Source organism: Leucopleurus acutus (assembly GCF_964270905.1).
Source record: "Leucopleurus acutus genome assembly, chromosome: 6".
Classification (NCBI taxonomy): domain Eukaryota; kingdom Metazoa; phylum Chordata; class Mammalia; order Artiodactyla; family Delphinidae; genus Leucopleurus; species Leucopleurus acutus.
Window position 1 is genome coordinate 75,274,891 of NC_139149.1, and position 144,179 is coordinate 75,419,069.

The 144,179-nt window shown below is 39.6% G+C and overlaps 2 protein-coding genes across 4 annotated transcripts; one reads left to right on the forward strand and one right to left on the reverse strand.

Moving 5' to 3' along the window:
- The first annotated feature begins 1,411 nt into the window (after positions 1 to 1,411).
- NAB1 (NGFI-A binding protein 1) lies at positions 1,412 to 46,118 on the forward strand. 3 transcript variants are annotated; one of them, XR_014326291.1, is made up of 9 exons: positions 1,412 to 1,525; positions 11,322 to 12,159; positions 23,437 to 23,570; positions 25,985 to 26,036; positions 37,410 to 37,499; positions 39,687 to 39,849; positions 41,958 to 42,074; positions 43,636 to 43,957; positions 45,176 to 46,118. XR_014326291.1 is itself a non-coding variant. In XM_082841859.1 (8 exons), the coding sequence occupies exons 2-8, from the start codon at positions 11,341 to 11,343 to the stop codon at positions 43,722 to 43,724; spliced, it is 1,464 nt and encodes a 487-aa protein (XP_082697985.1). In that variant the 5' UTR covers positions 1,412 to 1,525; positions 11,322 to 11,340; the 3' UTR covers positions 43,725 to 46,118. The 3 variants fall into 3 exon arrangements, 2 of the variants coding, with proteins under 2 accessions (XP_082697985.1, XP_082697986.1); XM_082841859.1 differs by having other exon boundaries at positions 43,636 to 46,118; XM_082841860.1 differs by having other exon boundaries at positions 39,690 to 39,849; positions 43,636 to 46,118.
- Positions 46,119 to 106,962: 60,844 nt separating this feature from the next.
- Positions 106,963 to 109,682, reverse strand: LOC309963286 (serine protease 58-like; the record flags this gene model as incomplete). Its single annotated transcript, XM_082841584.1, has 5 exons — positions 106,963 to 107,112; positions 107,451 to 107,524; positions 108,210 to 108,463; positions 108,887 to 109,094; positions 109,649 to 109,682. 5 exons carry the CDS (start codon positions 109,680 to 109,682, stop codon positions 106,963 to 106,965), a joined length of 720 nt encoding a protein of 239 aa, XP_082697710.1.
- Between the last annotated feature and the right edge of the window lie 34,497 nt (positions 109,683 to 144,179).

The following is a 144,179-nucleotide window of genomic DNA, read 5'->3' on the forward strand; positions in this document are numbered from 1 at the left end:
AGTAGTTTTAGATTTACTAGATGCTCTCTACCCTTCAAGAACACACTACTAAAATTCGAGGAATTCTTCCCTTTTCCCGTTTTTGCAAAGAAAGGAAAAATAGACCCTAAAACAAATTTCCAAATTTTTTGGCAATCGTTTAAGTACATTTTTGGAGGTGTTTTAATACTTTCTTTGGTTAGAAAAAGTTCATGCAAACCAAACTCAAAAATTCTACAGCGTGCCTTGGGAACTCTATTCGAACACACGCCAGGACTGTTCTAGCGCTGTCGGATTTTTACACCGTGGAAATAGAAAATATTAGCCAGTAAAATAACAAGCAGGTTTTCCGGAGGGTTGAGAAGGTTGGAATTAAGTTACCCAGCAAACAAGACGGTTGTCAACGCCGCACTTCGGGTTTGTGGGTTCCCACTCCTCCCCTCCTCCCTACGCCAGGACGGTGGTGGGCACGGGGCAAGATGGGCGGGGCTGAGATGCTCTGGAACTGCCAGTTTTCCTCCCAGCGCCGCGCACCTGCCACCCCCACTCCCTGCGGTCGCAAGCCCACTTCCCGCAGGATGCCTGGGCCGGCCGGGAGGGGCGCACCTGGCCCACCAGCCTCGAGCCGGCTCGGGCGGGAGCAGAGGCGAGACGGGCGCCCAGATTAGTGGGCTGAGCGTGCTATTTTTTTTTAAAATCAGCCTCCCGGGGGATGTTGGATTTGGCGGGGCGTGCTCTTTGAAACACTATATTGGGAACCTCACACATTTAAAAAAAAAATTTTTTTTTTAAATTGCAAACCTTCCCAGTTCCCTCGGCAGCTGGAGAGCAGGCCCGAGGCGGCGTCCCCTCCCTCCCTCCCGCCACCCCCGTTTTCCTCCTTCCCGCCCCCTCCCCCCGCCGGGAGCAGGATTCGCGGGAGCCGCCCCCTCCCGGGCGCCCACTTGGTTCCTCCCAGCTGCCGAGTGAATGGGCCGCCCTCCGGATTCCGCGGAGGGGGCGGCGGGAAGAGGCCGAGGCCGAGCCCGGGCCCCGGCGGCCGCCGCCCCCGCCCCCGCCCAGCGGCTGCCCACGCCGGGATCTGCGTCACTCGGCCGCGCGTGGGCGGGAGCCAGAGCGGCGAATGTACCAAGAGCGGAATCTCCCAATGTGACAGCGGGCGGGGTGGGGGTGTAGAGGCGGCGGAGGCGGGCGGGGGAGGGGGAGGGGACGGGCAGCGCGCGCGGGGAGCGAAGGGAGGCGGGGAGCAGGGGGGAGGACGCGGCGGGGGAGGTGCCGCCGCCGCCCGCGCCGGGAGGAGCCGCCGCCACCGCCACTGCGGCCGAGCGAGCGCCGTCGGGGCTGGCGGGCGGGAAGGAGTGGCGGGCCCGAGCTGGGGGTGGGGGGAGCAGGGAGAGAGCGCCCACCACCTTTCCTTCCCCCATCGATGGGAGCGGGGGCGTCCCGGCCGCAGCAGCCGAATGAGAGAGAGCCGGGGGCCGTCACTTCGGAGTTGCTAAGGCGTCCTGGGGGAGAGCGCGCCAAGACCGCTGCAGCCGCTGGCCTAGTACGTACCAACTGGCTGTCCGCCAACTGCGGGATGCGTTCAAGCTCGTGCGACCGCGGGCGAACTTGGAGCGGCGGAGTCTCCGGGCCGCGCCGGCACCTGGGGAGGCGGGCGTCCAGGGCAGCTGGCCCCGCGCGGCCGCCGCCGGAAGGAGAGGGCGGCATCGGGCTCGTGTGGGCGATTCCCGGAGAAATTCGGTGCGCAGGGGCAGCGAGAAGAGGGCGAGCGAGGCAGCGGGGCCGACCTGTGCATTCTCCTCCCAGAAAGCCGGGGGCGCAGCGTCCATTCTCCTGACCTGGCTGGGGCCGTCGCGCGGGACGCGGAGAGCGGAGCGGTGGTGGGTTGCGTGGTCTGTGGTGCGCGGTGGGTGCGCGCGCCGGCCCCAGAGTTTTGCAGCCACCTTCCGCAGGGGCAGAATCTTTTTGTTGGTTTGTTTACTTTGTAAGAGTGTTGCACTTAGAGCCTTAATTTTCGTCCTGGCTATCCTCTCCTTTGGAATGTAGTTTTCTTTTGGAAAGCGGAAGGAGAGTTTTGTTTGGAAGTGGCTTACAGAAACTTGGCACTGAGGTGCGATGGAAGCGAGAGACTCGTGCTCGTTAAGGCCGAGTGTGGGATTTGCAAACACATGTGGGACATACAGGCTTTGGATGCAGTAGTCTGTGACCTTATTCATGGAGAAACGTTGCAAGTGCAATCAAATGCTTATGGGCTGCATTGTCAGGGTTCACAAGGCGCAAGATATGAAACGACACTTCGAGTGAGCCTAATTGTTGTAAGATCTTGGGGGAAAGGATAATTGAATTGGAATATATTTGCATTTATAGGTTCCGCAGACCACGTTTTGCAGCAGGTGATCAGGAGGAATCCTTGACTTGCATATACTTAATTCCTCACTACGTGAGATCCGGGAGGCATGGAAAATTTGGGGGTAGATGTCAATTTAAAATTTCCTTCCGAAAGAGTTGATTTGGAGTAACCTGTCACTACCAATTGGTTTGCCAGTGACGTGTCTGCAAACTTAAGGAGTGCAAAGATCAGAGCTGAGAGGGAGATACTCGGATCTTGTTTAAAAATATTTTGGCAGTTTTAATAGATAATATTAGATTGCATAGGAACTGAATTTTAAAAAGATTAGTCACGTAGGAAATGCTAGGCTGTTTTGTTAGAGAAGTGCGCACGCAATGAAATACCTTCTTAGATTTTCACTTTTTTGAAAAATTTCCCCTCTAAAACATACCAGATTATGACACGTCCTGATTTATGTGTGGGTTTTAAGAAGGAATATTGGGAGAAAGGATGCAGAGGATTTACTTTCTCTATTTCGGGTGGGGACTGATATTTTCCAGAAGACCTAAAAAGCTGCCTCTAGTCTAGTCTAAGTGCCAGTAAAAGTGGCTTAGATTCAGGGGATATCCTTTTTTCCTCCATTTTCCAGCATTTGAAACATTTAATATTTTCGTTAAGTTTTAAAAATTACGTTGTTGTTATAGGTATTACCTTGCATGTAAGTGTTCTCTTGAGAGTTTATAGATGTCTGGCAAGGTCAGCCTTCTTTATTCCTGTTTGACTATTAGTTATTGGAAAATCAAGTCTTGAAAGAAAATGTTAAGGAACCATTGGAAGCTTTCTTGTTTTAATTTTACTATTTTTAACATCTTGCACAAAAGTTAATATGCCATCCTGGTGTTGGAAAAATTTCGTTTTCCTTGGCTCTGGTGATTTCCTATTATATGTGAATAAATCAATAATAATAATAAAAACATGGAGGCAGTGTAGATTTTTATTTCATTCTTCCTGCTAATTGTGGATGTAATGAACATGACAGAAATCCTTAGGAATACTATAGCTGATACAAGGAAATTTAGTGAGCTTATATAGCTAATAAATAATTTGATATATCTGGTGAATACATCTTGTCTTGTTTCAGAATTATTAATAAAATTGAATAATCTCAGCTAAATTAATTAAAAAATTTTCTTTTTTGATGACTAGTAAATATCCATTGCCCTGTAGAAAAGTTAATATATTTTCATTCTCCTTGTTGCTATTTGGAGAATCAGTTAAAGTATTAGATATTTTCTTTTAATCACATATTAAGAGCATATTGATTTCTTATTAAAGATTTTGGGTGTTTGTACCGTGGCTGCTTTGAAAGAAATTATAATGTATGACAAAGTGGGGGAGACCTTTGAAGAATTTATTGCATGAACTTTAAAAATTTAAAGTAAAAGATGGTTGCATGGAAACAGAAGTATGTCAGGTTTTTGTGTCCGTTGATCTAGACTCTGTCCTAAGACTTGGGGTTCATCTATTCCATTATGGTAAGTCAGGTTGTTTTTGTTGGTGCTATTCATGTGCATTATTGGAAATAAAAGCTTTGTACAATTTACCTTTAAGTGTGAAGCTGTATTCTGGATACCACAGAAGCATGGTATATTTTATGTTACTTTCATGGAAATGACCATTTTTTAATATGTTTTGAACAGGTTAAGATCTTGCTTGTATAATCATCTTGTGTATGCATATTTCATGTGGAGTTTATTAAAAATAATAAGGAATAAATAATGCCCACTTAAGCATAATACAACGTTCCTAGCCCCTTTGCTTTGGATTTAGTTTTATTTTAACTCCTTCGTTCATTCTTTTTAGTAGAATGAAAAACAGTACAGTTTTTATATTAAATGCAAATTTCCTTTTTGATCTGACATTTTCAAAAACTAGTGCAGTAGTAGAATATACTCCCTTAAACTTAACAGTGGAACAAGTGGGAAATTAGAGAAGTTGATTTTGGGGGAAAAAGTAGCAATCCTCGTCAGAATTCTCACAGCTAAAACATACCATTAAGCTTTCAAATAGTTTTGTCATTTCTCAATACATTGTATTTAGAGAGTTGCACCTTAACTTGTACAGTATGTTAATTTAATAATTTTTAAAGATAAATTTCTGGGAAAAAATGATAAAATTTATATGTACTGTGTGCATACTACATGCTCAAATGGCACTTAATGTATGTTGAATAATTTGACTGTTAGTTGATTGAAGAATTTCCAGCCATATTATATGAAATACTAGTGTTTACCTGTTGGTATCACAGCTAAGTTATTGTTTAATTGCAAAATAAATCTGATTCTTTTCTAACTTTGATAAATTTAGGGTTATACACTGAAACTAATTAAAATTTTGAGGTTTATAAGAAATTTTTTCCAGCTTCATTCAGAATTCAGAAAAAATCAGTAGGAGAGAACATTTTAAGTTTCCTAAATTACTGTTAATTCATTAGAAGCTATATGTTTAATTCACAGCTATTACAGTAATAAGATCCAAAAATATCTTGACTTAAGATATATCCCTGCATGCTTATTAATAAATATGCCTAGTTAAATTGTTTGGTACTTAAAACACATACACAGGAGTGAGGACCTGGGTCGACCTGCTATCTTAAATAACCCATCATGTAACTAAACTACATTTAAGTATTTTAGGTTGAGTTCTAGGACTGGGACAAAAATGAGAAGAATTCACTTCCTAGGCTTAAGGCTTATCCTTCCCTAAGCCAAATTCTGGCTTGTCATAAACCTTTCCAGTCTCAACCTGTAGTGTACCCTTTCCCCAGGCTCCTATACCTTCAGGCTACATTCTCCCAACCTTGGCAATACTTGCGAGGCTTTAAACGCGGTCACTCGCCTCAGATTTCCTATCTCCTTCCTTGCCATTGCCCATCTCTAGCTTTCATTCCCTTAGCGTGTACTGAATCTCATCTAGGTGTTAGAGGAAAACAGTCTGGTGGAACTAATTCACCTTAATCTGTAAGTGACTCATGAGCTAACGCTTCCCAAGTTTTTTCACATGTTTTTAGAAGTCTGTTAAGAGCTTGCTGTTAACTTAGATAATTTTAAAGTAAAAATTTCAGGCTGTGTTGGGAGGCAGGAATTTACAGTCCTCTGCATAAATAAGTCAGATTTTACTAGGATTTTGCCCTTGGTTTCTCCCCACTCCTGGCAGAGTCTCTCTTCTTTGGAATGCCATGGACTTCATAAAAGTGTGTGTATTCATATATATTTCCTGCATCACGAAGAGGAGGATTCAAGTGTAGTGTTCATGAATGCATTTGAGTCTAATGATCATTTATAGGATTGATGTTTATTAGGGGATAACATTTTAATTCGTCGAAACCAAGAGGAAAGAGACCTGGGATCTCTCGTGCCTGAAATTGACTTAAAAGGCTGCTTTTGGGGCTGGGCTAACATGATGTCTGTTGTCGCTGCAACCACGTGTGTTTCTGTAAAGGGAGAGCATCCGGCCATCTTATGGGAATCCACCACACAGGCTATAAAAAAGGGGAAGTATTGAGGATGAGAGAATGAAAAAGATTGTAGGTAAAGTAGCAGGATGTGCTTTTGTTAGATTGGACCCTAATTTACACAGAGGTTATTCCTTTTGGAATATAAAAGAAGGCTGCTGATCAGATTCTGACTCAAATGTTGGGTTTCATTCAACAGAAGCCTTTATAGAGATGTTGTTCTACCTTGAACGCTTTGCTGGGAGTAGAGGGGGATAAAAGATGAATGAGAACTAGTCCCTACCATCAAGGAGCCTGTAGCCTAAGGTAACCTGTTCTACAGGACCATGGCAGTCTGCTTCTCTGTTCCATGGCTCCTTATGTATTGAAGATAACATTTGGCATAGCATTTATCAGAGTGGTTAAGTGTGTGTTTACTCGTCTGTATCCTGATTCTTAACAGTTTCTTTGTGAAGAACCATTTGAGGAAAGTCCAGTGTTTGGCATGAGCATAGGGGCAGGTTAAGGACCACAGAGGAGGCTGGACAGGTCTGGGATGCCTATATGAGTAGTTTGGATTTTTTTCTCCATGAAGTGGGGAGATTTGCGTAGGTGAGTAAAGAGCCACACCTGTACTTTAGGAAGATAAAGTTGGCATTGCAGTATGGGAAGTATTGAAGGTGAGGTAGCTGTTTTCAAAGTTGGGGCAAGAAGCAAGGGGAAAATTAGAATTAGGTGCTTTTGAGGCAGAGAAAGAAAAAGGGTGGTGATGTGGCCTAAGGACATGTAGATTGGAGGAAGGAAGAGGAAAACAGAAACATGAACGGATAAAGAAAATATGGTATATACATGCAATGGAATATTACTCAGCCATAAAAAAGAATGAAATTCTGCTATTTGCAACAACATGGATGGAATTGGAGGGTATTTTGCTAAGTGAAGTAAGTCAGAGAAAGACAAATACTGTATAATATCACTTATATGTGGAATCTTAAAAATAAAACTAGTGAATATGACAAAAAAGAAACAGACTCACAGATATAGAACAAACAAGTAATTACCAGTGGGGAGGGGGAAGGGGATTAAGAGGTACAAACTACTATGTATAAAATAAATAAGCTACAAGGATATATTGTACAGCACAGGAAATATAGCCAATATTTTATAATGACTGTAAATGGAATATGACCTTTAAAAATTGTGAATCATTATGTTGTACACCTGAAACTTATATAATATTGTACATCAACTATACCTCAATAAAATTAGAAAAAAAAAGGAATCTCTACTTTTATTAATCCAGGAAACTGGAAGAGTAGTGGTGCAACTAAAAGAAATGAGAGTTGGGAAGAGTAGATTTGGGAATCTGGAAGAAGGGAGGAAAATGAGATAACATACTTGCTTTTGGACTTACCAAATTTGAGATGTTTGACAATCTCCACATGGTAGTTGAAATGCTGAATTATCAGAAAAAGTTTGGGTTCTCAAACTTTTCGGGTATGAAGATCACTTTTTAAACTAAAAAAAAAAAAAAGCAAGTACTCATTAATTTTGCTTAGTGTTTGTTGATATAATGGCAACAACTGTGAATTCAGTTACACTTTTAAATGAGTTTGTATTAAATCACAAAGTATTTATTTACTTTTATTTGCAAAGTAGATGCATATGTGTGAGACAGTGCTTGGTGTATGTTTGGATTTGAGAACACTTTGCAGGAACTCCACGAACCACTGGCCCAAGCTACAGATAGCAGTTTGGAGGTCAGTCTGCTATAGGTGATATTGAAGCCTGGGAGTGGACGAGATCATCATGGGAGAATATGGAAAGACAGTAGAAATGGGATCTAATATAAAACGTTGGAAAATTCCTGCACTTACAATAGAGTAAGGGAAGGCAACATAATATAGCAAAAAGTCAGGTGAAGAGTGTTTCAGGGAGTGATGTCAAGCTGCAGAGAGGTTAAAGAGAAAAGCTGGTGATCACTCAGGAGTTCCTCGAGAGTTTTGATCGAGGAGTCAGGACAGAAGGCAGGCTGAAGCTTCTTGGAACAGATTGAGGCAGGTTTGAAGGAATAGTTCTTCTTTTCCCTTGTGACCATTAAAGACTCTGCCTTACTCTAAATCCCCACGTCCCAGCTTGGAGAAAGTCAGAGAAGTTTTGTTTCCCATATTCATATTAAGTGCTGTGTTGTGGTTCGAGGACAAAGCTGGAGTTGACCAGTCAAGTTTTCTGAGCCAAACCAGCTCCTTATTTCACTTAGCATAGTTTAAATCTGGCAGATGACTGATCCTACCCCATAAGGAGCCAAAGTGAGTTTGTTTTTAAAAGGTTCAGGAACAAATCATTACCATTTAAAATAGATCATTGAATAACAAACAACAACAAATGGCCTTAAATGAGTCCATTGTTTAATTCCTCTTCCTCTGGAGCTGACCAAGCTGAGGAACATTTAAGCTGGTGCAAGTGGAGGTTTGCTGTATTTAGGCCCTTGGTTTAGCTTTTGAGTGAAGTTAAAAAATGGGTAACCGGTTTCTCTTAATTGTGGAATTTATAAAAAGGTCACACTCAGCATGATTGTTCCAGCACCTCTTGAACAGGCGAGGTAACTGGAGTTTGCAGCTGAGTAGATTTACTCTACTCGCAGCTTCCTATATTATATAGTATTGTGTTAGGATCCTTTCATGTTTAGATTGGAGAGATGAAGTTTTCTTTTGATTTATTTGACCTGCATGTCGAAACACGAATAGATACAGGGTTTGTAAAAACAGAAAATCTCATAAAAATTTTCTTTTAAATCAAATCAAGTTAATGTATGAAGTGGTGGTTGTTTAAATTATCCCAACAGGCTTTGTAGGAAACTGAAACATTCTCTTAAAGCAAAAAGCTTAGGGAGAAAACTCCTTTCCCAGCAGTAAGTGTGGGCCTTTAGAAAGCCTCCTGGGAGTCTAAATAGTTCACTTATTTATCTTTCATCTGGTGTCTTGACTTTGAAAATGTACACTGGGTCCTATCAGTCCTTATGGGGATATTATAATCATGACTACTTTCTTACCGGAACATAAGGGATTTCTCTTAGGAACTAGTGGGTTTCCTTTCTTTCTGGGTAAAGATGAGAAAGGATAAAAGTTGAAAATCAATATTTTCTAAAATCTTTGGCTTATCTCAGAAGAATAAAACCTAAGTTTGGGTTTTTAGTTCTCCTTTAGTTTCTCTTCTACATTTGTCCATCATACACTCTTTGTTCTCTTATGGCTCATAAAAAGATTCAAGAAATCTGTTCTGGATTTTCTCATGTAATTTTTACTTTATTCCATAATTTGGGGGAGTATATATGGTGAGATAATTGATGACACCATAAATCTTGCAAGGTTACAGTCCTCTGATAAAAATGATTTTGTGTGTGTATGTGCATACATATATATTTATGCGTGTGTATAGATATTTTTTTGTGTGTATCCTCTTGAGTTGAAAGCCCGTGGAGCTATTGCATTAGGTGTATGAAGGGAAAGTAGGTTTCCTTTCCTCTACCTCAGACACTTTCTAGAAACCCTTCCATTTGGTATAATGTTGTTCAATACAGACTTTAACTTGTGTCTGTAACTCCCAAGAGCTTGTTTTTGTGGGTTAGTGTCCAGCTGGATGATAGATTCTCTCCCCAAAAAGTCTCCCCTGGAGTGGGAGGACAAAGCAGATCCTCCTATGGGTGATTCAGAAGATGCAGGAATGTTTTTTCCAGAGAACTGAGGTGGCATGAACATGACGGTGGTCTCAAAACCTGTAGGAGTTCATGGTGCCCAGAGTGCACTAAATAGGGATCCTCTAGTGTAGTTTGCCAAATTTGCCAAATCATGAGAGTCTGCTGAGATGCAACCCAAGGACCTAGGAAATTATATTTTTTCAGAAGCACCCCACATGATTTCTTGGCTGTCAGCAGACGTTTAGTGGGCTCAGATGCAGTCTTTTTTTATGTATCTTGGGAAGTCATCAGGTCACCTGGCAATGCCCTTATAAAATAAAGAACCATAAAATTTGAGGAGGTCAGTAATTGATTAGAGCAGACGGTGGATGACACAGAGGTTCCAGGAGATGGGGGCTTCCCAGGAGTCAGTCCTTAGGTGGTAGGGAAATGCATTCTCCTTGGATGGGATGACTGAAACTGGAATTCTGGGTAGAATTCTGGTTGATGGCATAAAGCAGAAGTCCCAAATGTGGTGATCTGGTGTTCCTAATATTCCTCTGCTTGTCTTATCTCCCAGTTAACAATTGCTCCTTACTTTCTGAGTTGAGAGTGGAGCTTTCACTTTCCTTTGGTGTATGTATTCTTTTAGCCTACTATAATTTTTGCCCTTAGAGGGCTATAGGGTCCTTTTAATCCTAAAGGTGCATTGATTACAAGTTTGTTTCTCTTAAATGGAAGTACTTGGCCAACTCCTCTTTGCCTGTGGAAGGTCTCCAGGCAACTGTGAATAACTTTTAAAGGCTGCTAAGAGGTCAAGCAGTGCTTTGCTGGGTCTCGCTCTGTCTCTTTAAAGGCAGACTTCTCTGCCTTGCTTGAGCTCTAAAAGTATTGGTTCCTTGTCTCTGTCTTAGGCTCCCTGCTGCTTCTTTGGAGGGATCTTCCACCCTCTTTGGCTTCATCCTGTGTCTCTAACCCTGAGACACACTTAGGCTCCAGTCTGTTATTTTGCACACAGGACAGTTCTACTTAAGCATTCTACCTTGTGCCATGTTCAGGTGCCATGTGTTTGAAAGGGAATTCCATCATCCCTGATTTTCTGTATCCCCAATGCCTGTTGCAGTTCTAGACATTTCCTCTCCTTTTCATCACTTACATCTAAGTGATCACCAAGTCTTGTCTGAATTTTTCCTGCCTCTTTTTTTCTCAGTTCCTAAATATACCACCTTCTATCTTATCAACTCCAGTTCATACTGAAATCTCTCATCCTCTGCCTGCCAGACTAATCTTGCTACTTTTTTTTTTATAAAATGGGAATTAACTCTACCTATCTCCCAGGGCTGTTGTGAGGATTAGACATAATATAAAGTGTTTGTCATACAGTGTGACACAAAATAAGTATTCAGTGCATGGTAGCATAGTATACTTCTTACCCCCTTCTGAATTTGATTATCCTTCACTTTGCCTCTGTGTCCACACCATGGAAGCAGCAAAGTGAATAGTCAAAAATATGGGATATAGAGCCCTGTGAGCCTTGGTTTGAGTCCCTAGACTTCTGCTTAGCTATTTGTGAGATCTCAGGCAAATTACTTATCTTCTTTGAGCCTTTATAATTTTTTCTTTAAAATGGAAACTATTACTGAATATTGACCATTAAGGTTGATAGAGTAAAATAAGGTAACTTAGGCATAGAGAGAATGCTTCCTTAACAGTCAGTTGCTATGCAAATGCTGCTTGTTTTTTATTCTTCCCATACTGAACTCTTAAATCCTATAGTGTCTAACAAATAGGCTTAAGAAGTTTGGAGCAAGTGTGATGAGTATTTCCTCTTCTTTTTGCAGGTTAAGCCCATCCACAGTAATGGCCGCGGCCCTACCCAGGACCCTGGGGGAGTTGCAGCTGTACAGAATATTACAAAAAGCCAATCTGCTTTCTTATTTTGATGCCTTTATCCAACAAGGTGGTGATGATGTCCAGCAACTCTGTGAAGCTGGAGAAGAGGAATTCTTGGAAATCATGGCACTCGTGGGCATGGCTAGCAAGCCCCTTCATGTTAGGAGGCTACAGAAGGCTTTGAGAGACTGGGTTACAAACCCTGGCCTTTTCAATCAGCCGCTGACGTCCCTGCCTGTCAGTAGCATACCCATCTATAAATTACCAGAGGGATCACCAACCTGGCTGGGAATATCCTGCAGCAGTTATGAAAGAAACAGCAATGCCCGGGAACCTCATTTAAAAATCCCCAAGTGTGCTGCCACCACCTGTGTGCAGAGCTTGGGACAGGGGAAATCAGACGTGGTGGGGAGCTTAGCGCTGCAGAGTATCAGTGAGTCTCGACTCTGGCAAGGCCACCATGCCACTGAGAGCGAGCACAGCCTCTCCCCAGCTGACCTTGGCTCTCCAGCTTCCCCAAAAGAAAGTAGCGAGGCGCTGGATGCTGCTGCCGCGCTCTCTGTAGCCGAGTGTGTGGAACGAATGGCCCCCACGCTGCCGAAAAGTGAGTTAAACGAAGTGAAAGAGCTGCTAAAAACCAACAAGAAGTTGGCCAAAATGATTGGTCACATCTTTGAGATGAGTGATGATGATCCACACAAAGAGGAGGAAATTCGAAAATATAGTGCAATATATGGCAGATTTGACTCCAAGAGAAAGGACGGGAAACATCTCACGCTTCATGAGGTAAAAAGCCCACATTTTTCTTTGTGCATATGTGGTGTGTTGTGTCTCTTAGAGATTAATTTGGTAATAGTTTGCAGCTAAGGAGACACATTACCTGAAAGCAGTATTAAAGACATTTAGGTTTAGCAAAATGTAACTCTTTAGTGAAAATAGACCATATCTATTGTGTGTGTTAGGGTATTTTTGTGTTGAATTCAAACACGTTGAGCTTTGGAACTACAGTGTAGGGTGACTTTTAGAAAAATATCAGAATTTAAGCAGTGAGAGCATAAAGTCTTTGCATGTACAAGGCAGTTTGTCTTTTAATTAAGAAATAAAATGAGATTTTAAGTAGAACAAAAATCATTTTTGTAGACTTTTTTTAGAAAAAAAATTTGTAAACAATAACCATAACTTAAAGTGATTTTCAGCTAGCATAGAAAACAAAATTATTTTAGATGAATGTTAGAAGAATTATTATAGCTTTGAATATTGTTTTGGTTTGACATTTGGCATTAAAAATTCTCATTTTATTTTTGTAGCACTCTATCCAGAAATACTTTGCTTAAGCAGAAGAATGCATATACGTATGTGTCTTTCTCATTTACTCCCTTTTTCTTGTCTATCTGGCCAACACATCATATTTAAGGCTCAAGCATCTTTAAGACCTTAAGACTCAAGCATAAGCTTAAGTCTTTTTTGATATGTTTTCCCCCAAGTGACCTTTCCTTTCCATTTTTATCCCTGTATAATATACACTTCTGTCACAGTAACTTCAACACTTTATTGTACTTATATATATACTGGTCTATCCCTCACAGTATACTTTGGGATTCTTCAAGGCAGAGATAATGTCTCATTCATTTTTATATCTTCAGAATCTAATGCACCCAATAAATGCTTGAAAAATAAATGCATTTCAAAAGTTAAAAAACGATTTCATAGCTAAAATTTATAGCCATTTATCCATTAGAAGAAAGAGAAACTCTCCTTGAAAAAAATGTTCAGTTGAATGCAGTATTTCATGTTAGAAACATTAGATCTTCCCCCCAGACTTATACTTTAACACAAAAAATATTATATATTTATTGAAAAAGTATTCAATCATTACAAAAGGATGTGAAGTGATTGAATCTGTAAACATTCACATTCTTTTATTTACCTATACAAATGTGGGATCATATTTTGTACACTCTTCCTCCAAATTCTTTTTTATAAACTTAACAAAATACTCAAAGTACAGTGTACTATTAGATATATTTTTTAAGTGATTACATATAGAGCTACCTTATTCATTTATGGGTTATATTATATTTCACAATATGAATGTGCTGTTATTTATCTTAACCATTCACTTTTTGATGTCACTTAAGTTGTTTCCATTTTTAAAATTTTATATATGGTAGGACGTGAACATGACACATATATATCTTTACAGACTTGTGCATGTTTTCCTATAGAATAGAGTCCCAACATGTAAAATTATGGGATCAAAGAATAAGTAGATTTAATATTTTAGTAGATACTGCTAACTTGCCTTCTAAAAAAGCTGCAGCAATTTACATTTTCACAGTCGTTGTACGCAGGTGTCCATTTTTCCACTCTCTTGCATTTATCATTTTTAATCTTTGTCAGTCTAAGAGATGAAAAAATTATCATTGCTCAAATTAACTTTCCTTAGTGAGTATGAGTATCTTTTCTTATGTTTAACAGACATCCAATTTTATATTCATATCCTTTGTTTTAATGTTGGAGTTGTTTGGTTGTTTTGTCTAACCTTTAAAATATTGGTAAGAACTTTTTATATTTTAAGGATATTAACCTTTGTCTTATGTTGTAAACATTTTCCCAGATTATCATTTGTCCTTTGACCTTTCAGACTGGTTGCCATGTGGAAGTTTAATTTTATATAGTAATATTCATTGATCTTGTCCTGTGTGATTTCATTTGTCTAATTCTCTATTCCTTCACCAGTATAGAGTTAGGTTAATTACTGTAGCTAAGTAATGTACTTTAATATATGGAAAGGCAAGTGCCCCTTCTATGGTACTGTTCTGCAGCCTCTGTTTTTTCAGGTAATCTTACACATTTCTCCTTCCAAATGAAATTTTTAATGCATTTGTCAAATTTCCCCAAAATTTCTGTTGGTGTTTTGATTAGAAATGCCTTAAAGGTATAGATTAATTTGGACAAAAATGATATATTTACAATAATGAAAACTCCCGTTCAGTAATATACTATATGTGTTTACTTAGATCTTTTATATTCCTCAGTAATTTCTTAGTTCTTTATTCATAGGTTTTGCACATTTCTTGTTAGGTCAAATACTGTGTATTATGTATGTATATTAAATGTCTGTATCATAAACATACATTTATTTTGCATATATATACAGGTATATAAGATATAAAAGTGTATAATCGTCAATGAAATTTTTTCCTGCTTTTTAAAATTACTATCACTGGCCGATTTTTGTATATTAATCTTGTCTTCAGCAATTTCACCATCTGATATTTTAAAATAAATTATTTTAGGGCTTCCCTGGTGGCGCAGTGGTTGAGAGTCCGCCTGCCGATGCAGGGGACACGGGTTCGTGCCCCGGTCCGGGAAGATCCCACATGCCATGGAGCGGCTGGGCCTGTGAGCCATGGCCGCTGAGCCTGCGCGTCCGGAGCCTGTGCTCCGCAACAGGAGAGGCCACAACAGTGAGAGGCCCGCGTACCGCAAGAAACAAAAACAAAAACAAGAAACAAACAAAAAAAACAAAATAAATTATTTTAGATATGAATGGATACTGGTGCTTAATATCAGAAGTGGTTAGCAAAATTAGTCACAGGGGATTCTGTGATTTGATCTATTTTGGGCATATCCTTTTGTAATTGTTACATATTGTTGCCATACAATAATGGACTCACAAGAACTTGTGCGTAGATCTAGAAAATACAGGTAGCATTATAATTCGGATACACTTTGACAGTTTCATTACCTATGAACCAATAGAGAAATCTACTACAAGGTCGTCAGTAATAGGAAACAAAGGGCAAAATATGTTGGCAGTTTTAGGTTCATGCTATAATCCAGTTTTCATATAATTTTTAAAACAGAGCAGATGAAACACAGTCAAGGGCCTGTCTTTTTATTAAAGCAAAAGTATGTTAAAGAGATGACTTTAATAAAGCCTGTCAACCTCACTTAAAAAAATCCCGACCTACTTCAAAAAAATGCAAAGTGAATTATTTCACACTTTGCTTTTGCTAAGGGGCTCTTTGCTTCTTTGGATAAATAGGCACAGGTGGTATTTACGTAATGAGCCCATTGTGGGTTTCCCAAAATAAGGGAACAGTCAAAATGAATGCCAGCGGCTGAGATGTGGGGTTGGGGGTTTTGGAAAGTGTGGCTTGTGAAGCTTAACTTAGACCACTTATTATTTGTAACTCAAGTATGTGAGTCTGGTCTAATAATATAGTTTAGGATAGAAGTTTATGAATCAGGACACTTGCTTCAAACTAGTAACCATTCAAGAGTTTGGTGGAAATCACAAAATCCTGAGGGAATTAAAAGAAAGAAGGTACTGTCAAGTGTACCTTTTAGGTACACTTGTGATAATTTCACATGTTTTCATTTGACTGTTTACAATGAGAGCAAGATTTTTGAGTTTTTCCAAATTCCTAAGATTAAAGAATGTTACTAATTTATCCTCAGTTTCTAAATAAGGAAATACGTGACTTATTCTTAATTCACTTTTGGTAGTATTTCTGAGAGTTTTCTTCATATAAACACTGAACACTCACTCTCTTTCAAGACATATAAGTAGGTCACGAGCAGATGAAAATCAGGAAGTTACCTATACCTGAAAAAATTTTTTCAACTCACAGGCATATAAAATTCTTATTCTTTTTTTTTTTGCGGTACGCGGGCCTCTCACTGTTGTGGCCTCTCCCGTTGCGGAGCACAGGCTCCGGACGCGCAGGCTCCGCGGCCATGGCTCACAGGCCCAGCCGCTCCACGACATGTGGGATCTTCCCGGACCAGGGCACGAACCCGCGTCCCCTGCATCGGCAGGCGGACTCTCAACCACTGTGCCACCAGGGAAGCCCTCTTATTCTTACATGCATTTTTATACTTGTTTCCAAGTATACATTGTAAATATATAATTCTTTACATTTTACAGTAAAGAATTGTAGAATGAATCATTGTTACACACACTGTTTTTAAGCTAGAGAATCAGTGATGGTCTTAGGACATGGCTAGGTATGGCCTGGGGCCATAGGCGTCAGACCATGAAGATGGTGTGAGGGGCTGAGGCCTAGTTACTGGTGTGGGACAGGTGCTAAGGGACAAACCCAGAAGCAGTACTAGAAGGAAGTCCAGGCAGGCAGAGTTCCATCTGTCCAAAGGTGTGTTGGCAGAGTATTTGGTAAACTAGGTAAGCAGTATGCATCAAATCTTAAAGAAATGAATGGATAAAGAGAGAGAAACAAAGTTGAGAATAGCAAGGCCGTGGAGAATGTAGGGGCTTGTAATATTCAGAAATAAAAGCACATAGACAAGTCGGCATTATATCAATAGAATATTTGTCAGCAGATAGCAACGTCCAGCTGAAGAGCTCTGGAACTCAAAGATAGGAAGGGGAAGAAGAGGAGAATGTGGAGTTAGTGGGTAAGTTGTAGACCTAGTGGAAATGCTACAGGAACTGGAGTGCTAAGCAGGTTACTAACATAAGGACCTAGGCCCACAGAATACATGGCGATGCCAAGTTTAGGTCAGTTACCACTGTAGTGTTGAGAAGGCAAGGCTGAGTGTTTCAGAGAAGCCCAACAGTCTTAGTTCTGAGGGAGGGGGAATGCCAAATCCGGGAACCTCTTAGACCTGAGCATATTACTAGTGAGTTATGATGCTGAATTCCGAACTCTCAGCTTGAGTGGATCAATTTCAACGTCTAATACTTGAAAAGAAATGTTGGACATTCCCTTTTGATCATTTAAAAAAGTGGATTATAGGACTATTAGGGTAGTCTTTCTTCTTGAGTCACTTTTGATAAGTCACATTTTTCTGAGAATTTGTCCATTTCATCTAAGTTTTCAAACATATTGGCATAAAGTCGTTTATCGTTTTTAAGACCTAATATTGTTTGTACATTTGTCTCTTTTTCCCTGATCAGTCTTGCCAGAGGTTTGTCAACTATATTAATCTTTTCAGGGATCTGCAAACTAGAGCCTGTGAGCAAAATGTAGCCCACCTCCTGATTTTGCACATAAACTTTTATTGGAATACAGCCATGCCTATTTGTTTATGTATTATCTATGGCTACTTTTGAGCTATGATGTAGCATTGGGTAGTTGTAACACAGACTGGCCTATGAAGCCTAAAATATTTACTATCTGACCTTTTACAGAAAAGCTTTCCAACTTCTTTTTGAGGAAGCACTTTTGGCTTAATTGATATTTTTAGTTGTGCTGTGTTTGTGTTTACATCTGCTTTCTTACAGTTTATTTTATTGTTCTAACTTATATTTTGTCCTGAGTTCATTAATGTTCAGCTGTTCTTCTTTTCTCATGTAAGGAGTGAAGGCCATAAATTCTCACTATGTATTGAATTAGCATTATTCCCAAAGTTTTGATATGTGGTTATTTTATTATTTTTTAATTCTGATTATTTCTCTTTTTATTTATGACTTCTTTTCTAATCCATGAGTTATTAAGAAGTTTTTTTCATTTCCTAATATGAGGGGGTTTTTCCTTTATTCTTTTTCCCAGTGATTTCTAACTGAATTACATTGTGGTCAGAGAACATGGTTTGTATGATGCCAGCCCTTTAAAATTTGTTGAGATATGAGTTATGGCCCAGTATGTGGTCAGTGTTTTTAAAGTGCTTCTGCAGTTGTTGGTAGAGTGTTCTGTATGTGTCTGTTTTAACAAGCTTATTAACTGTTTCTCAAACCTTCTATAGACTGTTTTTTTTTTTTTTTTTGTCTGCTTGCTCTATCAGTAGCTAAGAGTTGTGTGTGAAAATCACCTACTCTGATTGTGGAGTTGTCTATTTCTCTATGTACTATGCAGCAACCTTATTAATCTTTAATAATGCATTTAGTTTTAAAAAACTTTTTTGTTTGATATTAATATAAGTACATATGCTTTCTTCTTGTTAGTAATTTCTTGTTACTTCTTTTTTCCATCCTTTTACTTTTAGTCTTTCTGAATCCATGTTTTAGATACATCTCTTGTAAATACCAATAATTGGATTTTTAAAAAATTCTCTTACATTCCTTGTCTTTTAACTGCAACATTTGGTCCATTTACATTTATTATAATGACTGATGTTTTGAATTTATTTCCTTTATTTTATTTTGTATTTCTTCCCTTCCTCCTCTTTATATCTCAGATTTACCATCTGGAATTAGTGTCCTTTAGCCTGAAGTGCATTATGTAGAATTTTCTTAATGAAGGCCTACTGATAGCAAACTCTGTCCTTCCTCACCCCATTGGAAAATATCTTTATTTTGCCCTCATTCTTAATTGCTACTTATTCTGGGTATCAAATTCTATATTGTCAGTTATTTTCTGTTAGTAATTGAAGATATCATTTCCTTGGCCTTCGGCTTTCATTGTTGTGTTTAGAAGCCAGTGGTTATCTGACTATTGTCTGCTTTTGAAATCTTCTGTTTTACCGTGCCCCAATTTCTTCTCTCCTTCTGACTTCTCAATTTTTCTTAGTCATTTTTACTATATTACTCTTTAGTCATATTTTCAACTCCTTTTATTTCTTTAAATGAAATCTTTGAGGGTCTGTTTCTGCTGTCTGTTGTTTCTGCTGGTTTTTACTTTTGGTTCCTTGTTTCTTTGGATGTTTTATGATTTCTGTCTATGAACTCATATTTCTTGGAACTGTGGAAATGTTTTGAGGCCTTAGGAAGAAAATGGATTCTCCTAGAGGCTGTTTTTGCTTCTACCAGGCACCTGTACGCTGCACATAACAACTCTGGGACCCTATGAAAATTAATTCTCAGGCTGTTTAGTGTGAATTAGGGCTGAAAATCCATGTGAAGAGCTGATTTGGGGTTATGAAATCTCAGGAGAGTATCTTCTGTTCTCTCCCATTTAGTAACAAGGTTAAAGACAGGTAATTCTCCTTGCATTCTCCTGTGGGGTATGGGTATATTTCTAATTCTGTCTTGCATCAGGCTGTAGTACTTTCGTATTGTTTTTCATAGACTCCTCAGCCTCACCTTTGATGGATACTCGGCTTTTCCTGTTATTCTCTTCCCACAGTCACCAGCCCAGTGAGGGTGTAAAGATTGAAGTTCATCTGGTTTAGCAACTGTCCTCAACTTACTCCTTTGAGATACTGTCTTCATTCATTTTGGCCTGAATCGTTCTTACTGTCTTGCTGGCTTATTGATGCATTTAAGATATTTTTTCCTTCTATTTTAGCCAACATTTTTCCTGTGAGAAATGTGAGAGGGGCCAGTCATGGTACCTAGCCCTCCCTGTGCTAGAAATGAAAGTCTTGATTGCCTTTAGAGCTTCCCTATCACACATCCCTATCACACAGCATTCATGTAGTATTTTTATGCTAACACTTACTTGAAACTTAATTGAAAGTCACAATCATTTGATTGTTAAAGATTATAACTACCAGTAGAGAAAGTTTTAAAATCTAGTTAAAAATAATAGAAAGTTAACTTTAAGAAATCTTTTACATGAAGATATGAATGGAATTTTGGTATTTTTAGCCATGAAAGGAGGAAGTGGAGGAAGTAAGTAAACCAATGAGGGAGAATATCTTATTTTATACTTTTAACAAAATTAGAAACTTAAAACTTCTAAAAAGCTAGCTTGGTGCTGCAGTGAATGACTACTGGTTTTGGAGTATTTGTATCATTTTTCTATTTAAAATATATCATAATAGTTATTGATTTAATTATTAGCAACTGGGAGCATGAAATCGAGAAGATACAGAAAATACATTTTTGAGGGGAAAGCTTGATGAATCAGCTTCATGTTACAGCTTGGGGTGAGCTATAATTATTTCTCCAGCCTCAGTTTTTCTACCAGAAGGCTCTCTGAGGGCCTGGAGAGTTCAGTATAGTTTTTCCGTCTGTTGGAGCCTGAATTCAGTCACAAAGATTGTGTTATGTTTTTTTTCTTGGTTTCTGGTAGGATGATGGAAGGAATCTTAGAATATTGTTTTATTTTCTGCAGTTTTGAATGAGCTGGTACCTCTGAATGTGGTCAATTCAAATATCTTACTGACAATCAGAATTTCTCCATACTAATTTAGATTTATGAGTACAAAAGAGAAACAGCTACATAAAAAGCAACTTGAGAAGGATCTTTCAAGGTTATTGTAGCTACTGCTAAGCTGAAATTGAAGTTAATTTATTTAGGAGATTATTCCTTGAAGTATGTTTTACTTTTAACTCCTGTAACATTGTGCCTGTCAAAAGCACTTAGGGAAGAAATTGATCTACTGAGGATTCTTTAGGAGGAGGGGAGAAAGCTGAAAATAAATTCCTCCTATTATGTTTTTATATTCAGTTATGGGTTTAAAATAAGAAGCCTGGGCTTATTGTAACCTTGTTGCCAGTAGCCGCATTACAAGCATATTGGTGATATTGCAGGTTTGGTTCCAAACCACCACAATAAAGTGAGACACACAAATTTTTTTTGGTTTCCCAGTGCATATAAAAGTTATATTTACACTATACTGTAGTGTATTGTGTGCAGCAGCATTATGTCTAAAAAAAATGTACATACCTTAATTAAAAAATACTTTATTGCTAAAAAATGCTAACCATCATCTGATAACACAGGGTCACCACGGACCTTCAATTTGTAAAAAATTAGTATCTGCAAAGTGCAATAAAGCGAAGCACAATAAAATGAGGTATGCCTGTATTTGAGAATAAGCCAGTGTAACCTACAGTTGGAAATCTGGGGAGGAGGATATTAGATACCTATATCATACCATATACTGCATACCATAACACATTCTAGATGGAGTAAATATGTGGAAAAAAATAAAACCATTAGACTAAATTATAGGAGAACATTTATATGTATTAGGGTAAGAAGGGAGCTTCTGTGCATAGCACTCAAGACAAAACTATAGGGCTAATGACAAACTATGAAAAAATAAAAAAACAAGACCACTACATATGAAGAGTTAATGCTCTTCATACATAACAAATTCCTTAAGTCCCTAAGAAACAAAATAGTGCAATAGAAGAAACAGGCAGCTACCATGAGCAAGCAGATTTTAAAATAAGTCAAAAACATAAAAATTTCAGTGTTATAGCCAAAGAAATGCAAATTATAACCAAAAGTCATTGAAAATACATCAGATTGGTAAAGCTTTTAGATAACAGCCAGTGTTGGTCAAGATTCTGGGAAGTGAACTCTTCATATAATTGTTGGTAGCATTAAGATTTGAAACAATTTTTTTGGAGAGAAATTTGATGAAATATGTAAATCTCTTAAAATTTAGTATATTCTGTGACCAAGAAGTCTCTTTGTACTAATTTATTCCAAGTAAATAACTGAATATGTGTGTAAAGATGCACAAAGAATGCTCTTTGCAGCTTTCTTTGTAGTACATGAAAAATGAGGGTAATGTCCAGAGTGAGGTTGATTTAAATAATATATTGCTATTTTCTACAATGTAATATTACATGTCTAGGTAGTAAAAATTACATTGTACAGGATATTTAAATTCATTCATCAGTCAATCAGTGTTTATTAAGCTTACTAACCATGCCAGATACTGTTGTAAACAAGCCAAGTCTCTGCCTTAATATATGAAAAAGTAAAAAATGCAGCATACGTAAGTGAAGGAAAGGAAGTTACACATCTACATTCACATGTATATATGTACACAGAGAAATGTTGGAATAATATGCATTAAAATATTAATAGTCATTCTGGATGGAAGGACTGCATGCTGCATTCATTTTCTTTTGCTTCTCTGTATTTTCAAAAATTTTAAATAAGAAAAACTGTGAATAAAGTGGGATAACTGGGTAGGGAGAAAGGTAAATGCCTGATTCTTTGTCAAAGGAAAACGAGAACTAATACTAACAACAACTTTGTGCCAGCTGTCTTCTCACTTACTTCTTGTTACAGTCCTTGGAGGTAGTGATATTATCCCATTTTGCCTCTGAGAAAACTGAGGCTCTGAGAAGTTTTTACATGTCCAAAATCACACAGCTGGTAAGTGACGGAGCAAGACTCGTCCTAGGTCTCTCTGCCATCACATCCCATCAGTTTGCCGTCAATCATGCCTGGAATGAGTATGTTTCTTGCTTTTTAAAAAAGCCTGATATACCTCTTGGCAGTTCCTTACTTACATCTATTTAAGTTGACAAAATTATGTGAAAAACATTTTGTAGTCTAGTAAACAAATTATAGATTTTCAGTTTAGGATAACCTTTGATATTTTAAATTTTAGTACAGGTGTTTGGTCAACTAGCAACTCTATATTGGCAATATTTAGCACTTAGATGAAAGAGTTGAATTAGATGAATCTTAGAGATTTAGTGACTCCAAGACCTTGATTTTCCATTATAACCCTCATTTGTGATAATGCTATCTTTTACTGATTTTATAAATACTTAACTAAAATTGTTTTTTATTTCTTCCTAAGAATTTTCATGTCAGTTCACCTTAAAAAAAATATCTGGGGCTTCCCTGGTGGCGCAGTGGTTGAGAGTCTGCCTGCTGATGCAGGGGACACGGGTTCGTGCCCCGGTCCGGGAAGATCCCACATGCCGCGGAGCGGCTGGGCCCATGAGCCATGGCCGCAGAGCCTGTGCGTCCGGAGCCTGTGCTCTGCAACGAGAGAGGCCACAACAGTGAGAGGCCTGTGTACCGCAAAAAAAAAAAAAAAAAAAAAAATATCTGTAAGACCATGTATACTCATTTGTAGTTAAGGAAATATTATCAGCATATCATAAAATCATATCCCTTGGTTTCTCATAAGCAAAATAAGATGCAGAACATTTTTAACTTTTTATTTTGCTTATTTTCTATAAACTCTCCTACTTAAACAAAAATAAAGCATATAAATAAATAAAACCAAGATGACTATTTTGATTAGTTCAAGTTCTGAGAGATGTAGATAACTTGATTTGCTTCTGAAGTTAGGCAGTAGGACTAATTAGGAGTACAGGCTAACCTGATTTTCGTAAATTATGATTTCATTATATAATGATGTGACTTCTTATGTTCTTAAGTGAAACATTTTCTGTATTGATGAAATAAAAATGTTTATAATTTTCAAAACTTTGTTTTGAACATGCAGCTCACTGTTAATGAAGCGGCTGCTCAGCTTTGTGTGAAGGATAACGCTCTACTGACAAGAAGAGATGAACTGTTTGCCCTGGCTAGGCAGATTTCTCGAGAGGTCACCTATAAATATACTTACAGAACCACCAAGTAAGTGTTTAACTAATTGGCAGTATTTTTGCATTGTTTGTTAGAAGTAGAGCTTGAAACACCATCCGTTGATAGAATATAAGCATATCTGAAAAAGTTGAAGTGTGATTATAGTTCTATAAGATTAAACAGTGAAGTGGCTTTTCAAAACATTATTGCTGAAGTGGTTTTCATTGATTTGTTTGATCCTCTTTTATTGTCTTTTGAAAGATAGTTCCCTAGGACTATAGCATTGGTTTGGTGTGGTTCTCGACATTCTTCTCTCACACAGATGCTTTCTTTGGTTTTGAGTGTGATGATGGGATTTAGTTAGTCATCATTTATAGACCTATTTGTATACCCTACCAACTACATGAACTTGTTGAACTCTCTGTGGAAGCAACGTGTTTCCTTTTGCAAGGTGTCTGCGATCTAATGAGATTAGCTGAATAGATAAAAAGACTCCATTGCCCAGTATTTAAAGGAAAATTGGAAAATACTAGGTTACTAGCAAGGGCAATATGGAACATGTGTTTGAAATAAAAAACCCCATGTTGAAAAGCAGTGGTGATTTTAAAATTCAGTGTAAACATACCTTATTATTTTTCATCTTATCCTCACTTGAAGCCTAAGCATTGTCTATAGATAGCAGACCATTTTGATTTTGTTCACTTATTCCACATGGACCCTGATTTCCAGTGCACCATTGGTTGTGCTTACCACTGCTTCTCGGAGGAGATGCATTAGTGTGACTGAGTGTGTGTTTAAAAAAAAACAAAACACATCCTGAGCACCCTTTCCAGCTCTAATAAATCACATTTTCTGGGGATGGAGCCTTAGAGTCCAAACATTCACAAGCATCTCCTATGATTCTTGTGTATATTCAAGTTTGAAAACCACCGATACAGGCACTTGCTGTCATCACCATTATTTTCCCCAGCTCACAGCAGCTTTGTTGTCTGTCCTATCTCAAGAGCCCATATACTTACAAACTGGGAACAAGTAAAATTATGCAAAATAAATGAACAGGATAAGAATACACAGCAATAGTATAGGATTATTTACAAGATTCTTTTTGAGTTGAGTGATCAAGAGCTGATTTTTGTGACTTTGTTTTCTTCACTGTATTATACAGTATTTTCTTTCTGACTGCTTTACTTAAATAATTTTCTTTAATCAAAGTAGTACGTGTACATGATTTATGAAGTCACATAGTACACAAGGCTTATCACGAAACTCAGCAGTTCCCCTGCTCCATCCCCCTTCTTTCTGAATACTACGACCCAGAGGCGACTGCTTTCAACAACTTTTAGTTATTTTTTGTAGTGTTTATTTACATTTATATGTTTTTAAAGTTAAATCATTTTAAAATACACAAGACTTTTACATTATTTATAAGCCAAAACTATGTATAAAGCTAATGCAAAAAAGTTGCACTCTCATTTCTGTCTCTTTTTACTCTGTTCCTCTTCTCATTGTAGGTAGTTTTTATTAATTTCTTTTTCATCCTTCCAGTGTTTGTTTATGCACATGTAAATAAATATAAATATGTTTTCTCACTTATACCTTTTTTTGAAAAAACAATAAGTAGCATGTGTCTATATTATTCTGTATTTTGCTTTTAGTTTAACGTGTCTTGGAGATCTTGCTATATTAGTACATATACATCTTCCTCATTATTTTATACAGCTGCATGATACTGCCTTGTGTGGATATACCATGATTCATTTAACTAGTCCCCTGTTGATGGATACTTGAGTTGTTTCTAGTCTTTTGCCGTTATAAGTAATACCACAGTAAATAACATCATACATATCATATTTTGTTGATTCTGAGGTGTATTTTTCCACATTTTAACATCTTTCAAGTTGAGGTATAACTTAAAATTTATGACTTGCCATCGTTTAATTGACAGTTATATTTCATGTATATGTAGGTGCTTCTGTGGGAGAGATTCCCAGCAGAGGGATCCCTAGGTCCAGGGAAAATGCATTTATAGTTCTGATAGACAAAATGCATTTTAATCTCATGTAGCCTTAAGCATTTGTCTTAAATGGCCATTTTTTTTTTCATTTTATCCTAAATTATACTGATCCATGAAGGGTGTCATGGAATACAGTCCTCCTTGATTTTTTTCCTTTTTCATTATGTGGTACTCATTAATACTTATTGAGTACTTTCTGTGTGAGGCATTCTTAGGTAGTGTGCAATAATTTTAAAATGTGTAATATAACTGTGTCTGCCTATTTTTCCCCAACGTTAATTTAGAAATGATAAAAAGTCTCTTTTTCACTATTTTAATGTTCATTATGAAGTCTTATTTCTGGTGGCAGGGCTCCAGGGTTATATGTTTTGGTGGAAGCTTATAGATTGAGGTGCCTTTAGAAAAAATTTGTTACCTTCTCAAGTTTTTCTCTCTCCCCCATTCCCCTCAGATCAAAATGTGGAGAAAGAGATGAATTATCCCCGAAGAGAATTAAAGTGGAGGTATGATTATGTATTATATTTTCTTATGCTAATAATGTTTGCTTACTAGTTCAAACTAAAAAAAAAGAATGGTCCCATCAACTAATGAGAAAATGTGAATTGTAGAATCTTAAAAATTATATAGAATTTGGTTGCTTTGAAGTATCTATAGTAATTTGAACTAAGATACTCAGAAAGTTCTTAGAAGGAAACAACAATGATAAGCTTCATGTCCAGTCAGTTTATCAAAGGTTGATTTGTAAATAGATGTTTCTTACAGATTTAAAACTCTTTACTGGTTAAACTATTCCTTTTATAATTTTATTTACATCATTAGTCATCTTATCAAATAGACTGAGAGGAGCTAAGGTTTAATTTCTTTATATTAAATATCTGAGAGAAGTGACAATTTAGTAGCTGCAAGTTATGGGGACTTTACTGTAATTAAAAGCCTCTTTTAGGGGATCATGGTTGAGGCAGTCCTGATTTCAGACCTGCGAGTCGTAAGGTGAGTTGAGCAAGAAAAATGTGTTTTTCTTAGGGCTCTCAGAACTGGTTTCAGAATGACTGCTCCTTAATTTGGATTGAATACTTTTTTAAAGGCCAGTCTGCAACAGAGCAGAAATTTGAAGTCAGGAAACTCCTTCCTTTTTTTCTTGGGTGGGGGATAGCGGTCGGTGCTCTTAGCCATTCATTATTTAATTTCAAGTTAAAGAAAACAAGCTATGTTTAACTACCCTAAATTTCCATCATCAAATTATTCTTACTAGTAATTTGTTAGTAGCATCTGTTTGTATGTAATAATCTTTCATTTATACCAAAGCCAGAGTTAATCTTTTAAAAACATAAATCCCTTTTCTTGCTTCAGTCTTTCCAGTGGCTTTCTACTGTGCCTAGAATAAAATCTACGCTTTTTCCTGAGGCATCTAAGACCCTGCATGATCTGACTCTGGCTTGCATCTAACCCCATCTGCTACCACACTTCCCCATTCTTACTGTGTCCCAGCTCCACTGACCGACTTTCTGTTCCTGGAACACGTCAAACTCATTTGTGCCTCAGCCCTCTCTGTTTGTTCCTCCGCTGTAGATCTTTCTGTAGATCTTCACATGGCTTCAGCTCATAGCAGAGTTTTCTCTGACTTCCCTGCTTCCCTTTCTAAAGAGGCACTGTTACCCCAACATCACATTAAGGCTCTTTGTCCTGGCTTGTTTTGTTTTCATAGCACTTACCAGTTTCTGAAACTATTATATATTTATTTTCAATTTATTATTGGTCTGCCCCATTAGATGACAATAGAGCTCTTATCTGTCTATCTACTACTTTTACTTAGTTTATAATAGTGCCTTGCACTTAATAGAACTTAATAAAATCTGTTAGGTGAAATGATGAATGGCCATGGGTAAACATCTTTGACTTCTGAAAGCTTTAGCCCCAAGCAGTGGTTCTCAAAGAAGAGAAAAATGTTGTCCAAAACGAGCACCTTGTTAAAAATTGTGCTTATATTTGTAATCTATCTCACTGTTAACTCTGGAATGATGTTGAAGATGGGTTAGCCTCAGATACCACTCAGAAAATTTATTGAAATGATCTAAGGCCATTGAAAGAGCTAACTAGTGAAATAGTTTTCTCCTGTTGCATCTCAAGATAATAAGTAAGAGAGTATCCCTGTGGATTTAGCTGTTAGTGACTCTACCACTGAAAGGGAAATTGGATAAACAAAGAAACTGCTAAAAGGCATGTGCCATTGGAGGATTTAGAGGAAAGAAGGTACAAAACCTACCCAATGTCCAGTAAAGGCAGGCAGCTACTAGGTTAGAAATTACGTTCGCCTCTCTTTCTCACCATTGGCTCTCCATGTCATCATGACTCAAGCTGTTCTCACATTTAAGCCCTGGTTTGTCTAGCTTCAGAGGTCACTAGTGAACATTGAAGTTTGAAATCATGAATCTCATGGACTCTTGGAGCTATAGTGTTTTCTTGTTAGGCTGTGTTGATAAGTCTTTCTGACCCTCTCAATGGCCCTGATCTGAAATGTAAACAAGTTGTTTCGTGTATCCAGTTACAGTGTTGTGAGTTTCTTTTTAGGAGCTCACAATGTTAGGTTATAGCATTAGATGTGACCCTTCTAGTCCTTTATATTCCACTAGAGATAACTGAATTATAGTTCTATATGATTAGTTTGTTACTTTAATAGACATCACAAAGCCATTTGAACAGCTGCAGATTTAGAATTAAGATAATCAGTGTTTCTTTTTTCTGTGAATAACAATTCTAACCTTTCCTAAATAGACAAGTGACTAATCAACCCCAGGTGTCTGTAAATGTTCTTATACTAAACTCTTGATTTTGTTTCCCAGAAATGAATAGCGACTTTAGCTTTGAATTTAGGACAGTAGTTTACTTTTGTTGGTTTGTTTTAATTTTGTCTTGTTTTTGCTTAGTTTTTTAAAAAGTTTGTGTTTTGCAGAGCATCAATATCTGCAAAATGTGTGTGTTATACATGTGTGTGTACCTACACATGTATATAGTGTATTGTGTAATCCTTTGCAAAATACACAATATTGGCATAAATGCTGTCTAAATTCCCTTGTGGTATACTCTAAGTCAAATTCGAGATACTGGAGCTGTTCATTTGGTTGTGAAAGCTGATACTGAGGTAGTTAGTATGGGTCGTATAGGGTTACTACTCCCCTAAGAAGATTTTTCACCAAGCGTTAGTGCTTTATTTATGTCTACCTTCTGTGTGTGTACTGGGGAGGAGGAGAATTTCTGGCATGAGGAGAGATTAGAGGAGGCTTTATTGAGGAGATACCATCTGAGCTGGGTTTTAAAAGAAGGATAGGATTTCAGAAGGTAGGGATGTGGGGTGGAGGGCGGAGGGGAGTTGCAAAGAAAGACTAGCATGGGCAAAGACACAGAGGTAAGAAAATACTCTGTGTGTTTAGAGAACAATGAGACCAGTTTGTCCAGAATATGTGGCTGACACAAAAGACAGTCATAAGTAAAACTACAAAGATTTTAGAATTCTTTGAACATACTGTTTGTCTTATTTGATTATTTGTTTTGTGATTCTTAGCTTATTAATTCTCTATTAAGAAAAAGTAATATAAAAATAAACTTAACCCATTGTAAAGCAGTATAAGATTCCTAATTACTAGGCTCAAATTAATGAGTCCTTTTTTCTCTTCCTTCTCATCTTTATTTTTCCAAAATCCTTGACAGCAACCAATGAGCATACATGCCAAGTTGCTAAGTTTTTTCAATCTTAAACAGATCATTTTTAAGATCAGAGAACAAAAAGAGATGTCATGTCCAGTAGATGAAATAGAAATAACTCAAAAGAGACGTGTAAAGGAAAGAGAAACGTTTTCTTGTATGCCGTTTTCAGTGCATGAGTATACACTAAAAAAAATTAGTGCTTTGTTCAAGCTCAGTAGTTGTTTACTTATTGCTAAATGATGTATTTTCCTGATGTTTGTGAAGGGTTGGGTGGAATGAAATTTTAAAATCCTTGTCATATTTTTCTCTTCTTATTATATAGTAGGTTGTTCCTGCCCTAAGGATAGTTAACTATTTATTTGATTGTCATTGTTGTTGTCGTTGTTTAATATCAGTATATATGTTGTGAAGTACTCAGGATAATCTCTTGTCCTTGAATAGTGCTCCTTCCTACAGGGCATGTAAGACATTAAAAGACGTAGAGATTTTGAACTTTATAGTTCCTAGAATATATGAGATAGTCACAGAGGAAAAAGCCTGCTAACTTTGGGAGGCCTTATTAGGGTAGCCTGTCATTTGGAATGCAGCCCTAAGGAAAGCCTCTTTAGCCCTATATGTCAGTACGTGAGGTTTGGGGCTACTGAGGCTAGATGAATAGCTTGTCCACCTGGAATACAACCTTCTGTGTGAATCTGCTTTCAGCTAAACTGCAAATGGATTACGCTTATTCTTTTCTTTTTGATCAGAGGCCTCAAATCCAGCTCTGGGTCAGTTGTAGAAATAACTGTTTTCTTTTTTTGAAATAACTGTTTTTATTGAACCTGTTGTATGCCTGTCCATGCTAGGCATTTGAAATTATCACAGACCTTGTCTACTCTATTTGGAGGCTTTATGATTTCCATTTACAGCCAAGGAGAGACTCAGAAAGGGCTTGGTAACCTGCCCAACTTTCTACATTGCAGTGGCAGAGCCAGGGCTTCAAATCTAGGTCTGACTTCTAAACTTCAAAGCAATACCACTCTCCTGGGTGCTCATGAGCATTCACAGAGCATCTTAGGTGTGAAAAACGCTATCCGGATTATACCTTTCCTCCTGCTAGTATGGTAAGAAGGGCAAAGTGTGCACAGGATTGGTAGTCTTTGAAGAAGGGGGAAAGAATCACAGTTATTTTCTAATGCAAGGAAGTTTAACAATTATACTTTTTTTTTTTTTTTTTTTTTTTTTTTTTTGCGGTACGCGGGCCTCTCACTGTTGTGGCCTCTCCCGTTGCGGAGCACAGGCTCCGGACGCGCAGGCTCAGCGGCCATGGCTCACGGGCCCAGCCGCTCCGTGGCATGTGGGATCTTCCCGGACCAGGGCACGAACCCGTGTCCCCTGCATTGGCAGGTGGACTCTCAACCACTGCGCCACCGGGGAAGCCCAACGATTATACATTTTGAGTAGAAAATTTAACAATATAAGTGACAAAATGTATTTAAATATAAGATATCACCATTTGACATACTTATTTTTTACAATGAAGCAAAACAGTTTGTTGGGAAGATAAACAGTAAATCAATAAAAATTAGTTTGACTTATTTATACTCTACCTGTGACAGAACATATTTAAGATGGCTTGACTACTAAAGGAGATGAAAAATCAAGAGCCAAAGTCCTTGGCTCTCTTGTCTTCCTCTCAGTTTTTTTAAAATTAGTTATAAGTGGATTCAGTTGATATTTTTTCTTTTTCATCAAGAACATCTCCTATGAATAAACCCTGTCATTGCCTCCAGTATAATAAGTATTAGAAGAGAGGAAGGGTGTGTAAAACAACCAGTCTCAGCCCTGGCGATGGTAGCTGACTAAATGGACGGTTACTGTTCATTTCTCGTCTGTCAGTTTTCTTCGTTCACTGAAATTGCTGGAGACTAGGTAAAGAGATGAGAGGTGACAGCATCCTTCATCCTGTGTGGGCTGGGAGTGCAAAGCAATCAGAGATAACTGGATGAAAGAAATGAAGTTTGTTAATAGAGACCAGAAAGTCAGAGAATCGGGGCTTGAAAAAGAAAGACTTAGAGGAAACATCTGCTAGCAGTTCCAGTGGGTTGAGGGTGGCAGAGTGAGGAAGGGGGAGGGAAGAGGGTCAGAATACCCACCTACGCTGTTACTAAGCTTGTTGAAAAGAAAGCTGGTCTAATTTGATGTAGACTCTTCCCCTCTGGATCAGAAAAACAGAAGCATTACAATCTGCTATTCATATAGAAAGTGTGAGTAGAGAAAGGGAAAATGCACGTGTGAGGCCGAGAACATCTGTTGGAACAAGTTGTTTTAAAGATAGCTAAGCAGTGGTTTTAAAGCAACTTGATAGTGTTTGGTGGAAAGGATGAGGAGGAATGGGGGTGGAGACCAATGTGATGAGAGTAATTAATTAGGTCATGAACAGCATCCCACCCTCTATCTTTTATTTTCTCAGTGCTTAGACTCAGAGTCTCGTAAGGGAACACTGTGATTAATGGCAGCAGCCAAGAATATGACAAGAAGATAAATTGCTCATAGCATGGTACAGCTGGTTCCTGGGAAAAAAGCTTCAGAGACATATCAAAAGAGTCCTGTAGCAAACATAATGTGAAAGAGACCATTTTCTTGGGAATGTTCTCACTTTTATTTCTAAGTCATATATTTTGGGGTACAAACCTACTTTATATGTCATGAAGTGATAGCTACTTAGTCCAGTAGTCTTCCCATCCACGATGAACTGTCAAAGATTGAGAGAAAATCGGAATAGTAATGTTCCCAGTTGCAGAGAGACCACTGATCTGTGTTATTTGTTGTTATTTATTTCTTATTGCATGCTTGTATTTCTCTTTATTAATGATGGAGCAGTGTCCATTTTCTAAAAACTTTCGCATGTAGAGCTTGACGTTCCCCCTTCCGGCTTTTCAATATTCTCATGGTTAATAATCCTAATAATGGTGCCGCCATATATTTGTATAGCAGTGTATACTTTTTCAAGCTTTATTATTTGCATTACTTTATTTTATCCCCACAAATCTCCGTTGGGCAGTTAAGCTATGTTTTAATCTCCATTTAAAAACTGGGAACACTGGAAATAATGAGGTTAACTTTCTTGCCTGAGATTACACTTCTGGTTCCTAACATGAGAAGATTAGATCACTCCTTTCTCCTTCTGCAAGCTCCATCAAAGATAATATTGAGATATTCGAGCTCCTGGGGGTTCTGGCCTGGGCTCACTCCACTCAGGGCCTGATGGGCTGGAACTCTCCAGCCCTGACCTTACCCCAGGTTCCAGAATCAGTGCATCTGCCTACCAGAGGTCTCACCAGCAGCAGATCAGACTCAATATGTCCCCAACGAAATTCATCAACTTTCTGCTCTCTCCTCAAACCTCCTGGTCTTGAGTTTCTGATTCTAGTGAATGTTATCACCAAACTCCCAGTTGCCTAAGCCATATCTCAGGAATTCATGTGTTTCTCTGTTGCATCTGCCATTGTGTGGGACTAGGCCACTAGTCTCTGTCTTCACTACAGCCCTCTAACCACCATCCTGGACCCCCCTCCCCCAGTACATTATCCCCATCTCATTCTGATTGGGTTTTCTAATGCAGATCTGATTAGTCTTTTCCCTAGACCTTCAAGGGCTTCTGTTTGCATTTAGGATAAAATTTAAAATTCTTAACATGACTTACAAGGCCTCATAGAATTTGGCCCTGGGTTTCCAGCTTCTCAGACCACTCCCTCTTAGTGTATTCCCTGTGTTACCTATATTACCGTATTAAGTATTTTCCAGTTTCTCAAGGGTATCTTGTTCTTTTTGCCTCTAGGCCTTTATATAAAGCTGTTCTCTTTCCCTAGAGATCTCTTTTCTTTCAAGTCTCAGCCAAGACATCATGCCCTCTGGGAAGCCTTCCCTGACACAGTGACTCCCCTGTGCTCTGGATCTCTTTGTCCATTTCCCTTTCTACACTGTATTTGTCAGGAAGGCAGGAGTCATTGTATCCCCATCACTGAGTTCAGAGGATAGAACCTGTTAGGCAAACAAGATTGAGTGAATAAACAAGTGTTTCTAGATTTCCATTGTTTTTTCACTAAAATAGTTCCCCACCAATATAGTCAATATTCTCTTGGTAGTTTTAGTGTTAAATGCCTAGCTCATTCTCTAAGATATCTATACTATGTAAATATTTCTAAAATTTATCTTATTCCCCCTGTATCACAGAGATATAGTAATATCACAGCATGCTATTGTTTTACTCTGATTAAATCTGTTGGCTTTTTGGGTTAACTTAATAAGTATCCGTAACAAACATTTATTGGGTTAATTTCTGCATGCCACGCATTGTGCTGAGTGTTTTTCAAGAATTTTTTGCTTCTTTAAAATTGTTGTGAAGTTAGCTGGGTACTGTGGTTATCTGCATTTTTAAAAATTTTCTTAAAGAATTTTTTTTTATTTATTTAAAAATAATTTTTTATACAGTTTTTAAAGGTTGCTTTCCATTTAGAGTTATTATAAAATATTGGCTATATCCCCGTGTTTTATAATACATCCTTGAGTCTGTCTTATACCTGAGAGTTTGTACCTTTACTCCCCACCCCTATATTATGCCCCCACCAACTGGTAACCACTAATTTGTTCTCTATATCTATGAATCTGCTTCTTTTTTGTTATATTCACTAGTTTGTTATATTTTCTTAGATTCCACATATAAGTGATACACAGTATTTGTCTTTCTCTGTCTGACTTACTTAGCATAATGCTCTCCACATCCATCCATGTTGCTGCAAATGGCAAAATTTCATTCTTTTTTATGGCTGAGTAATATTCCATTGTATATATATACCACATCTTCTTTATCCATTCATCTGTTGGTAGACACTTAGGTTGCTTCTGTATCTTGGCAATTGTAAATAATGCTGCTATGGACATTGGGGTGCATGTATCTTTTAGAATTAGTGTTTTTGTTTCTTTCGAATATATAAGCAGGAGTGGAAGTGCTGGGTCATATGATAGTTCTATACTACAAAGCTGCAGTAATCAAAACAGTATGGTAATGGCACAAAAATAGACACACAGATCAATGGAATAGGATAGAGAGCCCAGAAATAAACCCACACAGTTATGGCCAATTAATTTACAAGAAAGGAGGCAAGACTATACAGTGGAGAAAGACAGTCTCTTCAGTAAGTGGTGCTGGGAAAACTGGACAACTACATGTAAAAGAATGAAATCAGAACATTTTCTAACACCATATACAACAATAAGCTCAAAATGGATTAAAGACCTAAATGTAAGACCGGATACTATAAAATTCCTAGAAGGAAACACAGGCAGAACACTCCTTGACATAAATCACAGCAATATTTTTTTGGATCTGTCTTCTAAAGTAAAGGAAATAAAAGAAATGCCTCTACTTACTGTTGTGAGTCTCATAAAGGTGGCAACTCAGGGATTTTGTGATTTTAGCATAGGTTTTGAAGCTAATCTCTGTAGCTGTAAAATGAGGGAAACCCAGGGTTGTTTGTGTGAGGATTAAATGAGACAATATAAGTAAATTACAGAACATAGTCAGGAACTGGTTCATTGTAGGCACCTGAAAAATGATAGCTCCTCTTACTGATGTTGTTTTCCAAATCTCCTACTAGCTTACCTCACTGAACTTCAGAAATTAAATTAAAGGAGAGGTTGTTAAAGATAAAGCTGGATTTTTAGGCCTAAATAAATTCTTAGGAGAAAAATGGAATGACTAAGAAAAGTGAACTTTTCATTTAGATTTCAAGTATATATACTTGTATAAAATTTATTCTAGCTCAGTTAATGATTATATTCTATACATTCCTCTAAGCCCAGGGTCCTTGGTCTTGTAGGGGCCTAGAAAGGTGGCTATTTTTAATAATTTAAAAAGGCTGATTGTATAACCCACCATGGAGCTACATAAGACTATTTCAAGATGTTAAATTTATTTGTTCTTGATTCTAATTATTTTATTTCATGTCTTTGGATTTTAAAAAATGGGAAATTAATTATTACCTAGGAAATGAACTTTGGTAGATGAAGTATTTGAAAACATGAGATTTGCAGTGGAGAAATAATTTTTTGAAAAGACCCCAATGGGGAATATCTTTGAACCAGTGTTTCATATTTCAAATAAGGTACATATTTTGTTATTATTACAACTTTTTCTGCTCTGTTATTATATAACAACTTCAGTTTTTCATTATTCACCCTTTGCTACAAATATACAGCTTTATCAAACAAGGAGAGAAACGTTTTGGAAGTTAATGACAATGTCTTTGAGGGTTCCTTGAGTAGTTTTCAGTAAAGTTAGTAAAACCATGCTGTCATGATGTTTGTAGTTATAAATTTCATGTGGAGCACTAAACAGGCCAAAAAAAACCTTGATAAAATTAGTAAACGTATTTGCGTGCGTGTGTGTGTGTGTGTGTGTGTGTGTGTGTGTGTGTATGGTATAAAACGGAAATAATTTAAGTTGCAGTGTTGTGCAGGAGTACAGTGCCCCGAGTACACTCTACTTAATATAAGAATATACTTAGGGGCTTTGCTGGTGGCGCAGTGGTTGAGAGTCCGCCTGCTAATGCAGGGGACATGGGTTCGTGCCCCGGTCCGGGAAGATCCCACATGCCGTGGAGCGGCTGTGCCCGTGAGCCATGGCCGCTGAGGCTGCGCATCTGGAGCCTGTGCTCCGCAGCGGGACAGGCCAAGGTAGTGAGAGGCCTGTGTACCGCAAAAAAAAAAAAAAAAAAAAAGAATATACTTATGTTTAATATAAGAATGTACTATTTAATATAAGAATACATATAAATAAGAATATATAAGAATACACACTGATACTCAGCAGTTATTGTATGCTAAAGGCAATATCTCATTTACTTTATCTCACAACAACCCTAATAGATAGGTTCTCTTATCTTATTATTCATATGAAGGAACTGAAGTTCAGAAAGGTTAAGTTACTCATCCAGTGTCATGTAGCTAGTAAGTGGTGGTGGAATCGGAACACAAGTGCAGGTCTTTCTAATTCCAAAGCCCTATCACCTGTCCTTTGAACTGGTAAAGGAGAAATCACAAGTCAGCATGGAAGAATTCTGCAGAAATTCAGGTTGGGAATTTACTTTGGATTTTTACCACATTACATATAACAAAATAAATTCCAGATGGGATAGAGAGTTAAATTTTAAAAACAAAAGAAGCAATAAAATAAAGCTTTAGAAAACTAGAGGGTAGATTTGAGTACTTCTCAAATCTCTAAAGGAGAATGTCTTTTTGAATAGTATAGTAATAGAAGAAGTCACAAAGTAAAATATAAGTAATATACAACTATAGTATACAAAATTAAAACTTTTTTTTTTTGCGGCACGCGGGCCTCACACTGTTGTGGCCTCTCCTGTCGCGGAGCAACAGGCTCCGGACGCACAGGCTCAGCGGCCATGGCTCACGGGCCCAGCCGCTCCGCGGCATGTGGGATCTTCCCGGACAGGGGCACGAACCCGTGTCCCCTGCATCGGCAGGCGGACTCTCAACCACTGCGCCACTAGGGAAGCCCTAAAAAATTTTTTGATTATCAAAACAAAAGTATAAATTGGCTACAATTAAGAAAACAACACCCAGTACTGGCAAGGAAAACTGTCATATATTGCTTATGATACAATAAAGCAATAAAGGCCCTTGAGTAACATATGTAAAGGACATAAAAATATTCATCCCTTTGTACTAATTCTACTTCTGGGAACCTATTGTATTAGATCATCTAAACTATGGAAAATGCTGTCTCCATGAAAATATTTTTGCAGTGTTTTTCATAAAACCAAAAATAAGGCAAATAATCTAAATGTCCAATATGAAGATAGTGATTAAACTGTCAAACCACCAGATGAAATGTTATATAATCATTATTATCAATGATCATAAAATCTATGTTCCAGCGTAAAACACTGTGGATGTATAAACTTTTAATCTTTTTCATTTATGTTTTTATTGAGGTTACAACTGTAGAAATAAGGTAATTGTACCTTGAGAGACTGAAATCAAGTATTGTACATTAAAATCTTAATCATGATTATTCAGGTAATAGGATTAAGGTGGATTTCTTTACTTCATTTTCTGAGTTTTTGATAATATGGTTATTTTAAAGTAAAAAGGACATATTCTTTGACCCACAGGATGGGTTTCCAGATTTCCAGGACTCTGTGCAGACACTCTTCCAGCAGGCTAAAGCTAAGAGTGAGGAACTCGCTGCTCTTAGTTCACAGGTAACGTCAACCACCAGTTACTATTTCATAACAGCATCTGTAGGTTAAAAAATAAATGGCTGCTTCGACTAGCTTCACTTTTAAATTCACTTTCATCCAAAGACTGAATTTATTTCTGGTTGTTTTTACAATGTCACCTGATCCACAGCTGTATCTGTGAGATAGCAGTATCAGCTAGGTTTAGTTTGCTTTGTGAGCAGAACCCGACATCTGCTACTTATTTATTCTTTGAAGTTTTGTAGGAATTAATACAGATTCTCTACTTAAGAAAGAAGCAACTTGATACCAGGAAAACAGCCATGTTGATTATGTGTGTAATACAACTCTGAGATAAAATAGTTCTAGTTCTCAATAATATATTAATAGTCAACATTGTAACTATTGTTGAGTCATTTCAATTCATGTATAATGCAAAATTAATTAATATGTAGCTTCAGGTGCTTTTGCTGCTAAGTTATTTAATCGTGTACACAGAAATTAACATTTTAAAAAGTCATTTTTGCCTTTTAGAAAGTACTGTAAGTTTTATTCCTGTTGATCTTCTCACTAGTGACTGCTTTTGGTCAGATTTAGTAGTGCCAAGTTTTGTGTTTTCATGTTAAGAGGATGAAAAATACATTTCCCCCTCAGAAATCTTATTGAAATTTTATTAATTAATTAGTTACAAATTTAAATGAATTGAAGTTATGGTTCCTTTTGATCTCGTTTATTTATTTATTTTTAACATCTGTATTGGAGTATAATTGCTTTACAATGGTGTGTTAGTTTCTGCTTTATAACAAAGTGAATCAGCTATATGTATACATATATCCCCATATCTCCTCCCTCTTGCGTCTCCCTCCAACCCTCCCTATCCCAACCGTCTAGGTGGTCACAAAGCACCGAGCTGAACTCCCTGTGCTATGCGGCTGCTTCCCACTAGCTATCGGTTTTACATTTGGTAGTGTATATATGTCTGTGCCACTCTCTCACTTTGTCCCAGCTTACCCTTCCCCCTTCCCGTATCCTCAAGTCCATTCTCTACGTCTGCGTCTTTATTCCTGTCCTGCCCCTAGGTTCTTCAAAACCTTTTTTTTTTTTTTTAGATCCCATATATATGTGTTAGCATACGGTATTTGTTTTTCTCTTTCTGACTTCACTCTGTATGACAGACTCTAGGTCCATCCACCTCACTACAAATAACTCAATTTCGTTTCTTTTTATGGCTGAGTAATATTCCATTGTATATATGTGTCACATCTTCTTTATCCATTCGTTTATTTGATTCAGAATAATAGTATAAGCTTTCATCCTATTCTGTGAGTTAATATATTTCACCTATTGATTTTTACTACTGTGAATCAGGATTGTTTGTAACATATATATAACTTTATATAGTAGATGCCTTGTATTGCTCTTCTATATAGCATGGCAGTGATTCCTATCTGTGTATTTTGACTATTACCTCCTTGGCAGAATATCACTGCTTTGACTGTCATAGGTATTATCACACATAGGTAATTTAGAGCAGTGCATAGAGAAGGGACTTAGAGAACACATGCAGAGATAAATTTATATGTCAGCCAACTAATTGTGTACTTTAAAACATGTCTTTTTATGATGGGTTGGAAAATACTGCAGTTTCATTCCATGATGAAGGTGAAGATCCTCGTTGGCACTGATGTTTTTCTGCATAATTTGCATTGCTTAATTTTAGAGGGAGGTGTGTTTGTCTTGTTCTTCTAGACAGCCGTTTTACACCTTTTCTCCCCCAAATATACTGTCATCATATCAGAGTTTGTGTAGTGCCAGATCCTAAAATAAAAATGCCAAGACTTCGCCCTGTGTTTTAGAAGCAGTTTATAACAGATGTTGCTGTTGCTCTGAGGTTCCTTTTTTAAAAAATCTTTAAAAGGACTTGGTATCTTAGAAAACAAAGCTAAGGTTATTTTGCTTTTGAGCTAGAATGGAATTCTCTTTACAGAATTGAGCAGAAAGCTTTTTTCCTTTCGTACAAAATCTAACATTCTGTGTTTTAACATGATGATATAGACATCAGTGCATATTTATGGAACGTGTATACCACATGAAGTATGAACTAATTTTAATGACTACTAAATATATTTGCTGCAGTCTGAAATTGGCATCTTTAAACTATTAAAAAAATCTAGAATGTTTTAGTTACTTTATTTTCACTTTACTTACTAGCAGCCTGAAAAGGTGATGGCAAAGCAGATGGAGTTCCTTTGCACCCAAGCTGGCTATGACAGACTGCAGCATGCTGAAAGAAGACTGTGTGCAGGACTTTACAGGCAAAGCTCAGAAGAGCACAGCCCTAATGGCTTGACTTCTGATAACACTGATGGACAAGGTACATCTTTAGAGTGACCCACACCTTTAGAGCCAGCTACTCTGTGCACTTCAAAGGGAAACAAAAAATTGTTGATTTTTTAAAACTTGATATTTTATGGAGAAGATTATTTTATAGGTTCTCTATCAAAATTAATTTTTAAATTGTCCCTTTTTATAAAAAGGAAAGAATTCTTCCTGCAAATATAACTTGTAGAGTTTTTTTTTAACCTTATTATCCCTAAATAATAGCTGGCACATGTGATTGACATATATTTTGTAGAGGGTGGATGGGAATGGGAGATGTAAACAGTACAGATCATTTTTCCTGAAGAAATGGATTCCATGGGAGATGTTTATCATTTTTTAAAAGATTAAAACTTTGGATTTTTTTAGACTTCATAAACAGATTTGTCTGAAATTTATAACATTTGGTTCCTAAGAGAATGTGGTGACTGCTTCTAAAGTACTATGACAGAGTACAGAGATTTGAAGGACAATATAAGAATGGAGAGACTTGTAGAAATTTTGTCTTCTTTCAGGCTTCACATTGGCCTGTAGTCCCTATGAAAATATTTTGTGTGGTGTATACTTTGGAAATTGTTCTCTTAAACACAGGTGTAGAAAGTTTTGATTCATGAGCATTTTTACCATTTTAAAAATTATTTCATTTTTTTTGTATCCACATGTGAAGAAAATCCCAAGTCATTGTCATTCACTCATTCAACAAATATTTTTTTAGTATCTCCTATGTGCCAGGCACACTTCTAGGCACTGAAAATGCAGCAGTGAATAAGATAAAGCTCCCTGCTCCCTTGGAGCTTGCACTTGAGTGGAGGGAGATGTATAGCATATAGGTATGGAACTAGATCCTCTAGTTTCAAGTAGTGATAGTGTTTGAAGAAAAACAATTTTGTAGGACTTTTTTTTTTATGTATTATTATACTTTTTTCAGAGAGTGGTTACTGTCGTCAAAAAAATAAGTTTTCTTTCTAAGTAAGAATACCATCTTAACCCGCATTCTTTAACTATAGAGTAAAACATTACACATCAGCAGATCAGAGTACTGGCAAAGAACGTTCTTCCTTTTTAAAATATTACAGAAACTTTTTAGTAGAGGTCTTGTTTAACTTCTCCGGTCATCCTTGACAGTTAAGACTGGAGTTAAGGGACTTCGCTGGTGGCGCAGTGGTTAAGAATCCGCCTGCCAGTGCAGGAGACACGGGTTCGAGCCCTGGTCCGGGAAGATCCCACATGCCGTGGAGCAACTAAGCCCGTGCGCCACAACTGCTGAGCCTGGGCTCTAGAGCCTGCGAGCCACAACTACTGAGGCCCTTGCGCCTGGAGCCTGTGCTCTGCAACAAGAGAAGCCACCACGAGAAGCCCGCGCACTGCAATGAAGAGTAGCCCCTGCTCGCCACAACTAAAGAAAGCCCGCGCGCAACAACGAAGACCAAACACAGCCAAAAATTAATTAATTAATTAGTTAATTTTTTAAAAAAAAGACTGGAGTTAAGATGCAAAGGCATTAATGAAAGATTTGATGACTCTAATTTGTGACCCCAGGATAATCCAGTGTAGGGCAACAATTTGCTAAGTATGATGGATTTAGGTTTATGATAGAGTATGATTTGGCATATGAAACCTTTTTTACCATATCTGTTCTAATTATATTTTTTCGTGGATTTGCCATAGGTTTTGTTGTTGTTGTTGTTCTAGTAATGGGTAATTGGCTTGAAGCCATCTCTGTCTCTGTGGTATTTGTTGTTATGTGGTTAGTGACCTGCCTTGGTAAAATGGTTGCACTAGTAAGAAAATGCCCCACAGAGGTGATGCATTATCTGCCAGAGCTGGGGTGCATACTGGAAATCTCAGTCTTTTCTTTAGTTTGTGATTAGCTCTTCAAAATGTCCTGGCAGAATGGTAGATCTTGAGACTAGCATGAGTTGCCATTTTCCTCCTAAACTATTATTTTAGATATTTCTCCAGCTATTTAAATTCTTCCAGTGCCTGTCAACTTTCCTTACTTATTTCCTAAGGAGTGTTCAGGCGATTTGTGAAAACTTATTTTTAAGAAAAACCATGATGCGTCTTTAATTACTCATATTGCTTTTTTTTTCTTTTCATTAGGCGAAAGACCTTTGAACCTCCGAATGCCTAATTTACAGAACAGACAACTCCATCATTTTGTGGTGGATGGGGAGCTGAGTAGACATTACTCCAGTGAGGCGAAGTCCCACTCATCAGGTGAGAATGTGGGATGTGCTTAGAGGGAGTAATATTTGAATAAAGCATCTTTCCATTCTAATCTCCTAACTTCCACTGTCCCCCTCCTTAAAAAAGGGTCATTACTAATGATGTTACTAGTCCGTTTTCTCCCCTTGGAAGTAACAGATTGCTATATTAATAGCCAGTCTTTTTGAGAACATGATATTCCAAAGGACTGACAGGGAAAAGCTCTTGAAGATTGAGATTATTTTGATTAGCTATTACATGAATGGTGACTTTATACACAATTCTGAACCAGATAATAAATGGCTGGTTTCAGTTATGTAATTCCCTTTTCCAGCCTTTCATAATATGAAATTGATGGACTATATGTTTGCTGTCCTGCTAAGAAAACCTTGTGTACCAAAATCTAAACTTTTCATGCAGCTGCATTTGGGGGATGATATTTGTATTTCAGAAGTAAACTGAGCTCCATAAAAGGACAAGCTGTTCCTTATTATAGTTTGGTGTTTTCATGTTTTTATCCAAGTAAAGTGAGTTATACAGACTTAAAGTATTAGACACCAACACCATTTGAAAGAATCTGGTATCATTCAATCTTTGAGCTAAAGTAACTTTAGGAGTTACTTGAAGTCACTTGTTTCATCTGTAAAATAGAAATAATTTCTGCCTCATAGAATAGTTATGAGGATTAAACAAGATAGCCTATAGGCATTGCCTGGCTGATAGGAACTCAGTAAATGGTAGCTACTATTTTTATTCTTCTTCTTATGCTGAATTTCTGTATAGAGAGGGAAATTCATGAAGTGAACTGCCTAATTTCAGATAAGCTATTAATGTTGGTTACTTTTCTAGAATCCTTTTTAAAGAGTGTGTGTGTGTGTGTGTGTGTGTGTGTGTGTATCCCCCAGTATTAGTACTTCATGTAAATATTACATTTTATTGGCATTCTGTAGTATTTGTTTGAGGTTGAAATAATTATTCATGTAACTCCAAGGAATGAGTCCTGTGAAAATAGAATCTTCATTCTTTTATCCCTATTTCTCCCACCTTAAGGTTTCATGGCTAGAGAAACTTTTAAAAATAGTTCCATGTTTAAACATAGAAGTTGTTTTTCTGCCTCATGTCTTCATTGATAGTAAATATTTTAGACAATAACTTTGTTGTATACGAGTGACCAGTTTTATTTTATATATTTTATGTATCACTTTGGACCAAGCATTAAATAAAAATCAGTAGGTTCTATATGCTGTGTGCTTTATATACATTTTATGATTTAAGTCTCATATCACCCTGTGTAGATACTATCCCCATTTTATAAATGAAGACACTAAGGCTCAGAGAGGTGTGTAACTTGCCCAGAGATGTATACAGCTAGTAATTGGCAGAAATGGAATATAAATCCAGAATCCAAACTCTTAACCTCAACTCTGTAAACATAAAAATTTTATATGGAATTGCAGAGTCATGAATAATTGATACTGCCTGCTTTGGAGTTTGGGGGTTTGTTTTTAAGTTTGTTTTTTTGTATCCATTGATTTAAAATATCAATACATTTTGTGTTTCTCTTTTTATACAGAGAGCCTGGGGATTTTAAAAGACTACCCTCACTCAGCTTTTACTTTAGAAAAGAAAGTCATCAAAACAGAGCCTGAAGATTCAAGATAGCTATGATTCTCCCACTGTTCTCTGGAAATGGCATCAGATTTAAGGATAATGCTCCATCATAGAAATAAGCCTTAATAACCAATGTTGCCTCATTCAGCACAAACAGATTTCATAGCCAAAGCTTAAGGACTGATACAGTAATCTGTGGAAACCAGGAAGACAAAACTACAGCCACAAAAGAAAATTAAGAGAATGTTACAATCTGTAACAGAAATACTGATCCACATTCCTCTGTAAGTCATTTTATGTGGAAAGGCTTACAAATTAATATTGTAAGCATTAATTATTTAAGAATGTACAATGTATTTGTATAATTTATAGAAGTAAAATCTAGATGTTGAGACCTGTTTGGGCCAATAGGTGTGGATACAGTTTATCTTACTTGAAATTTCATTGTCTACTTTAAGTGTGTTTTGCGTAAATATTGTATGTCAGAGTTTAGAATCTTTGCAGTCATAAAAAAGAAAGTTTAAGTGATGTAGTTATTGGCAAAGTTGTAATGACTTTGGAAAAATGGAAAGCAAATACTCAATTTAAGACAGGAAAATGTTGTATATTTAATATCTGATGAAACTAATTTTGTTTAATAGGAAATGTGTCATTTCATAGTAGTCACATGTCATTTTTACTGGCTTAATTAGGCACATAGTTAATAAATACTGGAGTAAGGTCAAAAAAATGAGCAATAGAGTAGAAACACCTCTCTTACCTAGTTGACCCAGGTTGCATTTTATGATAGCTACTTAAGGTATAACAAAAATAGGAAGCTATTAGTTGGACAGAGAACTAGAAACAAGTGGACAGATGTGTAAAAGCCTTGACTTAAAATTATTATTTCAGAATGTGTTATATAGATTAAGACATAGTAAGTTAACCCTAAATGTGATAAGGATGGTGACTGTTAACAAAGGCTATAATATATAGTAGAGTAAGTACTGTTTTATAACCAGAAATTCTTCTCTACGCACCAGAGTCAGAGAAGCTAGATGGCTCTCCCTGGGGAATGTCTTCCCATGCAGACCATCACAAGTTTAGACAATCAGTGCATCCACATTTGCAGGCATATTTCTATGGAGGTTTAGTTGACACATATTATTTATTTTACAATTTCATTTTCGTATACTTTTCAGATTTATGAATGCAGTTTTTTCTTAAAACTCATTTTAACTTGAAAATCTGTTTTAATTCCCCCTATTTAATTAATGGGTTGTATGCCTATATATGAGAGTGTGCTTAAATGTTAATAACATACTTGCATACTTACTAGAATTGGAATCCATAGTGAAAAACAAATACTACTTCTACCAATTTACATTTTTTCTGTTGGTTTAAGAGAAGATGTTTGACAGCTTTACCTACTTCCTCCAGATTCATCTAAACCCAGATATTGCTGAGAAGAGTGTATTGACTTGGAATATGTGTTTTTTGTGTTGTTTTCGGTTCTGCTCTAGGTCATAACTATGTAAAAAATATTAAGTTATAATCTATTATACTAAAATTCATCAGCCAAATGTTAGATGAAATGTCTGCACTGTAGTCTCTGATCACTGTCACATATATAATTCCTTTTTCATTTTGATTTGTAGAATAGCTTTACAGTAGAAACACCAGTAAACAACTTTTATACTATTAAAAGGCTTTTTTTCCTTCCTAAATGTTTTAATTGTACCATAGTGTTTTGCCCACTGAAGAAGCTTTTTATGGACTTTGCAACTTTGTTGCTAGCTTGAGGTTGATTATTGTGATTCTATTGTTCACTGTGCATAGAAATAGTATGAATACGATTTACATAGATTGTTCAGTTTTTAATATTAGCCATAGAACTGGTTAGTATCTCAGTAGTTTCATGAAACGTTTCCTGTATTCTAATCTATTTTGAGAAATTCTGTGGGTTTTTTTTAATTGTGTCTTATGGTTCAAGTTTGTAGATTTTAATAAGCAAAAATTTTTAAAGATGTGGTAATCTTACAACTAATATTTATCTGTCTTTCATTACCGCACAAACTGCATCTTTAAATCCATAAATAAGTTTCCTTAAGTATCATACTTTTCTGGTCTTTCATGCTTAGTGATAAGGGGGAAGCACAAGAAAAATTTCAGTAGAATACAGTTTTTATTTTGTAAACACTAATGTATTAAACTTGCTATACATTGAAGCAAATAATATATATTTTTATTTGAATTGTATATATGAATTGGATGTTATAACTAGTTGATTTTTTTCATTGTGTTAGAGGTATTTTCACTGAACAAGGTCAATTGGTTACCTCAGTATTACAACCAATATAGTCCAAGGGACCATTTCTCCCCAAGTCTGTTTTGTACTTTATTACGTGAAGTCTGCGTTTCTGTGACTATTAAAGCTGTTGGTGACGTGGGATGAGTGCAGTTGCTTCCTGTGGCAATAAAGACTTTGTGTGCCCCACGTATCTCTGTTTATAGAGCTTTCTGCATAGCACTCCTCACAGTAGTATTAGCCTACCTGTCTCCCCTCTCTCATTTGGTCTGGGCTTGAGTGTTAGGGGCCAGGGGCTTATTATACCTTAAGACTAAATATTATTGTCAGCTACCTTCATTTTTATAAAGTTATTTGGCAGACAGGTACTCTGGTCTGTCAGAGAGAGAATTTGGTTTATTTTGTTCTCACTTAAGAGAATGTTACAAAGACATTTTGAAAACTACCCACCATGTCTAACCAACTAAATTAATAAATAAAAGGGGGAACATTAGGATTTAACATTCATGATACGCTAATATTTGCAAAGTCTTAATGTGATTTGGTCTCAGTATTAAGGGCTAATTATATGAAATTCAACTAACCTGTGGTAGAGAATTAGCAGAAGCTTTGCAACAAAGTGCAAAAATAGTGCTGAAGCCACACACTCACTGAGCTGATGGCTCAGCTTCAAAAATCGTGCTGAGCCACACACTCAGGTGAGGGTGGAGGCCACAGAAGAAATATAAGACATGGTCTTTGCCCTTTGGGAACCCAATACCTAGTTGAATGGGAACTATTACCACTCAGATAAAATCCAAATTTCAGTGTGTTACAGAGGGATGAATAAGGAACTGACATTTAACTGCATTCTGTGTTCAGTAGGTATCATGGTAGTAGATACTTTACAGGTGAAAGAAAGCAGATTTAGTGAGTGAGACTCGAGATCAGCCAGGACTGGAATAGTTAACAGAAAGAGATGGGGTGTGCATAATAGTAGTACATTTCAACTTGAGGTCACTTTTTAAAAAATTATTAAGCTGAATGCTTGAAAATAATGCTTGCCATGAATAATCATTCTTTTGACAGTCCCATTGAACCTATCAGAAGGCAGGGGGAAAAAAGTGCTTTTTCCTGTCCTTAATTAGTAAAACCACTTGGGTAAAAGCTTTAAGATTTGGTGATTATGAGCACCTAGTGTGCCTTTACAATTATAGTTGATGGTATAGAAAGACTTGAAACCTAAATAAGCATGCAAGGAATTTCCTAACACATGGTCTGCTCACTTGGCTACTCAAATGTTTTAAGTATTACTGACACAGTACCCATTTTGTTGGTGACTTCACTTAATACTGCACTGAGTCTTCAAAAGAAAATCAACAAGACATTAACCTAATGAAACTAGGAGGTCTGTCTCTTATAGGAGATGAATTCAGTTAGTAAAAAGCTGAAGTTAGAATTGAGCAAACGTGTTGTGTTTGTAACAGCTTGAAGCATAAGACCAAATATGGTAGCTGCTATTTAACTAAAAACCAACTTATGGCCCAGCTGTGTGCATGGGTGGCATTTCAGGGAATACAGGCTTATTTATTTGTTATCTGTGGGTGTTCTCATAAATGAGATTCTCAAGTGGGCCTCCAAAGTTAATAAAAGAATGATCCAATGTCCAGAAATTTGTTTTTATTGTAAATATGTTTAATCTCAAAAATCCTTCCTGTTGACTGTTTCTTTAGTGACTCTATGATTCTTATTTTACATAGGAGTGATCAAAAGCTAAATGCCAGTGTTTTTCTTACTTTCTCAGTATGCAGTAGTTAAAGCTTTAATACCTCTTCTCTGGCCTTTGTTTCTACTGACATACGAAATTTTTTTAAAAAGGAAAAAAACAGCTCTATGGTGTTTTAAATTTTTTATGCAGAGCTAATCAGAAATTTATTTTGTAAGTTCACAATCAACTGATAAAGTTAGAATCCAAAAACTTACTGTGTTTAACTTTTTAAGTTCAACATAAATCTTTTTCTATCCATAAGTTTATTTATTTTAAAATTTTTATTATAGTTGCTTTACAACGTTGTGTTAGTTTCTACTGCACAGCAAAGTGAATCAGCTATATGTATACATCTATCCCCTCTTTTTTGGATTTCCTTCCCATTTAGGTCACCACAGAGCACTGAGTAGAGTTCCCTGTGCTATACAGTAGGTTCTCATTAGTTATCTATTTTATACATAGTATCAATAGCAATTTTACGGGAATTATGAATAATGGTTGATTCCATTTACAAAATTGGTTAAGATCCTTTATATTTTTATTCTTTCATATTCTGCCTGTCTTCTAAGGGCCACAACATTTTTGAAGTATTAAAACAATATCCTATTGAATTCTGGGTCTCCTGGATGTATCTGTTTGGTCACAGTTTCCAAGGTTTTATTGTTCTGACAGCTAAATAATCTACTTCCAAGTATTGCTCCCAATAAGCTTAAAGGTCTATTCTTTACCAGTTCATCTTCAGTTAAAGGAAATTTTTATGACATTTTTGTAGCAATTGCATAAAACTCGCAAGAGAAATGCGAGTTCTGTGATTCATCAGAAACGAATCACAAAAAATGCTGATCTTAGTTTTATTTCAACATCCATATCAAATGTTTAGTTATGATCCTTTTTCTGTTGCCTCTAATTTTTTTGTACTGTATTATACAATTGCTGTCTGTTTAAGTTTTCCAGTGTAACTTCTCAAAAGAATTGACTTCTTCACAATCTCGGAAATAGAGTTAATTGAATGCTGCCATCAAACATAATATTGCAAAATGCAGATTAAGTACATATAACACTGGTTTAAGATGGTAGCGCCAAACAAGTGTTACAATCAACCCAAGAATTTTTGTCATCAGCCTATTAAGAGTGACAAACTTTGTGAATTTCCTGGTAGTCCAAACAATTTGGTAATCAACCCAGGCTAGTTTTGCTGTGGGTGAGTACCAGTGACGGTATAAGTTAGATTGTGCTTCATATTTACACATTCTGAAACCTTATGAGTCATCTTTGCATTAAAAGCTTGCACCTCATAAATTTATGCTAAAAGTGCCGTGTTCAACACCCACACACAATCCTAAGCAAATAAGGCCATTCTCATGTAACTGTCACAGACACCCTCTGCTGACAGGTCACTAAGGCTCAAGTATGTAGGAAGGTATTTAAGTAGTGCACACGTAGGTGGAATCTTAGTGGTAACCGGCTCAGCAGAGGCATTTTATAATTTTCTGAGACTACCTACCATCCTCAACTGTGAACTGTTAAGCCAAACATCTGTGGTCTAGCCCCATGCCCTGCCATTTAGTATCCTTCCCAGAAGACAAGTGATCTTTTTGGTAGCATGTTCTCATACTGTGGGTCCTCCAGAGTCACATCATTTTAGTTACAATTCCAAAAAGGAGTACACACTTTCTACCCTCAGGTCTCTGACAACATAATGTAAGGATGTTTTCCATCAGCAGTTAAAATGGACTAGGTCATCTTTTTCCTTTCTGAAATCAGCCAGTTATTCTATCATCAGAACATGCCCATACATTGATGAGTGAATTTCTTCTGCATGCGTCAGCTAATTCTCAAATTGGAGCACATCTTTCTGAGTTTTACTTATGGGAAGACAGCTTGTGTAAAATAAGACAGACATCACAGATATAACCAGGTACTTAACTCCAATTCTTAGAATATTAAAAAGCAATATCCACTTGTTAAAAAGATTAACATGGAAGGGGAAGTAAATTTTAGGTTACCTAACTTATTCAAAGAGAAGAAAAAAATAATATATTGTAATATTTAAAAGTGAGGAGAGAGATCTAATTTCCCAAGATTTTAACTATTATGTATATAATAGTTTATAGGAAAAATATGTCACTTGTATGCTCCTTTATTAAAAAGACAACTAGTTCTGCTTTGCAAAGCACATGATCTAAAACAGGCTTATATTTCTAGTGACAGTTGTAGTAGTGCCATATATCAAATTTACCATTTTCTAGCACTGGGCTAACTGCGGTACATTTAATCCTCTCTGCAACTCCAGGAGGTAATTATTATTACCCTCATTTTACAGATGAGCAAATGGAGGTCTCCAGATTAGGTAATTAGTTATCACACTCCTAGTAAGTAGTAACCTGGGCCAGTCCACTTGTTGGATGCCAGTCCCTGTGCACCCTAACCTGTCAAATTTCCTCTCAAATGAGTGGCCTATACTGTATCAATGTTTAACACAATAAACACTTTGAAATGCAGATACAGCTTAAATATACACATATATAGAAACTACCGGGCCAAGACATGGAAAGAACCTAAATGTCCCTTGACAGAGCAATGGATAAAGAAGATGTGGTGTTTACATACAATGGAATATTACTCAGCCATAAAAAAGAATGAACTAGGGCTTCCTTGGTGGCGCAGTGGTTGAGAGTCCGCCTGCCGATGCAGGGGACGCAGGTTCGTGCCCCGGTCCAGGAAGATCCCACATGCGGTGGAGCGGCTAGGCCCATGAGCCATGGCCACTGAGCCTGCGCATCCGGAGCCTGTGCTCCGCAATGGGAGAGGCCACAATAGTGAGAGGCCCGCGTACCGCAAAAAAAAAAAAAAAAAAAAAAAAGAACTAATGCCATTTGCAGCAACATGGATGGACCTAGAGATTATCATACTAAGTGAAGTAAGTCAGAAAGACAAATACCATATGGTATCACTTATATGTGGAATCTAATATACAACACAAATGGGCTTCCCTGGTGGCACAGTGGTTAAGAATCCGCCTGCCAAGGCAGGGGACACGGGTTCAAGCCCTGGTCTGGGAAGATCCCACATGCCATGGAGCAACTAAGCCCGTGCACCACAACTACTGAGCCTGTGCTCTAGAGCCCACAAGTCACAACTGCTGAAGCCCGTGCGCCTAGAGCCAGTGCTCTGCAACAAGAGAAGCCACCACAACGAGAAGCCTGCACACTGCAGTGAAGAGTAGCCCCCGCTCACCACAACTAAAGAAGCCTGTGCGCAGCAACGAAGACCCAATGCAGCCAAAAATAAAAATAAATAAATAAATAAGTTTAAAACAAATAAATATGACACAAATGAACATATCTACAAAACAGAAACAGACTCACAGATATAGAGAACAGATGTGTGGTTGCCAAGGGGGAGGGGAGGTAGGGGAGGGAAGGATTGGGAGTTTGGGATTAGCAGATGCAATCTAGTATGTCTAGGATGGATAAACCACAAGGTCCTACTGTATAGCACAGGAAATTATATTCAGTATCCTGTGATAAACCATAATGGAAACGAATATGAAAAATATATAAATGTATAACTGAATCACTTTGCTGTACAGCAGAAATTCACTCAACATTATAAATCAACTATACTTCAATAAAAACCTGTTTTTAAAAACTAGAAAAAATTATCAATAGTTATCTTGGGCAGAGTAGAAAGACGTGCCCTCACTCCCTCTTGTGAGAGCACTGGAATCACAACTAACTGCTGAACAGTCATTGACAGGAAGACACTATAACTCACCAAAAAAGATACCCCACATACAGACACAGGAGAAGCCACAATGAGACGGTAGGAGGGGCGCAATCACAATAAAATTGAATCCCATAACTGCTGGGTGGGTGACTCACAAACTGGGGAACTCTTATACCACAGAAGTCCACCCACTGGAATGAAGGTTCTGAGCCCCATGTCAGGCTTCCCAACCTGGGGGTCCAGCAACAGGAGGAGGAATTCCTAGAGAATCAGACTTTGAAGTCTAGGAGATTTGATTGCAGGACCTCGACAGGACTGGGGGAAACAGAGACTCCACTCTTGTGTGCACATCAGGACCCAGGGGAAAGAGCAGTGACCCCATAGGAGACTGAATCAGACCTACCTGCTAGTGTTGGAGGGTCTCCTGCCGAGGTGGGGGGGTGGCTGTGGCTCACTGCAGGGACAAGGACACTGGCAGCAGAAGTTCTGGGAAGTACTCCTTGGTGTGAGCCCTCCCAGAGTCTGCCATTAGCCCCACCAAAGAGCCAGGTAGGCTGCAGTGCTGGGTCACCTCAAGCCAAACAGAGAGGGAACCCAGCCCCACTCATCAGCAGACAAGCAGATTAAATATTTACTGAGTTCTGCCCACCAGAGCAACACCCAGCTGTACACACCACCAGACCCTCCCATCAGGAAGCTTGCATAGCCTCATGCACCAGAGGGCAGACAGCAGAAGCAAGAAGAAATACAATTCTGCAGCCTGTGGAATGAAAACCACATTCACAGAAAGACAGACAAAATGAAAAGGCAGAAGACTATGTACCAGATGAAGGAACAAGATAAAACCCCAGAAAAACAATTAAATGAAGTGGAGATAGGCAACCTTCCAGAAAAAGAATTCGGAATGATGATAGTGAAGATGATCCAGGACCTCAGAAAAAGAATGGGGGCAAAGATCGAGAAGATGCAAGAAATGTTTAACAAAGACCTAGAAGAATTAAAGAACAAACAGACAGAGATGAACAATATAATAACTGAAATGAAAAGTACACTAGAAGGAATCAATAGCAGAATAACTGAGGTAGAAGAATGGATAAGTGACCTGGAAGACAATATGGTGGAACTCACAGCTGTGGAACAGAATAAAGAAAAAAGAATTAAAAGAAATGACGACAGCCTAAGAGACCTCTGGGACAACATTAAATGCAACAATATTTGCATTATAGGGGTCCCAGAAGGAGACGAGAGAGAGAAAGGACCGGAGAAAATATTTGAAGAGATTATAGTCGAAAACTTCCTTTACATGGGAAAGGAAATAGCCACCCAAGTCCAGGAAGTGCAGAGAGTCCCAGGCAGGATAAACCCAAGGAGAAAAACGCTGAGACACATAGTAATCAAATTGACAAAAATTAAAGACAAAGAAAAATTATTAAAAGCGACAAAGGAAAAGCAACAAATAACATACAAGGGAACTCCCATACAGTTAACAGGTGATTTCTCAGCACAAACTCTACAAGCCAGAAGGGAGTGGCACAATATGTGTAAAGGGATGAAAGGGAAGAACCTACAACCAAGATTACTCTGCCTGGCAAGGATCTCATTCAGATTCGATGCAGAAATCAAAAGCTTTACAGACAAGCAAAAGCTAAGAGAATTCAGCACCACCAAACCAGCTCTACAACAAACGCTAAAGGAAATTCTCTAAGTGGGAAACGCAGGAGAAGAAACGGACCTACAAAACAAACCCAAAACAATTAAGAAAATGGTCATATGAACATACATATCGATAATTACCTTAACCGTGAATGGATTAAATGCTCCAACCAAAAGACACAGGCTTGCTGAATGGATACAAAAACAAGACCCATATATATGCTGTCTACAAGAGACCCACTTCAGACCTAGGGACACATACAGCCTGAAAGTGAGGGGATGAAAAAAGATATTCCATGCAAATGGAAATCAAAAGAAAGCTGGAGTAGCAATACTCATATCAGATAAAATAGACTTTAAAATAAAGAATGTTACAAGAGACAAGGAAGGACACTACATAATGATCAAGGGGTCAGTCCAAGAAGAAGATATAACAATTATAAATATATATGCACCCAACATAGGAGCACCTCAATACATAAGGCAACTGCTAACAGCTATAAAAGAGGAAATCAACAGTAACACAATAATAGTGGGGGACTTTAACACCTCACTTACACCAATGGACAGATCATCCAAACAGAAAATTACTGAGGAAACACAAGCTTTAAATGACACAATAGACCAGATAGATTTAATTGATATTTATAGGACATTCCATCCAAAAACAGCAGATTACACTTTCTTCTCAAGCGCGCACAGAACATTCTCAAGGATAGATCACATCTTGGGTCACAAATCAAGCCTCAGTAAATTTAAGAAAACTGAAATCATATCAAGCATCTTTTCCAACCACAACGCTATGAGATTAGAAATCAATTACAGGGAAAAAACCGAAGAAAACATAAACACATGGAGACTAAACAATACGTTACTAAATAACCAAGAGATCACTGAAGAAATCAAAGGGTATATCAAAAAATACCTAGAGGGCTTCCCTGGTGGCGCAATGGTTGAGAGTCCGCCTGCCGATGCAGGGACACGGGTTCGTACCCCGGTCCGGGAAGATCCCACATGCCATGGAGCGGCTGGGCCCGTGAGCCATGGCCGCTGAGCCTGCGCATCTGGAGCCTGTGCTCTGCAACGGGAGAGGCCACAACAGTGAGGGCCTGCATACCGCATAAAACAAACAAACAAACAAACAAAAACCTAGAGACAAATGACAACGAAAACATGACAATCCAAAACCTATGGGATGCAACAAAAGTAGTTCTAAGAGGGAAGTTTATAGCAATACAATCCTACCTCAAGAAACTAGAAAAATCCCAAATAAACAATCTAACCTTACACCTAAAGGAACTAGAGAAAGAAGAATAAGCAAAACCCAAAGTTAGTAGGAGGAAAGAAATCATATAGATCAGGGCAGAAATAAATGAAATAGAAACAAAGAAAACAATAGCAAAGATGAATAAAACTAAAAGCTGGTTCTTTGAGAAGGTAAACAAAATTGATAAATCTTTAGCCAGACTCATCAAGAAAAAGAGGGAGAGGACTCAAATCAATAAAATTAGAAATGAAAAAGGAGAAGTTACAACAGACACTGCAGAAATACAAAGCATCCTAAGAGACTACTACAAGCAACTCTATGCCAGTAAAATGGACAACCTGAATGAAATGGGCAAATTCTTGGAAAGATATAACCTTCCAAGAATGAACCAAGAAGAAATAGAAAATATGAACAGACCGATCACAAGTAATGATATTGAAACTGTGATTAAAAGTCTTCCAACAAACAAAAGTTCAGGACCAGATGGCTTCACAGGTGAATTCTATCAAACATTTAGACAAGAGCTAACACCCACCCTTCTCAAATCTTTCAAAAAATTGCAGAGGAAGGAACACTCCTAAACTTATTCTATGAGGCCACCATCACCCTGATACCAAAACCAGGCAGAGATACTACAGAAAAAGAAAATTACAGACCAATATCACCCATGAATACAGATGCAAAAATCCTCAACAAAATACTAGCAAACAATCCAACAACACATTAAAAGGATCAGACACCATGATCAAGTGGGATTTATCCCAGGGATGCAAGGATTCTTCAATATACGCAAATCAATCAATGTGATACACCATATTAACAAATTGAAGACGAAAAAACATATGATCATCTCAATACATGCAGAAAAAACTTTTGACAAAATTCAACACCCATTTATGATAAAAACTCTCCAGAAAGTGGGCATAGAGGGAACCTACCTCAACATAATAAAGGCCATATATGATAAACCCATAGCAAACATCATTCTAAATGGTGAAAAACTGAAAGCATTTCCTCTCAGATCAGGAACAAGACAAGGAAGTCCACTCTTGCCACTATTATTCAACATAGTTTTGGAAGTCCTAGCCACAGCAATCAGAGAAGAAAAAGAAGTAACAGGAATACAAATGGGGAAAGAAGAAGTAAAACTGTCACTGTTTGCAGGTGACATGATACTATACATAGAGAATCCTAAAGATGCCACCAGAAGACTACTAGAGCTAATCAGTGAATTTGGTAAAGTTGCAGGATACAAAATTAATGCACAGAAATCTCTTGCATTCCTATACACTAACAACAAAAGATCAGAAAGAGAAATTAAGGAAACAATCCCATTCACCACTGCAACAAAAAGAATAAAATACCTAGGAATAAACTCACCTAAGGAGGTAAAAGACCTGTACTCAGAAAACTGTAAGACACTGATGAAAGAAATCAAAGATGACACAAAGAGATGGAGAGATATTCCATGTTCTTGGATTGGAAGAATCAATATTGTGAAAATGACTATACTACCCAAAGCAATCTACAGATTCAAGGCAATCCCTGTCAAATTACCAATGGCATTTTTTACAGAACTAGAACAAAAAACCTTAAAATTTGTATGGAGACACAAAAGACCCCAAATAACCAAAGCAATTTTGAGGGGAAAAAATGGAGCTGGAGGAATCAGACTCCCTGACTTCAGACTATTCTCCAAACCTACAGTAATCAAGACGATATAGTACTGGCACAAAAACAGAAATATAGATCAATGGAACAGGATAGAAAGTCCAGAGATAAACCCATGCACCTATGGTCAACTAATCTATGACAAAGGAGGCAAGGATATACAATGGAGAAAAGATAGTCTCTTCAATAAGTGGTGCTGGGGGGCTTCCCTGGTGGCACAGTGGTTGGGAGTCTGCCTGGCAATGCAGGGGGCATGGGTTCGAGCCCTGGTCTGAGATCCCACATGCCACGGAGCAACTGAGCCCGTGTGCCACAACTACTGAGCCTGTGCTCTAGAGCCCGCGAGCCACAACTACTGAAGCCCATGTGCCACAGCTGCTGAAGCCTGCACACCTAGAGCCCATGCTCTGCAACAGGAGAGGCCACCGCAATGAGAAGCCCGTGCACCACAGTGAAGAGTGGCCCCCGCTCTCAGCAACTAGAGAGGGCCTGCGTGCAGCAGCAAAGACACAAGGCAGACAAAAATTAAATAAATGAATAAATAAATAAATTTATTAAAAAAAGAAAAGTGGTGCTGGGAAAACTGGACAGCTACATGTAAAAGAATGAAATTAGAACACTCCCTAACACCATACAGAGAAATAAACTCAAAATGGATTAAAGACCTAAATGTAAGGCCAGACACTATAAAACTCTTAGAGGAAAACATAGGCAGAACACTCTTTGACATGAATCACAGCAAGATCTTTTTTGACCCACCTCCTAGAGTAATGGAAATAAAAACAAAAATAAAAGAATGGGACCTAATGAAACTTAAAAGCTTTTGCACAGGGCTTCCAAGTGGCGCAGTGGTTGAGAGTCCACCTGCCGATGCAGGGGATGCAGGTTCGTGCCCTGGTCTGGGAGGATCCCACGTGCCGTGGAGTGGCTGGGCCCGTAAGCCATGGCTGCTGAGCCTGCGCCTCTGGAGCCTGTGCTCCGCAACGGGGGAGGCCACAGCAGTGAGAGGCTCGCGTACCGCAAAAAAAAAAAAAAAAAGAAAAAAGCTTTTGCACAGCCAAGGAAACTATAAACAAGATGAAAAGTCAACCTTCAAAATGGGAGAAAATAGTTGCAAATGAATCGACAAACAAAGGAATAATCGTCAAAATATATAAACAGTTCATGCAGCTCAATTTAAAAAAGACAAACAACTCAATCCAAACCTGGGCAGAAGACCTAAATAGACATTTCTCCAAAGAAGTCATACAAATGGCCAAGAAGCACATGAAAAGCTGCTCAACATCACTAATTATTAGAGAAATGCAAATCAAAACTACAATGAGGTATCACCTCACACCAGTTAGAATGGGCATCATCAGGCAATCTACAAACAACAATTGCTGGAGAGGGTGTGGAGAAAAGGGAACCCTCTGGCACTGTTGGTGGGAATATAAATTGATACAGACACTATGGAAAACAGTATGGAGATTCCTTAAAAAACTAAAAATAGAATTACCATATGACCCAGCAATCCCACTACTGGGCATATACCCTGAGAAAACCATAATTCAAAAAAACACATGCACCCCAGTGTTCACTGCAGCACCATTTACAATAGCCAGGTCATGGAAGCAACCTAAATGCCCATCGACAGATGAATAGATAAAGAAGATGTGGTACATATATACAATGGAATATTACTCAGCCCTAAAAAGGAACGAAACTGGGTCATTTGTAGAGACATGGATGGACCTAGAGACTGTCATAGAGAGTGAAGTCAGAAAGAGAAAAACAAATATCGTGTATTAACGCATATATGTGGAATCTAGAAAAATGGTACAGATGAACCGGTTTGCAAGGCAGAAATAAGAGACACATGTAGAGAACAAATTTATGGACACCAAGGATGGAAAGTTGGGGGCGGGGTGGTGGTGGGATGAATTGGGAGATTGGGATTGACATATATACACTAATATATATAAAATAGATAACTAATAAGAACCTGCTGTATAAAAAATAAACAAATAAAATAAAATTTTAAAAATAGTTATCTTAAAATACTGGTAAATTCTCAGATGTAACAGTAATGTTAGTAAAATATTGTTTATGTTATTTTTTTTAAAAAGGACCTATTGGGCTATATTCACATGAGTATAGATCCACTGGTTAGTTGTTAGTGGCGTCTAGATTCCAGCAAAAGCTTCCTAAAGGAAGTAAGTGTCAAGCCATTCTGAAGGCAGCAGAGAATTTAAGGGGCATTACACTGCTTTAGGGCTAGCACGTATGAAAGGCCCAGGTTGGGGAGCAGAAAAGTCACATTCAGGTACCACTGGGAAATGTAATGCACTGGAGCAGAGAATTTAGATAAAAATTTAGAGATGAAACATCTAGAAAAAAAAATGCTCACTAAATGGAGTCTTTTGAAACTCATACAAAGTTCTCATTTAATTTGGGAAGCAATTAGGAGTGTTTGAGGAGGGGAGTGAAACAGTCCAAAAATGTTTGAAACAGGAAAAAAGTAATATATATCAGATTCTTAATATAAGGTATTCCAAGGAGCCTCCAAAAAGCTTGATTCTGGCTCTGACATGTGGAAAGACTGACTAGGATGCTGTTGCAGTGTTGAACCTTCAGGTGGTCAAACTAGACTTGAGCAGTGAGAATAAGGAGCAAGGGGAATAATAGTTAAGGCTGTCCAATCATTCAATAATTCATTAATTCAGCAAACATTTGTTAAGCCACCTGCTTAAAAATATCCAGGTACAGTGTTAGGAACTGGGGATGAAAAGATCATAAGACATGGCCCCCCCCCGTGAGAGATACTCACTGTCTAGCAGAGGAAGACAGCGATTGTTGCTGTTGATGAATTGGCAGGACTTGATAATAGACTAAAATAAATGTCTGGCTCATGTGAAGGGAACATATTGGTCAACTGGATAAAAAATTATCCATGTTTGTGGCCCTGGGAAAAGGAGGGAATAGTAGCACCACTTTACAGAGGAATTTAGGAAGGAGAGTGAGTTTTGGTGTTCAATAATATTTCGATTCAGACAGGTTCAATTTGGAAGTTGTTGGTATATGTGAGAGCGCTGCCCTGCAGGCAGCAAGAAATATCAAACCAAAGATAATGATGGTCTAAGCTGGAGTTGATTTTTGAGAATTTGAAGTCATTTTCCTAGAGAGACTCCACCAAGAGCAAAGTTAGTTATAGATAAACTGATAATCCACAAATAAACCTAAAAAGACCCCCGAATAAAGGTTTAGGTGTGTTTTGCGTGTGTCGTTGAGAGGGAAGAGAGGAAGGAGGGACTGAGTGAAGAAAAAAATTAGCTAGATTTCAAACCATGTTTCACTTCATTTGCGCCTCCAAATTTCACCCACAAATTATTTATTACAAAGGGAAAAAGCTAATTTTACAATTGTGAAATCTAGTTTATTATCCTTTCCTGAAATGAGTGGAAAAATTCTAGAAATAGCACCTTTATTTAAAGCTTGCAAGGCTATCTTTATCATTATAATTGTGACCAAATTAATCCTTTCCACAAACCAGCAAATTTGGCATTATTTTTCTCATTTTATGAAAGAAAAACTGCACTGAGAGGTTTAGGAGCTCACTGATACTTTGAGAAGGAATTAGTTTGCAGGTGACAATTGTTTCTGCTTTGATTTCTGTCTTTAATGAGGAAAGAAAATCAGACTGTGTATTTAAAAAATATAGGTTGCCTCCAGCCCCTTTATGTGGACCAATGTGAGGGCTCCAATGAGACAATTACAAAAGGTTGAGGAAGAAGCAGCAAAGGCACTGACGGCTTAAGATAAATTCAAAGTCAAATGTAAAGATTGTTACTTTGTTTCTTAAATGGAGAGTCTTTTTTTAAGATAGAGAAATCGTGTGTTGTTTTGTTAAATATTTTCTTAAAACTCAAGGGTTTTCTAAATCCAACAAAAATTATCACGAACATTTTTTAGGCATGCATCTAAGGACAAGGTGACGTTAAGAACAAATTAAGGTATGATTCCTGAACTTGAAACATTTATAATATAAAACAGACGACATTATTCTGAACAAATTTAAAGAATAAGAGAAAAAATTACAAACTGTGCCCACCATCCAGACCCATACTCTGCCTTCACTCAAGGATGTGCACACCAGGAATGGGTATCATTGTGGGCCATCTTGAAGGCTGCCTTCCATGGGGAGGAGGGGACAATGAGCTCTGTTTGACATGCTGAGTTTGAGAGGCCATCAGTTTATCTTAGTGGAGCTATTTAGGATTTACTTGGAAACAAAAGTCTGGAGATGAGGAAAGCCTGGAGCTCAGGTCAAGACTGGGGTCATGGATTGGGGGGTTATAAATGGTAGTGTGTCTTATAAATGGTAGTTGAAGCCATGGGAGTGAATGAGAGAGGGTAGAAATAGGAGAAAGTTAAACACAGAATCCTGGGAAATATTAACTCATATGGAACATGTGGAATGAGAAGAACCGCCAGAGATACAAAAGAAAGGGCAGTTAGAGAGAAGAACAGAGAGAGAGAGTAACATCCTGGAAGCTACAGTAATGTCAAATTAGACAAGAGTCACTTAAGATGAGAACAGGCTGTTGGATGTGATTATTAAGTAGGGCATTTTTAACCTTTAAGAGTGTGCTACCAAACAGGGTAATTGGGGAAAAGAATTGGTGCAACTGTCTAATGCAATTCGCTAAAGTAAAATACAACATACTGATAAAAGTAAATAGAGTATGAAAATTAGTAATGGCCTTGATATAGGGCATCTTTTATGCAAATCTAAGGGTGGCCTATTCCTTGATAAACACCACATCCCTCCTTCATCACAGATTAGACAGATTTACTTAGAGCTATTTGACACACCCCAGCTCACGATGCAAGCCAGAATTCAGTGCATCTGGATCCCTTAAGCTCCTCAGCTCAGCCCCTGTCACACAGTCTGCATCTCAAAAGGCTGAAGTAGAATCCCACAACAACTGATCAGGAACACCAAACTTCACAGCAGAACAAATTTGTGTAAAAGAAAACATTTGGGTTTTTTGTTTTTCTATGCATCTCAGTAAAATGAGCTTTTAACTGTAAAATACTAATGACTTGACCCATGATGCCAGGCTACCAAAGTAAACATCTGGCTGTTTATAATAATCTGTGTTTATTTGTTCTAAAACACTTCATTTATTTTATCACTGCTTATTTGCAGTTTTTATGTCTTCAAAAATAGGTAGTAAAAAACAAGAATGAAGAGAATGTTTAGAAGAAAACAGTAAAAGTTCACCAATGTATATGTATTTTTAAAGATTTAAAATACATTTTAACCTCTAGAATGTACTTGTTTTCCTCATGCTAAGGGCAGCTTTGAGTTATGATTAAAACACTCTAACAGCTGTAGTTTAGCCAAAACATATTCTCCCTGATCTCACAGAAATGACGAACTTGGTGACTTTAATTCTATGAAGGGAAACTGGATACATCTGCTCTTTGCTTCTGCCACCAAAGGGAGTGAATGTATACATAGCAGAGCCTAAGAAGGAATATGTGCCCAATCACATCCTGGCAGCTTTGGGAAGATAGGATCTGCCCAAACTCAATATTGGAATTGGGAGTAAAGAGTTATAAAAACTAATATTTTAGTAGCCTACAATCTGCTATTCTTGAACTAGTCTATGTAGTAGCCTACAATCCACTATTCTTAAAGTACAAGGTCATTAGCTTTTGTAAAAATCTTTGAGTTAGGAAATTACACTAGCCTCATTCTTTGTAATTTGCTATTTTTAACTTCATAAAAGTAGCTTTTGAAAGTCACTTTATTCTCTCAAAATCTCTCACAAGATGTCCATTTTATGTTTGTTCTGACTGCAGATGGGGCACCAGAATTCTGAGGTAGAATTTATAACATGGGTAGTGATACACATATACACACATATAGATGGAAGAATCTAAGGAACTGTTTCTATTGAAAGAGGGTAGAATGTTAAAATCATCTGCCCAATTCCCTAAACGAACCTGGGCCCAGCTGTTAAGTGACTTGTCAAAGGTCTCACAACTGAGAGGTGATAGACCCACAGTGAGACCCTAGGTCCCTGTCTCCCTAGTCCAGTGCTCTCTCTCCTGCACCATCCTGCCTCTCCACTAGATGAAGAGTGTACCCCTAAACAAAACAAAACACTTTACTATTAGTGGTCAGAGAAAATTCAGGAAACATGAATTTGAGTTCTGGCTCATCTACCATTTATTTGCCATCAACAAGTCACTTATATCTCTACATCTATAGCTGCATTTCCTTTAACCAGAGAAGTACACTTTGGTAACTCAAAGACATGTGCTATATAGGTTAAGGACTGGGGGTCAGAAAGCCTCTGTTTTTTTTAAAATTAATTAATTAATTAATCAATTTTTGGCTGTGTTGGGTCTTTGTTGCTGCGCACGGGCTTTATCTAGTTGCGGTGAGCTGGGGCTACTCTTCATTGAGGTGTGCGGGCTTCAGTAGTTGTGGCATTCGGGCTCAGTACTTGTGGCTCGCAGGTTCTAGAGTGCAGGCTCAGTAGTTGTGGTGCACAGGCTTAGCTGCTCCGCGGCACGTGGGATCTTCACAGACCAGGGCTCAAACCTGTGTCCCCTGCATTGGCAGGCGGATTCTTAACCACTTTGCCACCAGGGTAGTCCCCAGAAAGCCTCTGTTTTATAACTGGTTTTATCTTCAGGTGACGAGACTTTTAAACAAGTCATTAAAACTTTTTGACCTTCAGTTCTCTCATTTGTAAGATGTGGATCATAAGAGATGCTCTCCAGATCCCAGGACTGCAGTGGAATTATGGCATATAAAAGACATAAAAGTGTTGTAAACAGTCACAGTCTTTTATGAGGTACAGATATTGTCTTACCTGATTCCATGGGTATCCCCAAGAATCCAGGAGGCTATCCTTATAATGTTTAAGTTATTGCTAATAGTAACTGAAGAAAAAAAATTATTGGAGTCTGCAACCTTTCTTTCCTTAAAGAACATGCTTTGCTTATTTGTTACAATCCGATTTAAAAAACAAAAAGGGTTTTATTCAAGCACATGGGAGGTGCTGTCCTGCAGCAAAAGAACACTGACTGAGGTTCGGGATGCTGGATTCCAGTCCTTGGCTCTGCCATTGTCTTAATGTGTGACTTATCAGATCACATCTTTGCTGTACTTTAATTTCCTCTTCAGTAAAAAGAGGGTTGGGTTTTCACTGGTTGTCCACTCATGTCCTTCTGATAATCTGATGAAGTATATTGATCCTCTCCTCATAATGCACCCAGGCCTTAACTTTTGCATAAATTTCAATGGACTCATAGACTCACCCAATATAGAATGGACTCCAGGTTAGGAATCCCTGACCTCATTGGTCTCTTCTGGATTTAACTGTCTAGGAAAGCTACAACCAAGCTGTCTATGTCTATTTTGGACAAAGATAGCATTCCATTTTCAGTTAGCTTTTTTTATTCATTAGAGTTCAACCTGGATCCTACAGATGGTAGGAGATTTCTGGCACAACATCACCCCATAAGTAGTTGAAATTTGTGAGGAAAAGGATCTGATGGCCTCAGTATTATTTAAAATAGGAACTCCTGAATCCGTCATCCCATATCTTAAGCATAGGTAATTTTTGGTTCTCATATCTAGGCCAACAACTAAAATACAATGGCACTTTATATAACAAGTTCTTAAATCTTTGCTCATATTAAAAAGAAATTTGAGAAATTGAAAAACCCTTCTTTCCTTGAAAAGATACGTGGAAAGGGAAGAAATAAACTTGGATTATGCTCTTCTTTTTTTTGATATTAACCTGTTCTGAGAATCAGGTGAATAAGTGACAGACTACATACTCTGTCAATTACATAATGACCAGTGTGAGCTCTTGGTTGACTGCAAAAGAGTCCATTCAAATCAGTTTAGGCACACAGGGAAGTTTTTTGGAAGAATACAAGTATATCGCAAGGAATCCAGGGCAGGATATCAGTACAGCCTCAGGAAGAACCAATGCCCAAGAAGCTGGGAATTCAGAAGTGATGTTTATTTGTTTCCACTGTCTCAGAGAAGCTAAATGTTTCCTAGTTTCCCTTTCCCTCTGCACATGTGCTTCATCTGTCCCACTAGCAGTGTCTGCTTCAGAATACTCATGGCTGCCCAGCTAAGCATGACTTTCTGTCCAGATCCCAACTAAGATAGAAAGCCCAATTCCAAATTTCCTCCAGGGGGGATTTGATTGCTCCAGCTTAAGGCAGGAAGAGTCATGGGAGCAAAATTTCCCATAAGCTTTCCTTAAAAGAGGGTGTCAGGAAGAGAGAAAATAATAGGGAAAGGAAATGACTTTCATCCCTAGCATATGGCAGATCTCAAGTCGAGGCAAGGGAATCAACTACTTGTTGGTAGTGACTGAGGTTGGAGCACTGACGCTTGCTCCCAAAGTCCAGTCTCTTCCTGCTACTCCTCATGCTCAGAGGGAGCCTTTATCTGGAGAAGACATCCATAGCCCAGCAGCTACCAGTTAGCATCAGGGAGCTAGTCTACTCTCTTGCCTGTATCTCTTTCCAGATGGATACCAACACTTAAGATTTTATGTGACAACTGCATTCTGAACTCTTCATCAAGAAAATGTTAACCATAGAGTTGCAGTCAATAACACAGATTTTCACAATAAAAATTGTAGGACCATTTAACCATCTATTAATGTATTTTAAAGTGTTTTTTTTTAAGACAGTTGGGAAAATGTAGATTAGCTTTGAAACTTTAAAACTGTATTCATTAGCACTGCTCTGATTGCTAAATATGTAAGCTCATTTGAGCTAGCTTAAGAAAAATTAGAAATTTATTTAAAAAATATAGTGATGTTTAAGAATATGAGGATAAAAGGACAGCTCTGTTGGGCAGAAACTAGGAAACTGACACTATCAGGAACCCACATAGTTCTGTTCCCACTGTCTTCTCTGCTTCTCTAAGTCTACTTCCTTTTTATCCCTGCCACCTGGCTTTTACCTGTTCCTTAATTCATGAAGTGGAATATGACTGCCAGCAATAGTGAGTTTACCCACTTAGGAGGTGAGTTTTTGAAATAAGAATTTGTGTGTGTGTTTCTGTTTTGTAGTTCTTTCTGCTCCTCCAGAGCCATCCACACTGACTGAAAGAGAATTAAGAATGTTCCAGCCAGTATGCAAAGATAAAGAAACAGTCAATGTTTGTTTTGTTTTTGTTTTTTGTTTTTTAACAAAATAAGCTCTTTTGTAAGAGTCTGTCAGCAACAGTAGTACTGGAAGCAGCAACTTTTTTTTTCTTCTTTTTTTTGGTAAGTCTTTACATTTTAGAATAGTTTAAGATTCACAGTAAAATTGAGAGGAAGGTACAGATATTTCCTATTATTCTCTGCCCTTCTCCCCCCCACCTTCCCAAGGAGTTTATTTGGGCAGACTTGGGTGGGGAGGCTCTGCATCTAAAAGAGGTGTTGACAGGCATAGAGAACAGACTTGTGGTTGCCAAAGGGGAGGGGAGGTGGGAGAAGGATGGACTGGGTGTTTGGGATTAGCAGATAAAAACTATTATATAGAATGGATAAACAACAAGGTCCTACTGTATAGCACAGGGAACTATATTCAATATCCTGTAATAACCCATAATGGAAAAGAAAAAAAAATAGGAGGGTGTTGGGCCTCTTGATGGTGAAGCGTGGTTTGTTCTAGTGACTCAGGACCCAATGAGGCAGCGGGAACTTGACCTTGGAGTCGTGGAACCACTTGACCACTGCTGGGCAGCATCAGAGATCTGGATCCAGTGGGCCTGGGCACGGTGCCAGGTGCCACATCTCGGTAGCACTGGGTGATGGCACCCGCGGTGGTCAGGTCCCTGAACTCTCGGTATAGTGGTGGGTACCGCTCTGGGAGTCATAGCGCAGCCAGATGCCAAAGTTCTTCACCCATAAGGGTTATTTCTGGAATACCTGCCCACAGTAGACAAATTCCCCTGAAGACTTCATAGAAGTCTTGCATAAAAGTCAAAGTCTTCATGAAGACATGTACAGAAGCCAAAGCTTTTGATTTGAATGAGGTAGGTTTTGTTGAGAGAAGAAAACATTGTGAGAAATGAAAGAAAAGGCCTTGAAGGAAGCAGGGTATAGAATTTATATCCTAACAACAATACCTTGGAAAGAGGCTGGAAGAAGATGCTGAATGTAACTACCCCCTACCCCCAGGGGGAAGGGAGGCAGGTCAGTGGAGCCGGGGATGAGGGACCAGGACCTTGGGGGAGCCACATGGATGGAGGCAGAGTTTGCCTGGAGATGTGAGTACCTTACTCAGCAGGGCTGGGAGCCACATGGGGGAGCCCAGCCAGGCCTGCAGACCTTGGGTCACCATTGGAGTGAGGCTACACTTGCCCTGGTCCTTGTGTAAGGGAGCCACAATTAGCTGGGCTCTGTGCTTTGCTACCTGTAGAGGTCCTTCCACTGACAGCAGCTAGCACATCACATCACCTTGGCCCATCCAGCAGAAGGAGGCCTCCTAGACTTAAGAAGTTAAGGATCTCCAACTGATCTGCCCATGTGAACTATCAGCCATTTCAACAGAGTGGGACATTCCTAAGTTTTTCACCACAGAGGGTGGGCCCTGACCGCAAAGGGGGGTAGTGATTGTGGGAGCAAGATGCCACTCTCCCTTTACTTGGATACTACTGGGCAGTGGAGAACCTTACCTCATCATAAGATCACACACATGGCTGCTTTCTATCTCCAAGTTAATTCCAAATTCCCAGGGGAGGAATTCTGATTGGCATAGCCTGGGTCAGGTGTCCACTCCAGTCCAACCAACTGTGGAAAAGAGAGTGGAGATTCATCCACTTTAGGTGGGGAGGGGGGGTGGGGGGGGCAGGGAGTATTTTAGGGGGATGTCATGAACTGGGCAGACACTCCAAAGTGCTTTCATATGAAACTCTTTACACAGTTATAACTCAGTATCAGATCATTAGACAATATGTTAGCATTCAGACATATAAAATTTAATCTTTTATGAACTATTATGTAATCTTGGACATTTTGTAGGTTTTATGGGCTGAGGTGGAGTGGGGAGAAGGCTGGAGAGGGCAGAATGAAGTCTCTCCTCCAAATCCCTTGGACTGATTTGGGGTCCTCTGTGTGGTGAGGTTTGGAGGATGGAGCTGAGTGAGTTAGTCAAGAAGACTTTGTGAGACTTTGAGTACTGGCAGGGCTGTTTCAGGAGCCCAGATGACAAGTGTGGTTGGGAGCATGGCTGTGGCACCCCAAGGACTGGCAGCTGTGAGAGTAGACCCTGCACCCTGGACAAAGACTCTGGAGATCTCACAGGCTGGTGACCACAGTGAGCCTTCTCCCAGCAGCCTTCTGAGGAGCAGATGTGATGAAGCTGGAGCTGAAGTAAAAAAATAGAAGAAAGCAAGCCCAGGGTGCATGTCGGGCAGTACTGGTGTGGGTTGGGGACACATTTGGGACTCACTTTGCCTGAGAGCCAGTGTCTACACTGACTCAAATAGGGGCTAAAGACCTTTAAGATCCATAAAACCTTGTCTCCAGATGTTATGGGGTGAATCATGTTCCCCTAAAAATTTGTGTATTGAAGTTTTAACCACCCCCACCAACCCTAGTACTTCAGAATGTAATCATATTTGGAGATAGGATCTTGAAAGAGGTAATTAAATTGAAATAAGGTCTTATGGGTGGGCCTTAACCTAATATCACTGTTGTCCTTATATAGATAAGGAAATTTAGACAGAAGACACAGTGTACAGAGGAAAGACAATGTGAAGATTTAGGGAGAAGGTGCCTGTCTACAAGGCAAGGAGAGAGGTCTGAAACAGGTCCCTCCCTCACAGCCCTCAGAAGGAACCAACCCTGCTGACACTTTGATCGTGGACTAATAGCCTCTAGAATTGTGAGAAAACAGGTTTCTGTTTTTTAAGCCACTGAGTCTATGGTACGTTGTTACAGCATCCCTGGAAACCTAAAACACCAGAACATTGTTTTCCAAAGGAAATTTCTTGGCCTCTGAATTTTATGGATTTCCTAATATCACAGATTAAAAGATTCATTGACTTATAACTGTGGTTTTTTAGCAACAGGGAGAAGACATTGGTATTATCCATGTAAAGCTAAGCACATTGCTATAGAATAGAAGAAAAGGTACACCTTCAGCCCAGCTAGTGACTGATGGCCTGGTAGGTAGCAAAATGGCCACATTTTCAAGTGATTTTGCAACAGTGTTCTCTGAAACAAACCAATTAGCTGTTTAATGATTAAATCCTACATGATTTCCCACAACAGAAATTATTTTAAATTCAGAGCTGGTTTAAAAGGTAACTAGCTTGTTGACCATCTTGGGACTCCAGTCTACAGGAATTCATGTGGACACACTGGAATTAATTGGGAATATCATGCTGGTTAATTAAGTAACTCCTTCAATAATAGGCTAAATGTAAGTTGTCTTGTTCTTTGGTGTTCTTGAGTAGAAATACCAAACAACAATCTCTGGTGAGAATCTTGCAACACATAAATGCACACTGCACTGTGCAATTATAAGTTGGATATCAACCATGAGATTAGCTGACAGTCTCCTGAAGTCTCAGTCAGCTAAAATTATGACACTTACTACTGCAAGGCATGGTCCTGTTTACTGGGAACAAGTGATTTGTTTTATTGTCTAAATTTTGAACCCTTAATAGACTCCCAAGAAGTTTCCTATTCAAAAAACTGCAAAAGAAAACTGAAGAGAGAAGGACCCAAAACAAACAAAAAAGCACAGAAAAGTGGGATCTTTTGGCCAAATTTTTCCAGTCTTGATTTTCAGCTACGGGAGTAACTCCCTAAATGAATGCGTTTTTCTCTTGCTTCTGTAGACATTTCTCGTGCAGAATAAATTTCTTTTTATGGAAAAGATATGATATGGAAAAAGCAAATAGAACAGTGTTGGATGCCTTCTGTGTCAGATGATTACTTTTAAGATTCTATAACTGAAAGCTGATTGAAATTGAAACAGTGTGCTTTTCCAAGTGAAGCAAATTCCAACAGGTTCAGCAAAATAAAATTTGAATGATATTATTGTCAGGAATTATTTAAAAACTATGAAATGTGAAAATACTATGCTACATTCAGGTCATGTAATAAATCAATTCTTTTTAACATAAAAAGACATATAACTTTTGTTAATAAAAATATCAGTTTATTTACACCCCTACTAAACACATGTGGAACAATATTTAAAGAATATTAGCTTGGGCTTCCCTGGTGGCGCAGTGGTTGACAGTCCGCCTGCCGATGCAGGGGACACGGGTTTGTGCCCCGGTCTGGGAAGATCCCACATGCCGCGGAGCGGCTGGGTCCATGAGCCATGGCCACTGAGCCTGCGCTTCTGGAGCCTGTGCTCCGCAACGGGAGAGGCCACAACAGTGAGAGGCCCGCGTACCGCAAAAAAAAAAAAAAGAGTATTAGCTTGAATTTATATCTTTGTTGGACTCTGCTTATATTTTCTTCCTATCTAGCTGGAAGAATTCTGTAATCAGGAAGGAGGTTTATTCTTTCTCTTTCTCTGCTCAAATTACCTGAAACAAATATTTTTAGCTGTATTAACTTCCCTAAAATGAGCTATTTCCACCAAAATATGCTCAGGGAACACTTGAAGGGGAGACAAAGGAAAGGCCAACTGCTCTTATTCCTGATTGGTACCAACATTTTCCTCTTCACCTAGATTCAAAACTTGAATCATCTTTGAAAATTATCCTTCTCTATTCAGCCAGATACCAAGTCCTGTTGATTCTTCATTTGTATCTTCTCATACATTAATCCATTTCTTTCTAGTCTCGTTGTCATCCTTTAGTTCAGTCCCTTATCATCTCATGCAGTCTCAACCTCTATTTTTTTCTATCCTCCAATTCATTCTGAATATTGTTTCCAGAATAATTCCCCTCAACACTACTTTACTCATTCATTGCCCTGCTAAAGAAAATCAAAACATAGCACTACAAAAAATTTCCATGATTCTCTATTGCTAATAGCATAAAATCCAAATTCCTTAGGCAAACATTTTTTGGGGGGCAGTCAGTACCATTAAGAGTTTTCTCCCTACCCAGATATCAGTGCCCCTGGCTCACTAGAAAAAGCAAAGTATGTGCTTTGGCTCAGAGGACCCTTCTACCTGGCACTTTAAACCTATCCCGTGCCCTATCACCAGACTTGCCATTGCCCTACCCCATTCTATTGATAGTGAGTTTGGATACCTGCTTGGCTTTCGACTGAGCTTCTTCCCAAAAGGTGCCTCTGGGATCTAGCTCCATACAGTGCAGCCAATGAGGTCCTCTGACAAACTTGAGTCAGCTGGGAAGCAAAACGCTGGCATTCACCAGCTGGGAAAGGGAGATCAGATAGCCTTTAATGCTCTCTTAAGTATGGCCTCCACATGTATAATTTGCCTTCTCTCTCTATGCAAATGATTTATTTCAGCAAAGAGTCCACCTATAGTTCTCTAAATCTCTACTCATCCGTACTAAGCCCCCAACAATGAGAGTCCAAAAGAAATTTTCCCTTATCAGAATCCCTATTACTCATCACCAGAGTGAGGCCACTCCTGTTGGTTTTTAGGATGTTCCCTGCTGACATATGGATACAATCACCTGGAAGTCCAGTGTTACCATCTCTATGTTTCGTCATGGTCTCCGTTTCTGGAGACAGTGGGTCTCCTTATCACTGCCATTAACCAGGTATGACTACTCCTAGTAACTCACTTGGGGACAAAGTCCCCTCCAGCTCTGTCTCTGCCTGACCCCCTGGACTGCCAGTCTGTACCTGATCAAACAGAGCCTCAGTCCAAGTCTGTGAAGTGTGTTGTTGTTGTTTTCCATGGTTGTGTCAGATCTCAGTGTAGTAGGGCAGTGTGAAAGAAACATTGATTGTGGCTCTATCCAAGGCATTCCCTTGTCCCATCCAAGCAAAGGCCCTTCCCAGCATGGGCTTTAAAGGGAAGATATCATTCGTAGGTGCATCCTTATGTCTTTTTCCCTTCATCTTCCCCTACTCCCCATTAAAGTCCCCATCCTCTCTCTGGAGAAATTCTTTCCAATGAGGAAGAGGAAGCTCTGTCCAGAGAAACTTTTTTAAATCTTGAAAACTTGACATCCTCAGGCTTTGACAACGTGTTCTTTGTGGTACTAATTCTGATTCAGTCAGCTCTGGAGGGAAGGGACAGGATCCAGACCCCTAAATGAGAGTGAAAGTGGCTGTTGTAATCCCAGTTCAGTCTCCTAACCATGAGAACCGCAGTAGATTTTCCCACTGGTTAGCCAGCAAGTAATCACACCTCACCAATGCAAGCATTACTTTTTGTCTGAGACAACATAATCTAAACTCACACTGAAGAAAGTATATTTCTCCTGTTACCACTATTTTTCTTATCCTTTTTTTAAAAAAATGGAACCTGCTGTTTTTTTGTGCCAAGGAACAATTGTTTCTTTACTGGACCTGGCCTGAAGATATGAGCCACCACACCAGCTGTCTAAGAGGGGTGGCTCAGGCTTTGATCAGATTCTTTGGATTCCAAGTTTCCCCTCGATAGGATTGGGACAATGATGGGGATATTCTAGTTTATTCCATCTCTCAGTATTGTGCTCACATAGCAATTACATAACTTCTTCTTATGCATAGGAGATACATGTGGAATTTGTGGGATATGCACAGATAAATGAGACAATCTGAAATCCAGGAGTATAGATGTTAATGGGAGATATAAGTATAGCAGTAACTAGTCATGATATACTGTATCAAATAACTACTTTGAAAGGTTGGAGGGGTGTTGATTTTAATTGGGGAGGTTGATTTTGATCAGAAAAGGTTTCTTGGGAGTGGTGTCATTTAATATCCTTCAATGTGAGGCAGGGTTTTGATAGGCGGACAATGCATTAGGGTCAGATGAAATTACAAAAGCAAGGCCTAAAATGTTAGAGAATATGGCATTGCTGGAAAAACAATATGGGTAAAGAAGCCAGCTAGGGATTCCTAACTTTATTCTATAAGCAACAAAAATGCACTTCCAGTTTTTGAGAAGATGATATTCTCATTCAACTTTTGGTTGAGAAATATAACTATATGTCAGTGAGAAAGCTGGATTGGAAAGATACATATCAAATACTTGATAGAGCTGGTAAACTTTGCTTAGACAGATCATGCTTCCTTAAGGTCGTCTGAGGTCAGAAGAAATTCAGTTCTTCCATTTCTTATGCCTTAGAGGGTCTTCTCTGTTGCTTGAGGCCTTGTGTCTCCCATCCGTGCCATTAACCAGTCTTGGTTACTCCTAGTAATCCATAGAGTGGGTCAAAGCTCTTCTTTGTATTGTGTTATGCTAGAAATACCCTTGGAAGTATGTACATAGTACAAACATAGGTAAATTTTATAGATAAAAAAGAAAAGCCATTAAAGCAAATGTATAAAGTGCTAATGCCACTTTAATATTTAATTTTATTATTTATGATGGTTATTATGTATGTTTGAAGATCCATAAAATGGATTTTCTACCCACTGAGGAATAAATGGGCTATTTAAAATCATAGGCCACAAACAAATCTCCTGAGGAGCATGAGAGCACATTTCCCTCCTGATAATTGCCCACAATTGAGCAGATTCTTTCAGATACATAAATTAAAGCAATAAAATGAGGTAACTATAAATAGCACTGCTTGCTCACACTGAAGGAATTGAGCTGTAAACTACAACTCCTCGCTCAAAATAACTCTGTTCTGTAGCTGCAAGCATTGATAAGAATAAGTTACGGAATCACCAGATGAGAAGAAATCTTAGTCTAGTGCAAACCTTTTCTTCCAAACTAGATTATGTCAAACCTCCCAGAGGTACAAGAATCTTGTCTTGCTCTGCTCATCCGCATCAATGAGTATCCACAGGATACACTAAAAAAGAATTGAGGTTGCTTGTGTGTTTCTTACTTACTGGTCACCCCTATACAGCATCCTTCCCCTAGGAGGTGAGAACTGGGCACAACTGGGCAGATCTCACATACTGTGGGCAGTGCTCTGGGGCAAAGCATCTCATCTTAGCCATGGCTGGGATGGTTGAGGCCAGGTGGTAGGAGCTGAGAATTCTGTCCTGAAGAGGTTTCTGACATGCTAAATCCAAAATTGGGATGCCAGCGTGGGGGCCTGAGGGGAGACTGAGGGTGAAGGTGTGGAACAAAAATAGGGCAGAGAGTCAAAATCAGGAATTCTGAAGAGCTTCAGTGAATGGGTTGGGTTCTTTTAAAAGATTGGAATGAGGTAGACAGTAACTCCACTCATGGGTATTAAGTACAGACATGTCTTCCTCAGAGCAAGTTTTGTTAACATGAATTGCTTGAAAGACAATTGACTGATTAGGGAACATGTTTTGCTTGACACAGGTTTCCTTTGATTATAACAATTTCAATCAAGAACTGGCACCAAAATAAGAAAAATGAAAATGCTGTGGCTCACACAGTCTAGGAATACATTGCTGCTTTGTGTGGCTGGCTCCTCATTTAACTCTGCTGTCTTTTGTTGATCACTTACACCAATTTTGTTTAGCTTGTAATAACAATGAAAGTGATAAGAATTGTGTATAAGAGACTCTCTAGATCCTAACCTCACCTCACATGGAAACAATTAAGTTTATGACAAAATTTTTGGTAACATAAGCTTTCCATAGGAGTACAATTTTTGCACTATGGCAGAAAAGACTTTTTTTTTTTTAATTAATTAATTTATTTGTCTGCACTGGGTCTTAGTTGCCGTGTGTGGGATTTTTTAGTTGTGGCATGTGATCTCTTAGTTGCGGCATGTGCGGCAGATTCTATCCCTGGTCCCCTGCATTGGGAACGTGGAGTCTTAGCCACTGGACCACCAGAGAAGTCCCAGAATAGACATTTTCATTTACATTTCTTTGCTTTAAATTTAATACCATTCATTTCAAAAACACAGAAAATGACAAGAAGTGTATCTAGGAAAACACATCCCCAAGGACTTATAATCCAGTTTAGATGAGACCTGCCCATTTCTCCAGCTATTCAATCAACCACAATTTTCTCAAGAAGTCATCAAGTCTTAGAGATGAAAACAAACCCAGAAATCCTCTGGTTTCTACTGTCCTCTAATGTACCTTTAGAATAATAATAACCAGAGAGAGACTAATGTATGAAATATAATCAATCATGAGTCAAGGGAATGCTGGGGGTCACTGAGAGCTTGGGCAGGAACTGCCAATATTGGGTAAAATTTGGGCAAGGAGATTCTCCAGGACATTTCAGAGGTGGAGTCAGAATGGGGAAGAGCCTCCTTGCTTGTTTCATCTAGTACTATAGAGAAGCCAATCTTTACTACACTAAAGACTTAATTATACTGAAGTTAGGATTCTCAGAAAAGATACATTCACCAACTTCATGTGTAAAAACCATTTCCTTCAATGATGTGTTTTTGCAACCTAAATTTTGTATATTTCTTTGAGAAATGTTTCAGTACAATTCTGATGGTTTAAAAATCTGATGAGGGGACTTCCCTGGTGGCACAGTGGTTAAGAATCCACCTGCCAATGCAGGGGACACGGGTTCAATCCCTGGTCCAGGAAAATCCCACATGCTGTGGAGTTGTGTGAAGCCCATGCACCACAACTGCTGAGCCTGTGCTCTAGAGCCCATGAGCCACAACTACTGAGCCCACAAGCCACACTACTGAAGCCCACATGCCTAGAGCCCGTGCTCCACAACAAGAGAAGCCACCGCAATGAGAAGCCTGCGCACCGCAACGAAGGGTAGCCCCCACTCACTGCAACTAGAGAAAGCCTGCATGCAACAATGAAGATCAAACGCAGCCAATAAATAAATAAATAAAAAGTTAAAATAAATTAAAATGAATAAATTTGATGAGGAAGTACAGCAGACAGCTCTTCATGATACATGCTAAAAGGATTTTTCATCAGTGAACCGTGCTAGAAAATTAGAAGAACATTAGATTTTTTTTTTTTTTTTGCAGTACGCGGGCCTCTCACTGTTGTGGCCTCTCCCGTTGTGGAGCACAGGCTCCGACACGCAGGCTCAGCGGCCATGGCTCACGGGCCCAGCCGCTCCGCGGCATGTGGGATCTTCCCGGACCGGGGCACGAACCTGTGTCCCCTGCATCGGCAGGTGGACTCTCAACCACTGCGCCACCAGGGAAGCCCAGAACATTAGATTTTAATCTAAGAATCTCAACTGTAATGAACTATATTCAGGCACATGTTTAAATGAGACAGTTTGTGCTTTTAAATACATATTTTTTTCCACTGTGCAATAGGCTTGCAAGATAGAGATTATTTTAGCAAAGGAGACATAGAAGTCCAGAGTAGGTATAATCTGCCTGTGGTGAAATATAGCAGATATTGGCCAAGCAAAGATTTAAACCAGATCTGACCTACTGTAAAGCCAAGAAAAAATTTTGGGAGAAATAGTTGTTTCTTCAACTTTTATACTCATGTTATTTTAAAAGAAAATCTTTTTATTTACTTATTTTTTAAGCTCTTCAGCAGCATCTTCCAAATCCTCAAAATGAAACCCTGGTAGGGACTTCCCTGGTGGTGCAGTGGTTAAGAATCTCCCTGCCAATGCAGGGGACATGGGTTCGAGCCCTGGTCTGGGAAGATCCCACATGCCCTGGAGCAACTAAGCCCATGCGCCAGAACAACTGAGCCTGCACTCTAGAGCCTGCGTGCCGCAACTACTGAGCCTGCATGCTGCAACTACTGAAGCCCACGCCTAGAGCCCATGCTCCGTAACAAGAGAAGCCACTGCAATGGGAAGCCTGCGCACCACAACGAAGAGCAGTCCCCACCAGCTGCAACTAGAGAAAGCTCGTGTGCAGCAACGAAGACCCAACGCAGCCACCCCCTCACCAAAAAAAAAGGAAACCCTGGTAAACTAATCTAATCATTCCTTGTAAATTGAAAGTCAATATTCCTGTTGTCTCAATATCACACAGAGATTATTTTATATAAAACCCTACAAGGAGAGAACATCTATAAAAAAGTAACTTAATCTGTCTTCTTTTTAAAGATAATACTAATTTTATTAATTTAAACTTTTGACATTTCAAAACGTGAATCATCAATTTTCTCATTATCAAATAATAGACCCACATTATATTTTTAAAATGTAGGAACTAGAGATGAAAGAAATCAATTCTAACTCCATCAGCCTAAAAAGGCAACTGCTTGCATGCTGGTGTGACTTTTAAATTTCATAGTTTTTTTTTTCTTAGGCATATTTTTTAAAGCTGAATATATTATGAATAGAGAATATACCTTTTCACCTCTTAACCTTAATATACAAGAATTGAGAATTTAATATCAATTCTTCTGTTAAAGAAAATAAGACTAGAAAGAGATGGGTAGAAAGAGAAAGAACAAAAAGGATGGATAAAAGCTTCCTTCAGCCCTTAATTGGTTAAATTTTATTTTTGGGTCTTAACCCATTCTCAAGTATTGTGTAAGTGGGCACAAATATCTTAGTTAGCTTGGACGGCTATAACAAGATACCATAGACTGAGTGGCTTAAACAACAGACATTTATTTCTCATAGTTCTAGAGGCAGTAAGTCCAAGATCAAGGTGCCAGCTGATTCTGTGTCTGGTGAGAGCACACTTCCTAGGTGGCAGACCTCCACTGTTTCACTGTGTGCTCACATGGCCTTTCCTTGTGCATGTACATGGAAAGAGAGCTCTGTCTTTCTCTTCTTTGAAGGGCACTAATCTCATCATAGAGGCCCCACCCTCATGGCCTCATCTAAACCTAATTACCTCTCAAAGACTCCATTTTCAAATACCACTGCTTGGATGTTAGGGGTTCAACATATGAATTTGGTGGGGGACAAAAACGTTCAGCCAAAAACAATAGGCAAACCATAGTTTAATGTAGAGCAAAACCCCACTTTTATGTTATAAGCAGAGTCCAAAAAGTTTAATCAAGTAATATGAAGGTCAGTGTTATTGCAAGGTTAGTGAATGACCTGGGTGATGTAAAACAGTCACTGGTTGCATCACATCTGAACTTAATTATCACAAGCATGTTATCTCTCTGTTTTGAGGGCCCCTTATAAGGAAGGTATAAAAAAATAGGATCTGAGCTATTAAGAATGATGCCCTTCATCTTCCCTCTTTGGACATTATTGCAGCCATTTACACTGTGAGTTTAAGCCTGGTAGGTTTTATTTTCCATGCCAGTTCCAGTTGGTTAGTAGTGGCCACCTGCATTGAGTGGCACTGCATTGAGGAGAATGCCAAGGCCATATCTTAGCTCAGGTGAATCCATTGCCTGATTGATAGCACTCTCTAGAATGATTGTGGGAAGTATGGAGGTGTGCATACTGCCAATTGGCCTTTTGGGGCTTTAGGCATGTTAGTTTTATTACTAATGAGGACATTCAGAGAGACCCTTCCAGAGAACAGAGGCAGGGGGGAATAGTTGCCTGAAAGGATCACCAGAGAAAATCTGAGAGAGTAAACAAAGCTGGTGACCCAAGTCAGGAAGAACTTGATTATTCCATGGACTCAGAGTAAGCCAATCACAAATGCCCTCAAAATTGATGGAGAACTAGGATCTCTCTCCAACTGGAAAATAGTGGGCAGTTCAAGAGGGGGCTGAAAAATAAAATGCTTGAGATCCACTGTGGTGATTTATAAGAGCAGACGAGCTTGCAGAATAGATAACCATCATCAGTACAACACAGCAGTGGGTGGAACAAGGCTAAGAAGCTGCACTTCACCTAAAGCAGTAGTTCTCTATGCTGGGTGCATCTTAGATTCACTTGAGGAGCCTTACAACCCTATCTTTGCCTGGGGACAACCTCAGGCATATTAAATCATTATCAACTGGGAGTGAGCCCAGGTATTTTAGTTTAAAATCTTCCCAGGAGATTGTGGGCCATTGGCCTAAAGGAAGAAGAACCAGGGCTTTAGAGTCTGATGCACTGGGTCTAAGTTCTGGATCTACCACTATTAGCTGTGTGATCATGAGAAATGTACTTATCCTCTCTGAGTTACTATTTCTTCACCAATAAAATATAGGTAATAATATAGACTTTTGAGGCTTACATGAGATCATATATGTAAAGGCCCTAATACAATGCCTGGAATGTTCATGGGAAGGTTTCCTGTTGCTGCAGAATTAGCAACTGGAATCCAAAACTGAGAGCAAAGTATCAAGGACCAAAAAATAAATAATAAATGACCAGGGATCAGACATTCTTTTCAGGGCTTATCAAGAAGTAGCTGAACTTGCTTTGCTTCTGCAGCCTTCATATCTGCCACCTGCTTCCAGTCTAGATAAGTAGACAGGAATCAGGAGGAGAGAATTCTGGGAAGTCATCTGCATCCTTGAGGGGCTGCATTGTGATGAGATGCTTTTCCTGCTCCCTCCTCATTCACCAATTGGGTGTCTGCTTATACCACAGATGGGCTGGTTTACCTCTGTCCAATTTAATAAGTGGAAGAGACAATTGGAAGGAGAAGGCAGAGCAGAGAGAAGGGGTAGATTGAAGCCACTTCATGTCCCACATTTAGCATTTGGTGACGAATATGGGATTTTATTGCAGATCAAAGGGATGCTGTGGAAGGCAGCCAGGCTTGAGGCTGTCTCACCAGTATACCATACCATCCAAGATAACTGGTTGCCAGGAAAGTAGACCTGGTAACAAGAAACAGTGGGGTGAATCACCAAGGGTAGGAGCAGATGGTGAAGATGGTGAAGTAGGAGGTCTTCTATGAAGCCTCTGGAAAATTCACGAAAGCACCAACAAAGGAGGCAGATTTGGATGTCTGCCGCAGAGAGGGAGCCAACAGCCAGCCAGCACTGACCAGAGAGGCCTTCAACACCCCAGGCAGATAAGGAACACTTGTTTGTCTCTCCTGTCCCTCTTCCTTGTCTCCACACAGAGAGGAGGAATGCCCAGGAGCTGGTAAGCACCTCTGCACTCTAAGTCTCTCTGGTGCGGCGACTGGCCAGGGCTGGGAGAGAGGGGATGTGGTCATTGTATTGAAGCAAGGTTGACATTTTAAATCGTATTAGGCTGAATGGGCTTTGTATTCCTGAGAGTGATGGGAACCCTCTGAGAGATCTGCCTGAGACGTTCTTGGGGGGTGGGGTGGGGTGGGCACAACTAGGAGATTGTGAACATTGCAGAGTTAAAGGCAGTGACTACAGAAATGTAAAAGCATTTCATGTTTGACTCTCCTGTGCACTAGGATTGCTTGATACACTAGACTTGGTAGCTACTATTTTCATTAACAACAAAGTGGCAGCAGGCAAGACTGAACGATACAGCTTTGGGGAAATGCACCGGTGATGAATCACTGTGTAATGTGGGTGGGGTTTCCTCTGAAGGGGCTGGAATTGCTCACTGCCAGCTGTCCTCAGAAGAGGTCAGCAGTGGGGCAGGAAATTAGAACTCTGGGATCTGGAGTCAGTCTGAGTAGATCTCCCAGGAAGGGCACCTCCTGAGGCCCTGAGGTGCTTCCCGGAGCATGTGGGCCCCCAGGAATGGCGAGCTTCCTCCTGGGAGTGACTGAGCCTATGCTCGGGAATCGACTCATTCTCTGTGTGCCCTTTCCTTTCATTGTCCCTGAGCCTTCCTAAGATTTGATCAACATCTCGTATATTTTGACTTCTGATGTACTGGAGAAAATTAAAGAGAAAAGTCCACAACTACATGTGGGGCAAAGCCGTACAGAGGAGGGTCTTGACTGCTGTCCTGAGGCTGCAGTGATGTTGGTAGTGGCCAGCCTTGGGCACTAGCTGAGAAGAGCTTTGCCCAAGAGTGACCATCTCACAATAGCCAATTACATCAGAGGTAGTGGCCAAAATGGGAGTACTTGAGGGACTGGCTGCTGAAACACATGACAGGGGACCCTGAGTGTCAAAATTCTTAAGCATAGCAGGGGACCCTTGGGGTGAGGGGCTAATTTATGCCAATAAAACTAGTGTGAGTCAAGCCATATAGGTTGAGTTACACTATGATTAGAGTTACCTAGAAATGGAACAAGCTCCTTATCACTACAAGTGTTTAAAGGATAAATATTTTCCTTTTAGTGAGTCTTCTAAGGGTGTTCCTATGACATTTATTTATTCAACATCTTATGGAAAGATGTTCCATATAACATCTTATGGAAAAACCTGAACAAATTTTTGGCCAATCCAATATTTTGCATTACTGTGCTAAGTGCTTTACATACAATCCCTATTAGTAACTCAATTTTATAGATGGGGAAACTGAGGCTTAGAAGTTGCTTAAGATCTTAACAGCTAATAAGCAGTAGAGATAGGGTGTGACAATAGGTTGTCTAACTCTAACCACTGCCTTGTATTCACCCCAAAGGTAAGTATGCTAGTCTAGTGGGGAAAGTTGAAACAAACAATTACAGACTGATTCATTGATGCAGATATGCACAAATTGTTAGGGGGCACGTGACTTAGCATAATGACAGGGGAAGAGTGGAATGGAGGAGACAGACGGTCAGGAGAGGCTTCTTAGAGGATGTGTCTCCAAGACTGTTTCTTAGATGATGTGTAGGAATTACAAGGAAGAAGCACCATCGGGTGGGAGAAGAGGCTGACGTTCTAGACAGAGTGGCCAACAACTCACAGAGAGGTAGTTCAATAAATACCCGTTGAGTAGTTGAATGACCGCATGGGCAAAGTCATCTAGTCAAGACACAACATTGCTTTGGGGGGCTGGGGGTGGGGTGGGGATTCCAAGCATGTCAGCATGGAATGTAAAGGGCAAGGCAGGGAGTGCTGATAAGGTAGCAGATATCATGGAAGGCCAAGAGCCAGATGGTAAAAACAAAACAAAACAAAGAAAAAGCAGCTGTAGGCCAGCGGAAATGTTTGAAGGTTGTTTTCTGAGAGAAGATTTGAACTCTTAAGGTTTCTGAGTTGGAGCACTCCCAGATGATGAGACGATGCATAGGGTCACCCTGGGTGGGTTGGCTGAAATGAACAGGTGGTGAAAGTCATTAGGGTTTGAAGAACATCCCAACATTTTTAGGCAAATAGATTCCTTACAACTCTAAGAATCTATAACTTATTAAGTATCAAGCTTTTCTTGAAATGAGTGAACTTGTAAAATGCTTTAGTGTCATTATACAAAAGCTGGTTGCCAAATTAAAAGTTGCTATTTTACTCAGCTTTCACAAATACACTGCCAGGGTGTTACGATCAAAGCCTGTGATTTTTGTAATAGTACTAAATTAAGCATTTCAGTTTTGGGATGTGTGGACAGAGTGTTTGTGACTCTAATGCCCCATAACCTGGTGCAATGAAAACATACAGCTCCACTTCATTGGTTTGCAGGCAACTGATCAAGCTTGTATATGTATCACCATAAGAAACAAATGGTCTATCTAGCTTTAAGGATACAGGCAGGCAGCTTAGCCAGAAGGCTCTTAAAGCCTTACCAGCCACTTAGAGGTGTATTTGGTGTAGAAATCTTGAGAGGCTTCCACCAGTCCCATTCTTCCTCTCATTAGGCACCTTCTTGGTGTGTGAGGCACAGGAGACAACTATCAGTATAAAAAGACACAGCTGAACACGGTTACATAAACAGAGCACATCTGAGCGCTTTAGTCTGTGTTTTTGCCTTTGAACAACTGACCCTATGGAGCATGTGACTTTTTGTCATGTGATCACCTATTACATCCTGCTATTCTTTTGTTCAAAAAAGCAAGAAAGATCTCAACAATGTTAAGAAGCTCAATTAACTTGCCAATTGTAATCAAAAGCTTGAGCTTTTGCTTCTCCCCAGTAAGAAAATAACACAAAAATACAAATGGATCATTTGAGTCAAACTGAGAAAGCTATTTTTGATTATCAGCAAAGGTAATGTGACAGAAATTGGAGATTGTCTTTAACAAATCAGAGACTGTCTTTGTCAACTGCTACCCACTTCTACACAGCTCCAGAGCTTCTGGGAAAAAGACTGTTCTGGGATCTACAGAATCCTCATAATTTTCTCTGTCTTCTGGGTGAAACTCAAAAAGATGGTTCCTGTAGGACACAATTCATGCCCAACTTCAGTCTTGGAGACAGAACCCTTTATTGTGTTGTACATCTCACAGCCACTCTCCTTCCCTGCAGCTCACTGGGAAAGGTCAGAGTGATCTCCACTCTATCATTTGAGAAAAAAGGTTCCCAGCCTAAAAAAAATATACTCAAGTTTCAACTTGTGGTGAATTTTTATGGTTGACTTACAAAGGGCTATAGACTGAGGGGGAACATGAGAGGTTTACAGTGGAAATGCTGACTGCTTTCTGGCTTATTGGTGCTAACAAGCATCTACCCCACTTAAATCTCACAGATGCAAACATGAATCTTGCACTTTTGAGTTTCTTGTGGGGTTATCAGTGAGGAAGACAGCAGACATGCTGACTTCACTGGAAATTCCCTGGTAAAAAGACACTTACTACCATTTTGAAAATTGGATCTCCAGGCTCTGATACCTCCCATTGACTATCCAAGTAATGCATTCCCGACCAGTATTACCTGTGAGAACAAAAAGAAATGAATCTTCTCCCTTAACTGCATGACCACTTGGGAGGAAGAAGACCCTGCCAGTACATAGATGCTTCTTAAGTGGTTGCCCAGGGTTTAAGAGGAAGGGTCCAATCCTGACCAGGACACAGCTAAGGCCTCTCTACAAATGGCGTGGCGTTCCAAGTGTCTTCTGCTTTTAGACAACATTTCTTGGAAACTTGGAATGAAAAGCTTCCATTATTTTGCTCTTTCAGGAAATGATTCATGGGCTTTCCAAAACCAACAGAATCTTTCTCATACAGCAGAATATTTGAATTCCCAAAGCAGGAATTGCTCTTTACAGACCTCCACAATCTCCTTGTTCATTAAGTTTATGTCCGTTAGTCTCTCATTTGCTAGTAATTCCGGCAATTTGGCCCCAAATAAAACAAAGTAGAATTTTTTTTAATGTTAATTATTTTAATTAAAAATTTTTTTCCTGTTTATTTTATTTTATTTATTTATTTATTTTTAAAGCACATGCAGTACCCTGGTTCTGTCTTCCAGGACAGGGATCTGATGATAATGCAGAGATGTGGGGTAGTGGAAAGAATGCTGGAGATCAGGCTAATCAGATCTCAGGCCCGCATCTATTACTTACTGGTAGTGGAATGTTGGGCTCATCCTGTGTAACCCCTAAGTCTCAATTTCCTCAGTTATAAGAACTGTAACACTGCCTGCTGAAATTTACATGAGATCAGAAGACCTAAAATCTGTAAAAGAGATGTGAAAACCAAGATGTCAAGCAAAATGATGTGTGATTATCATCGTGAGTATAATTACTTGGAAACTGGGTTCTTTCTTTCTCATTTAAAGGATAGGATGCTGGGACTTCACTGGTGGAGCAATGGTTGAGAATCCGCCTGCCTATGCAGGGGACATGGGTTCGAGCCCCGGCCTGGGAAGATCCCACATGCCGCAGAGCAACTAAGCCCATGCACCACAACTACTGAGCCTGTGCTCTAGAGCCCACAAGCCACAACTACTGAAGCCCGCGAGCCACCACTATGGAAGCCCACGCGTGTAGAGCCCGTGCTCTGCAACAAGAGAAGCCACTGCAATGAGAAACCTGCGCACCACAATGAGGAGTAGCCCCTGCTTGCTGCAACTAGAGAAAGCCCGCACGCAGCAACGAAGACCCAACGCAGCCAAAAATAAATAAATAAATTTATTTTTTAAAAAAGGATAGGATGCTACTTCTGTCTGCCAGTGGAGCAGATTCCTTTGTCCCGGGGAAAGCATTCCAATGCAGCATTCCAATGCAGCCTCTAAGTGGCTAATGGGGGGGTTGTTAATAGAATTTAGCCAAATGCCAGTACCTTATTGGTGAAGTTACTCATACAATTTTCTAGAGAAAAGTCAGGGCTGTTCTGAGGGCTCTTAGGTGCCAAGATGTTTTAGAAACATTCTGTTCTACATACGCTTATAGCTTGTCTTATATACCTATATACCATTATATGCTTGTATTTAGACCCCCTGGAACTCAGTTTCTGCTATTAGAATTCTAACATTTTCAAAGTGGCTGGATCCCATGAGCAAAAAAGGAATGGTGCCATTTATACAACCAAGAGCACTCAATTCATCATGTCCTCTGAGGTGGATGCTGGTGTGTGCTGACCATAGGACAGAACACTCACTGACCCAGCTTTCTGGGAGATTGCCTACAGAGGGCTCAATTTTTTCCTTCCTTCCTTCCTTCTCTAAGAACTGCTCTCAGCTGAAGGGAGCTCACAATGCCTGGTCAATGTTGGGGTAGGAAACTCTGGCCCCCTGGGCTTGATTTAGGATAGATCTGAAGGGTCACCCAGCTTCAGAGCTACCTTTGGGATTGGCTGAGGCCTTTGATGCAACTGCTTCATGGTTTAAATTTTCTCTCTTCCCAGTCCTGCTTCCCTTTCCTCTACATAGGTGATATTCCACCTGTGCAGAAAAGAGCTGGCATAGCAGCCTGAGGCTGCTATCCTTCAAAACATCTGCTTAGAAGTTTGGCCCTTGGCTGGTACCTGGGAACTTGGGTTTATACCATTCCCAGAACTGATAGGAGCAGCTCACAGTGCCCAGACTGTTTGTAAAGACGAGGTGGTTTATGCTAAACACCTGTTTTCCTTCTGGGACTCTGAAATTTTGTATGTGCTAGGTCAAGAATACCTACGTGACCAGCCACAAATAAAACCCTGGGCATTGAGTCTCTAATGAGCTTCCCTGGTAGGCAACATTGCATGCATGTTGCCTCACAACTCCTGTGTGACTCTGCTGGGAGAACACTCTTGGAAACTTGTGCCTGATTTCCTCCAGGCTTTGTCCCATGTACCTTTTTCCCTTTGCTAATTTTTTCTTATATCCTTTTACTGTGATTAATTATATCTGTGAGTACAAGTATATACCAAGTCCTGTTAGTCCTCCTAGAAAATCACCAAAATCCCCCAAACTTCCTGCATGCAAATCTCCATCATTCAGAAAACCTAAGTCACCCCTCTCCTCACCGCTAACCCAAGAACTACTCTTCCTTGAAGCTCGATTTCAGTCAATGGTACCACCATTCTTCCAGTCCCCTAATCTTATAATCTCAGAATCAAAATTCTCCCAACCAGTTGGCTGATAGTGCTTCCAAATATATCTCTATAACATCTCCTGAATGTATGCTCTGCATTCTCACCACCATTATTTTTATAATTTAGGCCATCATACTTTCCTCCGGACAATCGTTCCCCTAACTGTTTTTTTCCCAGTCACACTGATACACAGTGCTGCCAACTTCATCTTCCTAATGTAAATCTTGGAATAAATGAGTTTCTACTTTTAAAATCAAAACAATTTCAGGTTTTTTTCTCATTGATTTCAGAATAATGTTAAACTGCTTAGCAAGGCTTTCAAGGCCTCCATGAACTGACCTCAGCCACATGCCTGTCTGATTCTCTCTCACTTATTGTACTATAATTGTTAGCCATATGGAACCTCACACTGCTCGCTGAAAAAGTCTTGCATTTTTATCTCCTTTTTCCTTTGTCTATGCTGTTAATTCCCTCTCAAAAAGTCCCTTGCTCATCTTCTCTTATCAAGATTCTATTACCATTTTCAATGCTAAACTTCTTTTGAGAATCCGTTTCCATAAAACCTTCCCAATCTCTCTCAAGGCAGAATTAAAATTTTGCCCTCTTCTTTTCTACAGCGAAAATAGATTACTGTGTCTCCTACCTCCCTCTGATGTGTGACTCCAAAAATAATAACAAGCCTTCCCCTCCTTTCTCCTTTGACCTGGATCAACAGATTTGACTAAGGGAAAGGAAATTCTTAAGCAAGAATTTTTATTCTTTATGGGATAGAAAACCATCCACGGTTTATAAGCTGTATACTCTGGACCAGTGGTCTCCAAATGTTCTGGATTATGTACCACAAAACAAATTTGAACATGTATCTTCAACTCTGCGTGTACTAATGTATATATTACATACATGTACATTACACTGACATTTTCTGTACATCACAGAACATACACAAGATGTTCAAAGGATGAGGTAAAAAAATAGATGTAGAACATCTTAATATTTTCATCCTATGCCCCAGCAAGTCCCCTTACACTGAGGTGTGTGAGCTCCTTTCAGGACTGTGTGTTTCGTTTCCCCTCTTTGATCTCCCTTTTGTTTCCCCTTTGTGATATCCCTGCCTTGAATCAAAAGACTTTTTCAGTTGTGCTGAAAGGTGAATTTCATGAGCAGGGCAAGGTCCTGGTAGTTTAGCTGCCCCTCTAGCCTAGAGATTCTCCAGAGGGAATCAATCATTTTTATTAAAGAAGGCAGCATATTCAGATAGGCCCTGAAGACTTTTGTTATTATTTGATGGTTGTACATTCAAACCACACCTTCTGAGATCCTATATGATTAGAAAGACACTTCAAAGTCTGGGCTGGGCTGCAGGCAGGTTGAGGCAAAATATTTTTCCCCTAGTGATGACAGATCCAGTTTGATAATGCAGAACTTTCAGTGGCAGTGACCTTAAGTATGTGAAGTTCTCAGCTCATTTCTGCTGTCACAACAGACTCTTGAGCAATCCAAGCAGAAAAACAGGAGTACAAGAAATACATAAAGGAAGGTGGTGGGTGGTGGCATAAAAATAACTATAGAAAGATTTTCGGGAAATATGGTCAAATGCATATTAGCATCAAGCATAAATTTAAGAATAGGACACAGAGTAAGTCTCAGAAAGAAAGCATATTGCAAAAGGATATTTATACAATTTTGGATTAAATAAGATCTTTGAACTTGAATTAGTAAAGAAAGAGAGCCCAGGAAGATGGAGATTTGATGTTATACGATAAATCTTTGGGCTAGTATTCTGTAAACTTTCCCTGCATAACTTTAATATGATTGCATTAAGATTAACATCAACTGAGACCTTTGTGTTTACAATGGATTCTCTTTCTACTTCTGCAAACAAGCCTTACTGGAAATCACTACATTGAAAGCCATTAAAAACATATAGATACCATGACTCCAAAAGGCAAGCTGAGCATCATTAATTGCTATTTCACACACATCCCACACACCCCACACAACAGAGGTAAAGAAGGGCTGCAGTTCACATGCTAGCTCTGAGTATAATGTTTCATATCCAATCACCAGCCCACTACTAGGAATGGACAGTTTGGGGTTTAAAGCAAAATGCACTTTCCCCTGTGGAAATTTCATTTCAATGAAAGTCAAAATAAATGGGGAGAAAGGATATATAATTAATTGCTTTCTTCTTCTCAGCCATGCTGATATATTCTATGCCTACCCTGGTTCTCCAGGAATAAGCCTTTACCTTGAACACTTCTCCATTCTCACATGGCTCCAGGGGAGGTAGAGGCAAAGAGGAAGTGGAGAAAACCTGTGATACTCTCTAGCAATCACTCCAGGGCATTATGAAGCAGATGCAGGGCATGAGGCTGCAGTCTGAGTCTGCTGTGTTGTTGTGTTCTTGCACAGCAAACCTTGTTTGCACATAAGCAAATGTACATTAAGTTGTGAAGGTAATTAATATAGGCATATTTGCCTTTTCTGCAAGTATTTGAGGAATTTAAAAATATATATTTAAATATTTATTTATTTGTTTGTGCTGGGTCTTAGTTGCAGCAGGTGGGCTCCCTGGTCGCGGCTCGCAGGCTCCTTAGTCACAGCTCGCGTGCTCCTTTGTTGCGGCACATGGGCTCCCCATCTGTGGCATGCGAACTCTTAGTTGTGGCATGCATGTGGGATCTAGTTCCCTGACCAGGGATAGAACCCAGGCCCCGGCATGGGGAGCATAGAGTCCTATCTATTGCGCCACCAGGGAAGTCCCTATATGAGGAATTTAAGAGTGAAATATAATTCACATGATATATTAACCAATAGCTGACATCTCTGGAAATGCTACAAAATATCTTGGAATGCAATTAATCAGTTGATACAGAAAGAGTCTAAAAATGAAGTGATTTGGGGACTTCCTTGGTGGTCCAGTGGTTAAGAATCCACCTGCCAATGTAGGGGACAGAGGTTTGATCCCTGGTCTGGGAAGATCCCACATGCTGGTGGGGCAACTAAGCCCGTGTGCCACAACTACTGAAGCCCGCGCGCCTAGAACCTGTGCTCCACAACGAGAGAAGCTACCACATTGAGAAGCCCGTACACTGCAACGAAGAGTATCCCCTGCTTGCTGCAACTAGAGAAAGGCTGCACGCAGCAACGAAGACCCAGAGCGGCCAAAAATAAACAAACAAATAAATAAATAAAAGCAAAACCAAAAAAAGTAATAAACAAATAAAAATGAAGTGATTTTTATCTCTCTATAGAGTTATAGTGTGTATTTTAAGAACTTTTATTCTGTTGACCTTAGATCAAATAAGGAATGAAGAAAGCACCTCGCTTATTCAATAGCTAGTGAGCCAAGAGAAGGGCCACACCAATATATATAAGTTTTTCTCTAATTCTGGGGAAATAATAATATTTGACGTTTGTAATTCAGGCCATCTGGATAAATTGATTCAACATGCTCTTTAGAGGTAATAATTTTCTAATGGAATGCAAAGCTGCTAATAATACCAAGTAAGAAAACACCAAAGAAAAGTATAGACTGTAACTAACAGATGAGATTGCAACTATGAGAGATCAGCAATACAGGAATATTTTTTTGACACCAAGGTCAATTTTGAAGGAGAAGTCCCCATCCAGATAATCAGAACTTGCCAGTGGCTTTTAAGGGTCCACTCAGTAGATTTGTAAGTCATTTGCTGCTACTATCCTTCTTTCTTTGTCCACTGCCTATCCTCAGTGCCCTCTCTCCATGCTTCAGGAAAAAGGGGACAACCTGGAGAGACATGTCTTCAAATACTCCCCATAGACCCAGATTTAACCCAACCTTCATGTCTCCTTTCCAAGGAGCTGTCAGGGCCTTTCAGAGTAGAAAAATAATTCCTCTTCACATAAAACTCAATATACTATTCTGCATTCAGTCAGGAAAATGGAAACCATGGTAGGTATTTCAAACATGAGGGATTTAATACAAAGTATCGGAAGGGCTGAAGGAACAAAAGGAGGAAAATGTGATACACAGAGATCTGAAAACTCCTGATTCTTCTTGTTTGGACCCCATGAACCTGTTCCAGCCACTGGGCAGTTCAGGATGCTGCCACTTTGGGGACTGGAATTGTCACGGTTGTCCCTGTAATCAATTAAGGGCTAGGGCTGTAATCAACAAAGAGATTCTGCTGCTGCCTGGCTGCTGGAGTCTGTAGCTGAACAGCCCCTCTGCTGCCATAGTAGCTGCTGCTGTTGAATTTCGAAGTAGAACATTTCTCCCTTGCTCCAACCTTCTGATCTTTCCCAATGCCTGCCATTGGCAGATACTAACAGAAAGCCACTGGCAAAGAGCCTGAGAAATGTAATTTGCAGACCTCCAGATCTAAGCAACACAGAGCAGATTATAAAATGTTAAGTAAAAAGCTGAGAAGCAAATTTTTTTAAGGTCATAGCATATATTAAAATTGGGATAAACCAGAGGAGATTTGGGGACCTCTATGTTGGACTTGGTAAAACCACCTATCACATTTTATTTATACTATAATTATGATAAAGAAGTACAATACAAAGTATAAGGGAAGCTATTAGATCTTGAATTTATCTGAAATTTCCAAATAAAATATTTTGAAATTTTAATGATAAATTTGATCTTGCTTCCATACACATGACTCATTTTTTGTTGCAATTTATGCTTGAGATGGCTACATGTAATTCTTATCAATGCTCTTCAATTAAGAGCTCTTCTGATTCTTGATAGTCTCTATTAATGAGAAACTGTTCACAAATAGGTGAGAGAAAAAGTAAAACCTTTCAAAAATAGCAATTCAAAAATTCACTGCGGTTGAAAACATATTTAAAGACTAATAGCTCTTCCTTTACTTCACTGACAAATATAATGTTAACATTTGTTGTTATACTATGAATGGTTTTGAATTTTATTAAAAATTTACAAATTCACTTAGTGTGTTACTATCATGCATGCACTGTAGTGTAGTTACCGTACAGCTAGCTTAGATATCCCTAAAAAAAAATATTGACTGCAAATGGATGGGAACATTGAATAAATATGAAAAATAGAGATTTAGGGGGTTTCCCTGGTGGCGCAGTGGTTGAGAGTCTGCCTGCTGATGCAGGGGACACGGGTTTGTGCCCCGGTCCAGGAAGATCCCACATGCCGCGGAGCAGCTGGGCCCATGAGCCATGGCCGCTGAGCCTGCGCGTCCGGAGCCTGTGCTCTGCAACGGGAGAGGCCACAACAGTGACAGGCCCGCGTACCGCAAATAAATAAATAAATAAATAAATAAATAAATAAATAAATAAATAAATAGAGATTTAGTGCTAATGTTGGGACAGGAGCTACACAGGTCAGAAGCCTCCATCCAATCTCCCCAATCCCACCCTCTCTGCAATTTGGGCACCCAGAGCACATACTCCCCCAGCAGTACCATAGCCTCATCATTCATGTTGAGTCCGTGTTGGTGTGCTCTAAGTGGCCTGCTGAAGGAGGTGCCAGGTGGTAAAGCACCTCCTGGACTGCAATTCTTGCATCTTGACAGAGTGGAAGTAAAGGACATTGCTCTGTTTGTCATTTTCAGGAATCTTGGGGCACACCGTCACACCCCATTCCACTAGGGAATCAGTATCTAGAATACAATAACATCCACTTGTGGGCAGCTCTACCCTGAAGACCAGGAAGAACCACATGGTTTTTCTTGTTGTGGGTTTAAAAAGTTTGAGTTTAGTTCTGCTTGGAACTCTGTTCACTGATTTGTAAAAGCCTATACCTATCCCCAATATACAGAGGCATATGTTGACAAAGATGCTGAACAGATTTCTGTATCTTTGTAGCAGAACTTTGCATACAACTTTGAAACAAGAATGCTGGAAAACTATGCTTTGGTTAGTGTGGTTGGCAGCTCTGAGATGGCTCCCGAGAATCTTTCCTCCTGGTATTCATGCCCATGAGTGTGGGTTGGACTTAGTGATTTGCTTCTCATGAATAGAATAGAAGCAGTGATAAGATGTCACCACCAAGATTAGGCAACAAAAGGCTTGCATCTTGCTTACCTTTTCTTGGTCTCTCACTTGCTCACTCTATTTGAAGCCAGTTGCCACGTTATGAACGGTCTTATAAGGAGGCCCTCATTGCAAGAAACTGAGGGCGGTCTCCAGCCAACAGCCAGAGAAGAACTGAGGTCCTTAGTCTAACAGCCTGGAGGAAATGAATCCTGCCAACAATTATGTGTGAGTTTGGAAGCAGATCTTCCCCAGCTGAACCTCAAAACGACTATAGTTTATTACATTGCAGCCCTGGTCAACACCTTGATTACAGGGAACCCTGAGCCAGAGGACATTAGCTAAGCTGTACCCAGATTCCTAACCAGAGAAATAGCGAGATAATATTTGCTGCTTTAAGTTTTGAGCTAATTTGTTCCTCAGCAATAGATAACTAATACCATCAGTTATCTTCAATGGGCAGAATGAAATTCATAAAGCATTTGAGAGCCTTTCACAGTATACCAGGAGCTCACTAATTGCACAAATAATGAGATAATTTGAAGAATGCCAATTTTTGAAAGAGGAAACCAGCAGTAACTCTTACTGAATCTCATGATCCTTCTATCTCCTTCAAAGACTTAGGATTGTGTTTGATAGTTCATAAATAAAAATGCCTTGCAATAGATTTGGTGACAAATAACCAAACAAATACAATCTTAAAGAATACACAGAAACTTCATATTGGTTTGCTGCAAAAAAGATAGCTGGGTTTTATCTCAGAATATTTTCTAATTGAAAGGGAGTTAATAATTTTAAAATATAGTTTAAGGCATTTGCTTACTCAAAACAAAAGTAATAAGTTTATTATTAAAACACTGGAAAATACAGAAGAGCCCTTTTATGGGCTCTTGGAAAATTAACTGGAACATTAATTGGAAAATTAAAATTTCTTATTATCCTACATTTTGAAGCTAATCACTATCAAGATTTTGGTGTGTATTTTCAGTCATTTTTTCCTATGCATGTGTGTGCGTGCGTGTGTGTGTGTGTGTGTATAAAACACCTTTGTAACACATATACATTTGTAACACTTTTTTTTTTCAGAATAGGATTATACTACCCATTTTGTTTTGGAAGCTTATTTATTTCAGCTTAATATAAAATGAGTATTTTATATGTTAGTAAAGGTTTTTCTCCAAACTTCTATGGCTACATAATATTCCATTATATGAATGGACTATGATTAATTTAGCTGCTTATACTCTATTCATTTTTGTATATTATGAAAGTGAGAAAGAAAATGCATAATTCTTTTTTTCCTGTTGCTCATGGGTCAAAAGCAAATATAGGGATAACTAAGTTGTAGCTAGCTGTGAGAATAAACAAAAGTGGTGCATGGGGCTTCCCTGGTGGCGCAGTGGTTGAGAGTCCACCTGCCGATGCAGGGGACACGGGTTTGTGCCCCGGTTCCGGGAGGATCCCACATGCCACAGAGCGGCTAGGCCCGTGAGCCATGGCCACTGGACCTGCGCATCCGGAGCCTGTGCTCCGCAATGGGAGAGGCCACAACAGTGAGAGGCCTGCGTACCAAAAAAACAAACAAACAAACAAAAAGTGGTGCACGACAGAGACTGCTTTTTACTCATTATCCCTTGCGATATTCTCTTTTTTGCTCCAGGAACCCTTATTTTATTGGGGTAGCAATGATCTCAGTTTGAGAAAACAAGACAAAACAGCAAAAATCCCTGGATCTCCCATATAAGCAGAGTGATGGGATCCCATTCTAGGCAATAAGAAGTCAGCAGAGTGATTGGGAGGAACATCTAGGAGAGCATCTTTTTTAGGGGAAGGGCAAAATCAATTGGTAGGTGTACTTTTTCTCTTTGCTTTTCCCTCTGCTCCTGGTTAAAAGTATGAAGACCCAATGACCAGCTCTGGCAACCATCTCGAGAGCACAAAGATGAGGATCTCGAGGATGGAATGAAAGCCATTTCTCATATGATGATCACTTCAGTGCCTAAGCATATGGAGTAGAATGGAGAGCAGAATCATTCTCACTCTGTAAATTGTTCTTTCTTTCTTTCCCTCTCTCATGTATATCTAAAGTTGCATAAGTTAAATGTACATATGCCCTGTCTGTATTTATATCTGTCTTAATCTGACACCACTTCAGAAAGCCAATGGTTTCTATTGTATACCTACATGACCAAAGACTTCTTTAAAAGGGTTAAAAATTCCCAAAGGCCAATGGTAATTTGCACGGTGGACTTATGAGTTAAGAGTGTTTTTTGCATTTTATGTAGTATGTGTGCTTATGTGTACTGGGTGATGAAAGATAGGAAGAGGGGAGAGGGTTTGCCTCACTACCAGTAGCCCTATCCATTTTTGAACTCCTTAACTATCAGCTTAGATTCATTGAGTTTGACAGGTTAGTTCAACTGTGATAACCTGACTTAGCCATTAGCCAGATTGCCCAGGAATGTGCTGACATCAAGGGTAAATGTAGGAGGTGCAGAAAGTTGTTTAAGCATAAGGTAACTGTTCAGGTGAGACAAGAATAGTTCCTGTAGCCTTAGACTGTGAGGAAAGATGACCCAGTCTTGGGCCAAAATTGGGAGAGAGCCATGTAACATTAGAATTCAAAGGCATCATTGACAGAGAGAGCATCCAATCCAGACGTGAGCAAACTTTACTTGGAATCAAGGAATATAAAAGTGTTTATAGGTTTCAGTTTTCCCCTTCCAAGCTGAAAACAGTTTTTTTAGGTTTCATGGAGAAATGTAAAGTCTTAGAACTTACATTACCCAATTAATTGAATTGAAAAACATCAATGAGAGAGTAACGCTGCTTCTTAGCCACTAAATTGTTAATATATGGGCACATTTATGAAGCAGCTCACTACACTCAGCTTTATAATTTTTCATCTTGAAATTATATTTCAGGCTGTATTGCAAAGGTAGATGATGGTCCCCGGATTGGGACTGATAATCATTTGATGAGAACGGTACATAGGTGTGCCCAAAGTCACAGTGCTGATGGATGTCTCTAGGCCTGGAACACTAGTTTCTTCACTCCCAATTCAAGGCTTCCCAGAACCATTTTAGTAAATTCAAGAGTGGACAGGTAGAGTAGTTTGGGACTTGAGTGACTATTATTTGCATAGAAAGCATTTTATATTGGACAACTGTTTTTATTTAATTGTTACAGCAACTACTGTCAATTCCCTTATTAAAAATTAAGTTCAAATTAATAAAGTGGGCTTGGGTTTGTTAGGTTTTGATCTTCATAGTGAGTTATTTTTAAAATAACCATTAGTTCTGGATATTTGGGGGAACATGCCATCCAATACTTTACTATCAAAACAACATCATTTTATACTGTTTTTGTCCCTTTCAGTCCAAGCTGGCAGTGTTTTAGTAGATAAAATTCTCTCAAAAAATGTGTGGGACTCTTGTGAATCTCACTGCAGTTCATCCATTAGACAAAAGCAACACCTACAAAATCCCTTCTCTACCTTCTGTCCTGCAGAGACTTCTGAGGGACAAGTTCTTAAACTTCTTGGAGGCCGTAGTGTTTGATTAAGAGGAGCTGTGAGGCACACTCTTCATCTTTTTAAAGGCCCATTGTGTGATTGAATAGTACTCTGAGGATCTACTTTTGATCTTTGAAAATCTTAACAAAGGGATTTGTAGTCATACTTGTGGCTTTATCTTTAGACCTTTTCTCCTGGCAGTGCCTTGGATCTGAACTTTACTCAAAAACCATTTCTTGATTTTATCAACTTTTGCTGTCTGAAGAGGCTGAGAGTTCTTTAAATCATCAGTTTAACAGTCCTTCTCTCAATTTATGTCTTTCCTTTCACATCTTACTATAAGCAGCCTGTATCTTCAACACTTTGCTTGGACAGCTTCTTAGCTAGATCATCAAGTTCATTAGGCATATTCTCTGCTTTCCACTTAACTGAAGACAACAGTGTTGCTAAGATTTCTGCCACAATATAACTAGGATCTCCCTTCCTTCACTGTTCCTCACTTCCCTTCAAACCTTCACCACCAGCATTCTCAAAGTTCAGATTTCTACTAATAGTCTGCTCAAAGCAATTTAGGTTTTCTTTAATATGCTTCTCAAAATCCTTCTAGCCTCCACCACCCACTGCTTGGTTCCAAAGCTATTCCTACACTTTTAGGCATTTGTTATGGCAGCACACCACTCTCAGCACAGAGTTCAATCACAAGAAGAACAACTAGGATGGATATATGTATGCATGTATGTATATACAGGGATTTGATCTTCCTGAATTGTGGGAGCTGGTTAAGAAGTCTCTTAAGCCTATTGTCTTCACATCTGAACCTGGAGCTTGAAGTCTAACAGTCAGGCAGAGTCTGGAGGGGATGATGGAGATCAAGAACAAGCTAAAACCCAAAAGCATGAGGTCTGAGCCCCATGAGGACAGACTGAAACCCCTGCCAATTCTTATTGCCTCTAACCTTGGTGGTGTGAATATCCTGCAGAAGCCAAGGCTCATTGTCACAGAGATAAACACTCACACCTGGCCCAGGAGTCAGCCACTCAAGGAGAATCCAGGGGAAGATGGAGCTGTTGCTGCCTTACACCCAGCTGCTGCCTCATACCAATGAGGTGAGTCAGCAGATCAGCAACAAGGTGTGAGAGCTACAAAATGGCTGAAGCACTCTAGATCTCCCGCAAAAATCTCCCTGTGGCCTGCCCTAAATGGAAACATACAGGAAAGGGAATTCTGTGGAAAGTAATTCATACTGGTTAAATTGGCACATTCTAAGTCACCATAATCCATTGCAGTCCAGCCAGTGAGGAGGAGGAAGGAAAGGAAGAAAAGCTCATCCTCCTCCATTTAAAGCCACTACTTCAAAGGGATACTTAACCCTGTGGGCTAAAACCTAGTCAGGGAGATGGGAAATATAGTCTTCACTCCAGTGGTCACGGGCATAGGAATTCTGTTCCTGGGAAAGGAAGAAGGATGAATATTGAAGACAACTCACAGTTTCTGCCACAACACATTTGGCTCTGCCTAGAATGTCTTTTCCTCCTTCTCTGCTTGGCAAGCTCTAGTTCACCCCTATAGGCTTAGCTCAGTTATCATCCTTCCTGCAAAGCCTTCACTCTGTTTTCCCATTGGGTTTTAAAGTCCCTCCATCTTGGCATTTTCTTGTTTATTCATTTAACAAGTTTTAAGTCCTTCCATATGTCAGGCATTGCTCTGGGAACTGGGGATCTAGCAGTGACCAAAACAAAATCCTTTCCTTTGCAAAGCTTATTGCATCATAATTATTTAATATCCTTTTTACTCTAAGGCTATCTCAAATTAAGACAAGAAGGGCAAGATTCACGGATAACTTCAAACATTTTTATTCCCAACTAAATGTAAAAATCCGTTACCCAGAATTAAGATTAAATAATTGGGTAAGGCTTCTAAAGTACTTCATATTCTTTCCTATTAATCACCCAGGTAATATTTGTGATTTACAAATTACATCTCTTTTAGGAAGTCATGGACCCTGAGAGGACCTTGGAGATTATGTAATTAAACCACCTCAGTTTAGATGAGAAATCCGAGTCTTGGATCACAAGATTATTTACTCAGGATTATGTGCCAAGTTAGTGTCAGGACTAGAAGTAGAATCCAAGAATACTGATTCTTGTACAGGTGCCCTTGATGTATTGCATTTTTGTGAAAAAAATCATTGTAAAAAATATACTCCCATTATGTTTATAAAAATCAGTCTTTCCAAAATTTATAGCATCAGAATTTATGTTAAAAAAACTGCTACAAGAATAGGGGTATTTGAGGTGAGTGTGTGATAGTATTAAGGACATTTTCTAGTTCCAGTATGTGGAAAAAAGATATAAATAATTTGAAAATAAACACATTAGAGAACAGTAATATAGAGTTGTAAAATGTCAGCTACGTTTTAAGAGTGACAGATGACACTTTACATCAAGGTCTATGTAGCCCTTTCCTAAAATTTCCTGGATTCTATTAGATCTGCTTTATGTTAATTTGAGATCTGTAACAGTGCACACACACACACACACACACACTCAAAAACAGAAAAGCAGAGTTAATTTAAGACTGATATAAAAAATAAAGCCATTATGCAGAGTTTTGAGCAGCCACTGAATTCTAACACATAGCCTTGCTCTTTGACCTTTGCTCCCACACACCAACAGATACAGTCTAAAACACACGCCCCCACGTGCACACCTACACTTTCAGCCATCACGCATCCCTCACACACAGCTCTGACGCCTTTGTTCCACCTTCTTCATCTATGGGAGATAGCATGAAGGAGAAATGAAAGTCACGAGCACAGATGCATAATGTATAAATGTGCGTACTACACAAAGCCTGTGGAAAAAAGCTTTCAGTGAAATAAACTTTAATTTATTTCAGAAAAATTAATTTTCAGTAGAATCAATGAAAATATAGCTAGCTCCTCCAGACCAAATTCATGAGCCTAGATGGGAAGATTGTGATTCAGTTTAATCCACTCCATTTTTATAACAATATATCTGAACAAATATAATAAACTGATGGTTTCCTGAGAAAGGGGTTTAAAACAGTACTATTAAATTAGCTCTAAAGAAAGTAATAGTTTTATCTTTTTATGACGGTGCAGGAAGACTTTAAATTGAATGCATTAGGGGTTTTGCCCCGAAGCCTGAAGTTTTTCTGATTCTCTACTACATTTAGGTTTAGGAGGATACAATTAGGTCAAATATTAGATTTCAAAGCACACAAATATGGAAAGTCAACAATGCTATTGCTAAAAATACACAAGCCAGGAACTGTGGCAAATTCAAAATTATCAAATAAGATGAATGTTATAAAATCTCTCTAAAAGTGGTGGCCATTGACTGTATATTACTACTGCTGATAAAGCATCTTGTATTTTGCATGACAAATTTTTGTTTATCAAGAATCTTAAAGGTTCTGGAAATCAATAAAATTATGAAAAATGGACTAGAAAGGTGTATATTTCCTCCACTAATGAGTAGAAATAGCTCACCTTCAGCACAGGCTAAGACTCTAGGGAATGAATGGACTTCTTTTGTTTACAAGTAGCAGAAAACCTGACCCAAACTGGCTTAAGAGGAAGTTTATTGTCTCCTGTAACTGAAAGGCCCAAATGTAGGTTCCAGACTTCAAGCATAGCTGGATTCAGGCTAAACAATTCACAAGTGGTTGGTTGCTCTCCATCTTTTAACTCTGCCTTCTGTGTGGCTTCAGTATCATGCTCCACACAGTTGTGCTCCAGTCCTACCATCCTCTCAAGTTCAAGACCAAAAAGCAAGAGCAAGTCAGCTTCCCCAGGAACTCAGAGTTACTGACTTGAGTCTTGTGCTCATTCCTGAGCCAATCACCATGGCTAAGAGAATGTGATGTACTGACTGGTGTAGGCCTGAGAAGTATGTTTTACATCTGAGTGAGGACAAAGGTGTAGTCTTCGTCAAGCACATGGACTAAATTGGGGAAGAGTGAGGAAAGAGTAAAATTCAGTATGAAAATTGGGAGCTGTTGCTGGAAGATGGAGAGTAGATGGGATTCTGGAATACAAAACACACATTTATGGGGTAATCTATTACAGGGGGAAAACTCAATCGTGGCCATGGAGATATGGTTTTACTGGTTTGGTCAGGACCAATTAACAAGTAGTCTCAGATCAAAGGTGATGATATAAATGCAGAGTGAACCCACTATATAGCCAAGGAAACTGATGATCAGTGGCCTATCTGCCTAATAAATGGGTGAACCTTGGCTGTACAATGACAATCATACCACTTACAACTCATTTTTTTTGGTGAGGATTAATAAACCAATGCATGTGAAAGTATAGGTGGTTAAAAAATACCCTTTGTGTCAAATTTTCCTTTCTTAGGTTGAGAGTTCTTTAGACTAGGAAGTATGCCTGATTCTTCTTCTTTTAAAAACAAATCTCTAGAACCTAGGATAGTATCTAATATATAGTAGAAATTTACTGTGTGTTGAACAAACAGGTGTTAGGTATATTAGTTAGGTTATAGGATAAGCTGTTGCAACAAAGAGACCCCAACATATACTGGTTCAAACAAGATACACGTTCATTTCTCTCTCACAGAGCAGTCTGGAGCCTCTGGGCAGTTTTGGTAGGAAGGTAGCTCCGCTCCTGTAAATCATGCAGCTTCCTTCTGTTTTATTCTACCACCTTTTCCTTGTTTTCCTCATAGGCATGGTTGAAGCTGGCTAACCACCATCGCAACTGTGTTCCAGCCCGTGGGAAGCTGCAAGAAGATTTGAAGGGCAAACAGCTTCCTTTTGGCAATGTGATACAGAGAGACGGGGGTGGGTGTGTTTCGGTGGGCTGTCTGTGCAGTGCCCTGGGGGTTGTTAGCCTATCAAGAACTGTCTCTTTAATTGTTACAGACCAGTTGGACCTGGGAATGCAAGCCCCCTGGCCACCAGAGCCAGGTAATCAAGGGACATACCCTGGGTGGCAACTGAAAAGACCTGGGCACTGGAAGTAAAAACCAGGGCAGGGCTTCCCTGGTGGCACATTGGTTGAGAATCTGCCTGCCAATGCAGGGGACACGGGTTCGAGCCCTGGTCTGGGAAGATCCCACGTGCCACGGAGCAGCTGGGCCCATGAGCCACAACTTCTGAGCCTGTGCATCTGGAGCCTGTGCTCCGCAACAAGAGATGCCGTGACAGTGAGAGGCCAGCGCACCGCGATGAAGAGTGGCCCCCACTCGCCGCAAGTAGAGAAAGCCCTCGCACAGAAACGAAGACCCAACACACCCAAAAATAAAAATAAAAACCCAACCAAATTAAAAAACAAAACAAAACAGGGCATCAGATATGTGTAAAAACTCTCCTCCCGGAGATACTGGCACTCTGGAGCAAGGAAGAGGGAGAGTGTGAAGATAGCACCTGTCTTTCAAAGTCTCTAGAAAGGATTACAGTCAGCCCTTAGACGTGTTTAACTAGAAGCCTGCCCCTCAGGCTGCAGCTATGATGATAAGCTAATAGGCCTCTTTCACAGAAAAGACTGAATGCCTGGGTCTATTGCCTTTTGCTGTGCCCTGAAGGAAGTAGCCTTTTAAGAATTCTTCCTCCGTTATAAGCCCCACTAGCCAACAGAGCCAAGTTATGTAGAGGTATCCCCTGGTGGCAGACATAAAAACTGGGGCACCAGATGTAAAGCCAGGGCAGCAGACATGTATAAAAACTCCCCTCTGGGAGATACTGGCACTATGGAGAACAGCAAAGAGAGGGTTCAGAGATGGCGACCACTGGCTGAAGTGAAGCAGAGAGACAGGATAGAGATGGCACCCACTGGCTAAAGGAGAAAAAAAAGAAAAAGCCTTAAATTAAAAAAAAAAAAGATGGCTTCCACCGACTGGTGAAAGGCCAAGGGTTAAGTGCAAAATGATGCTCACCAGTCTCCATCCCTGGAGAGCACCCAAGCAGGCCCCAAATGTGTGTCAAATCAGATGCCTGCCCCTCAGGTCAGTGCTCCCAGACAAGCAGATGAGCTTCTCCCATACAGAGTGGATGACTGCTGTGCTGGGCCCTGGGGGCAGGTGAGCCCTTTAAGAGCCATTCCTCAGATCTCTATAGCCTGTGGGTCTCGTTGGTTTTCAAAGCTAGATGTTTTGGGGCTGTCTCTCAGGTGCAGGTCTTAAAAGTTGGGGTGCCGATGTGGGGTTCAAACTTTTTGCTTCTCAGTGAGAAGCTCTGGGTTTTGAGTTCCCTCCAGACTGTGGGTAGCTATGCTGGGGGTGAGGCTTAAAGTGGATTGTGTCCCCCACTTAGATGTGGGCCTTCTCTCATTTGCCTGATGCATAGGAGTCACTCAGCCAGTTTTCAGGGTTTGTTTGTTGGTTTCTTTTTTTCGCAGAGAAAGTTGTTCCAAATATAGCTTTATATTTGGTGTGTTTATGGAAGGAGGTGAGTTCAGCATACTCTTACATCACGATCTTGAACCATCTTGAACCATCTTGAACCACCATCTTGATGCTCTTATACATTTCCCTCTCATGAACATGGGTCTTATTCTTAAAGGGTTAATTTCTAGGAATGATTAACCCTGATTTTGTCATTTCTCCATATGAAAGTTCTAAGGAATGTAGGAAGTATTATTTGAGTTAAGAATTATATTTTCAGCCAAAGAACTGATAAATATACTTACAGTCTGTTCAATGTTGAAGGGATTTGTCCCAAATCAATATAACATATTTAAGGCAATTAGACTGCCCCAGATTTTCTGCCCCAGATTTTCTGGGGCAGTCTAATTTTAGATATCTGGTATTGTCGCCAATCCTATAAAACATTGTAGAGCATGCACCACCTATATATGTATATTTATTTATTTATATATGTATGTACTAACATAGATATGAACTGATGTGTCATGTCACAAAACATAAAGCAAAACAGAAAAATTTAAAGGATGAGCTAAAATAATTGTAAACAAAAGTTCTAATATTCACTTCTCACATTCTCCTGGGGCTCATACACATACTACATTAAACCACTGTACCAGTCAGTACGAGAATCTGGGCCAGAACCCAGGTCTCCTGACTTCAGAGGTGTTTCATCTGAACTTACTGCTTTTCATCTTTCTAATATCTAATGGAACTAAAGTGTAAGGCAGGCTTTGTTCCAGACAAGATGGAGTAAGTGCATACCTCCTGCTAATAACAACAATAATAATAACAAAAAACCCTGAAAAGGGGGAAAGATAAGTTAAGAGTTTGGGATTAACATATACACACTACTATATATAAAATAGGTAAACAATAGGACCTACTGTATACAGGAAACTATACTCAATATCTTGTAATGACCTACAGTGGAAAAGAATCTGAAAAAGAATACATATATATTTATGGGTGTGTGTGTATGTAAAACTGAATGACTTTGCTGTACACTTGAAACTGACACAACATTGTAAATTAACTACACTTCAACAACAACAACAAAAAAAACAGCAAACAAACCCTGAACAAAACACACATCACTTACCAGAAGATCTGAAAAGTGGAGAAAAGAAGATGAATTAGCTAGAAAACATGAGACCTGAGGAATAGGTTTCCTGAGTATTTTTCTTGCCCTCTATATATCCAAGCCTGTGTGTTAGAAAAGTTTGCAATCTGGAAATACTAGTGGGAAAGGACAAAAACATCCCCAAGAAAATTCTGCCCTCTCCAGCCAAAGGACCAGGAAAGGGGCAGCCTTTTAGCAGAAATCAGAAATCAGAAAACAGAAATCTTTTAGCTGTATGTGGTAGGCAGAGTTCTAAGCCATCCCCCCCCAAATTTCCTGCCAGTGATGCCCTGACCTGGAACTGGGAACTTGATGGACTTTACCTCTGTGATTAGTCTATGTTATATGGTATAGTTGATCTTAAGATGTGGAGATTATCCAGGTGGTCCTGGTCTTACACACGAGTCTTTTAAAAGTCAAGAATTTTTTTGAGAAGAGAAGTCAGAGAGATTCAAAACATGAGAGGGATTCAACATGAAGGAGGTTTTCTTTTGCTAAGATGCAGGGGTCCACATGGCAAGGACCTGAGAGTGGCCTCTAGGAGCTCAGGATGGTCCCCAGCTGACAGCTAGCAAGACATGGGGACCTCAGTCTTACAACTGCAATGTAATTAATTGAATTACAAGGAAATTAATTCTGCCAACAACGTGAAGGAGTTGGAAGCGGGTCTTTCCGTAACTGAACTTCCAGGTGGAGATATAGCTTGTCCACATCTTGGTTTTAGCCTTATGAGATCCTGAGCTACGGGACTCTTGACTCAGGGAAACTACGAGATAATAAATTTGTGTTCTTTTAAACCATTAAGTTATTGGTAACTTGCCATTCTTGAGACAAACACTATGAAAAAGCCACGCCCTCCTTCAGCCCAGTGGTGCTGCGGTAGTGGAGCTGGGTGGCCGAACTCTGACTTCCACTGCTGTATTAGTTTCCTGTTGCTGCTATAACAAATCACCACAATCTTGGTAGTTTAAAACAACACAAATTTATTATCTTATAGTTTTGGAGATCAGAAAGCCAAATGGATCTAAAACCAAGGCTAAAACCAAGGTGTCCACAGAGCTGCATTCTATCTGGAGGCTGTGGGGAGAGTCTGTTTCCTTGTTTTTTTCCCCAGCCTTTAGAAGTTTCCTACATGCTTTGGCTCATTGTCCCTTCCTCCATCTTTTTTTTTTTTAAATGAATTTATTTATTTTTGGCTGTGTTGGGTCTTCGTTGCTGTGCACGGGCTTTCTCTAGTTGCCGCGAGAGGGGGGCTATTCTTCATTGTGGTGCACGGGCTTCTCATTGTGGTGGCTTCTCTTGTTGCAGAGCACAGGCTCTAGGCATGTGGGCTTCAGTAGTTGTGGCACACGGGCTCACTAGTTGTGGTTCACAGGCTCTAGAGCACAGGCTCAGTAGTTGTGGTGCATGGGCTTAGTTGTTCCACAGCATGCGGGATCTTCCCGGACCAGGGCTCGAACCTTCGTCCCCTGCATTGGCAGGTGGATTCTTAACCACTGCACCACCAGGGGAGCCCCCTTCCTCCATCTTTAAAGTATATCACTCCAACCCCTACTACAGTGATCACATCCCCCCTCCCTTTTTTAACCCTTTTGTCTTCCTCTTACAAAGACGCTTGTGGTGACATTGGGCCCACCTGGATAATCCGGTATAATCAAGATCCTTAATTTAATCACATTTGGAAAGTCTCTTTTACCATGTAAGGTAACATATTCATAGGTTCTGAGGATTAGAATGTGGAATAGCTCTGTAGAGGCTTAATAAACCAAATTTGAACCACAGCCCACAAAAGCAGGCCAGGATATACATTCTGGATATAAGCAGCTTAACTACATACTAAACTAGGAAATGTAAGTAAGAACCAGAGTCTTATAATATAAAATGTTCAGGATATAGTCCAAAATTACTCACTATATCCAGAAAATTTTCACTCAAATAAGAAAAGACAATCAAGAGTTACCAACACCAAGATGACAACAGACGTCAGAATTATCAGACAGAGATTTTAAAGCAGCTATTACAAAAAGGTTGTAATAAGCAATTACAAATACTCTTGAATCAAATGAAAAACACAGAAAATCTTAGAAAATATTTATAGAATATATAAAGAAGAACCAAATGGGAATTTTAGAACTTAAAAATATAAAAACTGAAATAAAAACTCATTGGTGGGTGTTTTGAGAGTACCCAGGATTTAATTTATAGAGGAAACTGAGTGAGGACACTGAGAGGTCAATGCTATTGAAGGAAGAGTTCATTTAAGGGGCATGCTGTGCCGTGCAGGGATAGATGAAGAAGTGCCAGGGTCAGGTAGGAGGCAGGAGGTGTGAGGGGAAAGCATGGGCAGAAGCCATTTTAGCTTCCAAAAGAAGGAGGAATGGGTAGGCAAGTTTGAGCAACCTTAGGATTGGATAGTTTTAATGACTTCAGGGGGCTCAGGGTTACAGTGGTGGTCTCTACTTGTCCAGTACTTGGCCCCAGGATTGATTTAGGGCAGGGGAAATATTGGCTTGATGTGTGAATGTTAGGTAAAAGAGGTTGTTGGGTGTATGGGCTCTGGATTGGTTGGCTTGCTTATAAAAAGCACAAGGTAGGGGAGTCATTTGCTATCTCAAGGAATTAGTTAGTTCTGGGAGGGCCAGTCTGTCTCTGCTTGGCATGGCCCCCAAGATGTGAAAGCATCATAAAGTATAAAAAACATAATTAAAACAATGGCTCAATAGCGAAATGGGATGCCAGAAGAATCAAGTGAACTTAAAGATAGAGCAATAGAAATTATCAATACAAACAACAGAAAGAAAAGAGATTTATAAAAAATGAATAGATCCCTGGGGACCTGTGGGGTAGTAACAGAAGATCTAACATTCATGTTATCAGTTTCAGAAGAAGGAAAAGAACACTGAGCAGAAAAACATTTGAAGAAACGATGGCTCAAATTCGGTAAAAGATATAAACCTCCAGATTTGAGAAATTGAGTGTACCCCAAATAGAATAAATTTTAAGGGAGTCACACCCAGATACATCATAATCAAACTTCTGAAAATGAAGGACAAAGAAAAACTTTTGTAAGCAACCACAGCCAGAGAGAAACAATGCATTACCGACTGAGGAACAATGATTCAAACAGCAGCAGATTTCCCCTCAGAAACTTGAAGGACAGAAGGAAGAGGCAAAGATTTTTCAAGTCCTGAAATAAAAGCATTGTCAATCCAGAATTCTTTATCCAGTAAAATATATCCTTCAGAAGGAAAGTGAAGAAACACTAAGAGAATCTGTCACCAGCAGACCTGTTCTACAAGAATGGCTAAATGAAATTCTTCAGACAGAAAGGAAATGATAAGGAAAGGACACTTGGAACACCATGAATGAAAAAAAGAGCAGTGGAGTCATATGGATTACATATTGTATAACACTCTCAAAGACAAAATTATAGTGATTGGAGAATAGATCAGTGGTTGCAAAGCGTTAGGATTGGAAGAGGGTGTGGTTATTTAAGTGTAACACAAAGAAGTTTCTTTCTTGTGATGGAACAGTTCTGGATTCTGATTGTGGTGATGGTTACAGGAATCCACAATCGTGGTAAGATTTCAAATTTTAGCCCCTAAAAAGAGTGTATATAAAGAAAGACTGGCAAAATCCAGTGAGTGAATAGCATTGTACAATACCACTGAGTGAATAGCATTGTACAATACCACTGTGAATTTCCTGGTTTTGACATGTTACTGTGGTTATAGGAGATACTATCATTGGGGCAATATTAGGTACACAGCAACTCTCTTGTAATAATTTTTGCAACTTCTTGTCTTAAACGTTTCCAGAACAAATTGTTATAATGACAGTATAGGACATATTTTAGTTTTTAAAAAATTTAATAATTTATAAATGTAGGATAAGAGCAGAGTTTGAAGAAAATCAGCTGAACTGGCAATCGGTATAGGAAAGATTTTAGTTCAGTGAGATCATTCTGTGCACACCCCCTCTAATCTACACATGCATATGTACATATGCACACTCACGCACACATGCACACACAGGAACACAATTATAGCCACCTAGGTTTCAGTATTTCCTTGTTGTTTCTACTATTCTCTTTCTAGCCATCTATCTTAGATTTTTCTGTGCTTACATTAGGAAAGATCTCTCAGGAGATTATTCATCTTTTCCTATTGGTGGTCTTACCCATTTAACTCCTCCCTCAGCCCCTTATGCTTCATCTCCTAATCCTTTTGAAGCCTTTATAATTCTCATTGCCATAAAATTCTAGCCTCCATTTCTAAGAATAATATTGCCAGCAGCCTATTTAACATCCCAGAATTTGCTACCACCTTATTAGATATGATAGAGTGAGAGAGCACAGGCTGAAGCCTGACTCAACACTAAGTGATGTCAGACAAAGGAGTCACCCTACAGGTGCTCACAATCTCACTGTCACATTCCTAAGGCCCATATGTTCTCTGGAGGGTTGTGGTGGGGAGAACAGCTCCAGAAAAGTCTGAGGAAACACAGCAGGTAAGTAGAAAGTAGGAAGAGAGGAAAGGAGTGGTGAGAAGTCATCCCATTTATCAGAATGTTATTCAGCTCAAATCCTTTGATGATCATTCAGGCTGGGACTGAGAAAGGAGAAGAACAGTCAAGAGAAAAGAAGGAACAGAAAACTTCTTATAGCCAAAGAGTCTATTCCCATCTTGTTCTGAGGCTAGAGGGAACAAAGGGTCAAGCATGGTAGACCCAATTCTGAGGTTGCTGGGAGAGGGAATAGAGAGAGCTCAGTAGGTGTTGATGACTTTGAGGATCCAGTCTGTATAGTGAGAAACCTTGGTGTAGTGGCCAACATCACCTCTCAGAATATACCCTTCTGACCAGGATAAGATCCCTTGGAGCTGATACTGGCACAGAATTGGGGCAACAGCTACTTCCTGTTAGAAAGAGGAAAGATGGGTCAGGAAGAGTAGCCAGAACAAAGATGACCTAGTACCAAGTCCCCATCTGAGGAGCCCAGAACAGAAAGATTTAGGTGATAAAGGTTGGAAGAAATATCTGGTGGCCATCTTGGGCCCATCCCATCACTCACCCTAGGCTACATCAGAGGAAGCCATGGAGAAATGAGAACACTCAGCTATTTCCACCTTGACATCTAAGTTCATTCATGATTGGAAGGAGGACACATTCCTTCCTGGACCGCAATTACCTTGATCTCTTCTTGGATGTAGACAGGAAAGAGCAAACTTAGGAGGGGCCAAGGGAAAAGAGTTACCTGACATGAGTGTGTGCTCTCCAGAGATGATCCTGCACAGAACATGTTGTCTGTGATTTTAAAAGGCATTTTTCCTATAGGGGAATCTTGGCAATATTCATTAGGGAAGCAAAAGACAGTCTGGTTTATCTCGACATCAGGTTTTACATCTGAGCACATGCACATACACGGGGTGGGGGGGAGGGGAGAGCGGGACTTTGTTTTCCTTTGATCCTTCACATATCCATCTCCCTTTCTTCTCTCCTTCCCTTCCTCTTACCTGTAATTGACCTCTCTATCATTCAATGAAAGAAAAAACCAAAATGAAAAGGAACCAGAGAAGAAGAAAAGAGACAAAATGAGAACACCAACATTTGGTGCCAGTGTTGTAAACTACATGCCTTGGGCTTGTAACCGTGCATGCTTTTACTTGTAAATGCATGTCTGTAAGTTTCTAATGAATGAGCCACATTCAGCATTACCAGCAGGGTGACCCTCCAACCCCTTCCTCACCCATACACCCCTTCACCCACATCTGAGTGGTAAATGAGTCAAGAATACTGGATTCTAGAGACCTCCAGCCATAAATAGTCATGTTACCCCTAGGTATATCTTATCACCAATTTGGGCCTCAATTTCCACACGAATAAAATTAGAAGTTAAGATATATAAGTTCTCAGGACCCTAACACCTTTCTTGATCTATAGTAACAATTATCTGATAATCCTCACTGAGCAGACATTCAAGGAGCACTAAGCGTCTGTCTTGAGGGTCACTCACTGGAATTCTTCCATGACCAGCCCCAGCCAAAGACTGTGCAATTGTTCAGTCTTCTGTCAGTCGTGGTACGGGGCAGAACCACCAGCTTCACCTGATCATTGAGCTTTAGGGGATCTGTCAGCTTGATGAGCATGATGCCATGCTCAGCAGAATCCCAGGTGAAGCTTGGATGTTGGATAGCAAGCATGGGTCTTAGGTTCGTCATCTTGTTTTGGAAACTCCCTTTTAAAGTAGCAATCTCTATCTCAAGAAATCTAGAACAGGCCATGAAGGATTAGTAGAGGAAATAGATATTATTCTATTGTTCAACTTGCATCCTTTCTCGCCCTAACTTGCTTTGTGAATTTACACAAGTTCCTTCCTAAACTTGCCAAGACCCCCATCTCCTTGCCTGGCAAATGACAATTTCCATTGCTGTTCTATAATTCTTTGATCCGTACCACATTGCATATAGTCTTTTCTTCCCTATTGGTTCATTCCCTGGTCCTCAGCTTCCCCAATCCCCTCCGTCTACATCATCCTACCCAGAAATCTAACTCATAACCACCTAGAACTATTTCCTTCCTCCTTCCAACCACTTCTTAGGCTTGAGAGTCCCCTGGGCAAGTATCTTCAGGGCTGAGCAATCCCAGTGACTAAGGGGGAACACCTCTCCCTCCCGGACCCCCATCACTCACAGTAAGAAGCAGTGCGCTGCAGTGAGAACCCATTGTTTGTGGATCGGGGTCCCCAAACAAGCCTCATTTTCTGAGTTCAGGAAAACCAGAAAAGTTGATACGATTTTGCTGTTCGCCTGGCTGAACTGCCTGACTGATTTTGCTTGCTCTGGTGTTGGTGTTACGGTTGTTGCTGTTACTGCTGTCAGATGGGGAAGGAAGGCAGAATCTTAGAGACAGGGGCAGACGTTCCAGAGCATGGAACGTTTTATGTTTTATGTGGAAGTGCTGAGATGTTTTATGTGGAAGATGTTTTATGTGGAAGTGCTTTGAAATGGTCAATGTGTTTTTGGTATTTAAAGTACTATTAAACTATTTTAGAATCCTTTTGTTAATTTCTCCTTGGACTTCCCTCTGTATTTGTGTCCTCCTTCTTACTCACTCCTCCTCTCCCTTCCTTTCTTCCTTTTGATTCTTCCTTCTTTTCTTCAAGCTTCCTTCCCAGCTATACAGCAAAATCACATTTTTTGCCAATATCCACCATCTATTTGTGTAAAGTTTCATCTTGGTCTGAATCTTCTCTTGTGCTGGTGGAGCCAGGGGAAAAATCAGTGGACTCTAGTTATCTCTGAATGTGCTAGGAAACTACCAATCCCTGGGGTCCTGAATTCTTATCTTTCTGATGATCTCTTCACCCCTGTTATCTAGGGGTGAAGAGATCCTACACTTTCTTCCAATATGACCTTTTCAAAATTTTAAGCCAAAGTCGGAACCTGCACTCACCAGTCACTGTCAGAGTAGTGAGGAGGCTGTTCATGTCTGCTGTCTCCACACCCTCTTCCAGCGAGAAGACCTGGGAAGGGAGTGAACTACCAACCAGCCTGATGCTCTGGAAGCTTTGCAAGGGGAGAAATTACAAAAAGGGGTGGGGAGGTTCAAGGGAGCAAGTGGCTCTGAACTAAGGGAGGATGACATCAGAGGGAGGAAAGACAGTCCCTATCTCTCTAGAGGGTCTGCCTTCCCACTGCAGTGTGGGAAATTTATCCAGGGTGAGATGCCTGACCCCCAGGGGGATGTACTATAAACCAAGAACTTTGTTCTCCTTTATTAGCAAAGAGAAATCTCAACTGGCCAATCCTGCCTGCCCTAGTCTACTGTCTCTAGTAATACTTCAGCCCCCTGGTTCCCTTAGGTTTACTCACCTGTCCTCACTCAGTGTGGCTGATCTCTACCTCTCTGTGTGACATTTACCAGCCTTCAGCTTAAAAATAAACTCCCTCTTCTATGAGGTACAGACCCCCTCACCTAACACACTGAGCCCTCCCCCATGTCACACTGACCCTTATCATGTGAGGATCCTTGCCCTCATGTCACACTGGCTCTACCCCCATGTCATCCTCTCCTTATGTCACACTGTCCCCATCCCATGTCATCTTTCTCTATCCCCAAGATACCACTGACCTCTCCCTGAATATTTGCAGAGCCAGTCAGAGACAGACAGGGTATGCTTAGCACAGACCTCCCTTGGAATGAAGTCAAAGGGATACAGAGTAGAATGTACCAGTCAGCATTCGCTACACAGCAAATTTCCTCAAAACTTAGTGGCTTAAAACAGCAGTCAATTATTTGCTCACAATTCTTTGGGTTGCCAATTTGGGATGGACTCAGCTGCGCAGCTCTTCTGCCCTCAGCAGGGCTTAGTCATGCATCTGTGATCAGCTGACACTCAATGGTCCCATGAACACACCTGGTGGTTGGCTGGTTGTTGGCTGGAGCAATGGCTGTAACTGGGCCACATGTCTATCATCATCCAACAGACTAGCCCAAGGTCATTTATATGATGGTAGCTGACAGTGTTCCCAACATCAGCAAAATGCTAAGTCCCAATGCCCAGCACTTTTTAAGCCTCTGCATATGTCATATTTGCTAATGTCCATTGACCAAATCAAGTTGCATGGCCAACCCAGATTCACAGGGCCACTTATCCCACTCTAGTCCCTGTGTATCCTACTTCTTTTTAAAAATTGGCTGTAATCTTTGGCTTTTATCCCTCTTAGTCTGGCCTCCCCCGCCACACCTGAGCATCTCCCATCAGTACCCCACAGGCACCTACTTCTGCCCTGATCTGAATACCTTCTCCTAGGCTCCTTGTCAAAAGCCCCTTGACTTCCTTCCTCAAAGGTCATCTATGCATGCCCTGCCTAATGAGCAAGGACTGGCTCCTCCCCCTATCATTTGGTTAAACAGTGGCCCTGACTCTTTTTAATGTATTCCTCTGACTGGCTGTGAGTCCTTGGCTATTCTTTCTGAGTTCATAGCCACAAGGAAGTCTTCCCATTCATCCTTTGATCTGGCTACAACCCTAACTACCCTGAGGAAGACTCTGCTTCTCTGCTCTCCATTGTGCTAATCCCTGTCTGGTACCCACTGAGCTCCACTTGTTCAGACTGGATTTTAAGAGCCCCTTTGATTCCAATTTGAGTCTACTCCTCCAATCCCCAAACTGTTTCCTGGAGCATTATTTTTCTCTCTTCTCTACTATGAACTTTCTACTCTAGGCCAGCCAGTTTCTTTAGTATTCTTCACTTTGACCATTACCATACATGTGCACTTTCATTCTTTGGCTCATTGTATAGACATATCTGGGGGCACCTACGCTACCCACTCCTTGTCAGGGAGTCTGTCCCTGCCCACAACCCTTGCTGAGTGGCTCAAGATTAGATGTCAAAAGGCCAGAAACTGGATCCTTAGAGATCCCCTTGGATCAATGTAGCTCTACCTCGGTGCCCAACCCTAGTTCTGCCTAATCTTGGTCTGACACTTCCACGCTCACAGCTCATCCTATCAGACCCTCACATACTTCTGGATGGTCTCAAACTTAAGAAGCTCCATTTACCTGGTTCATAACCTTGACTTCCTTAAGGATAGGATTTATATCTGATTCAGCTCTGTGTCTCCAGATCCTAGCATAATGCCTGGCCCACACAGATTTTACACACACACACACACACACACACACACACACACACACACACCTTTTTTAGATGAATGAGTGAATACCATCTGCTCATCTCTTGACTTAAAACTCTCAACAATCTGCAACACTGACCTGACTGACTCCAGGGAATCTAAGCTCCCTGGCTTGACTTAGGTCACTTCCCTGTGACTTATAGTGGGAATGGCATTCCCAGATCATGGTCTTCGATCATACCAAGGGTGAGGTACTGGATATCATTGACATGAGATGTAATCTTTTTTTCTTTTAACAGCTTAATTGAAGCGCAATGACATACAATAACTATACATATTTCAAGTGTACAATTTGGTAAATTAATGAGCATATTCCCAAAAGACTCCTTATGTCCCTTTGTAATACCCTCTTCTTTCCCTCTCACCCACCACCTTGGCAACTACTAATCTGCTTTCTGTCACTGTAGGTTAATTTACATTTTCTAGAATTTTAGATAACTAAATCATACAGTATGTTCTCTTTTTTAATCTGGCCACTTTCACTCAGCATAATTTATTTGAGATTCATACATGTTGCTGTATGACTCTAGAGTTCATTTATTTTCACTGCTGAGTAACATTCCATTGTATCTGTATACCAAATTTGTTTATTTATTTACCCATTAATGGACATTTGGGTTGTTTCCAGTTTTGGGCTGCTACAAATAAAACTTCTATGAAATCACTATATACATGGGTCTTTATGTAGACATATGTTTCCTTTTCTCTTGGGTAGATAACTAAAGGTGAAATGGCTGGATTATATATAGTAGGTAATGGGTTAATTTTGAAAGAAATGGCCACATTATTTTCCAAAGTATTTTACATTCTCACCAGAAGTGTATGAGAGTTCCAGTTCCTCTATATCTTCACAAACACTTGAGGCACTCAATCTTTAAAAATTTTTTAAAAAATTGATATAATTGGTAAACAACATTGTATTAGTTTTAAGTGTACAGTGTGCTGAGTCTTTTAATTTCAGCTATCCTCAAAACTGTGAAATAGTGTTTTAAATTTTGGTTTTAACTTGCATTTCCCTAGTGACTAATGATGTTAAACATCTTTTCATGTGCTTGTCATTCGTGTATACTCTTTGATAGTGCCTGTTCAAATCCATTTAAAAATTGGATTCTTTCCTTATAATTGAGATGTGAAGGTTTTTAAAAATATCTTCTAGATGGGAGTCCTTTAATACTTCCAGAAGCTGGAGAAATGGACTCCTACAGGTCCATCCACATATCTCTTCCCTAGATCTGCTTCTCAATTTTCTAACCTTTCTCCTTCCAAACTCTGAAGCAAGCAGCCACACTATTCGTCACTGATATGAGTCCCATATATTTTTTTTCAGGCTACTTTTCTTTCCACACAAAGTAGATGACTAGGTGTACCACAAATCTCTTCCTATTGGAAGAGTTTCCTTTCACTACTGTCTTCTAGGGCCATGTTTGAATGGGGTTATAGTGTAACAGTCCATTTCTGACTTTACCACATATGAAGCTGACCCATCTGTGTACCAAGCACAGGTTTTTTCTCTTCCAAGAGCTGGTCATAAGGGAATCTTCCTGCCTGCCCCCCAAAACAACCATATGTGTAAACTGAGGAAGGGGCAACAATGCCATAGTGGTGGGTGACACAGGAATCTGAGCCATCTACTTAGGCAGCTTACTTGTCGTCTGGCCCTGCTCAGGACCAATCCTAGATATATCACTTCTGTCTTGCTGGACTTCTGCTGGGGCTCACATGACTATGACTTAGTGGATCTGACAGAACACACCTTACGATTAATAGTTCTGGCTGCATGGTTACTGGATATTCCAAGATCAGGTACTCTGTCTCTACCAGGGCACAGCAGCACATTAGGGACTATTTTTTGAATGGTCGCTGCTGCAGATGGCATGACATTGTTCCAGAACTCTACAGTTTACATGGTGATTCTCTTATTAGGGCTTGCTGAAAGCGCCACAAAATTTCTTCTCCCACCACAGATACCTCTAATAGGTCTGCTAGGCAGTATGGCCCAAGTAGCAGTGCTCCTTGTGCCATAGCCTGAGACTTCTTCAGAGCTTTTCCTCTGGACCCCACTCAAAGCTGGCAGACTTCCATGTCACTCAGGAAATGGTTAAATGCAATATTTCCAAGGGTTGAATATGCTGACTCCAGAACCCCAAAAGCCCACTGGGTACTATGCTTCTTAGTGCTGGGACACCTGGCATGTCCCATTCCACTAGACAGTGAGGTGGAGAACCTCTGAATCTTCTTAGGATATATCTTTTACCCTCTAGAGCACATGTTTCTTGCCAAGGCCTCTAACATTCTTGACACTGCTTAATCACCTGCTCTGATTAACCTGATGTAGTAGTTATCTGCTGCTCTCTTTGAAATTACATAGCAGCTTAAAACAGTAAATGTTTATTATCTCACAGTTTTTGTAGGTCAGGAATTCAGGAGTCGTATACCTGAGTGACCCTGGCTCAGGGTCTCCCATGAGGACAGGCAAGATGCTGTCCAAGGCTGCAGTCATCTGAAGGCTTGACTGGGCTAGAGGATCTGCTTTTATGATGGCTTAAATGGCTTTTGGCAGGAGGCCTCAGTTCCTTTCCACATGAACCTCTCTGTAGAGCTACTTCAGTGTCCTTATCACATGGTACCTGACTTCCCTAATAGCAAGTGACCCAAGAGAGAGCAAGGAATGAAGCTGTAATGTCTCAGAAGTCACACATCATCACTTCTGCACTACTCAATTTGTTAGAAGCAAGTCACTAAGTCCAATCCACACTCAAGGGGAGAGAAATTAAGCTCCACCTCTTGAAGGAAGAAATACCAAAGGATTTGTGGGCATACTTGAAAATCACCACACATGATATCACCAATATAGTGGATCACTGTGATGATATGCAGAATGTCCAGGCAGTCCAGGTTCCTTACAGCTTAATCATGACCAAAGGCAAAAGAATTAACCCTGGTCAAGACTGTAAGTGTCTGTGTTATTCACACGCATCTGTTCCCTCTCCTTGATAGGAATGGAAATGAAGGCATCTGCTAATCAACACAAGGTACCTGAGGCCATACTAATGTGTTCCAGCAGAGATATTATTGATACATCTGGCATAGCAACTGCAATTAGGGCAACTATCTGGTTGAGTTTTGTATTCCCCAGGATCAGACATTTTTGTCAGGGCAAGACTGGTGAATTAAATGGGGATAAATGAGCATTATCACCCTACATTCTTTAGGTCTTAAAGGGTAGCACTAATCTCTGCCATTTCCCCCAGGATATGATATTATTTTTAATTTACTATCTTGGTAAGGGAGCAAATGTTTCAGATATTCCACTTGATCTTCCCCACTAATACAGCTTTTATCCCACAGTACAAGTGATCAGTGTGGAAGTTCTGCAAGTCACCAAATACATCTATTCCAATTACACACTGGGGAGTCAGAGAAATGACCTTTTCCTACCCTAGTTTTCTCCATAGCATTTATCACCATCTAACCTAACATATATCATACTTATTCATTTTTATTGTCTATCTTCCCAATGGATATAATTTCTGCAAGGGCAGGCATTTTTGTCTTTTTTTAAACATTTCTTTCCTGTGCCTACATAGTGCCTAACATGTCACAGAAACTTTATAGTTCTAGCACATAGCAGGCAGTCAGTAAATATTGGCTGAGTGAAAGAATTAGTAGTGACCGACTCTCAATATAAGTTTATTTTTCTTATTCTTATAGTTGCCCCTAAGATTTTTCCATCTCTCCCAGCAAGAATGAATTCAAATGTGAAGTGGTCACTCTGGAGCAAATTAGGGAAGGCTTCCACAAGAGGATCAGAGATGACCCTTGGCCCTTCAAGTGTTCTGTGGGACAGTACATGTATTGGTAATGGGCTGAGAGGTAGAAGACAGGCCACGAAGGACACCAAGTTTCTCAGTACCTTCTATATCTCTCCTCCCCCAGTGTGAGTTGAAGTATACATATTTAATCTCCCTTGTTTTCCAGTGGTAATTATTGTTGTTTTGAGCCTCTTAGAATGGAATTGCTTGTTTTTAAAGCATTGAATTATTCATAAAACATTGGGGCTTCCCTGGTGGCACAGTGGTTGAGAGTCCGCCTGCCGATGCAGGGGACACAGGTTCGTGCCCCAGTCCGGGAAGATCCCACATGCCGCGGAGCGGCTGGGCCCGTGAGCCATGGCCGCTGAGCCTGAGCGTCCGGAGCCTGTGCTCCGCAACGGGAGAGGCCACAACAGTGAGAGGCCCGCGTACCGCAAAAAAAAAAACCAAAAAAACATTGAAATACTTTCAGACTTTTTTTGACAAATTGGAAGATCTGGCTATTGACATTTTTTCTGGTGCTTAGAAGTAGATACTCATTTCAGATGGGCATATGTTTTTCTATTTTATCACAGTCCTCACCACTCCTTATTGTCTCTTTCACACTAAGGCTAAGTGAGAGTTGCCATTCATCAGTGTATGAATAGGATCATTTTTCTTAAAGTAAAGAAGAAAGTGATATAGTTTTATATCCAAGTCCATATAAACACTGGGAAGAATGAAATGTAGACAGAGAGAAGTATACATTTCAAGAAAAATGGGAAGAATGTTTTTGGAAGGTAAGAGAGCACAAAGATCATTCCTAAGCATTTAATACATAATATGCAAACAAAATATGACTGGGAACATAGTGTGCAACTCAAGATATAGGGAGCCTGAATTTGCAATCCTTCCTAATCTAATAAAGAAGAATAAATAGTATATTCCACTTAATTTGCAAGGTACTTATTTCTCTTTAAAAGAAATTCTATATTTCACATTATTATGCAAAGCAATTTTAGTTTCTTTTCTTTCCATGTCTATATCCTCCCTCCAGGATATATACTGTCCCACTTCAACTCCCAAATTTTGCCCTTTGGGAATGGAAATAGAAATCATTGCTAGTTCATATGCTTAATAACTGTTGCTTCCTTATTTACAAAAATAAAAGTTTTGCAATTCCAGTTCAGAAAAGAATTAAAATCTCATCTAAGGACCCTTATTTTCTTCAATTTTAATATGGGCGGAAAGGTGATTTATTCTTGCAGTTGCTTTTTAAGTTGATGGCTTTAGGATCCAATAACTGTAATTATAACAGTAAAAGTAAAACTTCTCGTTAGTAATTTGAATTCTGGGATGCCCTTAGCTAGAAAATACACATGATGACTAGAAAAATGTAACACTATTAGGTAAAATTATCCAGATGCTTTTTTAAAGGCCAAACACAAATTCATCACAATCTGGCATCGAGCTAAGCTTAAATGGTAGTTAGGTTATGGTGCATAGTTGTCAAACTCTTGTAAGGAAACAAGAGTGTTCTTATATTTATCTGAATATGTCTTTCTCCTTCTACCACCTTTTCCACCTTCATTCAAGCCAATTATAAAAATAAGGCAAGTTATTGAGCCCAATATTCATTGATAGCCAAGCAGTCAGCTTTTGGGTGTGAACCAGACTGGGGATGACTCACTGGAAGCCAAATGTTTGTATGGAAAGCTCCCCCTAAAATGGCACAAAAGCAAATATTTATAAACATGTTAAAAAAGTGTGGTGGAACTCTTGGGAGGAGGGGTTAAAATACTGCCACACATTCTTAATTATACCATTTTGATAAAACATTGCTTTGCTACCATGGAGGCTGGCCCAGGTCTTAAGTCTTTCAGAAACAGGGTTGCTATAATTGGTAGGGCTGTCCTGACTGACAGTACTTCTTATTTTGAAATATGACTCTATTTTGATAACCTCAGACTACTCTGTATTTTTGAATGCACTGAAAATTCATGTGCTACTTCTGAAAATGTTAAGGTTCCTATAGATAGGTCTCTCAATTGCAATCTATACAGAGGTCACAACAAAAGAGTGGTTAAAAATGGAAATCTGTTTCTTGCTGAGCAAGCATTTACCTCAAATGGTATAAGCATATATTTAAATTCTGCACCGTGATGTTGACTATTGTTTTAAATGCCCTTCTTTATCCCTCAATCTAATTAAAAGTTGTTTTCATTCTGATAGATATTTTTGATACACATCAGGTTCCTGTTAGACTTATCAGGCCCTAGAGCCCATGACTCAGATGATTTGGGGCCCATGGGAAGGAAGTCAGCTCTGTTAGAAGTTGTCTCTGAAGATAAGATGATGGTAATGGTGGAAGGTTGATGTTTTTCTATTTGGTCCTGATTTGAAAGGGAACCAGGGGATCAGGAGGTAATCAGGCCAAGAGGCCAGCCCTCCTGCTAAACCAAACTGCCTGCCCTATTCCTATGACCCCTACTAGGGTTCCTAGGTTTGTTGGCATATTTTAAAAAGGACATTGAGTCAGCCAAGCATTGATGATTGAACTCATTGAACTAAGCAGCACTTTAGAATTTTGTCTTGCATCTAAGAAACCAATAGCAGCCCCTTTCAATCATACCTGAGCTGTATATGCTAACGAGGTGACTCTTGGTAGGCCCCTAGATAGCTTCAGGATGAGGGCTGGTTGTGCAACCAACCTTATGATTAGAGAGATAGAACTTTTAAGCCCACCCCACTGACCTCCAAAGGAGAAAGAGAGGGGCTGGAGATTGACTTAATCACAAATGTTCAATGATTTAATCAATCATGCCCATGTATGGAACCTCCATTAAAAACCCCTAAATGATAAACTTCAGAGAGTTTCCTAATTGGTGAACACATCAAGGTGTTGGGAGGGTGGTATGCCCAGAGGGCTCTGTGCCACCCCTTCCCCCCACCACCTTATACTTTGTCCAGTGCACTCCTTCCAGTTGGCTGCTCCTGAGTTGCATCATTTGTAATAAACTGGTAATAGCAAGTAAACTATTTCGGAGTTCTGTGAGCTGTTCTATCAAATTATGGAACCTGAAGAGGCAGGTCATGGGAATACCCAATTTATAGCCTGTCGATCAGAAGTACAGGTGGCCTGGGACTTGAGATGGTTGTCTGAAGTGGGGGCAGTCTTGTAGGAATGAGTCCTTAACCTATGGGGTCTGCACTAACTGGCAGCTAGTGTCAGAACTGCATTGTGGAACACCTAGTTGGTGTCTGGAGAGTTTGAAAATTGGTTGGTGTGAGGAAAAACCCCACATATTTGGTGTCAGAAGTGTGGTCAGTAAAAAAAATAGCTCACCAGGCTTTTATGATTTCCATATGCTAGAATATGAATCGGGTTTGCCAAATCCATATGAAAAAACATACATGTAGGCTCTAGTCTACTGGGTAGATCGGACAAGACTCAGCTGACTCACAGATAACATGGAAATAGATCAAACAAATAGCATGTGTTTGAAAGGAACACTTTAGTTAGACAAGGAGCGGGGATTTTTTGACAATCGTTTTGAATGTGAGTCAGAGTGTAGGTTTACGTGGGTGAGTGTATATACATCTGTGGGTGTCAGAAAGAGACAGCCAGAGATAGATGGCTGCAGTTCCTTAGCTAGTAAAATGACTATAATAGTAAGATAAATTTAAAGGCATAGAGCTTCATAGAGCTCTTTAAAATAGTTTTAGACACATGATGTCTACAGACAGGCTTATTTAAAATACCAATTGCTTCCCATAAAGACTCTAAATAACCCCCTCCTTACACAATACCAGGCAATTTTCATTTACCACTTACTTGAAATTTGGTAATTATCACAAATGAAACCCTATCTTACATTCCTGTGAGTCAAAACTTTTTAAAAATGGGAAAATTGAGATACTTTGGCTGTACTTCTTATCTAAAAAGTGACCTTCAGCTGTTCATAGACCAAGAAATGACAGCAAATAACTTGCCACAGAAAAAGGAGCTAAATGGGTAATAGGATAAGAAGAATTTTATTTACAGCTATTACAAGATAATTTCTGATATACTTATCTACATGCAGTAAATAGGCAATACAAAGATGTAAAAAGATAGGGAATTGGCAATGTAATTGCTTGCCTTGTTTTACCTGGGAGAATAATGATGATGGTGAAGTGAAGTCTATGCACAGAGATTTTACTTAACAAGAAATTCACAGATTTTCACGGTTTTGGGCAATTCCATGATTGCATCTCTAGACCCTGGCAAGTGTGAATTCATGGGCAAGTCCAGAGCCCACAAAAGGTACTAAGAATATCATTTGAAACTAAATGAAATAATCCCAGAATGACAGAGATGATGGATCAGTAGGCACAGGGTAGGTAGTCATTCAATATGCAACTCCCATATTTGAGCCTCTATGATGTGCCTCCCTGCTGTGCTTGCTTCTAGAATTACAACCTGCATCTGCCAGTCAAGGAACTTAGCCCTTGAATTATAGTTAAGGAAGCTGATAAGCACTGTTTTTGCCAGGTCAATGGAGGAAACAATTCTTTTTTAAAAAATAAATTTATTTATTTATTTGTTTTTATTTTTGGCTGTATTGGGTCTTTGTTGCTGCACGCAGGCTTTCTCTAGTTGCGGTGAGCGGGGCTACTCTTCATTGTGGTGCGCGGGCTTCTCATTGTCACGGCTTCTCTTGTTGCAGAGCACAGGCTCTAGGTGCGCGGGCTTCAGTAGTTGTGGCACATGGGCTTTAGAGCGCAGGCTCACTAGTTGTGGTGCATGGGCTTAGTTGCTCCGGCATGTGGGATCTTCCCGGGCCAGGGATCGAACCTGTGTCCCCTGCATTGGCAGGCGGATTCTTAACCACCGTACCACCAGGGAAGCCCCGGAAACAATTATTAATTCTTCATTCACCAACAGTGATTTATTTTTCCAAAATAGAAATACCTTTTTCTAATTATAAAAATAATAGGGACTTCCTATTATTCGAACTACGGGTTCGATCCCTGGTCCGGGAAGATCCCACGTGCCGTGGAGCAACTAAGCCTCCCGTGAGCCACAACTACTGAGCCTGTGCTCTAGAACCCGCGAGTCACAACTACTGAGCCCGCGTGCCACAACTACTGAAGCCTGCACGCCTAGAGCCCATGCTCCACAACAAGAGAAGCCACCGCAGTGAGAAGCACACGTGCCACAGTAAAGGGTAGCTCCCGCTCGCCGCAACTAGAGAAAGCCCACGTGCAGCAACAAAGACCCAACACAGCCAAAAATAAATAATAAATAAAAATAAATAAATTTAAAAATATATTTTAAAAAATACATGCTCATTATAAAAAATTCAGATACAAGAGAAAAGCATCATTCAATGAGTTAAGGAGAATTCATTTAAAGCCATTAGATACAGAAGGAGTATAAAGGGTCTGTGCTTCATCTCACATTCCCTTTTTGTAAACTAACTTCTCCACTCCTTGCCATACATTGCTTTTCATGATTAACTGGTGGAGAGTAAGTGATACAATGTACTTGCCTAGCAGAGCAATATGTCCATATACCATTATTGGTTCTCACATACTGTAAGCATAATATACATTTTTTTCATGTTACTTTAGGCCTGGAAATATCCAAAACTATATCTGCCTCTTATTCACATTAATATCACTCCTGCACTCACAAGAAGGGAGCTCTCACCTGTCTCTGCTCTAAAGTCCTGATTCTTTACCTTTATAGCTAGGAAGTCAAATCCCATGTAACCGGTCTGAGAATGATTAGTGGTGGCTTTGAGCCTCCACGACGTTTGGAATTTTTGATGTGGAGGATGAACAAGATACATAGAGTGTGTGAGCCTTGTGTAAGTCAGGACAAGGTAGGCTTATGTTGCAGTTACCCAATTAATCTGAAATCCCAGTGGCTTAACACAAGAAAGGTTTAATTCTTGCTCTTGATACATACCCATTACAGATGGGGAGGCCGTCTTATTCAAGGACCATGTTGATGGAGTTTCTGCCATCCTGTGGCTACAACAGCTCCTTGGTCACTGCAGCAGGGATAGAGAGAGAGGAGAATCTCAGATGGGTTTTTTACTACCTCTGCCCAGAAGGACCACCTGCGGCTTCTGCTCACATTTCATTGGCCACAGCTAATCACATGGTCTTCCTAACTTCAAAGCTGAGGAATCTGGGGAACAGACGGAATGATTAGTTAAAGCTGTCTCTCCCTTAAACCTAAGTATGCTTTTTTTTTTTTTGGGGGGGGGTACGTGGGCCTCCCACTGCTGTGGTCTCTCCCGTTGCGGAGCACAGGCTCCGGATGCGCAAGCTCAGAGGCCATGGCTCACGGGCCCAGCCGCTCCGCAGCATGTGGGACCCCCCCGGACCGGGGCACGAACCCGTGTCCCCTGCATCGGCAGGCGGACTCTCAACCACTGCGCCACCAGGGAAGCCCCTAAGTATGCATTTTTGACACAGGCTGACATCATCCAAAATCAGATAAGTGATATTATTTACTTATGTCAATTTTTTACTCCTTTGACATGAATATTTGAGTGTGAAAAGAATGTAAAGAAGAATATAGTATACCTTACACATAAACAGTTTTTTATACATAAGATAATTACTGTATATATAATAGATTTTTATTTTCCATAACAGGTATTCGAGAAGGAGGAAGATGATTAATCACTAGTTCCAATTTGGGTTGACTAAAAGCAGCAACAGGCTTGGATTTGTCAGGGTAGACTAATTTCTGTAACAATTAGTTATCTCTGGTCTTTGGAATTCTGGGTACTTTTTTTCTTTTGTATACTTGAATTTTATAGTTTTTCTATAATCTCACTGGTTAAGACAATAGAATTTATTAATTGCTTATGTGACAGTTCTGTGTACATATTTGATGAGTGGCCTTCCATAAGGCGATTCAGGAACTGGGCTCCTCCTTCCTGAGACTGACGTCTTCCAGGGTTTTAGAGTCCTCTGCAGGTTCCCCTGCCTCAGACAGACAAAGGAAGAGAACAGCTGGGAGGATCAGGGCCCAGGCTTGGAAACAACATATATCATTTCCACCCACATTCTGTTGGCTGGAACTCATGATCACACTTCCCCCAAAGGGTTCCTGGGAAATGTAGTCCAGCTGTGTGCACAGGAGGAAAAGAAAACAGGTTTGGTGACTGTCTCTACCACAATGTCCCTAACATGACCTAAGTAAATAAGTAAATAAAAGAGGAATCTGAACAGAGTTGGATATGTCTAAGGAAAAGAGCATTATTTCTATTGCCTTGTTCTTATTTCCTTCATTTATACTTATATATTGCTCCTGTGCAAGTTCTTCCTTTTATTTTCTTTTAAAATGAGATTTTAAGAATACCCCACTTTGGGCTTCCCTGGTGGCGCAGTGGTTGAGAGTCCGCCTGCCAATGCAGGGGACACGGGTTTGTGCCCCGGTCCGGGAAGATCCCACATGCCGCGGAGCAGCTGGGCCCGTGAGCCATGGCCACTGAGCCTGCACATCCGGAGCCTGTGCTCCGCAACGGGAGAGGCCACAACGGTGAGAGGCCCATGTACTGCAAAAAAAAAAGAATACCCCACTTTCTTGAGAGTATACAGAAATGAACATGATGCCACTCATCTGGTTGGAATGTAAATTGAAAGAACTTTACTGAAGGGAAATTTGTCTATATGAATCAAAAATCTTAAGAGGATAGCCAACAATTCTACTTCTAGAATTTTATCCTAAGGAAATAAACAGGTAATATAAACAGATGCATGTACAAGTATATTTATCATTGTATTGCTAATAATGGGGAAACACTTTCGTGAGATACACGTCCAGCAACTGAAGGTAAATTAATAATGTTACTTCTAGGGCTTCCCTGGTGACACAGTGGTTAAGAATCCGCCTGCCAATGCAGGGGACACGAGTTCGATCCCTGGTCCGGGAAGATCCCACATGCCGTGGAGCAACTAAGCCCGTGTGCCACAACTACTGAGCCTGTGCTCTAGAGCCCGTGAGCCACAACCACTGAGCCTGTGTGCCTAGAGCCCGTGCTCCGCAACAAGAGAAGCCACGGCAATGAGAAGCCTGCGCACCGTGGTGAAGAGTAGCCCCCTACAACTAGAGAAAGCACATGCGCGGCAACGAAGACCCAACGCAGCCAAAAAATAATAATAATAATGATAATGTTACTTCTAATAAAATATCATATGGTCGTGAACAATGCCATGGATGTCTATTCAGTAATGCTGAACAATGTTCCTTATACATGAAGTAAAAACATCAGTTTACAAATCTCTATGTCTAGAATATTCCCATTTTTATTTTAAGAAAGATTATATACATAATATATATCAAATCAAAATGGGAATATTCTAGACATGGAAGGTTTGTAAACTGATATTTCACATACACTTTTTTTTTTTTTTGCAGTACGCGGGCCTCTTACTGTTGTGGCCTCTCCCGTTGCGGAGCACAGGCTCTGGACGCGCAGGCACAGCGGCCATGGCTCACGGGCCCAGCCACTCCGCAGCATGTGGGATCTTCCCGGACTGGGGCACGAACCCGTGTCCCCTGCACCGGCAGGCAGACTCTCAACCACTGCGCCACCTGGGAAGCCCTACATATACTATTTTTTATTTACCTGTGTTTTAAAATTTTTCTATGTAAACAAGTGATATTTTTCTAAAAAAAAGAAACTTATTTTTTAATTTTAAAGCAAAAAACGTAAACCCCTAATGTTTAAAGCAAAAACACAGAGTTTTAATCCATAGGCATCTCAAAGAAAAAACAAAACAAAATACCACCTGGATACCCACACTGGCTCTGTCTTCCAGACAGCCCCCTTGCCTGAGCACCTGAAGGAGCCCCAGACATCATGGTGGGGGTGGTGGGGAGGTGGTGGGACCCAAGTTCCCAGTAGGCCCTCGTCTCAGCGCCTGGCTTAAGCTAACTGTGGAGTCCATACATAGCTGCTGCTCTTCATTCCTCACCTCCCTCACCCTGACAATGGTCTGCTTTCTTTCCTCTGAGTAGGAAACCTGCAGAGGCAGCTGGCTTGTGATATTTTGTGTAGGCATGTGAGTTATATGCAAAGATACGAAGAATCGTTTCTCAAATGGCACAAGTCAAGAATATTTGTCTCCAGTTTGTTACACCTAAAAGAGAGCACATGCTTCTGATATTTCTCTTACTTAATTCATTTCAGAATAAGTCAAGCTGCTGTCAGAAGAGGTTCAGCTTTTCAAGTTCATATTCATTTTTGGAGTTATCCATGCATGCATGCTTACAAAAGTTAAATTATTTTCAAAGAAATTCCACCACAATTGAATTCAAAGTAAATGAAGAGCCACAACATGATAATTTTATCCAAGAATCAACATCCTTTACAGTTCAAATAATGTAATATGGATTTATAACAGCCCAATGATGAAAACATTTTTAATTGCTTTCAGTATTAAGAATAGTGATTTTATGACCTGTAGACTTCACTCAGCAAAATCATATATCTCTGTCACTTACACATACAAACACACATCCCAAATTTTATTAATATCTGTTAAAATTATAGCAGCTATATTCATTTAAAAATTAATTCAAAGTAGTATACTTTTAAAAAAGATAACACCTACACTCAAAAATCAAAGCCAGTCTTGCTTTTCTATTAAAGACCAACTTTTATTCAATCAGTATACTCTCTTCCAAAAATTATGAAACTCAGAAAAAAAAAGCAGAACACACCAAGATGTCACTTTGTTTGCTGAATTATAATTATAATTAGCCTATACTAGCCTAGGCTGTTTTTTGGTTTTCGGAAGCAGGTTGAAAAAGAGGAAATACTGATAATTGTATGTAACTCATTCTGATTTTACTGCTTAGCAGTAAGTTAAGAAATCGCTTTCCTAACAGAGAAGGATAAGATGTTAATTATCATAATCACTCAGGATTTTAATAGGAGGTAGAAGGGAATTATTCCCTGAGGGGTAAGGAAATAAAGTGTCAGTGCTGAGGTGAAAAGGCCGGGAAACAGACTAGTGGCAGGACCCTTTGCCTCCTTCATGATTTTCTGCAAGACTCTAGCTAGTATTGCCATAAGTAACTCCCTTTCTAAGGTACAGCTTTTGCTACCACAAAGGACAACAGGATCAACATAAAAGGTGTGTTCTGGGGGAGGCCTTGCGCTTATACCTCAATGTTACTGCTCCTCTGGAGGATCTTGTCTGTCTCCCCTTATTGGCTACTCCCTTTGAGCACCAGCTGTAAATGCTGATCATTCGCTCCTGACTCACCATTCCCAGCATCTCACTTCCTCAGCTGGACCATCATTAAAAAGACCTTGGTCAGTCTGGATAGTCCCTCCTCACTCTGGGTCCCTGACTGGCTGCCAATGGGCATGGCGATTTTCCACTGCTGAGCTCAGACAATGTGTGAGGAGGGTCTACTGTACTGGGCAGGAAGAATACTAAGCAGCTCACTGATTTCACCTGAGAGCTCTCCTGGAATGTTGTTGGGACCAGTTGAAGGGACTAGTGCAATTATAAAGGTAAGTAAGTGTACAGCTTGTTCTCTGATAACCAGAGATCGGATAGTAAGAAATAAAAGAGTAAAATTTGGCAACTCAAGCTTATTGTCTTGAATCTCTTTGACAAAGAAGCTGCATAATGCTTTCTTATGATCCCCACTCATTTTCCTACTCACCCATATCAGTCATCCTCCCTTCCATACAACACTTAGCTTTTTGCTTACTACCCTGTTTCTCCCACCTACCAATCAGTGAACCCATTTACATGCCCTTGAACCCTTTTACTGTTACATCATGCATCAGGGTATTCTGTGGAATATCTTTCTGTATGTGTAGGCATTTGTTTCCTTTCATCTCTAGAACATGATTTTCTTTAGTTGAACAGGTTCTTTGGTTAACCTGTGTGGCTATATTGTTTCATGACATAATGTGTATGTGTGTGCACCTCTACTGAGCAGAAGGTTAAATCCTGATGATGGTTTAAATCAACCGTCTGTATATAAAAGTGCAAACTGTATGTTTGTAGGTATGTGCATACCAAGAGGTATAAACTCTTGTGTTTATCTGGGTATCTGTGTTTAGGTACCTGGGTTATGTTTATGTATGTTTAAGTTCACATCTGCACTCATCTGTATGTGTGTCTTAAGGCGCAGCCAATAGCTTCCTATAAAGTATGACCATCTGCCTCCAAATTTCCCTATCTAGCAGTGCTATCCTCCTGGGTTTTTAAAATTTTTATTGTGGTAAAATACATGCAACATAAAATTTACCATTTTAACCAATTTTAAGTGTATAATTCAGTGGCATTAATTACATTCACAATGTTGGACAAACAATCATCACTATCTGTTTCCAAAATTTTCATCACCCAAAATGAAACTCTGTATTCATTAAGCAGTAACTCCCTGTTCCCCTTCTCTCAACCCCTGGTACCCTCTAATCTACTTTCTATCTCTATGAATTTGCCTATTCTAGATATTTCATATAAGTGGAATCATATAATAATTGTCCTTCTTATGTCTGGCTTATTTCACTTAGCATAAGGTTTTCAAGGTTCTTCCTTGTTGGAGCATATATCAGAACTTTATTCCTTTATGTGGCTGAATAATATTCCATTACATGTATATACCACATTTTATTTCTGTTCATTTGTAATGGACACTTGGGTTGTTTCTACCTTTTGGCTATTGTGAATAATTCTGAAATCAGCATTTGCATACGAGTATCTGTTCAAGTTCCTGTTTTTAATTCTTTTGGGTATATAACTATGAGTTGAATTTGCTAGGTCATATAGTAATTTTATGTTTAGCTTTTTGAAGAACCACCAAACTGTTTCCTCATTGGCTGCACCATTTTACATTACCATCAGTAATGGATGAGGGATCCAATTTCTCTACATCCTTGCCAACATTTGTTATTTTCCTCCTCCTCCTCCCCCTCCTCCTTACTCCCCACCGCCTCCCCCCACGTCCTTCTTCTTCTTCTTCGATAATAACCACGCTAATGGGCTTGAGGTGGTATCTCATTGTGATTTAGACTTGCATTTCTTTAATGATTAGTGATGTTGAGCATCTTTTCATGTGCCTATTGGCCATCTGTATATCTCTGGAGAAATGTCTATTCAAGTCCTTTGCCCAGTTTTTAATTGGGCTGTTTGTTTTTGAGTTAGAGGAATTCTTTATATATTCCGGATATTAATTCTTTATCATATATATGATTTGCAAATATATTCTCCCAGTCATTAGACTGACTTCTCACTTTCTTGATAATGTCCTTTGAGGCACAAAAGTTTTTAATTTTGATGAAATCCAATTTATCTATTTTTTCTTTTGTTGCTCATGTTTTTGGTGTCATATCTAAGAATCTATTGCCAAATCCAAGGTCATGAAGATATTCTACTATGTTTTCTCGCAAGATATTTATGTTTTCAGCTCTTATATTTAGGTCACTGATTCACTTTGAGTTAATTTTTGTATATTGTGTGAGGTAGGGGTCCAACTTCATTCTTTTGCATGTGGAACTATCCCAGAACTATTTACTGAAGAGACTGCTCTTTTCCCATTAAATGGACTTGGCACCCTTGTCAAATACTGACTGTAGATGTATGGGTTTATTTCTGAACTATCAATCCTATTTGTTGATTTTTTGGTCTATCTTTATGCCAGAATCACACTGTTCTGATTACTGTGGGCTTGTAGTAAGTTTTGAAATCAGAAAATGTGGGTCTTCTTTGTTCTTTTTAAAATTGTTTTGGTTCTTCAGGGCCCCTTGCAATTCTATATGAAATTTAAGATTGGCTTTTCCAGGTCTGCAAAAAGGGCCGTTGGAGTTTTGATAGAGATTTTGCTGAATCTGTAGATTGCTTTGAGTATGACTGCCATCCTCACATTAAGTCTTGCCACCCATGAACATGGGATGTCTTTTCATTTATTTAGGTCTTTAATTTCTTTCAGCAATGTTTTGTAGTTTTCAGTGTATAAGTCTTTCACCTTTTTGGTTAATATTCCTAGGTATTTTTTTACCCTCTCCTTTTAATTGACTTGAAATCCTCCACCGCAATTACTAGACTACAACGTGCCCGTAGTGCATAAAATAGTGCCTAGCACATAGCAGACATTGAGCAAATGCTAATTGAATAAAAGAATCTCTAAAATCATAGGCTCTTAGAACTTTGAGGAAACACTCATATCAATTCTATTCTTCTAAAGATGAGGTAACAATGTTCAGAGAAGATAACAATTCTGTTTGGATTGCACCAAACAGCAGTTAGCTAGTGGTAGAACCAGAAGTTCACATCTCCTAAGATTTTCCTGTGGATCAAAATGTAGTCATTATAAGCCAAGATTCTGTCTGCTGGAGTAAATAAATGAGTGTGTTTATAAACTTGGATGTTTGTCTTTGGGTATGGAGATTTTTTCAGTATCTGGTTTTGTATACATTTAAATGAACCTTAAGGCTCATTTAGGATTCAAACGAATCTTGGGATACACAGAGGATTGGTATACTTACAAAAGTAGCCAATATGTACACAAAGGTGTGCATATTTCAGCAAATTCAAATGGATAATTTAAATGGATTATCTGGAGATATGTATCTATGAGGGCATCATATATGGGAGTTCCCAGGAGTGTCATTTTGGAAATAAATTTAGCCCATTAGATCTTTCCTCACTGGCAGCAGATGACCCTCCACTAGGCTTTACCTCCTAAAGAACTAATTTCATTATAGAATTACTTCCATTAAGAGAAAGAGTGGAGAAAAGAGAAAAGAACTGTGTCCTTGTTTACAAACTGGGACATTCCTTAATGTGCTTTTTTAAAAAAATAATTGCTTATTGGGTTCTTTTTTGCTCCCTCCCGAGGTAAGGGTCAATCAGCCTGGGACAGAGGTTTAGTGTTGCTTTATTTTGGCCCTTTTCATAACTGGTTAGTCCCTCTGTCGTTCTCTTCCTTTTCCTGACATAGGCGTCTCCCAGGACCTCTCAAAGATGGTCAGTAATCATCAGTCTAGTAATTGTCTCTGAGTCAATGGTGGGAGATCAGCAACTCTCTGACTCTGGAATTTGGGAGCTGTATAGGAGAATTGCTAATTGCCTACCCAATATCCCCCTCACGTCCCTTACTTCCGCAATTTTGTTGTGGGCAATAATGTGCTTAGGAAAAACAAAACAAAACAAAAACCAAAAAAATACAGCACCCTACATTTCCCATTCTCCTTTCAGCTAGAGATTGTCATTAGCCCAGCTCTGGACAATCAGGCATAAGGAAAAATTTTTGCATGGGGCTTTCAGGAAAGATCTTTAAAATGGAGTTGATAGTTGACAAATGCCTTTTGCCCTTTGCACTCTGCCTCTTCCCAGCTGGCTTCTAGATGTATGATGAAGGTATAGTAGCCCTCATAACTATGGCAACCATGAGGGAAAGGTTAAGATGTCACAGAGATATCAACACTGACATCACTGTGCTGCTCAACCAAGGCCCACTACCACCTACCTCTTGTTTCACACACAAAAAAACCCTGTTTAGTTTAAACCACTGTTTTCTGGGTCTCTTAACCAGCAGCCCAATTTAATTCTTAATTGATAAAAGCTTAAAAAGCTCAATGAGATAATCTGAGTCAGTGGACTCCTATGTATTTTGTTGGCAAATTAGAGAGACTTACAGTGAACACTGTGGAGGAATTCTAGGTAGCCAAGATAATGGTGGTGGCGTAAATCTAAATCTCCCAACATACTGCCCTCCCCTGTGAAAACACACAATCACACACACACAGAGAACAAGAGATCAAATAAAATGACATAAAACCCATGTCTTCAGCATAACTAGAAAACAGAGAATGTCCAAATTTCAAATTAACTGTAAATAGAAAAACAAACATTAAATCCCAGAAAGCTGCCTTCCATACTGCTGATGAATCCTCTCAGGTAAACAAAGTCAGTTTGGGAAAAACCATGGTGGTGGACTTAGGATTGATTTAAAACTACCAGAAAGAGAAAGTCTGCATCTAAGTAGAGCACTTACTACATGGAAGGCACTTAACTGTGTGTGCAGGGTGCAAGGAGACAGTCTTGGAAAAATAAAGCTTCCAAGTGAAAAGGGTCCAAAGGAAAAGGGTCTAGAGGGTTCCTCTGGAAATCATGAAGGGTGGGGGGGAAAACTTGAGGGGGGAACTAAGGAACCTGTCAGACCCTCTCTCCCTCCAAAATGGAGGTAAACCCAATCCCTACCCCTATTATTTCTTTTCCACAAGAAAAAACCATACAAACAAACAAATAAAATTTTAAAAAGAAAAAAGAAATCGTACTTTGCTACACTGACAGAAGAGGGCACTCTTGATCTAGGAATCCTACAACCCCAGACCTCCAGCTCTGTCCATAGAAATGCAGATTAGTCTCCATTTAATTACTGAAATAGGAAAGAATCCAGTTCAACTGATACAAATTTCTGCCCCCAATAATGGCAGAGTACAATAGAAGAAAACTCCCTAACTGTAACACAACTCTCTAAACTGAATTATATATCCTCAAACAAGCTTTTGAGAATAATGAAAAAACTTTGAATGACAAATTCAAAAGCTAAGTACAGAAATGGTCACACACACACACACACACACACACACACACAAAACTAGGAAGAAATAAAATGAGAGTTGATTAAACTCAGGAAAGAAATAGAAGAAACAATAAAATAAACATTATACTGCATTACCTGTAAGATTTTAGATAATATGTACTAAGACATTTAAAATACCTACATACATATCCATGCCATCCTTCAAGTTACAGTCAAATGATTTCTTCACCATGTAGCTTTTCAGAATTTATCCTAACTGGATCTGATCTTTGAGGCATGCAATAAATAGTGTCTGCAATTATTGCTATTATCACCATTATTGGCAATGACTGGTTGAAGACAGCACGGGAGGGGAGAGAATCCCAAATAAAATGTCTAGAGCAAAAAATTATAGTTTGTCATACTCTGTGTCCACCTAGGCCAACGACTTGACTTTACGGATGAGGAGACTGAGACTCAGGGAGGTAACATGGTGGTCAATGGAGAAAGCCTTCCTTTCCTTTTCTCACCTCTTTTCTTCCTCATGCTTCAAAAGACAATTCCTCTCTCAATCCAGCCTTCAGCACCCTCCAGATGCTATGACTCCCCTCTTAGCATGATCTCCTTTATACTCACCCTCCCCTTTTCCTCTAATACATTCCCCCAGACAGAAGCTCTGTCTAAGTCACTCTCATTCTAAAATGCAAATAAACCAAACCACCTTCCCCTGACTCTGTCATATCTGATTTTCCTCTTATCATTAAACTTCCAAAAGTGCGTTATACTAGCTGTCCTCTTTTCCTCCCTGCTCATTCCTAAAACTCTTGCTGTTTCTCTCTCCATTCTCTCTGAAAACTCCTTGTTCAGAAACTGTTGGCTACCATCTTTAAATACCTTTACCCCTTGTCTTCTTGGAGCCACAATCTTTTTCCTCCAGTCAGTTCTGCAGCTCCTTATTCTCGTGTTCTGGCTTATCTTCTTCCCTCTTCAATGTAGGTATTCCACCAAAGTTTTCCACTGCTTTCTTTTTCTGTGCTCATAGCTGCAAACTGCAGTATACACAACCAGACACATCTGCTTCTTGGGTGTCTCTCTAGACATCAGAGAGGCACCCCTGGGTGCCACCCCTGGGTTTCAGGAGGCACCTGGAGCTCAACATGTCTAAAACTGAATTCCACACCCTCTTTTCAATCCTGTACCTCCTCCCAACCTCCAACCCAGCTTCAAATGGTCCTTGATACCATCCTTTCCTTTATCTTCTGTCCCAAATCATTCATAAATTCAACTCAAAGCATTTATTGAGTACTTAGTATATGCAGGCACTGGCCATGGAACTGGGAGATCAACAAGACTCACTTTCTACACTCTACTTACAGACTCAATGAAAAGTCCTGTTCAATCACTGCATACAACTCTCCTTCCATTCCACTGTCAATCCTTTTCATTCCCACTGTCACCCTCCAAGTTCAAGTCAGCATTACCTCTTTCCTAGGCTAATAAATCAGCCTTTTATAGATTTGTCTGAAGCTAGCCTGGTCAAATGAAGTTGATCTCTTTTCTCCTTGCACATTTTGTAGTTTAACACATATGTTCCTGTTTCTATGTTTCTCTCTACCTGGAATACCCTCCTCTGATCTCCCCATGCTATACTTTACCTGTCCTTTAAGGCCCATCTCAAATGCCAGTCTTCTTTGATGTTTTCCCTGACTTCCCAGGCCAGGAATATGTCTTCTTTCTCTGAATTCATGCAGACTTATCCTCTACGTCTAATGCTTTACCAGCCATCCCTCCTGTCCAAGCTGGTTGCTCCACAAATCATGATTAGAATATAGAAACCAGTTTTATGTGACAGGAAAGTGGCTCAGTGATTGATTTCAAGAGAGATTATTCCATCATCAGTTAATTTGTATAACTTTTTTCCTGGAGATTTGATAAACTAAACTCCTGAAGAAGCTGAATATGCTAGGGTTACTTAATTTTGGTTGGTCCTTCAAAGGAAATAATACATGACTTCAAGGAAGTCGCATGAGTTCTCGGGACCTTGGCTTCATTACCTAGAAAATATCAACAGAAAGTTGTACTGAATGACCTTTAGTTTCTGAAGATTCTAGTTTTCTAGATCTAACATTGTATAATTAAGGTCTCTAGGAGATCTGACGGGGTGATTTTGTCTATTAATAGACTAATCCAATACCCACTTCCATCCCCTCTCCTTTCCTTGCCTTCTCTATAGAAGTTGGAAGAGCCAGATATCCCCTTTGCCAGCCTTTCTTACAGCTAGAAGTGGCCATGTGATATAGCTCTAACCAATGAGATGTAAGCAGAACTCTATTAAAGGGAATTCTGGGAAGCCATTGCTTTCCAGATGAAAGAGAAAGGCACAGTTGACATCACTCCTGTGGAAGGCAGACTTCTCAGATGGCCTCCTGATATACATGCCCTGTATAATCTCCTCCCTTGGAGTATGGGCAGAATCAAGAGATATTGCCCCCATGATTAGGTTACTAATAAGTTGCCTTTGAGTCAATCAAAGGGAGATTATCCTGTGTGGGCCTGACATAATCAGATGAATCTTTCAAAAGAGAGACAATTTCCTGTTGGGCTCTTAGAGGAAAGCAAACAGCCATGTTGTGAACTGTCTTGGAGCAGCCTCCAGAAGCTGAAGACCTCAGCCCTAGGAAATGCATTCTACCAACCACCAGTGAGCTTGAAAGAGGACCCTAAGCCTCAGATGACATGCAGTCCCAGTTGATACCTTGATTGCAGCCTGGTGATTTCTCGAGCAGAAAACTCAGTTAACCAGTGACCAGACTCCTGACATACAGAAGTTGCAAGATAAATTGGTGTTAAGTTGCTATGTTTGTGGTAATTTGTTACACAGCAATAGAAAACGAAAGCAACCTCTTTCCACTTAATCTCAAAGGTTGAGCACTTAGGGCTTCCCAGGTGGCACAGTGGTTAAGAGTCCGCCTGCCGATGCAGGGGACACGGGTTCGTGCCCCAGTCCAGGAAGATCCCACATGCCACGGAGCGGCTGGGCCCGTGAGCCATGGCCGCTGAGCCTGCGCGTCCAGAGCCTGTGCTCCGCAACGGGAGAGGCCACAACAGTGAGAGGCCTGCGTACTGCCAAAAATAAAAAATAAATAAAAATAAAGAACTATCTTGTGATCATAAAGGAAAGACCAAGTGAATCACAGAGCCCCTGACCCTGACCACTTGCACCTCTAAACCACAGTCAGCAGCTGCTTTTCTCCAAAATTTTTTTACACCAGAAAAAGAAACGTCTATTTATACAAGCCAATACAAGTTAGCTAGCTTTTCTTTTACTTGTAGTTGATATTTCCACCTGATAAAGCAGACTTCCAAAACCAGCATGAGTATATTCTTATTTATTCACTGGCAAACATTTATAAGGAATCTATAATGTTCCAGATAGGAAAAAAAGAAACACCAGAAATAAAAAAACCTTTGCCTTCTATAGGCTCATAGCCTAGTGTAGGGGGAGAGGTGGTGGGGAACAAGGTGGGGAAGTCAGGATACAATTAAAATACAGAATGGTTAGGCTATGATAAGTATAAGCAGAAGGTCTTAGGGAAGCTCAAAGAAGGGACGCCTAGTGTAGACTTTAGGGCTGTTCAGGAGGGGAGGGCTGGTTCCGGAGGTTTAAGATGAGGAGCAGAATTATGAGGGATGAGTATGAGTCTCACTCAAGAGCAGTAGAGGAGGGAAGTTCTGGCACAGAGAGTGGAGGTCAATCAGTCAAATAATTGACAGTCACCAAAATAGCTAACGTGAGGCTGAGGAATGTGCCAGATGCTACAGGGAAACAGAGACCTAGAGCACTTGGTACCCGCCCCAGGTTCTTATAATCATCCTGCATCACCCCCACCCCCTTCAATAGAGCAGAATGAGTGCTCTCCCTTGTCACGAAGGGAAATGCAAACGGCACCTGCCACTCTGTCCTGAGGCCTGCTCCCGGATTAGTGCCTTTGGAAGCTGCCCCAGATGTAAGCACATCCAGAGAGAGGCTTACCCAAGGGAGAATCTAGGTCAAGGTCCTTTAAGAATGTGCTGTGCATAGGGAATTTAAGAAAAGAGAAGTGGATTTGACAGAGAAGATAAGCCCTTCAATTTTTGAAGTAGAATCTTGGGGCCTACAGGCTCTGTCAAACCATGTTAACTCTCCTCCTGACTTAACGGTTCTTATAGTCTAGGATTTCACTTGGAAATTAGAAAGCTTCTGTAAATCTCCTTTAAACAAGTAAAAGAACAAATATGTCGAAATAATAAAATGTGAATTCTGAAATAGGACCTAGAGAAAAACACTGGAGGTAAAAGGACTAAGGCAGAGACTGTTGAAGGAAGTCGAGAGCAACAACAGAACGAGTCTTATTTCATTCACTGACTTATTTTATCATATTTGAGAGGCAAAGAGCGTTTTGAATGCTAAAAAACAAGAGGTAACTTAGGAGCAGGAACTACATGTTCTTCTCATTTCAGAAGACGTCCTACCCAGCCTCCCCTTGTTTTTCCAGGATGCTGGGAACCTTCCCTTGTAGCAGCAGGTAAGGAGCTCGCCTGAGGCCTAGGAGGGTTTTTTCCCAGTCTTTTAAAATGTCAGATTTATTGAGTTTTAATATATAATACAGTAAAATTTACCCTTTTTTGGTGTACAGTTTGATGAGGTTTGGCAAATGTGTATAGTAGTATAACTACACCACAAGGAAGACGTAGGACCCTTCTGTCACCCCACAAAGTCCCCTCCTGCCCCTCTGTAGTCAACACCTCCACCTCTAGGAAACTACTGACAATTTCTCTCCTTGTAGTTTTGCCTTTTCCAGAATGTCATATAAATGGAATCATACAGTATATAGTCTTGTGTGTCAGGCTTCTTGCTCTTAACATAATGCAAAGCCAGTTTTTAAAAGCTTTAATGTTGTCTGCCAAGGTCATCTTTCCTTGTGAGCCAAGGCTAAGTGGGTGAGCATCAATGTTCATGCTCATCTTAACAGGTTCACTGGAGTATGACTGTAGAACCTATATCAAACCTGCTGAATACCAAGCATTTTCTCTTTGTAATCTATTCTGATGTGCTGGTTCAAGCTACACTTTTATGGTGCAAACAGTAATAGTGGTACAGTGAATTTATACATGAATATCTCTGTTTATTAGCATTTAGAAATGCATAATTGCATTTTAATCAATCAAGAGCATTTACAGGCCTATGCTACTGCCCTCAAGGGCCTTGCAGAGATAATTTAAAAGATAGCATATACTTAAATTATAGACTTTCATTGCTGCAAAGAGTTTAAGGGATCATCTAGTCATAGCATCACAGATTTTCACAGTTGGCAGTGACCTTCACACCTGCCTATCATCTTAGATTTGAATTTCCTCCAGGGGTGGCAAACTCCAAGAGCAGATGAGTAATGTAAATGTATGAAACTAGCCAGGAGAGACTGATGGGGCCTGAGGCAAATTGGAGAGAGCATGGTAGTACCCACAGTCACTCAAATTCAATTTAAAAACAAACACTGAAAAAACAGTAAGTACATATATCTGGGCTTGCTTTAGTCCTTGGGTGGTCACATTGCAGTCTCTTCTATAATAGCCTTCCCAAGTTTTTAGCTAGTATAATAGATACTCCTGAGACCCTGATCCACATCCTTTCACTCTTACCAGTTCAGTGTGTGCCAGTCTGGCTTTCAATTGCCAGCATAGCATTTAATTGCTGTAGGAGTTCTTGAAACCCCAGTGCCGGCTTTGCCCCCCTCCCGCCAGGCAGGCCAGAAGTGGCAGGAGAATGATACCCTCCTGGAGTAGCTTTCAACGACCACTGATGGAAATTCGTGTATAAATACCCCAGCTCTCTCAGCTCGTTGGGGGATTAACTAAGGTGAGTATTTTACACTGGCCACCAGAATTCCCAAGTGAAATTAGAGTTCCTTTTATCACAGTGGACTCTTGTGTGACAGTATATCCTTTATTTCCAACATCCTTTTTTGTTTTACTTCCTCATTTCCTACCAGTCTTTCCTGAGATCACCTGCCAGATAAGCTACTTATATGTGAATCTTCATCTCAGGGTCTGCTTCTGAGAGTTGATTTCAAGTTAATGAAGCCAGTGAATACTTGAATAACGCCAGAGATGAGGGACTTACTGCATTCCTAAACCCTAGAGAATATCTTGAGAAATCTCTGACCCACAGAAATATCTTCCCCTTACTGAGATGAAAGTGTCTTTCTATGTCATCTAAAGCTTCACTCTATGGGACCATATACTGTTGTGTAAACCCGTCTAGAAATCTCCCTTTTTAGAAAGAATCATTCAATCCAATTCTTAAGCTGCTTAATAGTCTTTGAATAAATCCAACATTTCACTTACCTTATCTAGGAAAAAAATTGTCAACTGGTACACAAAGCCAGTAATGAGAATCTGGAATGAAAAATGCCCAGGAGAAGGAAAACCCCCAGAAATATGGGGGGTGTAGGAGGATACTGGACTTTCCCTTTTATGTGAGATGGAAACTAGAGCCATTTTTAGTTAAAGGTTAAAAAAAGGATCAATCCAAAGGACATGGGATCATTTTGTTTACACATATATGTATTATATGGAAAATTTATGGTTTTAGTTTTTCACTTGGGAAAGGATCATGAAAAATGTACTATGTCTTCATTTTCAGCCTGACAGTTTTCAGGCTTCTACATTTCCCAGTCGAGTGTTTAACATTTGTTCTCGTATGTACTACCTAATAGGGTGTCACACACTGTGTAAGGGTGCTGGTATAGTATTAAATTCTCAGCTTCTTTCTAAGAGGCAACTTTTGGGCTTCTTTAAGAGGCAAAAATGGTTCTGAAATGTCTGAGCAGTGTCCTGAGAGCATCTCCTACACATTCCTTCGCATTTTAAGAGAAAGAACAGTTTCAGGAGAACCAAGAACTGGGTGAAATAGAGCACAAAATACTGTGACAAGTAGATTTCAGAGCTCTTACGAATATCCTTTCTGACATTATATTTGAAATGAAGTAATTGTTGGAGAGTTAAATGTACTAGATTTAAAACTTTGAGAGTACTTTGATGATATCCATGTCCATTTTTTTCACAACCTATTTCTGGGACACACTGAAAGGACTGATTACTCGCTAATATGTCTTTTCTTTTACAAAACTATTCGTGGCCTTCCCTGGTGGCGCAGTGGTTGAGAGTCCACCTGCCGATGCAGGGGATGTGGGTTTGTGCCCCTGTCGGGGAAGATCCCACATGCCACGGAGCGGCTGGGCCCGTGAGCCATGGCCGCTGAGCGTGTGTGTCCGGAGCCTGTGCTCTGCAACGGGAGAGGCCACAACAGTGAGAGGCCCACGTACTGCAAAAAAAAAAAAAAAAACTATTCGTGAATACACATTTTGAGTATTTATGAATAGTTTTTCTTTAAAATTTTTTTCAAAAGAGAGATAAACAACTGATTATTGAATTCAAGGCTACACCTATTCCTCCCACTTCTCCATCTGATATAATTACAGTAAGTCTGGGTTGTGCATATCTGAACATCTTCTGATTTTGATTGTCAAGCAATCAAATAGCATTTCTTACCCCCCTCAGACCCATAATTTAGAAGCTTCTCTGCAGTGACACTTGGTGCAGTTTAATTATAATGCTCTTCGATCCAGAAATCTATTTAAAGGACAATTGAAGCTAAATTTGCAGTCCTTTCTCTTGAAAAAGATTCAGAAATATATATGTGTAGCTGATCCCAAACTGAAACTTGATAACTTGTGTGATGAATGGCTTTGAACAGCAATGCTTTTCCTTTGAAAAAATGACTGATATTTTAACATATATGTTTCTTTCTAAGAAAGTATACAGCACACTTACGTCGTTTTAAAACTTTTCCATCACAACATTAGAAGCAAGCATGTACAATTTCACAACCATCTGCATTCTGTTTACAGAAAATATTTTTTCATTTCAAAATGATATTCTCAAGCCTCTAATGGGTAGGTGTTTTAATTCAGCATTGAAATAAAAAGCTGCTTTTTCTAGACATATTCTCTTCCCTTCCCTGGCAGTTACTGGTACCAACTTGTTCTTAATTATCTTCCATTCAATGCTAGTCATAGCTGCCCGCCTACTTCACACCTCGGCAGGCCAGCCCACAGTACTCACCCAGCCCCCTCTGGCTGAATCATCTTCCACCCCCATCCTTTCTCACTGCCGTTTCCTTTTCACTTCAGTGCTCTTTGTAGAGGGACATTCTTACTTTTCGGAAGCTTTTTTCTTCATTCTGTATTATGTCCCCTTTATAGTCTAGAAAACCAAAACTCTTAAGGAATTTTCTTCCCATCACTGGAGACAACTCGTGTTCAATATATCATAGAATCCGTGTTCATTAGCTATCCATCAATTCTTGCATACTTTAGGGAAAAGTAGGATTTGAGACCCTGGACATTTATCACCTTCCCTTCAAAATACAAAGGAGAAAATGGAGTCATTTTTGTAAGTTTCTGCCTTGGCAGAGACACAGGAAATCCCAAGCCTGGGCAATTTAAACAGTCAACCTAGAGCTTGACATTCCTGCTTTCAACATTCTGTTCTCATTGATTTTCTTTTTTTAAATGTTACAGTTAAGTCCTTTCAAATTAACTCTCAAATCTCCATTTTTCTTACGCATAAATGCTGACCCAAAGGCTCCTACAAAGTGTGGGAAGTTGGGGGTTTTAGGATTGGGTACTTGAAGGTATCTGAGCTCTGACCAACCAAGAGAAATGTTGTGCTGCTACCAGGCTAGGCCATGAAGACACAACTGAACATTTTATCTTTATGTGTTATTGACTTAAAATGATCTCAACATTTTCTGGAGGTATCCATGCATGTAGATAAATTTCTCCCTATCTGTAGACAAGTCACTCATCATCATCTCACAAAGATTCCTAACACAGGTCTCACAGCGACCCCAACAAGCAATGGGAGAAAAGAGGAAGGCAAGTTCAAATGATCACCAATGGCCCCACTGAGGGGGTCACCTTTTGCTAAGAAGTTTACAATTAAAAGACATACACTTGGTCCAACTCTTCACTTTGTGTGAGAAAAATGAGCTCCAAAGGCCTGATATAACTTGCCCAAAAGTCATTAGGGAATTAGTTGACAAAAAAAAAAAAAAGCTAAGAGTAGAACCCAAGTTTGTCCACTAGACAAAAGGAAGCCTAGACCAGGTTCAAGATGGTGGAGTAGAAGGACATGCTCTCACTCCCTCTTGTGAGAGCACCGGAATCAAAACTAACTGCTGAACAATCATCGACAGGAAGACACTGGAACTCACCAAAAAAGATACCCCACATCCAAAGACAAAGGAGAAGCCACAATGAGATGGTAGGAGGGGCACAATCACAATAAAATAAAATGCGATAAATGCTGGGTGGATGACCCATAAACTGGAGAACACTTATACCACAGAAGTCCACCCACTGGAGTGAAGGTTCTGAGCCCCACGTCAGGCTTCCCAACCTGGGGGTCCAGCAATGGGAGGAGGAATTCCTAGAGAATCAGTCTTTGAAGGCTAGCAGGATTTGACTACAGGACTTCAACAGGACTGGGGGAAACAGAGACTCCACTCTTGGAGGGCACACAAAGTAGTGTGCGCATCGGGACCCAGGGGAAGAAGCAGTGACCCAATAGGAGACTGAACCAGACCTACCTGCTAGTGTTGGAGGGTCTCCTGCAGAAGTGGGGGGTGGCTGTGTCTCACCATGAGGACAAGGACACTGACAGCAGAAGATCTGGGAAGTACTCCTTGGCATGAGCCCTCCCAGAGTCCGTCATTAGCCCCACCAAAGAGCCTGGGTAGGCTCCAGTGCTGGGTTGCCTCAGGCCAAACAACCAACAGGGAGGGAACCCAGCCCCACCCACCAGAACACAGGTGGGTTAAAGTTTTACTGAGCTCTGCCCACCAGAGCAAGAGCCAGCTCTACACACCATCAGTCCTTCCCATCAGGAAACTTGCACAAGCCTCTTAGATAGCCTCATCCACCAGAGGACAGACAGCAGAAGCAAGAAGAACTACAATTCTGCAGCCTGTGGAATGAAAACCACATTCACAGAAAGATAGACAATATGAAAAGGCAGAAGGCTATGCACCAGATTAAGGAACAAGATAAAACCCCAGAAAAACAACTAAATGAAGTGGAGAGAGGCAACCTTCCAGAAAAAGAATTCAGAGTAACGATAGTGAAGATGATCCAGGACCTCAGAAAAAGAATGGAGGCAAAGATGGAGAAGATGAAAGAAATGTTTAACAAAGACCTAGAAGAATTAAAGAACAAACAAACAGAGATGAACAATACAATAACTAAAGTGAAAACTACACTAGAAGGAATCAATAGCAGAATAACTGAGTCAGAAGAACGGATAAGTGACCTGGAAGACAGAATGGTGGAATTCACTGCTGTGGAACAGAATAAAGAAAAAAGAATGAAAAGAAATGAAGACAGCCTAAGAGACCTCTAGGACAACATTAAACACAACAACATTTGCATTATAGGGGTCCCAGAAGGAAAAGAGAGAGAGAAAGGACCTGAGAAAATATTTGACGAGATCATAGTTGAAAACTTCCCTAACATGGGAAAGGAAATAGCCACCCAAGTCCAGGAAGTGCAGAGTCCCATACAGGATAAACCCAAGGAGAAATACGCCAAGACACATAGTAATCAAACTGGCAAAAATTAAAGAAAAAGAAAAATTATTGAAAGCAGCAAGGGAAAAAAGACAAATAACATACAAGGGAACTCCCGTAAGGTTAACAGCTGATTTCTCAGCAGAAACTCAACAAGCCAGAAGGGAGTGGCATGCCATATTTAAAGTGATGAAAGGGAAGAACCTACAACCAAGATTACTCTACCCAGCAAGGATCTCATTCAGATTCAATGGAGAAATCAAAAGCTTTACAGACAAGCAAAGCTAAGAGAATTCACCACCACCAAAACAGCCCTACAATAAATGCTAAAGGAACTTCTCTAAGTGGGAAACACAGAGAAGAAAAGGACCTACAAAAACAAACCCAAAACAATTAAGAAAATGGTCACAGGAACACACATATTGATAATTACCTTAAACGTAAATGGATTAAACGCTCCAACCAAAAGACACAGGCTTGCTGAATGGATACAAAAACAAGACCCATATATATGCTGTCTACAAGAGACCCACTTCAGACCTAGGGACACATACAGACTAAAAGTGATGGGATGGAAAAAGATATTCTATGAAAATGGAAATCAAAAGAAAGCTGGAGTAGCAATACTCATATCAGATAAAATAGACTTTAAAATAAAGAATGTTATAAGAGACAAGGAAGGACACTACATAATGATTAAGGGATCAACCCAAGAAGAAGATATAACAATTATAAATAGATATGCACCCAACACAGGAGCACCTCAATACATAAGGCAACTGCTAACAGCTATAAAAGAGGAAATCGACAGTAACACAATAATAATGGGGGACTTTAACACCTCACTTACACCAATGGACAGATCATCCAAACAGAAAATTAATAAGGAAACACAAGCTTTAAATGACACAATAGACCAGATATATTTAATTGATATTTATAGGACATTCCATCCAAAAACAGCAGATTACACTTTCTTCTCAAGTGTGCATGGAACATTCTCCAGAAGAGATCACAGCTTAGGTCACAAATCAAGCCTTGTTAAATTTAAGAAAACTGAAATCATATCAAGCATCTTTTCTGACTACAATGCTATGAGATTAGAAATCAATTACAGGGAAAAAAACGTAAAAAACACAAACACATGGAGGCTAAGCAATACGTTACTAAATAACCAAGAGATCACTGAAGAAATCAAAGAGGAAATAAAAAAATACCTAGAGACAAATGACAGTGAACACACAACAATCCAAAACCTATGGGATGCGGCAAAAAGAGTTCTAAGAGGGAAGATTATAGCAATACCATCCTACCTCAAGAAATAACAAATACCTCAAATAAACAATCTAACCTTACACCTAAAGGAACTAGAGAAAGAAGAACAAACAAATCCCAAAGTTAGTAGAGGGAAAGAAATCATAAAGATCAGAGCAGAAATAAATGAAATAGAAACAAAGAAAACAATAGCAAAGATCAATAAAACTAAAAGGTGGTTCTTTGAGAAGATAAAGAAAACTGATAAACCATTAGCGAGACTCATCAAGAAAAAGAGGGAGAGGACTCAAATCAATAAAATTAGAAATGATAAAAGAGAAGTTACAACAGACACCACAGAAATACAAAGCATCCTAAGAGACTACTACAAGCAACCCTATGCCAATAAAATGGAAAACCTGGAAGAAACAGACAAATACTTAGAAAGGTATAACTTTCCAAGACTGAACCAGGAAGAAATAGAAAATATGAACAGACCAATCACAAGTAATGAAATTGAAACTGTGATGAAAAATCTTCCAACAAACAAAAGCCCAGGACCAGATGGTTTCACAGGTGAATTCTATCAAACATTTAGAAAAGAGCTAATACCCATCCTTCTCAAACTCCTCCAAAAAGTTGCAGAGGAAGGAACACTCCCAAACTCATTCTATGAGGCCACCATCACCCTGATACCACAACCAGACAAAGAGACTAAAAAGAAAGAAAATTACAAACCAATAGCACCCATGAATATAGATGCCAAATATCTCAACAAAATACTAGCAAACACATTAAAATGATCATACACCATGATCAAGTGGGATTTATCCCAGGGATGCAAGGATTCTTCAGTATATGCAAATCATCAATGTGATACACCATGTTAACAAACTAAAGAATAAAAACCATATGATCATCTCAATAGATGCAGAAAAAGCTTTTGACAAAATTCAACACCCATTTATGATAAAAACTCTCCAGAAAGTGGGCATAGAGGGAAACTAC

What these genes read in the sequence shown, in the direction of transcription:
- NAB1 (XM_082841859.1), top strand. Translation starts at nt 11,341, where the DNA reads ATGGCCGCGGCCCTACCCAGGACCCTGGGGGAGTTGCAGCTGTACAGA. An exon ending in CGAAGAGAATTAAAGTGGAG is followed by an intron (nt 26,037 to 37,409) that starts GTATGATTATGT and finishes TTTGACCCACAG; the next exon opens with GATGGGTTTCCAGATTTCCA. An exon ending in TCGCTGCTCTTAGTTCACAG is followed by an intron (nt 37,500 to 39,686) that starts GTAACGTCAACC and finishes TTTACTTACTAG; the next exon opens with CAGCCTGAAAAGGTGATGGC.